At 43.6% G+C, this 142,588-nt stretch overlaps 4 protein-coding genes and 2 long non-coding RNA genes across 10 annotated transcripts in view; 3 read left to right on the top strand and 3 right to left on the bottom strand.

The window, feature by feature from the left end:
- Positions 1-226, bottom strand: part of TPT1 (tumor protein, translationally-controlled 1) — a 4,239-nt gene extending 4,013 nt beyond the window's left edge. The window contains exon 1 of the mRNA XM_080376778.1: positions 67-226. Coding sequence (XP_080232904.1) covers positions 67-94 — 28 coding nt within the window. The 5' untranslated portion in view covers positions 95-226. The remainder of the gene's footprint in view (positions 1-66) is intronic.
- Positions 227-5,170: 4,944 nt separating this feature from the next.
- LOC308059434 lies at positions 5,171-32,646 on the bottom strand. 2 transcript variants are annotated; one of them, XR_013926235.1, is made up of 4 exons: positions 32,542-32,646; positions 27,150-27,267; positions 6,351-11,050; positions 5,171-5,863 (listed from the first exon to the last, which is right to left on the bottom strand). It is a non-coding gene; the product is annotated as an uncharacterized lncRNA (long non-coding RNA). The 2 variants fall into 2 exon arrangements; XR_013926234.1 differs by having other exon boundaries at positions 5,171-11,050.
- LOC308059438 lies at positions 18,348-21,398 on the bottom strand. Its single transcript, XR_013926239.1, has 2 exons — positions 21,230-21,398; positions 18,348-20,842 (listed from the first exon to the last, which is right to left on the bottom strand). It is a non-coding gene; the product is annotated as an uncharacterized lncRNA (long non-coding RNA).
- On the top strand, positions 21,405-33,183 carry SLC25A30 (solute carrier family 25 member 30; the record flags this gene model as incomplete). 3 transcript variants are annotated; one of them, XM_080376773.1, is made up of 10 exons in its annotated part: positions 21,405-21,574; positions 24,758-24,833; positions 26,219-26,366; positions 27,092-27,186; positions 27,392-27,477; positions 28,719-28,818; positions 29,694-29,814; positions 30,333-30,471; positions 31,458-31,538; positions 32,317-33,183. In XM_080376773.1, the coding sequence occupies 10 exons, from the start codon at positions 21,407-21,409 to the stop codon at positions 32,356-32,358; spliced, it is 1,056 nt and encodes a 351-aa protein (XP_080232899.1). In that variant the 3' UTR covers positions 32,359-33,183. The 3 variants fall into 3 exon arrangements, with proteins under 3 accessions (XP_080232899.1, XP_080232898.1, XP_080232900.1); XM_080376772.1 differs by having other exon boundaries at positions 21,407-21,574; positions 28,719-28,814; positions 29,690-29,814; XM_080376774.1 differs by lacking the exon at positions 21,405-21,574 and adding an exon at positions 21,575-21,630 and having other exon boundaries at positions 28,719-28,814; positions 29,690-29,814.
- Positions 33,184-34,873: 1,690 nt separating this feature from the next.
- On the top strand, positions 34,874-68,411 carry COG3 (component of oligomeric golgi complex 3). Of its 2 annotated transcripts, XM_080376769.1 has the most exons (23): positions 34,874-35,576; positions 38,398-38,544; positions 39,082-39,143; positions 40,853-41,018; positions 41,760-41,834; positions 41,954-42,046; positions 42,364-42,489; positions 44,694-44,774; positions 44,977-45,020; positions 45,228-45,354; positions 45,841-45,932; positions 48,348-48,487; positions 49,743-49,903; positions 52,345-52,450; positions 54,468-54,592; positions 56,229-56,318; positions 58,206-58,326; positions 60,633-60,721; positions 60,821-60,955; positions 62,161-62,236; positions 63,911-64,038; positions 64,939-65,037; positions 66,279-68,411. In XM_080376769.1, the coding sequence occupies exons 1-23, from the start codon at positions 35,283-35,285 to the stop codon at positions 66,306-66,308; spliced, it is 2,607 nt and encodes an 868-aa protein (XP_080232895.1). In that variant the 5' UTR covers positions 34,874-35,282; the 3' UTR covers positions 66,309-68,411. The 2 variants fall into 2 exon arrangements, 1 of the variants encoding a protein (XP_080232895.1); XR_013926233.1 differs by lacking the exons at positions 63,911-64,038; positions 64,939-65,037; positions 66,279-68,411 and having other exon boundaries at positions 60,795-60,955.
- A 17,375-nt stretch (positions 68,412-85,786) lies between these two features.
- CBY2 (chibby family member 2) lies at positions 85,787-136,627 on the top strand. The gene has a single exon (XM_080375839.1). The coding sequence runs from the start codon at positions 123,713-123,715 to the stop codon at positions 124,694-124,696; it is 984 nt and encodes a 327-aa protein (XP_080231965.1). The 5' UTR covers positions 85,787-123,712; the 3' UTR covers positions 124,697-136,627.
- Positions 136,628-142,588: the final 5,961 nt, after the last annotated feature.

Genomic DNA, 142,588 nt, shown 5'->3' with positions numbered 1-142,588 from the left:
AGCCGCCGCCCGCCCGCCCCTCCCGGCCCCAGCGCCGCCCCCCCCCCGCCGCGCCGCCGCTCTTACGGCTGATGCAGTCCCGGTAGATGATCATGGCGGCGGCGACGGGCGGCGGCGGCGCGGGTCTCTGCGCAGCGACCCGAGAGCGGGCGGGAGCGAGGCGGAAAGGGCCGAGTCAGCGCCTGCCGGGGCTCATATAGCGGGCACGTCCCGGCGCGTCATCGCGCACGCGCGCCCTCCCCCCGCCCTCCTCCCCCCGCACCCGCCCCGCGCGGCGCCCCCGCGCGGCCGGTGGGCGGGAGGCGGCTGGCGGCGCGAGGGGCGCCCGTGGCGGGGCCGTTAGAGCGGCCGTTGGCGAAGGGGGGGAGGGGGGTGTCCCGCAGCACGAGCCGCTGCCCCGCACCCGCCGGCAGAGCCGTGCCGGCGGCAGGGCGGCGTGTGCCCCTGCTGACGGGGCCGGGAGCCGCGGCCGGGGGGCGGCCCTCTGCCCGGGGCGGGGGCGGGGCGGGGGCCGAGGGCGGGCCGTCGCTGTGCTTTGGCCGGGCGGTTCGCCCAGCGCCCGTGGCCGCTTCCCCCGCTGGCTTGTGCCCCGGCCCGGGCGCGAACCCTACCGCCAGCCCGGGACGGGCTCAGGCGGAGGGGGGAGCGCCCCGCGCCTCGCCCGCGCACCGCCGGGACGCGCCGCTCGGTGCCCCGCGGCGTGCCTCGCTGTGCCCGCTCCCGAGCAGCCCGATAACGCGCCTGTCGGCTGTCGCGACCGCCTGCAGGCGCTGCCCGCTCACTGCGGGGACCTCGCTGGAAGCCCCACCACCTGCAGGGACTGCTGAGGGTGGTCCCTGCTCACTCGCTGCTGGGGAGCTCCTGACACCTTGTTAGGGCCGTGAGGTGGTGTCACTGTTCAGGGTGCTGCGCCTTCTCCAAATAAACGCTGTTCTTTAATAGGCAAACAATTAAGAAGCTGTTAGAGTCCTCCTGTTATTCCTCCCCCCGATAACGAGAGTTGGGTATGTTCAGAGACGCCACTTCCGTGCTAGCGGAAGGACTGCTTGGAGCAGGTATATTGCTTGTATTTTTGTCCACAGAGAAGTCAGATTAAGCCCGGCAGGCAGGGTCAAGGTGAAAGGCAGAAGGACAGTGATGCCTAGGCCTCTTATTTCCCCCTTGCACGTACTTTTCTGCAGCAGCCTGTCACAGCAGAAATTAATGCAGACCCCCCTTGAACCCTAATTCTTAGGGGACATTGACAAAATACCTTCAAAAGACACCGTGGGGCCTACAATGCTTAATGTTGCTAATGATCCTGGACTTGACAGAGGCACCGGGGCACAGAATACAATTGCCTGTCCCTCACCTCCTCAGGCAGTAAATTACTCATTGCTTGCTTTGCGTATGCCAGAGGAGCTCGAGTTTTATCTCCTCCTCCCCTGTTATCACTTCCTTTGCTCTAGAAATCAGTGCCTTTTTTTTTTTTTTTTTTCAGATGGTCTAGCTGCTTACATAATTAAATTTAAGTCGTTCTCTGCTGTTTTTCACCTTCATGACTACCATTGCTATTTCAGACCTGAAAAAGGGGCTTCTGCCCCAGAGCTTATCGGTTTTGTCTCGGTGGCAGCTGGCCCGATAAAAGATAGCCCCTCTTCTTACAAACCGCAATAGAAAAAGAGCAACTTTCATCTTCAGCAGTGGGTTGAGTGACAGGGGAACATTTGGCTCCTTCACTGTAATGTAATATGCAGCTAAAAACATCCAGTTAGTAGGTGTGCTTCAATTTGGTTATATTTTGAAGAGATTGTTCTAGAAAAATGAATATTTCTGTAGTGGTATTGAAACCTCTTACAAATTCAGCAGTTGACTCAATTTACTGGAGTCAAGGTAGAAACCCTTTGACACAACTGCTAAGCTAGATGGACCTTCAGGCTGATTTGCCTACATTCAGAGTTGCAGCTGTGAAGTGGGAGATACTATTAAAAAATGTGTCAGTTATATAGGTCAAGGCTCCTGTGTGAACACCAATTTGGTGTGGAGTTAAACTAAATAAATATCAAGTGGAAAAAGCTTTAAATGGGACTAGGAGTGTTGACATGACAAGGTTTTGCATCCCTTTAACTTGAATTGCTTTTAAAATTAATTTAAACTCAGACAACCCTGAATAAATCCCAGGACTAAGTGATATTTTAATTGGTATAGGTTTTGCAAGAAGAACTTCACCAAGGTACCATTGCTGAAAAGTTCCTGTGATGCTATATAAACAGGCAATTATGTCATGTGTTGATACATTGTCATGAACTAGATTAGAAAATGCATTAATTTACCACCCCCACTCCTCAAAACCAGCATTGTTTGAAGAAAACCTTAGTGTTCCTCACCTGCTTCATCCAGCCAACAGTTAATACATTCCAGTGTGGTAGGCTGGTTAAAAAGGTGGTCCCTCCCGCAGCACGTTCTTTTTAGGTGCTGAGTGACATCTAAAATGATGTGACAGGTTTTCCTGACAGTGCACCTCATCTTTGGAGACATGTAAATCCCCAAGGACTGAACAAAGTCCTGTGTTTTTATAGATGAGGCTTTTAATATCATTTGAGGTGGATTTTCTAGGCCGGTGTCTGCAGAGTCTTACAAGAAGCCTTTCTCATGGAAGACGCATCTCAGCTAGTCGGGAATTATTGCACTGTTACTCACTTCCACCAAATATTAGCATCTGGATATGACTGTGTTCAACTAATTGTTTGTGTCTTGGATTAAAATGGCAGATGAGAGCTGATACTTTGCCGTTCTTTCTCTAAGTGAACAATACGTTTTCAGCCCGTTGTGGTGCCTCCTGTTGAGCTGTATGAAAAGGGAGGAGGTCTTGCCTGCAGCTAAGGCTCCTGCCAGGTGCAGTCAGTGGAAACAAATGAGAGGTGAGGCTGGGCTGTCATGTAAGGGACAGCACCAGTGCGTTTGTTCTAACCTTTGTAAAAGGCTGTAAAAGGCACATAGTAGTGGTGATATTTTACATCATTTGCTGGATGCGGGAGAGGGTCCTATATATATATATAATTATATATATATATGTATGTATGTATGTGTGTATAAATATGTATTTCTCCTGGTAGAGAGGAACTGGAAAATTGAAGACTAAACAACTGAGCAGGACTGGCATTGAAAAGAGGCCTGGCAAGGCAGCCTGTGCCCAGTGCTGTCTTCCCCAGCACATCTCCTGGCACAAAGCCTCTTGCATTGGGAGAGAGGATGCATGGCAAGCCTGTGATCAGCTTGTGTCTTCACAAATCTGGCTGGAATTTAGGACTGAAACAGGAGCTGTGACTTCATAGCCCCTCATTCCATCCATCCAGATAAAAACTGTAGCTCAAACTGGTTTTGTTCAAGTTCTTTCCCCAGGGAGTTTCAGGGCAATAAAGGTTTGATCTTTAGGTGCTAAAAACCTTACTAATTCGGATTTGACCTCAGAAAACTGGGCCATCCTTTTGACTCTTTCAGGTGTGTTTGTTACATGATATAGTCAGCCTTTCAGGCCCTGGCAATTCTTGGGTCTTGAGTAAAAATTGGTAATTTATATCTACATTGGCACAGTACTAAGTCAGAATCCCAGATCCCGAGATTGATACTTGAAAGAGTTGAGCTTTGATCATCAGTATAGCTTATCGGGTCTGACCTATTCACAAATAATAGTATATGTTAGACTGGATTAGATAGATGAAGATATCCCAGAAAAAGGCATCACTTTTTAGAATACAAGAAAGATCTTCAATTCAGCAACAACCCCTCCTGCACTCATAAGAAATGTAGGCGTTGTTACTCTGACATTTACAGTATTTACAGTTCTTTCTGTTGCAGCTGGGTCCCTGAAAATCCTCTGCATCTTTCTTGGCTGTACACATCCACAGCTGTTTTGCTTGATGGCTGGCTGCGCTTCTTCAGACAGACAGAGGTCACTGCACAGCAACAAAAAGCCTTTTCTCATCTGTGACATTAGGTGCACCATTTCAGTTTACCTAGAACCTCTCTGGTGGGGAGGTGTGAGGGTGTCAGGCTACACTGCAACTAGTGCATTTTCAGGAAAAACAGGACTGGAATTGTAAAGATAAGACCTTTGAAGCACGGTGCTGCCCAAAGCTGCAGCCACATTTTAGACTTAGGTACATAAATATCCACGTGACTATAAGAACTATGGTAGAAAGGCCTACTCCTGTCTTGGGTCTGCTGCCATTCAGTGTTTCAGTGATGTGCTGAATGCTGGGAAAGAGGGTGCATTCATTAAAGTTGCAGGCATTAGGTTGGGAAGGACCACAAGGGTATTGCAGATTGAGAATTTAATTAAAAAATTATTTTGACACATCGGACAAATGGCATGAAGAGTTAGAAGGTACTTGGACAAGGCCAGTAGGTCAGAGAGCAGTCAAATTTACTAAAGGAAAATCTTTCAAAGGCTTTTAAACATGAGGATGCAATACAAGGCTCAGGCAAACTCTGAGCTGCACGCTGCTAGAAACTGAGATGGTGTATGGGGGAAGTACTGCCTCATTACTGGCCCTGGTCCTCTGCTCTTCCCTAGGCTTCTGCTGCTGGCAAATGCCAGGGGACGCTGGGCTGATGCTGCACTCCATATGGCTGCTTTGATGTCATGCTTCTGACTGCAGAGCAGAAATGATCAGCTACAGGCACAGGACAGAGAACTGCACAGCTGTTCTGCAGAAAAGATCTGGGGTACTGGCAGATCCAAAGCTGAACCAGAATCATAGAACCATAGAATCATTTAGGTTGGAAAGGACCTTTAAGATCATCAAGTCCAACTGTTAACCTAACACTGCCAAGTCCACCACTAAACCATGTCCCTAAGAACCACGTCTACACATCTTTTAAATACCTTCAGGGATGGTGACTCCACCACTTCCCTGGGCAGCCAGTTCCAATGCTTAAGTACCTTTTCAGTGAAGAATTTTTTCCTAGTATTATCTGTCTTACCTGTTTTAAGAAAAGCCCACACCATATTGGAATATATAACTGGTGATGTTATGTGTAAGAAACTGCTGCTGTCTTAAAGATGTGAGGGGCTGAGCTCTGTTCAGTGCTGCATATACCTCCTGGAGCACTGACTCCAGCTTTAGTAATGCACTTTGAAAAAGGTATGGACTAATAGGGCAGGGTTCAGAAGAGCAGTGGGAATGAGTAGAAGGAATATGAGCTGGTTTATTTTGCTGCAAGAGAGTTTAAATTAGGCACTGGGAATGCTTTTCAGCGCTCTCAATAGAGAAGCAAGGAATAGACTGTCCACCTAGTTCACTGTCCCTGCAGGTTTTTGAGAATAGGCTAGAAACCTGCTTAGGTGAGATCAGAAAGTATGTTAGATCCACCATGAATGACACAGGTAACAGCTGACCCTGCCCTGCAACAGATGGACAGACTGCCTCTAGGTCCTTTTAGCCCTATTCTGTGTCACCCTGCGATTCTTAGATGAGCTATGTGCTGTCATTTACACGTGTTTAGACTGGTTACACAATTGGGATAAAAATAATATCCTCATAACCCTATTCAGAGTGGACAGGAGGGTTTGGAAGAGACATGTTGTAAGAGAAGAATGTGTTTGTTGTTCTGCATGGCAAGATAAGTCTGTGTGGAAATCACATATGTGCAGAGGGAGAAGCATTCAGGTTCTGCAGTGCCCAGAGCTTTAATCCTGGTACAAGTCCCTGCTTTAGTCCTCTTTAAACACAATGTGGTACAGTCCTTTGACTCAGGTTTGAGATAGGCTGCAGAAAGGGCTCCTTCCATGCCAAACATAAGGGAAAGGTGAGCAGGGATTTAACTACTCTCGTGCTTGCCGGTACTCTGCTTAATCTGCAGGCAGTAAGCCTCGATCTCTCTGCAAAGAAATGGAAGATTTATAAATTCATCCACACAAAAAAATAAAATAAAATTGCGGGAATCAGCACACGCCTGGATAGTTCAATTGCTTTGCAAAAATGACAGTGGAATTCATTGTATTTAACCTCCACAGAACAGACAGCTCACCGCCAGATCCCTTTGTTAAGTGAGCTGAATCTGACTTCTCACGGAGCAGCACGGCCTGCTCCTAAGGGAAGGGGAGCTGGGAGGGCTAGTGGTGGCGTGGACAGTTGAATAGCTTTTTTCTAAGGCAAATTAGCCTCTGCCTAATTTTGCTCCCGAAGACGTTGAGCTGAACTGTATCCTCAGCTAACTCAGCGATCCCCATAGAAAAGACTCAAGAAATCTGTGTTTGCGCTCCAGGTGTTAAGGCTTCCTACTTATTTGGGTGCTTGTGACATCCGGAGACGCCCCACTAGATGGTGGGACAGGAGCTGGTGGGTGGCGAGCAGGGCTCTACTCACCTTGGTAGGAGGCCAGAGCTGTTTCCACTGGTGCTGGTGTCATTCCCGTATCACCCGGAATGCCCCAGGACCAGCGCAAGACAGATGTGATCTTGGGCTTGTAACTGATCCAACTTCTCTGGGCCCCTGGCCACTCGGATGCTGCACACAAATACCGTTCTCTCCAGGTGATCAGCATCCCCATGTGGATCAGCTGGGGCCTATGGAGCTTTTAACCATTAGAGGGGCTAATCCTGCCATGATACACTCACTCAGCTGTTATTTTTCAAAATGACATTTGCTTCAGAAATGTTTTGAAGACTGAAATTGAATTCTTCCATTTTAATCCACTGCTGCATGCTTTTTAGTTCATTGTTATGTGGTGTGAGCTCTCGGTCTTGTCAACAGAGAAATAATCATCAGAGCACGCAACTTGTTAATGATGTTATTCCTAAAATTCTGGCACTGGATTTGCCAGCAGGTAATAAATAAGGAACATGCTCAGTTATGTTTGTAAAGCAACCCTTGCTGCAGATGCCCCAGGAGAATGGCAGGAATAAAGATGGTGTTACAAGAGAATGGGAAGATCAACCTTTTGGTCTCCCAGTTGTGCAAAGCATCACTTTAAAATACTCTAGAGGAAAGCAGGCAATAGGACTAAAAGACTGCCTTTTGGAAAAGAGCTTCCTAAATAGTAATCCACTAACCTGAATTCATAACACTTGTCAATTGCAAATACAAACCTGCTATTATTTTCAAAGATCCCAAGACAGATTTGTTATTTATTATTTTCTGATAAGGGTTTTGTGTCTACTGTATTCCCCCCCCTTCTGTGAAAATCAAAAAGGGACCTGAGTGACAAAGGATTCAGAGGCTTAGGAGATATCACCCAGCTTCTGAGTGATTTTGAATGCCTCTGGTTAAATTGTTTTATAAAGGTCTGTACCATAGAAGCCATTATTAAATGGGGAATTTTAACAGAAGGGTGGTAGAAGCAGCTCTTTGCAAATTGTCACCCACAAATGTGCTCTGAGGAAATAAGGGCTGATCTGTTTATCTATCTGTGAGATCGCTGATAACCTTAGGCACTTTAAGATTAGGGTAGGAAACGACCTTGAGAGGTCAATCATCCTGCCCTCTTTCATCAGGGGGATTAGTTAGACACACAACACTCTGGGGAGAAGTTTGCCTTGTTTTTCAGATCTCATGATGGAAATTTCCATCCTCTTCTGCAGAACAAACATTTACTGAAAAAGGGGCTGGGGGCTGGGTACTCCCATTCCCCTGTGAGTGTTGTAAATACAGGATGGATCAGAACCTGTATTAAAGTGGATTTAGGGGTCTGTCTGAAGCTCAGATCTTGATGGAGCTCAGTTGTCACATTCTACACGGACACTTGGTTGCACAGTTTCCATAGTTATCCAAAAAAAAATCTGTATTATTTGCCACTACTTTCACACAGGATGAACCAGGATGTTCCTCACTGTTTGGTTCCTTCACTGGGCCAGTGGGCACATGGAAGTCTATCTGCAGGGCCATGATACTGTAGGCAGAGAAGAGAAACGGAGGAACAGGCCCATCTCATGTATTTCTGCTAAGAAGATTTACATGTAAAAAGCAGTTTAGCTAATGAATACAAATCCGGGCAGAGTTGCCTGAAGCAATAATAGATACCTCTGTGAAAACAGAAAAACAATTCTCAGTGCTGATCAGAAGACTGAACTGCTAATGAAATTTTAAGAAAGAAATAGAGAATAAAACCAGAAACATCCTTGCCATATGTATGTCTGCATACACACACAGAATAAATATATGTATACACACACATACACATTTTATATACAACTGCTGTATGCCCAAACGTCAAATGCCATGTGGAGTTCTGGCCTCCCAGTGTCAAAAGGGTATGATAAAAGTAGTAACAGTACCAAGAGGAGAGGCAAGGAGTGAAATACTAAACTGGAATAGGACACACCAGCTTTAAAAAGAGATGTCTGGGGTGTTTGATATGACAGCAGTCTTTGAAATTAACTGAGAAAGTTAAAAAAGGTTAATTATTTGCTGCCTCTCAGCATATAGAAGTATGGACGTCAAGAAGACGATGAGGTGCCCAGGTTTAGAAGAAGCAAAAGAAGGGTCCTTTTAACATCCTTTTTATAGTTCTGTTGTGGAACTTAGTGCTCGAGGATGCTGTGGATGCCAAAAATTTAGATTATTGCAAAAGCAATTAGAGTCACGGAAAAAAACACAGGAAGGGCTATTAAGCATTTCTGGCTCAGGAAGAAGCCCTTCAGCCAAGGACTGTGGGAGGTTGGGCAATTTAACACTTAAATATTACCTTCCTCTGCATAGATTTGTAGGTTTTGTGGGGGAAAGGGTTTGGAAGAGATCTCCTGTATCCTTGAATCCCCTTTATTAATTGATCAGTCAAGTGCAGCCTCAGGGAGGGACATTTCTAGGCAGGAAGAGGGAGCAACTGGGTCTCGAGGAGGCTAGGAAATCATCTCTGGCTGTTTCTCTGACCTGAAATAACCCTTGGCAAGCTGTGGGGCCATGCTGAGGTGAGGGAGGACTGATACCCGCTTTGCCTCACTAGGTCCCAGCTATGCTGATTGCATTAGCTGCTGCCCTGAGGATTTCTCCTGGTCTAATTTTGCTGTCTCATAGTCCTGACTTGGTTTTGACATTTGAAAGAGCAAGTAAACCCCTCACACGTGTCAGGTGGTTTAGCTTCCTTAATGTTTAATGACTGTGCCCAAATGCGCAGCCGAGGCGGTGTTGGGTATCCCTGGGTAAGCAAAGGATTACGGAGGTGCTGCGAGGTCAGTCTGCTTTGTTTCAGCTGTGCCAAGAGATAACATCCACCCTGCGCAGTCTTCTGGGCAGACACAGGCCCCCTCCGTCTATCTTATTTTGAGTAGTTCTGCAATGTGGTCTCATCCTGTATCCCTCTACCTATGGCTCACCAGGCATTAAATAACAGCAAATTTCCCACCTGGGACATCCTGAAATACCTGCACACCTCATCCTACAAACATTTACATGTGTGCAAGCAAGCCCAGTGTGTCAAGAGGTAGAAAAGACACATAGGCACATCCAAAGTTGAGCATACTTTTTTGCTGTTGTAATTGAAATCCACTGTAGCCACAATGTGCACAATGCCTGTTAGGTTTGCTTTTGTGGTGTTTTTGTTGGTTTTTTTTTTCCTAAAAGGTTATGCTGTCCTTCGGTTTTGAAAAGCTCAACAGTGTGGGTGGGAGCACAGTATGCACCTGGGAGGCAACAAAGAAATTCCTATGTGCCAAAACTGGTCCTTACAGCCTCTCTTGTCTGCAACGGCAGTCAGCGCATAACCCTCCTGTCTCAGATTCTCCGTGCACGAAATGAGGCTAGTAATGTTTATCCACCTACTGTGAGGGTTGATAGAACAAATCATTATTACTCTACGGGGACAGGAAACCAGGAAGAAATCCCATTGAAATAATTAATATATACAGGAGCAAGTGAATGGGGAGCAAAGAAGGAGGCTCGGGGGCGTATGCTCTTCTAGCACAAAGCAAATGATTCTCCACTGAGAACAGCATGAATATGGAAACCACGCAACAGATGCACTGTGCTGTACATCAAATGTATGTAAATTATTCTGCTTGTCTTTTTGGTGCATTTCCTCATCATTCACGAACAGTTTTGTGCTAAACATCTGAGAGAGAAGCTGAGGAGCTGGTTTTGGTTACAGTGGCTGTTGCAGACACACAGTGAGAGCACGCAGGGTACGTTGTGCTGGTGCTGCCCAGAGCTGCAGTCGGCCCCTAAGTAGCAGGATAGAAATTGGCCTCTTCTTTCAAACTGCTCTGTGGCAAGGCAAAGGCAGTAAGCCCCAGCCAGGCACTTAAGAGCAATGCCACAGAAATGGGGACAGTTTTTCTTTCTATTAATCTGAGTTTATTATCCACTCCTTTGGATTTCTGCTGGTGGCCAGTGCTATTTAAAGACTTGGCTTTTATCCAAAGCCCGCGCACGCACGCTTCATATAAGGAATACAGACAGAAAAGAAGCGAATTCTCCATTAGTTCATTGAACAGTTCTGCTGCGGCTGAACACAAAAGGCACCATTTCAGTTTCTCCATGTAGTCCTGATTTACAAGCAAGCTGCTTCCCTGAGGGTCAGCCTTGCCAGAGGAACGATGTGCCCCCTTGTAGTGCAATGTGTCCCTGCTACTTGGAGTTTCACCTAGGCAGACAGAGGCTCAGGGCAGTGATTTTTACTTACAATTCTTTTTTTTTTTTTTTTTTTTTTTTTTTTTAGGATTTAATGTGGAAAGTGCAAACACAAAGGCTGAATCTTCTGATTGTTGTGATGCACTGAAAATGAAGGGCCATGAAAATTCTTCTTTATAATTTCCTTGATTTCTGATTATATTGTCCATTCCTGAAAACAGCCATGACGACTGGTAGATATATTGACCAAATGTTTTTATTCATTCATAGCTTCTCTTTTGATTTAATGCAGTTGTGATGAATTATTACGTGTTTCCATAGATAAGGAAACAAAACTATGGAGGCAATGGATATTCAAGAAGGACAGTAAGAACCCAAGATCTTGCCATGATAAAACATTTCAGTGCTGCTGATGCAGGAGTTTGGTCTTCAGAGAGCTACAGCGTCTGTTTTGACAATGTGGCATTTGGCATGTGGCATCCCCAAGTTACACAATGTTAACCCTGAAAGAGAAGCATGAAAAAGGGCTGGATTTTGGACTAACAGCTGGAATGTCCCATGTTGTAGCCCTGCTGAACAGTATCGCTTTCTAGGGTGTTCAGGGCTAAGCCTGAAAATCTGTATTTAGGAATCAAAGTAATTTTCTTCTGATTCTCAGAGGAAGGTAGATGTTTCCTGTGGTGCTCAGTTCTTGCTCTTGGCACTCAATTTGGGCTTCCATTTTTTGGTTTCAGTCCCTTTGTTCATAACATGTAGCTGTGGGCAGAAACTCTGACCACACACAAGTATCCAAAGACTCACTACTAACAGCTCAAAAATGCAATATATGGGATGAGATCCTTTTAAAGCCTCAAGGAAGAAGGCTGAGTATTACAAACATATAAGAATTGCACCCCATTGCTCAAGCCTAATTGCAGAGACATGAAGAGCTGCAGGCACTGTTCCAGCATCTTTTCACTATCAGTGCAATTTCAATTATATTCAGAATTTTGAAGTCCTTTATTTGCCCTTTCATACTGTTAATATGAAGGACCTACTAGCCTAAAAACTGTAACTAAGAACAGCTACGGATTTACCAGGAGGCACAAAGGGAAGAAAGACAGACTTGTGCTATCCCCCGATATTTCAACAATACTATTATTATCCATATATCTATCTCAAAGAATTAAAAATTATATTGACATGCGTATAATGTTAACAACTGCTAGCTAATAAATATTTTTAAATGTGAAAAATATGAAAGCTACAGACTGCATCTACTGCACAAATGGACTTGCATATACAACTTATGAAGAATGTACTGACGATCAGATAATGTTAGCCTTTGAATGCAAATGTCCAGTAGAAATCTGAGAGGTAAAGACTGTTGAACATAGGTGTTCAGGTTTTGCCTGGTGTGTGATACAGTAGTAATATTAAGATGACTGTAGTTGTTACATTTTTAAATCATGCAGTTTGCAAGACAGGAGCTGTGATTTACAATGCAGTGTTTTATTTTCCATGCTCTGGCAAGTGACACCATGGCTTTATTCTGACTTGGTTCAAACACAAATTCTTATGTTAATAGCGTATAGTAAAAGGAAAGGAAGCCAAACAATGAAGATTTGCAAAATTTTAGGTATAATTCTTCTATGATTTCTCATTTGTTTTCCAATGCTTGCTGTTCAAGGAAATGCATTTAAGCATGCTTAAACTAAGAAAAAGGATGATTTGAATTATTACTGTGTATGAATGTAGTTGGCATGTTTTAGCTGATGGATCATCATTATTGCCACTGTTGTTATTAATTAACATGTTGAATGTCTTGAATGTATTAAGGCATAGTAAGTTTGTAATCCATAGACAAGGTTTATGTTAACAAACATTTGTGATTACAGTTGATATAAAATACAGCACTATACTACCAAGTCATGATGCATTTGCTACAGGATCTTATGCATTCTCTACAAATATGTTTTGCACTACTCCTCCCAGTTTTCTTGTGATCACACATTCATTTTATAAGCACTGTATTTTTTTCTCTTTGTATTGCTTGCAGTAACTCAGGCATGAATCCATTAATGCAATTACAGAAGTGTAAAGCAGAAAGCAAAAGACTTACTTGGTAATACAGAAGCACAGAGTGACCCCACGGTAAGGTCATGCTGCTTGCCCTGGCTCCTGTCTGTGGTCAGGAGAGGTCTCTGGGAGCTGGTTTTGGAACCTGGCACAAACTTACTCCATCATGCGCTACTCGGGGAAAAGTTCAGACATTCAGATCTGGGCTCAAAACACAGGCAGCAAAAGCTGAGGTGCAGTTCTGGGAGAGGAAATTTATTACATATTTTTACCTGTCCCACACAGCTCCTGACTGCCCTTTTGACTGCACTTTTTAAAGTTCATGTTTGCAAGCACCTGTTCAAGTAGGAAGCAAGGTTGGGAGTGGGGTGGAGAGTATCTATATCTGGGTATGTGGTGTTCAGTGATGACAAACATTTCAGTCTATACTTGAGAGAAGGTTTTAAAATTGAGACATAACAGAGCCAAGATGGATCAATGTAGTAGTATGAATAAAACCAGCCAGTCTCTGTCATCAAAAATTTAAAGTGACTATTATTATGCCTTACCACCTTTGATTCCTCACCTCAATGGCCACAGTCAACTAGAATCAACAAAGCAAAGCCTATATGAGCTCAGAGCAATGTTTGAACATACATCTCTTGCATTTACAGTGCAATACTTAATGTCAGTGTCATGGTATGTCTTTAGGTTTAATGTACACTAAAGAGGATCATCTGCTCTATAAATTCAGTTGTACCTTTTCTGGAAGCACCAAGCACTAGTGCACATGAAGTATTTTAACATTACCATGTATAGCCTAATATTTGAAGATGTGAGGTTAGACCTTCGGTTTAGGATCAGCAGTTGTTAGCATCCTGGCAAAAATCTGGGGGACGTATTTTGCTCTTGGTTTCATTCAAGACTTTTTGTCCCATTTTTGCCTCCAAAACTTATGCCCTGAGAGTTTTACAACATAATAATCGGCCTCTTACTACTGCCCTCTGAAATCAAAGCCCTGGCTTTCCAAGCAATTTCTCAGTACATTCCTCACAAGGCTAAGAGAGATCAGCTAAAACTTGGAGGCAAACCTAGATCTATTTAATGAGCCTATCATTCATTAACATTTACATTGCCATTTGTTTCAGTGCACTTGAAGCAAATAAAATAGGGGAAGTAAAGCAGAAAGACATCAATGTCAGTGAGAAGCTTTAGGGCCCGATACAATTGCTGCTAGTCAGCAAACAGCAAATACCTCCAAACCTGGCAAATGCACTCTAGGGTTGCTGAAACTGTTGGGAGATAGAGCACTGGATGGGAGGAAGAATGTTGTGGCCTGTCTGAACAATTGTTTTCCAGGGTGTATTTTGCAGTGGATTTAGAAGAATTAAGAAGAAAAAAAGCTCTTCAGCTGAGCTTTCTGGGTAAACTGACTTTGACCAAGAATGTTGTTTATGAAAATGCAAAAACGCTCTCACTGTTTCTAATGCAAAACAGAAAAAAAAAAATATCTGTGGCACAGGCAGAACAGCTTTGATTGTAAGATTCCCTATCCTGATTCGTCCTGCTACAAGAAGTGCTGCACTTGTGCCAGTGTGCCAAGTAGTCTGTTCCTAATGCTGTCTTCCTGCAACACATAAAGGAAGTTTTGAAGGTCTGGCTGCTGCTGCAGCTCTGTCTGGTATCACAGTTGGTAGAGAGTCACAGCACAGCACCCGGCTGCTGCAGAGGCTACACTGGCTTAAGTAAATTCTTAGAACCATTTCTGGGCAGGTATCCAGAAACCAGCTAAGATTAGAGAGCTTTTCAGACACAACTAATCTGATACTTGACACCCTTGAATTTAGGTGTGTTAACATTTATATCGAAAAGACTGGCACAGCTATGTGTTAACATGGTCAGATAAGATGGCAGCTTGGTTTGGGAGCTATATCCTTCTGCAGTGGTGATGCAGTCTGTTAAACTAAGACCTTTTTTGCTGATTAGAGACTTGCTGAGCTAATTGAATGAGCTCTGTTCAAATAAACCAGATGGAGCTGCAGGAGTCTGCACACGGCTGTGATTTTTCCCCACCTAATCTTTAACCACACCATTTAAATGCCTCTACGATGTGCCACATAGCACGGAGGGAGTAAGATCATCTATATTTTACACTTCATTGCTCACTCTCTGCACCTCTCCCATTCCTTTCAGACGCTGTACACCTATTGATCAAAAGCCATCTTCTGGGGTTCCCCTGCTTCTGGAACTGCTGCTGTACTCCAAGGTTTTAGAAACACAGAGCACCCTATTTATAATCTCCAAAATCAGTGTTACAACGGAGTCTGCAGTGACAATCAACATCAGAAAAACTGCTACCATCTGCATATTACTGAGAAGCATTTGAAAAAAAGTTCTGTAGCCTCTAAAATGACCACATTTTCATCCAAATGTGTTTACATCCATTATAGAAGCCTTTCAGGTAGGGACTGTAGTTTAAGATATAAAAATAGTAAGAACAGTGGATGTATGTGTTTTGGAACCGTACGAAATCCAGGTTGTGTCAGAACTACAAGAGCTAGGCTAGTTTCCCATAAAATTTATAGATAATACAAACCCCTAAAAAAACTCCATCCAGGGGGATTTATATAATCTTTCCTAAGTCCTGGTCTCCAAGCAGCCTGAAGAATGGCCATGCTGGACTCTCCTAAGGTGTGACTGCATAGTGCTGTGGCCTTCTAATGTCCCTTAAGACCTCCTCCAGGAAATTCAACTCAACCTTCAGCCACTTTCCTTGGAACATTTTGGCTCTCAGACTGCTGAAGTTGTCAGAAGTAGCTTTCACCAGTAGCACTTTCCTCTGGAACAAGCTACCTAAATACCTTAATCCTCATGTCAGCTATTACAGAACTGGCAGACCATCTGTTTTCAAAAAATCACTTATTCTTTTCACTTACAAAAAAAAAAAAGCTTGTCATTTCATACAGTCTAGCACCAGTAAAAGCTTCTGTACAATTTATACATGCACGTCACTTGTCTCAGCCCCCATTTGCACTCTCTTCTCTTGTTCATCTATGTCACTCTTAATTGCTTTTTTGTCTCTCTTCTCCCTGTCTTCTCATTTAAAATGAAAAGCAATGAAATTTTTAGACTGGTTCTTTGATTCTACAGGACTGGATTCCCCATGGCCTTAGAGCTGAAACAAGGCCAACCCATCTCCTGCATGAATTAGGCTCTGCATTTTTAGCTTACTCTGGAAGTCCACCTGAAGTCTTTAGATGAGGTTTTATACATGGTCCATCTGGCAGCCTGTAAGCTGCAAGGTGGCTCTGCCTTGTTTGCAGTCTCTGCTCTCCGACCTTGAAGAAGGTCCAAAGAAGTTGTTAGTGCACTATGTGAAGTCTGGTGGTTAACACCACATCATGCTCATACTGCAAGCCAGACAGGAGGCCAGGGGTATTAGGATGTGTTGTTAAAGGCAGTATGCATACTGCAACCCCTAAAAAACTTTTTGCTGTGCCAGGTACTTGTGGCTAAATCCTGTGAGATGTTGAGTCATTCTAATATTTGATGCTTCCGAAAAGGCTGAACCCATTGCAAGCCATGCACTCCTGCTGCTACTGTTACATTGGTGCTGGTGCCAGTGTGAAGCCAGTTCAGTTTCATCAGCTGGTAAAAGCCTGGGTTTTGTATGTGTGCGTTCCATAAATGTAGTGAGTTGAACCTGCTCGCAAGTCAGATGAGAGCTATCACCAGTGTAAGCAAAGGGCCACAGCTGTGTCTGGGAATGGGAGGGGGATGTGGGAAGGTAAGGGAATTGTGTTGGCAATGAGCTGCTACGTCAGTGCTGCCATGTTGTAGAATACCCTTGTTGCAGCTGTGAGGCACATCACTGCGCTCACTGGTGCTGCCACCCAAGGTATGAGTGAGTCCAAAAGCTGGCATCTGCTGAAGCCTGCATAGGGAAGGATGACTATGGAAAATGGAGGGAGGTGACTGAACATGTCAGCTGTCACATTTTCCCAGAAGCCCAGGGTGTCTATCACCGCAGTCTGTGCCTGTTCAGCCCCTGGAAGACCACCGCTTTCCCACTCTGTTGGGCTTTGAAACCATAAGCCAGTGGAAATGTGAGCTCCTACTTGTGGCTGCTGCTTTGCAGCATCGGCAAGGAATCCCACTGCACACTAAAGTTCCTGAGTGACTTGTCCAAGGTGTGTTTTTTGCGACAGATGACTACCATAAGGACAAAATCCTACAGCTGTTCCCCTGTGCTGTGCAGGATAACCTGTCTTGCTCAAGGTTGACAATAATCAGCTCATCTTGGCCAAACACAGTGTTAGTTCTGGGACCCTGGTGTTGTCGCGCTGTGAATCAGCAGGCCTGCAAAGCAAGAAAGTGCTTCAGAAAGCATCCTGTCTCTTCAAAACCTTCTGATTTCAAAAAAAATGTGATGGTACTTAAATGCTTCATTTTACAAAATTTTGTAAAGTACATTTTTCAATTTAAAAAGAAGGAAATGGTATTCAAATGGTGATAGGAAAAGCTGGGTTACCCAAAGCCAGACCGTGGTAAACAGAAGAAAAGCTGGATTATTTCAGTAATGATTTAACACAAAGTATTCTATAGACAATATGGACAAATGATCAAAACTTGGGAATCAGGAAAGAGAATAGTCAGGCTCCTTTAAAAAGTAACAGCACTGAAATTTTGAATTTTTCCCCACATAGGCAGTCCTGTGTTTTGATCGACTTAAATCCTGTACTGTTAAGGGCATGGCTTTGGGGTCACCTGCTACCACATCTCACTGTCTGTTATCTTGTGTAAGTCATATTTCTGTTACCGCAGACCTACTTCAACTGCAACTCTTCTTTCACAGGATAGGCAAGTACAAATACGTACTGCCCTCAGCACATGCTTCCTCCTCCTTGGGTATAGAGTACTGCCAAGTAAGGGGTGTACTTAAAGTGGTAGAAAACATACTGTGTGGTAGAAAACATACTGTATGTACCGTGCTCTTTGGTGTTACACCAACCTCTCTGTCCGTTCAACATTGAATCATCTCCTCTTTTGGAAAAGGTTAGGTCATATCTTATACCACGTGCTGCCTGGTTTTTAGTACAGCATACAAACATGTTTGCTTTTCTTTGTGTTGCTTCTACTAGCACCCAAATTGGCATAGTTTCTTCCAGCTGCTGCTTGTTTAGCTGCTGTGCCATGTTGGCCAAAAGCCTCTGTGAAGCAATTATGACTGATCTTTATTTGGCAAGCAGTCAGAGGACAACAATCTGCTTCCCAGATCACCTGTTGAGATTGGAAAATACTGTATAGCAGTGAAAAGCCTTCTGTAGCACCTTCCTACCTGAGAATCTTTAACAGCTTTTCATTTGCTTATTCAAACAACATCAAATCCAACACCATGACATACATAGGAGTTATTATCTTTGTCGGGAGTCTCAGAAATGAAATGAAATCAATTTTCCAGGACCTGCTGGAAGATTGCAACACTTTCAGAAAATTTTGTCTGGATTGCAGGTTTACACTTACTAGAATTGCCTTGCTGGGAACTCATGTTGTGTGAATTTCTGGTCCACTCAAAGCTCGGAACTATTCTCAGTTCCTTCACCCCCTCAAAGCCCGGAACTGTCCTCTGTTCCTTCACCTTTACAGGTTAAAACCAAATAACACTGTCCTTTTTTATCCCAAAACTAGCATACGATAAAGACCTTTAGCTCTTGCCAGTGCCGGAGTCCACTTCAGATTATAAAAAATTACTAACAACAAGGCCACAAAATAACATTTGCTGTTATTCCTGCTTTCATTTTCCTTTCTTCTTGAGCTCTGCACATCAGAGTCTGTTATTACGTTAGAAACTGCAAGATGTGTTGTCGTTGTGTGCCTATATGACATACACTAGAAGCTGGAGCAAGAAATATCCCCAGTCAGTCTCATCTAGCACTGTTCATACCACTAGAAAGTCTGTTCTAATGTCTATTACAAGTAGTGGAGAACAGATAATTCCTTTCCTTTGTATGGCCACCTTTTAGTCTTGAAGACTATGTTATCCTTAACCTTTTTTTAAATAAACAAATCTACTTCTTTCAATCTTTCCTTGCAGCTCATCTTCTGTATCCCTAGCCTTTGTCGCGTAGCTCCTCTCTACAGCGCTCCTGAAATGCACACCATGGAGCTGGACGTGGTGCTCCAGCTGAGGCTTCGCCCCTGGCAAACACAATGGAAGGACTATTATATTTTTACACACCAATAACAGTGATGAGTGTTTATTTTTTCCAATGAAGTCATCTGCTATATGACTGAGCATCAGATTAACTCCTTCTCAGACAAAGTCCAAACCCTGAAGACGAGAAGGCTGTGCCAGGGCAGGGAGTAGTTGACTCCTATGTGCCAGACTTGCTTTCATCATGCAGTCAAAGGGACATGAACAATGAAAATGAAGTATGCGACTAATAATTATGGAAGTTTCCAAGGGACAAAGGAAACTCTCCAGTGGTTACAACTAGTGACAAAATGACAAGGCAGTTTGAATAATGCCCATAACCATCTGGGTCACTTCACTAGCCATTCATTTAAGCAGTAGGACACTATACAAAACTGCCTCCACCACTGCAGAGACCAGAAAAGAAACGATTTTCCATTGTAAGTAGCAGTGAAAACAGTGAAACAACCATCAATGCACAAAAAGCAGGGCTCCCTGGTACAATTGTTTGAGGGTGGCCTGCTTTTGTTTAAAAAAGAATCATAAAAAATATGTGTGAGGAAACTCCAGAGCAGTAAGGTCAGGGAACTAATTAGTTAAACCTTAGTCCTTCACAGCCCAGCAGGAAAGAACTGGCTTTTGGACAAAACTGTTGAAAGACTGTGTAACCAGTAGCACACCAGTAGCACATGGATGGTTCAGAGACATGTGAAAAGATGCTGAGCACTAAAGTCAACTGCTGATATGGCACTGATGTCAGGCTCAAGGCAGCTTGCCAAGCATAGTCCGTTGACTGTTGATAAAAGCCTTATTATCTCATAGTATGAATTGGCTTGAGAATACAAGAAAAGAGGTTATTCAGAAGATCCATCCAGAAGTCACTAAAAGTAAGAGAAGTTAGCCTGAATTCCCCTGTATTCAGAAGTATGTGGTTGAGTACTAACAGGTACTTTAGAAACATTATCAGGTGCAAGCTGTAATGAGCAAGCAGGAACCGGTTTGCATCAGAGATAATGAAAACCAGCTGCCGGCTGAAGGAACTGGCCAAACTCCAGGAACAACTTCAGGTCAAACTGGAACTAAAGTCCTCCTTAAAAGGGGACAGAAATTTGGGAAGCTGGAAAACAGAAGTGGCTGTCCTGCAAAATCACTCTGCATTAGAGCCAGTTCAAATGATCTCTGTGCAAAAAGAAAGGATCTGTTCAAAGTTTACCTCAAATAAGATTGTCTCGATTGTAGATATAAAGCTTGGAAAGTACTAGACAGTTACTAGGAGTTTCAGGATGGGGTCTGAACGTGAGTACCAATTCTGAGGTGTGAGTTTGCACCTGCCTTTGGAGAGGCCCATATGCACAGACAACTTTGCAACACTGCAATTGGAGCATGGGCTCTGTGGGCTGCCCATGCTGTAGCAATCAAAGTCTAAAATTTCTGGGAGGTCTGTGATGGACTTGGATGGTTGTAGAGAACTATTTTCTTTGTATGAAGCATTTTCAGCACACTGGGACCCAAGCTTTAAATCCCTTTTGTTTGAGACATTCATGTACGGCTACAGCCAGCTTCTTAGCAAAAGCTGAACAGGCATCATTCCCTTTCTCCACCAGCCATTAAGCTTAAATAAAAGTTTCTCAGCTGCCAACTTTGCCCTGAGATTAGCGAGGGGAGCAATACCACAGGGTGTTTTGACCTTTCAAGGGTAAGGTATGACCACCCACATGCCACAAGGCAGCAGAGTGACAGCAGCACTGGAGTTGCACCACAGGGGTAGATCCTACAAGCAGGTCTGGCAGCTCTTCAGTCAGAAAGGGAAAGCACTGAGATGCCAAAACAGGCTGCCTTTAGGGGCAGAGAAAGAGCTAGTTTCAACTATTTCACCGTGATTCCTGCACTCTGAGCCAAGAGAATAGAGTAGTTCTGGGTCTTGTCCAGTCTTTGTGGACTGGTCACCACCACCAGTACAGCAGCTGGGACCAGCCCTTTTGGATAGCCCCTGCGTTCCTCCTCTAGCCAGGCAGTGTCATGGTGGCCACAGCTGATATCCCATACACAGCTCACAGTGATCCTTCTTAGGCGATGCAAAGCTTACACCCTGAGGGCATAATTTCAGCATTGATAATGCAAAGAAACACATGGAATTGCACAAAGCTCAAAAGAAAAAAAATCACCCATGGAAGTGTTTTATCCAAAATTTTCAACGGGGTATTTTAAAGAGCAAAGTAGCTATTTAAAACCATGCTGCCCTTTCCTGTTCCCCCACTGAGCAGTAACCCAGGGCTGCTGTAGCGCTTCGAGGAAGCTTGACCCCACGGTGCTGTGGTGTTGCCAGGGAGCACAGGCCGCACGGCTGCAAACCGAGGGGCAAACCCCTGTCATTACAGTTAACGAAGTGGAAAAACCCTGAGGGGTGAGCGACCTGTTCATTAACTGAGGGGTACTGAAACACCTCGTGTACCTGTTCCAGTCTCCTGGGGTGGCACTGCTACTGGAAAATACCACCCTGCCCCGCTAGCCACGAGTCCACCAAGGCCAGCGTCAAAGGCAGGCTCCTGACCGGAAAAACAAGGCAGTTCAGTTCACTTCCTTTCCTTCTGTCCACCCCCCAGTTTGTTACAAGCCAGCTCGTTATGTTATGCTATACCAGACCCCAGTTATCAAACCTACACCGGGGCCCTTTAAATCAGCCGGCCCGGCCCCTCAGGCGAGCCCGCCCTCGGAGCGGGGGAACGGGCCGGGCTTTATAACCGGCGGGGCAGCGGCGGGCGGTGACTGGCACGGGCGGAGGCGGGAGGCCTCGGTGGTGAGTGGGGAGGCGGCGGCTGTTGCTGGCTCCTCAGGCCGGGGGTGGGCGCGAAGGTAAGGTCTCGCCTGGCCGGCGGGGCCCGTCAGCTGTTTCTGTGCGAGCTTTGCCGAGCGGTGTCCCCGGAGGGTGACGGGGTGTCGCTGGCTTTGCTCGGCGCCCTCCACCCCCGAGTGAGGGCGCGCCGCTTCCTTCCCGCCGGTGCTCTGCCGCTCGTCTCACGGCGGGGCCGGAGGGAGCCGTTCTGCGTTGTGTGGGTGGCTGTTGGTGGGAGGGAGTGAGTTGGCCCGTGCGGGCGTTGCTGCCTCCCTTTGTTCCTTACCCGGCGTTACCGTGTCCCTCTCGCCAGTGGCGCACCCCTTCTTGTGGGACAGCTGGCGTTTGGCGAGAACGTGTAGCTTTAGCCCAGGTTTCTTTTCTTTCTTCCTAATGATGCTTTACTGCTTGAATACAAAGTCTGGGCTGTGTGTCTGTGGTACAGTCTATGCAGTGAGAAAGTATTGCTTGGGTAACTATGTGTGCTTGTAGTACAGGTGGTAACTTTTTGAGACTAGTAACTCCTTTAGCATAAGCCTTCTGTAATATTGAAGGGCTAAATCAATTTTAAATAGCTAAAACTACTGTAATCTGGAGTATACTGTGTGATTGGTATGCTAACAATAGATAGTTAGCTGAAAAACTTCAATATGTGACTTAAATATTTAGATATTGCCCTGTTTGAGGACAGACTTTAAGTGATGCATTCTTTTATGGAACCTGGGCTTCTGATTTTATTCTAGTCACACTGCCAATAAAAGCAACTAGACTTTCTTCTGTAGAGAGTGTGTGGATGAATCTCTGTATTAACTTAATGCAGTGTCCTTCAGGGGTGGTATCACCTCTGCCACCTTACTGTTGTAATGGAACAACAATGTATATTTGACAAGGACAACTTCTTTCCAGTACAGCTGGAGCCCTCAGTTTACTCCCTAATGAGGGCTGGACTCCCTTTTTAAGTAGTTTGCCACTCACTCACCTGGTAGAGAATTCTCCTAAGGAGATGTTTACTGTTTTTATTAGTACAGAGAAGAAATTCTGAGTAAGAAACCAACCAAGAAGTGAGAAAATGAGACAGTTGAGGTGAAAGGGCAACATTGCTTGCTGATATGTTTTTTTGGATTTTTTTAAGATACACTCTGCATCCCTCCTTCTAGCTTTCCATACTTATAGGAAGAAATTAAAGCAGAGCTTAAGTGGAAAGACTTGTATGGCTACTTTGGCCTACATGGCAGGAGAGGAGACTGGTCAGCCTTTTAGAGGTAGAAGCCTTGACAGTGCTATGTAAGGCTTTCTCACCTTGGGTTATGTCAAAGGAAGAGGGTTCTGTAAAATTTCTGCATTAGGGTATTCTACACATACGTTGAAATTTCAGCTAATATTAGTAAATCTGTGTGCAGTCTGGAAACTTTGGCTCTGCAGTGCTTGCATAATTCTGTTATGTCAATGCTCCAGAATTGTGCAGAAAAACTGAGTAGCCTTCATTGCCTAGATAGAATGAAATACAAACCAGGAAAAAGACAGATATATACTAGTTCTGTCAGTCTTACGATATTTGTGATAGGTGAAAATTTGTTTTAATGTGTTGAGTGGAAAAAAGTTGACTGCTTTCAGTTCGAGTTTCTCAAAAGCAAAGTTTATGTGCGTGGCTGATAGAGGGGAAACTGAGCTTGGCTTTGTCCTTGTTAATTAAATGATCTGCCATTAATCATGGTTGGACAGGAATATGAGGAATGTGGAGCTGGAAGTGACCTCTGTCTGGCACCTATATGGCTCTGCTGCTTTCGTATTGAAAAGCTTGCATAGTCTATGCCTGTGGCTCCTGACCTCTGTTCTGCATTCTTGGCAGTTGGTAGGTGCCCTTACTTGCCTTTTCTTTGGGTTTGTACATCAGTGGTGTTCTTCGCAGCGGCCTAAAGAGTCAGATGGGTTTCTGTGCACTTGGTTGTAGAGTATTTGAAATGGTGTGCTTTGAGCTCCTGTGGGTTTTTTATTGTATTGGCAGAAGACTGAAGACCCATGTAACTAACTCTTCATGAAGTAAAGATGACAAAAGGAAAACTAGGGCTGCAGTAACTAAACTATTCAGGCATGCTTACTGTCTGCAATGTCTGTTGATTTCCTTTGGATGCTGGATTATTGACACTTCTTTGGCCACTTCCTCCAGAATGTTAAATTTTATAAAAGGTGGTAGTAAGCAGCTGGTGTATTTGCAGTATTTTCCAGCTGGCCAGTACAGGTGAATAAACAAAGTAACAGGGAAGCTAGGTGCCAAGGGAAATTGTTTCAAGTACAGTTATGCCACAAAATTGGCAAAAGATAACTGTAGAACCCAATGTTTAGGAAGATTTAGAAAATGGGTAATGGGAGGCGTTTATATTATGAAGAAGTGAAAAAAATAAGCAGTGGAGAGACCTGCTTGGTTTTGGGAAAGGCAATATTGTATCTGCAGGACTAGTCTGGTTTTGCTGTTTTTACTCTTTTTTTTTGCAAGATGATTGGAATATTTTAGTATCTCGCAGAGCATATGCCATAGTTAATCATGATTTGTGGCCACTTTGTGAAATTAATTAAATTGACTTTAAGCTAAAGCAGCCTTTTTTACTGTAAAAGGCCTTATGTACCCGATTACACTGTTTTCATATAATGTTCACAAGCAGGAATAATGCGAAATAGGCCTTAATGGAAACAAAATGTGGTATGCACCTCTATCTTCTGTCCAGGTGTACCAGCTCAGGTCATGTTAATGTTGATATGAGGAAGAAGGAACAGAAATTTGGTAATGACTGTTCTAAAGTTCCATTTGATTGCAGGACATAGTCAAACTATTTCAGCTTGGTAAGAATCCTTGGCAATTATTCACTGCAGTGCTCCTTAAGATCATGTCTGGGAGACAAACTGCTTCAGCCTTTCATGGTGATGATAGTGGTGGGCCAAATAAATCTGAGACACTGATTTGAACCCAGATGCCTTTCTGCAGTATTACTGACCTTCTTTTGATTATAGAAGGTGTATTAATGTTTTTACCCTTAGTATGTTTGGAAGATCCATCTTAAATGGGCAAGGCACAAAGTTTTATTAAATGTTAGCATATGTATTTATATAACAGATATAATTATAGAAGCATTAAACTGTCTTATTTCACAGAAAGAAGAATCAATGTCAGCGCTAAACTGGAAGCCCTTTATCTATGGAGGTTTAGCATCAATCACTGCAGAATGTGGTAAGGTTTGCATGATTTTTTTACTCTGATAGTCCTTTTTAAAACAAGCTTGGTTCCATGCCATCAATTAAACAGTAGTATACGATGGTCTGCAGCATAGGAGGTTTTTTCTTTAATGTTGTCTGAGGGGTTCCTCAGAACTTTGTTATAATGTCAGAACACTTCAGTCTGTCAAATTTGATCCCTTGTGAAACTTTTTATACAAACTTCATATTATATGGTGTTTGATCTGTTCCTAGGCAGTGGTCATAAGTATACACAACTTTTCTTTTCCTAGAGTAGAGAAGTTGAGCTCTTGTAAAATTTTTTTGGCTTTTCTGAGTAGCTATGTTGCAATTTAAATTCTTTTTCTTGAATGTGAGCAGCTGATTAGATTTGAACACTTCAGTTAGTGAGCAACGTAGAATAATTGCTGTAGTGAGACAGTGCATCTGATTCTTTAGTGCCTATTTTAGACAAACCTAAAATATAAACATCCTTTTAAAGTCTTATCTGAAATGCATGTACATGAAAATAAAGGAAATTTGGATTTTCACAGTAGCAGAACATAGCCTGACATACAAAATTAAACCTAAAAAAGCATAATTAGGTGTAAGTTTTCTATTTTGTTTTCATTTTCTGCCTTCTCTGATGAATCTTGTTGGAACTTGATTGTGAAACTACTGTTATTTGACTTGACTGAATGGTGCTGGTAATGCCAAAAGCTTTATGAGGAAGACAAACAATAATAAAAGCCTTGCTTGTGTGGCGAACCTTATTAGAACAGATGTTGTTAATTCTGACTCCTATTAGTATTTACATGAGTACTGAATGTTGAAGTGGTCCCTTTTCTAAAGATATGCTGTGGAGGAATATGCTTTCTAAACACTTTAATAAAGGGAGCTTGGAGAGCATGAGTTTGACATAGCAGTAGGCCACAGGAAAGCAGTAACAGAAATGGGTACTGCTGCTATTTCTTTTGTAGATTCTAAGCTAGAATCTGTATAGCTTGTCCTATGGAATTTTTCTTTGCCTTCAATGAAGTGATCTTCAAAAATGCTGGTAGAATACACATGCAAACTCTGTACTTGATTGTGATTCAGAGTCTTGTTCAGTGTGGCTGTTCACGGTCAGGCAATACAGTGTTGCCTGAAAACATAGTGAATGCAAAATGTAAACATCGGAAGTAGGTAAGGCCTCTGACAAGCTTTTAGAAGAAACAAGGTGACATAAAAGAAACCACTTCTTTAAAAGAAAGTCTTGGTAAGAGAGGCTTTTTTTTTCCCATGGGAGAATTTTTGTGATCTGGTATATAACAGTGGTTGTTGTTTCTTACATAATGTTCTTTGTTGCCTTTGGTTAGGTAGGTACTTGATTCATTTTCTCTGATTTTTTTTTTCTTTAAGGGACTTTCCCCATTGATCTGACCAAAACACGTCTCCAGGTTCAAGGTCAAGTTAATGATGCCAAATACAGAGAGATTCGTTACCGTGGAATGGTGCATGCACTAGTCAGAATATGCAGAGAAGAAGGACTGAAAGCCTTATACTCTGGGTAAAATTGACTTGCAGTAATGGTTTATGAACAGTCTGTTGATAAGTATAAGCCCATAGTGTGTGAATTCTTCGGTTTCAGAATTGCAAGGTATTTGGTTAGTGTCAGTCTGGAAGTTGAAAGCCCAAGCTTAGATTGCTTCAGTCTTTGTACTCTGCAATAGCATTTCATGTTTAAAGAGAACAACTTCAAACAACCAAAGCTACTTGGGGGAAAAAAAAGCTAAGCATGAAGTTACTCTGTGTAATGCTGTTATGGTTGTTCCATCTCAGAAGAAAAATAAATTAACCTTTATGTATAAATGGGCACTGTTGAAGGTGTCTGTGCCCATGGCAGGGGGGTTGGAGCTAGACGGTCTTTAAGGTTCCTTCCAAACCAAGCCATTCCATGATTCTGTGTTTTTTCTTTAAAAATGCAAGATGGTGGGGGAAAGATGTAATCTGCAAATTGTTTCAGACATGCTTACCAGCACGAGTTGAAGCATGTTTTAATAGTAATCCTTCCACAGTTCATTCATGTTATTGCAGGCTTTGTTTAAAAAACAAAACAAAAGACACCACCAACAACCCCCCCAACCTTGTTTTGTTTATAGTGAGTTTAAATTGTTGATTTAAATGAACAAACCTTTCTCTGGTAGATAGCTTGTGTTCAGTCTCTCCTGCTCTAAAATATTTTCTGACCAGTCTTTTGCCATTTTGAACATAAATATTATCACTTTTTTACAGGATTTCACCTGCAATGCTACGACAAGCTTCATATGGAACTATAAAAATAGGCACTTACCAGAGCTTAAAAAGAATGTTTGTTGAAAGTCCAGAAGGTGAGTTTCCAGTTTAGTTGAGGACTGCTTTGCTTGAAGCTGGCTTTTTCCATTTGGTATCTTGCTGTAGCAGTTAAAAGTCTGCTGAAACAAAGTGAGTCAGCACTCTCTCTGGTTAGAGGATGGGTGGCATCATCCTGCCCTGATGCATCCTAAGTTTTGTAAATCTTCAGCTAAACTCTTTTTTTCTTTGTTTATGTAATAGATGAAACCCTGGTGATAAATGTTCTATGTGGCATTCTTTCGGGGGTAATCTCATCATCTATTGCCAATCCTACAGATGTCTTGAAGGTAATGATGTGTTTATATAGAATTTGTCCTTAGTTTTTGTCCTGTCATTGAGGAAATGAAGAATCTTCTGATGAATATGGGATTTGTTTTGTAATTGTATTTATTCTCATCTCTTAACTTCTAAAAATCAGTAATGCTCTAAATTCTTGGAACCTCCTTCTGGTCCATACTAATTATTTTGAAGTATGCACCAGGAAACTGATGGCTGAGGGGGTAGTTGGATTTGTGTAATTTTTTGGGGGGGAGGATAGGGGGAGAATAATGTAAGATCAACTTTCATGCTGTAGCATTTGTGTGGAAGTGACACTGCATATATAATCTATAGTTCTTGGTAACACTGTTAACTAGGTGTTTCTTGAGCTCAAAATAGGTGAAGAGAATTCAGAGGCAAGAGTTTCAGTGACTGCTACTTGTACTGTAGGATTCTTTAATCCTGTAGAGAGGCTATGGAGTCCAGTGTCCCATGGAAACAAGTGTTCCAGCATCAGCCATTTAAAGTGAATTAGTGAAATGATCAGCTCTCTAAGAATGTTAGCTTAATGATAGCCATTAAACTCTTTTCCAGTTGCTTGAAAGGGCTGATGGTATTTAACTTACAGAACTGTAGCATGTGACTTGTGTGGCTGCCTCTAATGAAAAATTCAAGCCAACACTTCCTGTTCTTCTAAAGCTACTAAAAACTTAGTCCTTCATACAGCTAGTGTGGTTATGTAGAGGAATTTCAAACAAAGCTTGTATTTCAGTTGTGACTTCAAGTAGTTATTTCCCAAAATTATATCTGTGTACTAACTTGCTTGTCACCAAACTTGTATTTGGTAGTTACCATGGCAGGTTCCCAAGGACACTTTTAGAAATCCACGAGGTCAAAGATCATGATCCTTACTAGCTGGAATCTTAATCTTTTTAACCTTTCATTTTAACGTGTTCCTCTGAGAACACTGTAAAGGACATCCTGCAGAAGCTGTCGGTCAGTCTAAGTGGAATAGTGCACAAATACAGAAATAGAAGTGACTTAATGCATCTAAAAACTACACCATGTACTTGTTTAAAATTAGCAGCTGCATTTGGATAGTTAAGGCAAAAGACTGCATCATGGTTATGATACTGTCGGCTATGAATTTGTATTCAATGACAAATTGACTTTACTACTTAAGATTGTAAATTAAAATGTTAATGAAACTGTATTGAACTGTTATGTATGTTTGAAAAGTATTTATATTCTATCTTCAAATGAATCTCAGATCAGAATGCAAGCCCAAGGTAGTGTGATTCAAGGAGGAATGATGGGCAACTTCATACAGATCTACCAAAAGGAAGGCACTAAAGGATTATGGAAGGCAAGTTTTTTTAACTGTATCCTGCACTTTAAATACACCTTCTTGCTCAACTAAATTTCAGGTACTAATACAGTATTCTCTGCTAAAATATGGAGAAGCTAATATGTATGTAGTTTGTCATGACTGCTTTGCTGGTGTCTTGATGCATTTTGGCAGAGGGTTACTGCCAGTCTTGTGTTCAAGGATTAGCTACTTAAAGGGGAGAGATAAATGGAGACTTAAATTAGGGTGATTGGCTTTAAGGCTAGTTCAACAACCCTTTGCAAGACATGTCTCAATCTATACACTCTGCTCTTTTTAAAAAATATAATGAAGAATATTTACAAGTAAAGGTAGTAATGAACATCCACTGTAGCTCATGAATTCTTGTACTCAGTCTTGTAGGTTGTCTCTTATGCCAGTTAAACAGTGACTGTATGATTGAAGACCCAAAATGGACAATTGTTCTGAAACAGCTGGAAAGTAGAAATATTTTTCTATTAGTGTGCTTTCCTCTGCAAAGTTTCTCCACCTCCATTTTTCTGTTAATCTTCCTTACTTTGTTGGTTTTCCAGTTAGTGGCAAGGGGAGCCAGTATCACCTGGTTGTTGAGGTCTTAGCCTGACTGTTAATGTAAGAATTCAGGTGTTAAGCACAGATGGGAGTTGCACAAAGGAACTGAAACTGCCATTCAGTGTGGGAAAGTTATTTGTCTATTAATTTGAATTTGCATTTTTGAAGTACACACATCTAAGACACATACTTAGATGTACCTTAATTGAACTCTGTGTTCTTAACACATTCATAGTGTATTGCTTTGTACTAGAAAAGCTAGGTGTTTCTCATGGTGCACAAAGGTTAACTTTAAACTTCAACTATATATTTTCTTTTGCCAGGGAGTATCATTGACAGCACAGAGAGCTGCTGTTGTTGTTGGAGTGGAACTGCCAGTGTATGACCTTACCAAGAAGCACATAATTATGTCTGGATTCATGGGAGATACAGTATATACTCACTTCCTGTAAGCTTGTATAACTGACTGTTAACCTAGCTTATCGTTGGTTAGTTCTCATTATAGGGCATAAACCTCTTTTCTGTTATCAATCCAGATGTAAATATACTTCTGGTGTGTTTGTACTTCTTAATGCAATAGTATCTCAAATGGTAGCACATAGCATGGAAGCTAATTTTATTTAGGATTTGGATTTAGCTTTCTTTTGAATATGGATTTTTTTGTGAATGGTCTGAATATTTCAGCTGTGCAAACAGAGGTTAGAGGAAAGTTCCAATCAAGTATTTGCTGTTCTGAGAGGCACAAACATCTGTTCAAGTATACAGAAACTGCATATAAGGGCTGTATATCAAACCTTCAAAATGATGTTTTATAGTAAATGGAAAGGAATTTTTCACATTTATTAGCCATTGTAATTTTTAATTGTATTAAGCACTCGTTATTACTGCATGCTTTCTGGAGAGGGGGAATTCTTGTGCATCTTTAAATGTGGTAGGTCAAATTTCATTAAACCTTTCTTTTGTTAGCTCAAGTTTTACTTGTGGGTTAGCTGGAGCCCTTGCATCCAACCCAATTGATGTTGTAAGAACACGCATGATGAATCAGGGAAGCCAACAACATGGGGGACGCTCAAACTACAAGGGTACTCTGGATTGCTTGTTACAAGTAAGTAGTTCATGTATCAACATAAGTAGAAACTGATGCCATCAAGCAATGATTTTGGTGTAGAACTTGAAGTTGTTCTAAGTTTCCCTAGAAATTAACCCAAGTAATTTAGATTTCCTTTTTTGCCATAATGCTCAAAAGGACTATATTGCCAATAATGCACTTGATGTGAAAAGTATGTACGATTTTGACAGGCAGGAAGAAAGTTAGTATATACTGCAGGCACTTAATACTTCTTGGTGCTTGGATAAGGAGACAAAGTCTCTCAGCAGCACTGTTTCAACTTTATATGATGTTAGGATATTGATAGGAAATGATTTTGTAGATCAGTTCTTGAAGAACAACATCTTGTGGGGCAGATGGTTTTCTCTATTGCATATTGTGTAATGGAAGGCCTAGTATAGCCAAAGGCAATGTCAGTCTCTTGATTGTGATTATTTTTGCTTGGTTTCTTAAATCCCTAAATTGGGTATGAGGCGTGAGCATGGTGGCCTTTTACATGGAGAAGGGTGGATAGGAAGCTGTTGGTATCCAAACTGTTGACTGAACAGTCAGTCATGTATAACAGTCCAAGTTACGCTATCCAGTGTAACTTTGTGGAGTCCATTAGGCACCCCCTGAAATTTTTCAGCTTGCTTTATGTGAGCTGCAGCTTTACATGCAGCACTCCGCAAGGTTGGTTGGGTTTTTTTTTTGGGGGGGTGGGGGGGTGAGGTAGAGGGGGAAGAAAAGTCCAGGAATGCAATTTGAATGAATCTGGGTTGGGTACTGAATGACATAGACTGCAGCATTTTCTGCCAGGTAATGCTGCAGGCATTACTAATCTTGGCTTTATCTAGTGAAATGTTTTTGTCCCATTGTACAAGGTTTAAATCAGGGTTACAGCACTAAGCTATCACCTTGTCTGGTATAGAGTCTTGTTACTGAGATGCTGTCTAGATTTCTCAGAACTACATAAACGCATTCTTGCTATTGCTTTTTTCCAGACATGGAAGAATGAAGGCTTTTTTGCTCTGTATAAAGGGTTTTGGCCAAACTGGTTAAGACTTGGTCCTTGGAATATCATTGTATCCTTTTCAAAGGTGTGCAAAACTATTAACCTAGCCATACAATAGCAGGTATTAACAGTTTCACAGAATGCTCAGTGTGGAAAGTGTCATGTCAGCGCAAATATTTGCTTTTATATGAATAGAAAATTGTGTAGTTGACAATTTTTCTTAGTCAATTGCTGCTGGTCAGATTGAATTTGTGATTCACACAGAGTGAATATTAAGAGTGTGATCTTGCAAAACATTTTTCTATTCCTCCAGTTTCATACCTGGCTATTTCATTAGTTTGGAGCCCAGTATTAAATAAACAGACCAGATGAGTTAAGAATGGGGGCTGCTGCCAGAACTGGGGGAATTGCTGGCAGTTAGCCATGAAATCTTGTTGTTTATCTTACTCTGACACAATTTTTCTTTCAAGAGCCAGCTGATCAGAGCCCTGGGAGTTGTGTTGGTAGTAATGTTTTTTTTTACCATGAGCAAACCTACTTTAGCCCACTAAAGCTAAGTGAGTAAAGAGAATCTAAGGGCTTTTGTAGGGCTTTTTTTTTTTCTGCGGCCTCAGTCCTGTGTTTCAGATCCTGAGGAATAGGGATGGGAAAGTAATTGGCATCACTAGCCTTAAAGCAAGCTTCATTGTTCTGTGTAGTACTGCATAACAAAAATGGCCAGCCAGCAGCATTGCATAGGAGGGAACAAAGAGTGGAACAGTTTCACACAGGTGCAACTGTCATTTAGTAGGAAAGTGACCATTTTGCACTCTGAACAGGAAATGGTTTTCCTTAATCACATATTCCAGTTCTTTCTGACATATGAACAGCTGAAGAAACTGGACTTCTGACATGCTGAATTCTGTTAATGTACTGTTTCAGTTTAACCTGTAAGTTGTCTTGGGTATTTGCTCTTTGTCTGACATGCTGGCCAAGGGCACTACAAGACTGTTGTGGATGAGAACCTGGAAGTGATTTTTGAGGCAAACTGGCTTCTGTAACAATGGCTTGATCGTGTGATTCAGGTGGAATACCTTCTGTCAACTCTCTTAAGTCTTCTTCAATATGAAGATCTGTAATGCAACTTTATGCTGTTACTCCAATGCACAGTGTTCTTACTAGAGGCAAAGAAGGATCTTACTGTAAAGGAATATAAAGGAGGATACCAATGAGCTGGGCTTTTCCTGTTTTCAGAACTGTATACAATTTGACTAAAATAGTTTATAGTTTCTAATTAACACATCTTTGCATCAGGTACTTTGCTGAACTGCAAGCCTGCAGTACAAATTCTGGTTTTAGAGCTTTCCTATGTTTTCAGTCCTTAGATGCCTGCATAACTTTCTGGGAAAAACTCTGCTTCATTTGAAAGTGTGGTTGCTACAGTTGACATCAGCTTTCTTCAAACTATGCAAAACTGACCTGTTCCGTTTCCCCCCCCATATCATTCTTGATTTTTGGCATAAGTCATTCTTCAACATACCCATCTGTAAATTGCAAGTACAAATGAAGTTCCAACAAATCCATGTTCATTTGCCTGTCTTGCAGAGAAACAACTTTCCATGCTTCTTCCATTGTTGGGAAGAGCTACTTGTAATGGTTTACTGGCTGTTACGTAGCATCTGAAAGATGCATGTTTTAAACTGAGTGGTTCAGGCTGTGTCATGTAGGTGCCTCTGTGAAAAGAACCAAATCCCTCCAAAGGTAGGTCTACTTGTTTTGAAACTAAACCAGGTTTGGGTGTCTCTTTAAACAAGGAAACTTGAACTGCTAGGCACTTCCATAGACCAAAAGGGCCCAAGTTGCTGTTACATGCAATCAAACACTTTATGTATGTCAGCCACAGCTTTCTTGAAGTATTACCTCTTGGCTTCAATGTACATCAGAGATTCAGGGCCATTAACTAAGCAGTTAAATCAAGGTTCTTATTGAATGCTGCTATTGAATTCCAGGAAGGGAAATGTGTGAGATGCAGGTCACATGATGGTCCTTCTGCATTTACAGAGGGTAGCAAAGCAGGATGTGTAGCTTTAGACTTTTGTGGCATTGTGTTAATTGCTTAAACATTTTTGGTTAATCATACATTCCGCTTAAAGAAATTTCATTGCAATTTCAGAATTACTATAATCACTTAAAATTACTAATTTTGAATTCACAAATGGATTTTGAAATGCACAAGGCACTTTCTTTCCTAAGCATACCCATATACATAGAAAAACATTGTACCTTATGTGCAGTGTTTTCCTTATAGCTGTTTCTATGCTTTAATAGAAATATTTGTAAATATTTTTATATGCTATGTAAACTAAGTGTATGTTTTACATTTTCAAGCTTATTAAAAGTTTTAAAAGCATTATGTAGTGACTCTGACTTTGAGTTTTGAAGTTTCAAGTGGGCAGGGGTGCATTTTCAAGGTGATTAACAAGGGAAAGCTGTTGCTGGCATTGAACTGCATGAAGTTGGTTATTTAGCCAAGGCAGTCTAAAGTTGCTGTGGTTAACAGCTTATGTTCCTGTAACTTACCGGCTCTGGATAACATACAGTGAAAACATGTGGTGTTCTTTGGCATATTTTAAACTGCAAGACCATTTCCCACTCCTAGGGAAGCTGCTTGGTCTGCAACAGGTCAATCAGCTTAGTTTTGTGTAGCAGTGAAATATGCTTATTAATGTGTAACCTGAGTGGATTTCTGGGGTTCACACGTGGTAGCACAAGTCTGGTGGGTGCAGTGCTGAGGGGAGGAGGGATCTGCCAGTCTGGAGTAAGGAGGTGGGGGTGCTCTGCCTGGGTACCCTGGGGAAGCTGGAAGGGGGGTGGGTGTACAAGAGGGGCTGAAGTGGACTGCTGAGCACCAAGAGCAGAGCTGTGAGTGGGAGTTGGGGGCTGCAGCTGAAGGTGACTGCTGCAGTGAATACCTTGCACTGTTTTCAAGCTCTTTAATTCAGACATGCCTTAAGATTTAGTTTAAAGGTAAAAATTTACAAAAACTAACAGCAAACCAAAGATAATGAAGGGTGTTTCCAAAGTAAAGAATGAATCCTGCAGTGGGTTCTGAGGAGGCATGAGGGAAAGGGCGGCTCTGGTTAACGGGTGATGCTGCAGACAACGAAGGGCAGTAACGAGAGGGGCCGGAATGGAGGGTCCTGGGCCTGCCTCGGCGGGCCTCTGCACGCCGGCGGTGCTGCCCTGGCCCTGGGGGCGGTCACCGGAGCTCGTACGCAGGGGCGGCTCCCTGCTTCGGCGCCGGGCAAGTGCCACAGGTGGCCGTGGGGCAGAGCAGCGTGGGGGACATAGCGGCCCCCGCTGTGGCAGGCGCTGGGGCCGGGGCAGCTCCGGCGGCGTCGGGTGCGCCCCAGCGCTTCCCTTACCTGTTTCAAGCGGACGCTAGTTGTCACGTTACGATGAACCGAGGTCGAAAGCACCGCAGCGAAGGGGCGCCTGGGTCGTTAAGGCGGGCGTTCCGGTAGGGCTGAGTGTGACAGACCGGCTGGCCGGGGAGGGAGGTGCCACCGGCAGGGCTGTCCTGCGGGCTCCGCCGCCTCGGGAAAGAAGGCTCCGGGGAGCGCAGGGGACGACTCAGCTGCCGACTCCGGCCTTTCTCCGGGCTGCTCGGCGGCGTCCCCTGGAGGGCCGCAGGCGTGCGGGCGCGGGGCTCGCGGCTCGCTCTGCCCGGGGGCGCCGCAGTCGCCTGCGCTCCTCCCGCCGGCAGGGGGCGCCCTCTCTGTCAGCCGCCGCCCGCCCTCCCCCGCCCCTCGCTGACGCGCCTCTCCGCCCACCAATGACGCTGCTGCCACGCGACGCGGCGCGCGCCGTGCCTCCCCGGAAGCGCCGCCGCGCTCCCCGGCGTTCCGCCCCGCTCCCGCTCCCGGCCTCGGCCCGGCCCGGCCCGGCCGCCGCTCGCCCCGCCGCCAGCATGGCGGAGCCGCCGCCCGAGCCGGCGGGCAGGGAGGTCCGGGACCGCCTGAGCCTGTGGGACCGCCGCCCGCAGCCCGCCGCACCGCTCAGTGACCGTCAGACGGACTCGGTACTGGAGCTGAAGGCGGCGGCCGAGAACCTGCCGGTGCCACCCGAGGTGAGGCGGCGGCGCTGCCCGGGCCGGAGGGAGGGACCGAGGGCCGGAGGTGGGGTGGCGCCGCGGTGCCACGTCGCCAGGCGGCGGGGGGGTGGCCCCGCAGGCCCCGGCCGGTCGGGCCGGGCCGGGCCGCCGCTCTCCCCCCGTTTTTACGGGGCTGGACAGCGTTGTCCCTTCTGGCGAGGCTTCGGGCCGGCGCGGCGCCGAGCTCGGCCCCTGCTGCGCTCACAGCCCGCTCCTCAGCCCGCCGCCCCTTTCGCCTCCCTCGGGAGGGCTCGCTCTTCCTTCAGCCCTCCCCGCGCCCCCCCCCCCCCCCCCCCCCCCCCGCTGCCCCCCCTGCCCGGGCTTGCCAGGGGCTTGTAGCCAGCAGCGGCTTCCCCCTTAAAATCTAGGGGGCTTTCCCTGCCTGGCCTTACCACCTCGCTCCGTTCATCTGAGTCTGGCCACTTGAAATTGAGAGCTTGTAGTCCTGCAGGTATATGGGTTTGGCCCTCCAGACTTGAGCCCGATCAATGCATAGCTGCTGGCACCAGTGTTGTTTCCTGGTGCCATTTACAGATGCTTCAACAAGCCGTATAATGCCAGGAATAGTGGTAAAAAGCTTAATAAGTTGTTAAGACGTGGTCTCCCCCTCAGTTATAAAATAGGAGACTCTGACAAGGTGGTCATTGTAAGTGATGAGTGCTCCTTTGCCTACAAATGGAAGGGGAACAAAATGTTTGCATTCCTTAACGGCACTTTTCATGAGCAGTTATTGTATTTGAACAGGTTCGTATCACAAGATATATAGTGCCATAAAATCAACAAAGTTGGCTCTCGGCAAGTGTCTGAAAGGTCAAAATACCAAAGGGGAGGGGGCAAAGCAACTTCTTCCTGAAATGCACTTGTTTCATTTCATGTTTCCTGGTTTCGTGTAAGCTGTATGCAACTACACTAAAGTAAATATTGGCAGACATTCAAAACGATTGTGGAAGTATGTGCTGCTGTTGGAGGATGTTCTTAAGGATCGAAAACAGGTTTGCAGCAAGGCCAGTACTGTATTTGCCAGCTAGGACAGTGGGAATGCCAAGACGTTGAGTACTTCAGCTGTTTCTGGCTCCTGCTGAAGTGGATTGGGACAGTCGCATGTCAGCTGTTCTGAAAAAACAGGCTCTGATGGACTCATCTTTTCCTCAGTAGTAGTCTCAAAAGAGTCCTGCCTGTTTTTGGGGGGCAGCGGGGAGAGCTATGTGGAAGTTGAACAAGATGGGGCAATCGGTCTTTTCTCAAATAGCTGAAATCCTGATGGTTCTTTCTTTGCTGGACTAATATTACCAGGCAATGAATATTTTACAAAGTGAGTAATTTTGTAGAGCTGTACCAACTTGTATTTAAGTAGTGCTTTCTGTTTTTATGTTACTGATGTTCTCATCAATAGAAAACATTACTTATCAAGTGAAGTAAAAAGAGTATTACGTTAAATAAGAGTATATAACAGTACTTGTTTTCTTGAATTAATTCCTTCCATATAAGCTAATTAATAGTTTCCAATCATAGCTGAATACAATTTCTTTCAAGTTACTTTCTTCCATAGTGTTGTGGTTTAACCGCAGCTGGTAACTAAGCACCACACAGCTGCTCACCCACCCCATCCCAGTGGAATGGGGGAGATAATCAGAAGGGTAAAAGCGAGAAAACTCATGGGTTGAGATGAAGACAGTTTGGTAAGTAAAACAGAAGCCACATACGCAAGTAAAGCAAACCAAAGGATTCATTCACCACTTCCCATGGGCAGGAGGTGTTCCGCCATCCCCAGGATAGCAGGGCTTCATCATGCGCAAGAGTTACTTGGGAAGACAAATGCTATCACTCCAAATGTCCCCCCCCTTCCTCCTCCTTCCCCCAGCTTTTACTGCTGAGCATGATGTTATATGGTATGGAATATCCCTTGGGTCAGTGGGGTTGGCTGTCCTGGCTGTGTCCCCCTGCCAACACCTTGTGCCCCCCCCCAGCCTGCTCGTGCTGGGGTGGGTGAGAGGCAGCAAAGGCCTCCGCTCTGTAACGACTGATTAGCAGTAGCTAGACCATCCCTGAAATAGCAACACTGTTACCAGTACAAATCCAAAACATAGCCCTGTACCAGCTACTATGAAGAAAATTAACTCTCTCCCAGCCAAAACAGCACGCCTTTTTTCTTGTTAAAAAAATGATTGTGTGTGATAATTTCCATTCAACAGAGCTATTCCTTGTCTTCTAAAAAAGCTTTTCTTTTTAGCTTGACTTCTTCAAAAAGCATTTGAAAGAATATGAAACACTATCTCCTGCATAAATTGTGGCAGTCTTGAGTTTTCTCTGATTATCTAGCAAAAAAATCTGACAATTCCTGTACAGTGGTGTTGCCATGTCATGTAGACAGTGATGACATTTATTTTTGCTTCTGTGTATGGTCTGAATTCTTATGTTCTCAAATACTTTTCTAGTGCATTTCTCTGTGCATAGAACCAGTTAAATTGGAAATTAAAGTATAACGCATCAGTATGTCAGGTACATGTACGTTTAGTTTCTCTTCTGACATGAATATGCACTTACATAAAATGCAGTGTAATGTTTTCTGACTTAAAAAAAGAAAATAAAATTTGTAGGTATTCCTGAATATATAGATATGGTAGTTGTTGGTGTATTATCATATTGATAGACAAAATGACCATTCCATTTGTTGCTTCAGAAGTAGATGCCTGTAATTTTTTCAGGTTGATGCTTTGGATTGTGTTACTGTAGTTGAGCAGAATATACTAATTCTTAGTAAGTTCTCTAACTAAAGTTTGTGGTTTTTTGTGAGCAGCTTCCAATTGAAGATTTGTGCAGCCTAACATCCCAGTCGCTTACTGTTAGTCTGACTGCTGCGGTGCCAGAATCCACAGAGGATGTCCTTTTGAAAGGATTTGCCATACTGGGAATGGAAGATGAAAGGATTGAAACAGCACAGCAGGTAAGTGATGCCGAAAAACCTCCAAGTTGCAGTAACCTTCAGAGAATTCTGTGAGTTCCTGTGTCTCTTGCCTAGCTTTTGGTGGATTTGTTAATTTTTTTTGTCCATTTTCAAGATGCATGAAGAAACTTGAGGGGGTGGGGAAATCTTTGGAAGTCCTAGCTGTTCAGTGACAGATACTTTTCTGATTTTGATTGGAGTCCTATGTGAGCGTAAGGCACCCCTTCAGTAAGATGGTGTTGCTCATAATATAGAATAATGTTGTGCCCCCTCGCCCCGTTCTAATGTGACAGCCTTGTTCTTGTGCAAATAAAAAGGGATGAAATTCAGTCTTTCCCATTTTGATTTAGTGGAGGAATAGAATAGCGTTATTTTGGTTGGAAGGGACCTACAATGATGTTTCCTTGATTAATAATTAGGTTCTGAAACAGCTCTGTTTTTTAAAAAAGCTCATTTTCATTTCATAGATCTGATTTATTTTTTTTTAATTGATTGCATGTGATATCTGTATTGTTCACACCATAAAATCTCTTCTAGTTCTTCTCCTGGTTTGCTCAGGTACAAACACAGATGGATCAAGATGAAGGTGCCAAGTATAGGTACGTGTTCTTCCTCAGTTCCTTTCACTGTAAGCAATTTCAGCCTTGAAGGACTTTATCTTATCCATATAGTGTCAGCTTGCATTTGGATTCATCTGGCAGGGAATAGGCGAATGTGTAGGAACAGCTGAAGCTTTCCAAGGCAGTATGCCCCACTCGCATCCTGAAGGCTATTGCCCTTGTGGAAGAGCAGTTAAAAGGGGTGCAGATTTCCTTCTTAACTGCCCAGTATATTAAGACAAATTGAAATTAGTTTTGACTTGCAGATAGGGCTGTAGACAAAGGCAGTTTAAGAGCTTTCATACACCTTTTCAACTGCCGCTGCTATTGGAATGGCACCTTCTGTGGGCGAGACTCTGTAAGCAGGTGTGGCTGGTAGTCATTTCTGCTTTCACCATTCAGTCCACCAGTGACTATGGCCATGATTCTCTATCTGCATTCCCTGCATTCCTTGGCACTTTGCTCAACTCCAGTTTTGAGACTGGGTGTTCTCATCTATTTTTGTCTAACTGACTTTTCAGTCAGGCTTGGAAGAACCCCTTCCCACTGACTTTTGCAGTTACCTCTCAAGAGTCTGAAGTACAGCTGAATGGCTTAGCCAAATCTGCTGGCGGCTTTTATGGAAACTGGCTTGTGGTTTGAGACTTTACAAACTTGCGCCTGGTCACAAAGAGATGCTGCTGTATTCTCCTCTTCTGATTTTCTCTGCTTTTCTTTGATCTGTCTCTTCATCTCTTGCTCTGACATTTGAGGATGTGACATTTCTTAAAATTAGAGGTTTAGGCATATACTAAGCCCATGATCAGATCATTAACGACCTAAAAAGGGTAGCACGCTTGCACTTTGTCAGTTGACACGTTCATAATAGTGCGCACAGATACCTAAGTGTGCCATGGATGCAGAATGGTTTGTAGGATGGCCAATAGGGTCTTGCAGGAGACCAGAGGAGCAGGAGGAGAATAAGGAAGTTCTTTGCCTGTTGTGCACTAAAGGGTTGCAAATTACTACGGAAAATTGTGATTTTACTTGCTTTGTATTTTACATGCTTTCTATGTGATAAAGTAGAGCTCAGAAGTTTTTGCTGACATCCAAGAGTAATTAATTTTAAATTATGTTTTGGTCAAGTTGAATGCTTGACTTATATTTAGTGATCATTTAGAGTTTATATCTGCATTGAGCCTTAGACAAACTTGGTGACATTAGATACTGCATCTATTTCGTTTAAGCCTCTTTCAATCCTCATAGTCAGTTTTGAATCCTTTGGGTAATTTCAGCTCACTTAGGAGAGTAAAAGTAATTTCTAAATGGAAAAGTGTATGGAAGAGGAGACCCAAATTAACACCCTGTTGGAAGCAAGGCAGGTAGAATTTGCCTGCTAGCAGTAGCCTGCAGTAGTCATGATGTTTGCGCTGTTTAGACAGTATCCATGTGCTCTAGACTAGCTGTGGTGCATGTTGCTACTTTCTGGGTACGTTTGCTATGAGGAATGTCAGGGAAATGGAGTTAACTGCAGTGGCTATTCCAAACCCCATAGCTCTGTTATTTCTGCAGGTCACAAAACATCTGCTTGTTGTGCACTCTTGCTTGATGCGAGTGGTCTTCTATTCCTAGAGAGGGAAAGGTAGTGGTAGTGTCCCTTCAGGCAGCTGGATTCGCAAATACAGAAAGTGAAATTTTACTTCTGTTATCTGTTGATTCTCTTTTTCTAGAGAGATGAGGGATTACTTGTCTGGCTTTCAGGAGCAATGTGATGCTATCTTGAACGATGTGAATAGTGCCCTTCAGCACCTGGAGTCACTGCAAAAACAGTATCTTTTTGTATCCACAAAGACAGGAACGCTGCATGAGGCCTGTGAACAACTTTTGAAAGAGCAGGTAATCTTTGATGGGAGGATTACTGGAAACTTCTAAGGTACCATAAGTCAAAACTAGTGGGCTGTGGTGACAATCCCTCCATTTGCTTTGGACCTTGCGTTTGGTGTGTTTCACCTGCAGCTAGGGTGTTAGGCTCTGTGCAGTAAAACGTTCAGTATGTGTTGATACACAGTTTAAGCAAGAAGGATGGCTAGCTGAGGGGAGCTTTTGTAATTGATGCCTGACAAATGCAAACTTTTTTGAGGTTAACAATTCATGTCACTTACAAAAGTATTTTGAGCTGGCTATAGCAAGAAGAAAGATTTTTGTACAAAAGTTATGAGCTTATTTCCCAATACTTTCTTTCTCATTAGCTGCTCCGACAGTGATGTAACGAACATGTCTTTTTAGCATGACTGGATAAGGGAGAGTGGCTCCAATCCTGAAATATAGGATTTCTACCATTCTCTGTAATACCAATGATAGCGTTGCTGTTTGTATGCAACAACATCTGTGGAATGCTGACAAACACGTAGGAATATGCTTTTAAATACACTATTGAGAGTAATGTGTCTTTCTCTGGTAAGAGAGAGCAAGAGAGCACTGTTGTGGTCTGCATCTTTTGTTGTACTTAGTTGCAAGTTATCTAGAGCTAGTTAACAGTGGTGTGTGCTGAGAGCTGAAAGGGAGGCTAAATAATTTTATATATATTTATACTACTTGCTAGGTTGCTGATTTTCTTTTATTTTCTTTTTTTAATAGTCAGAACTTGTTGACCTGGCTGAAAACATCCAGCAGAAACTTTCTTATTTTAATGAGCTGGAAAACATCAACACCGTAAGTATTATGTCACTGTTAATAGTCTTAAAAATGAAAGTGTACTGATCTTTTGAACTTGGTCGCCAACACTAAGTTACTTGGATTCCTTACAATGATCTTTGTCTTGTTTTCCAAAGAAATTGAATTCCCCTACGCTGTCTGTGAACAGTGAAGGATTCATTCCCATGCTGGCTAAGCTTGATGATTGTATTGCATATATTTCATCGCATGTAAGTAATACTGTCTTGGTTTTGGTTAAATCTTAATAGTTTCAAAACTATGTATTCATACCATGTGTGTGGTGATTTTTTTTCCCTTATGAAATGTTCCCTCTGCTAAATACAGTAAGAAAGCAAAAAATGACTGTTTATAAAACCTAAGAATTTTTTAATGAATATACTTAATATTCTGCTTACATTTTATAAAATACTGCTTTCATTTTGTACAAAATAGTATTTCTAGCTAGTAAAAAGAGTATTTTAAGTTTTGATAAATTTTCAACTCTCTTATTGTTTGTATTTAAAATGGATTCTTTAATTTCTTTCAGCCAAATTTTAAAGACTATCCTGTATATTTGATTAAGTTTAAACAATGCCTTTCTAAAGCTATGCACCTTATCAAGACATACACTGTGAATACCCTACAGAACCTCACAAGCCAGTTAATGAAAAGGGTAAGGTGAATCAGTAAGTGGTAACTTGAGCTGTACTGTAATGTCTGTTGTAACACTATACAGTTTTCTTCTATTTTTTTGAGGGTGGGAGCCATCAGCAGTTTTCTGTGAAAATACATCAGTCCTGTACCACAGTGTTTGTGTAGATTGGCTAAGTTTCAGCTGAATCTGACAGAGACCTAGTGATCCAAAAGATTTAAAAATAGTAATAATTAAAAAATCCTGGAAATTGAAGAAGGTGAAGTAGGTGAACAGTAACCTCAGTGAAGGCCAGGGGTGGATAAACAACTGTTAGAGAGGCAACAACCAGCTGGGCAGACAGCATGTTTTCCTGAACTAATTTGTGCCTTGTATCTCCGAGTCAGCTGCAGTGCACGCTGCTATCTCCGTTGCCAAATGGTGAGGGTGCACAAGAGAAGTACAGGTACTGCGGGGGTCTGTGTTGGAAATGGATTGTTAGAGACAGAGAGGTTGCAGGGAATACTTGAGAAAGTGTACAGGCTCTGGGTGTCGTAGGATGAAAACTGTTAAAGCACAACTCTTGAGTTCATGACATGACTCTTTCAGTATTATATTCCAGTATTTTTAGGTGCTCTTGATCATCTAAATATTTCTTTTTGATAAGCATGCGGTGCTTTCTGTAGCTGCAGAGAATAACTGTGACAGGCTCTTGCTAGTTTTGGCAGTATCTTTTGGCTGGTTTTAAAATGTTGACACTGATGTTGGAGAGTCACAAGGGAAGAGTTAGGTGCTTTCCTCCCACTCACTACAGTAGGATTGAGGCATGAAGGTGAATAGGGAGGTTTTTCGGTCTTATTAAAATGTTAATAGTCTTGTGCTGGAGTATTTTGGCAAAGGAGAAAAGAGAGGGGAATGTCTCTTTCCACCCAATTTCCTCCTTTCTCCATTTAATTGTTGTTTGCCTTGTGCTCAGTCTGGTTACAGGCAAACTTCTTGTCATGAGGGATAACCAGTGAAATTGAAAGATGCTAGAGCTGAGAACTGACAGACCTAAAAGAAGGGGATTTTAGACAATATGCATGGAAACTTTCTAAAGAATACTCCTGGAGTGAAGATCTTGGTTAAGTGCCATTGATCGTTTTTCATGTTTGGTACAAAAGTAGTTTATATTTTTAAAACATTATTGTAACATGGTTTAATGCCAGTGGATTGCCATGACTGAGCTGAATTCAAGCAGAACTGAACATCTCTGATAATAAGTGTATCTACAGAGAGAAGTGAAACCTTATTTCTGGATTTGAATTGCTGTTTAACAGTTTTAAAGTCAGGAAGGAGACCTCTTTTAGGAGTCAGATGACCTCCTCCCCACCTACATGGGGGTTTTGTGAATGTTTTGCATATTTCTCTGAAACAGCTGATACCTGCTTCTGCTAGAAGTGCAGTACTGGTCTTAGTTGTTATCAAGCACTGAGATTTCCTACTGCAACACCACAAAAGGTCTTGTTATGACTGGAAAGGGACTGATGAGATCTAGATGTCCTTTGTTACTGCTCACATGCGAGTGTTTGGGGATTTTGATCTGTGTAGAAGGATGATCAAGTTGCTCGCAGGAATGAAAGTAGGAGGGTGGGGAAGGTGGAAGAGTTTTCCTGTCCCCACCATGTTTCAAAGGAAAGCCATCTGCTTTTTTTGTCATCAGCAGGGATAAGGGGAAGAAAGCCTGGTGGCTAAATTGGGTCTCTGCTCTGCTTCCTTAGTGCTAGAATTTGTCTTAAGTTCAAGCTGTCTGCCCAGCTAAGCTGGGGAACTGTGTCAACACTTGACCTTCCAGCTGAAGCTTAAATGCAAGCTGAAATTTAGCTTCTCTGCCCTGGGACTGGAAGGTAAAAGGCAAATTTTGCTACACTTTAGTACTACAGATTAAGGAGCAACAATCAGTACTACTATGTCCTGGGAAAATTTTTGCTTTTAATGGAGAATTCCATAATTACTGAAAGTGTTACTTTTGCTATAGAAGCCGTTGGTTGAAACTTTTGTTTTGGGTTTTGTTCTTCCATCTGGCTTTATCCAAGTTCTGAAATAAGCATGCCTTTCTAGCCGGAAAGCGGCAAAGAGCTGTTCCACTAGCAATATAAGCATAAAGAACCAATACCCAGTTTTAGAGCCTAATTATCTCAGCCATTAAATACTAAAGCCAAATATAGTATTTTCCTTTTTAATTAATTACTTATCTCTTCTTTCAGGATCCTTCAGCTGTGCCAAATTCTGACAATGCCTTCACACTGTTTTATGTAAAATTCAGAGCAGCTGCTCCCAAAGTCAGAGTAAGTAGGCTGGTAACTGTTAAACAGGAAGCTGTGAATATGGTGTTTGAATTTATTAGTAGTATAAATGCAAGGATTGCATATTGTGCAAGTGTGAATGTCCAAAGATTGCATATTGTATCCATGGAAATATACTGCAAACTGTTTTCCAATTATTAAAAAAAATAATTTGCTGGTAATGCTCTTTTCTTTTTTTGAGTAGACTCTTATTGAACAAGTAGAGCAAAGATCTGAAAAAATGCCAGAGTGAGTATGTTTACATAATTTATTTTCAAAAATTTTAAGTTTTGAAAATCCTTATTTTTGTTTAAATACTCTTTAACACATTACTTGTTTAAAAGAAAGTTTTTAAAATTGAAATTATGTAGACCTAAAAGAGGGTATGAGAATTAATTTTGTGTTTACTAGAAAATGAGCTTAAGGGTGTAGTTACTGTTTTAATTTCTTGGCTAGGTATCAACAAGTTCTCAATGAAATCCATCAGTGTTACCTTGATCAGAGGGAGCTTTTGCTTGGTCCAAGTATCGCTAGCACTGTTACAGAATTAACCAGTCAGAACAACAGAGATCATTGTGCTCTGGTAGGTAGCCACGTGTTGTGGTTTTTTTGTTATGTTTTAATCCTCCTTCCCCCAGGTAAACTGTACTTACTTACTTCAGTAACTTACATGCAGAATTGTCACTCTTGTGGTTTTGAATCATTAAAATTTTACTGGTATTTTCAAGTAATTCATATTTTGTGGAAAGTTGTTCTGTAAAAACTCTGCTCTGCTACAGACCTCACAAGGAGATATTTGCAAAAGCATAAAATGTGGTTACTTAAATTTATTCAGAAATTAAAAGGGACAGAAGATGCACAATGAGCTTTTATTTGATTAGTAACATCTTTTCCTACTTGATCCCAATAATTCTGAATTTCAAAAACCTTCAATTTAATCACAGCTGTAGTACTACTAATAATACAGTGTATAATGGTATAACATATAATAATGTCTGTAGTACATCCTGTGGTATTAATGCAGCAAAAATAATTTAATAATAAGGTATTTGTATTTCTGTGAATACAGGTACGAAGTGGTTGTGCCTTTATGGTCCATGTATGCCAGGATGAACATCAGCTTTACAATGAGTTCTTCACAAAACCAACACCAAAACTGGAGTAGGTGGTACATGCTGGTTTTGTTTTCCTGCACGTTTTATTTACTATGCTTTAATATAGCAGACAATGTTATATGGCAAATAGGATTGTATTTAAGCGGTTTGATAAGAACCAACAAGAAAAAAAACCTTAATAATTTTGTGTCAGAATTTGATGTTTGTTTTCTTTTTTCTTCACGCAAAGCTCATAGTTTATGTTCTCCATAAATAATCTGAGTGATGTAAATGCTCTGTAGATGGCCTGAAAGAGAAAGACACACAGTTGCTTTGGAAATAGCTGCAGAAGTTTACAGTGCTAGAGCTCCCAGCTGTTTTTGTACTGCCTGTATGCCAATGATTTGCAGTCATTTGCAGAAGCGCTTTTCATTTACTTCAGTGTAAAATTAAGCTGATGAACTCCACCCATTTTTCATCAAGGATTTAGTGTTAGTGAACTGCCTTTACTGTCAAGAAATACTTGCATGTGCCTGTATGTGGGCTGAATGGAAGGCAAGGTATTGGACACCTGACAAGAACAGTATCTGTATCTGCTCTCCCTAGATCTAGAAGAGGGACAGGTTGTTGTCTTCACATGGTAATAAAGTAATAAAAGTATTGTAAGTTTTTTACGACATACCTGTAATATTAGAGCAACTGAGTAATGATGCTCCATCCCCAATTTGCCAGTATGTTTTAATATCGATATTTTATTTTGAAATGTGGGCAGGTCATGTTCCCTTGCCATGAAGTTCATAAATAAAGTATATTCCTGTTAATATAACAGAGACACTGGTTTTGAGTGTTGTATTATTGTAAAATGAAGTGCAGCTTGAGTTGAATAAGTGCGACGTGGAAAAAATACTGCCCACTACTGTCCCCATCCTCTAAAGCTAAAGGAAAACCATAAATACATAAAGTCTCACTAGAAATAAGCCATAGTCCCAGAGTAGTAGCAGTCTTTCTCCTTTCTGAGGAATTGAGGTCTTGTGTGGGACATGCTTAGGATTTGATGTGACCTAACTAAATTGGCTTAAGAACCAATTTTGCTATCTCAGTCCAAATCCTGAAGTAAACATCCCTAATTAAAATCAGTGTGAGATGTTGTTCAGACAGAAATTTTGTCACTGTTGCCCTTCACATCAAGAATGAGAATAGGCTTCTGATTATTTTTGAATCTTGATGGAAAGTAGTTACCATCTTTCATTAGAACTTTTTTCCCTTTTTTGCCTACATCTAAATAAAATAATTTGAGGAAAATGTTTCGTATAGTAACTACTTTATTAGGTTTTTCTTAGCTACTTGATGAATAGCCTCATTTTTTTCTGAAGTGATGTGAGTCTCTGAAGACATAATAGCTGTGTCTCTGTACAGATAAAAGAGTTTACCAAAAATCTAGGCAAAAGTAGAGATCTGAGGTTGACTGTTGTATTTAATAATAAGGCTGTTGAAAGTTTCTCCTTTGTTTCTGCTTTTAACATGGAGAGTTATTGTTTTATCAAGTTGCTTGTAAAGCTATAGAATACAACAGAAGAGGCAGATTCAAAATGTTTCTTCTCTGAGCATTTTTTGTCCACACTCGGAAAGGAACTGTTGTTCTATGGTCAGATATTCTTCACGAATCAGAAAAAAAATACATATATAGTGCAATAAACTCAACAACTGCACCACGCTGTAAATACTTACATGTTCTTAGTGTTATTATTTCCAAGTCTAACTGGGGAGTTACTGTAATTTTCAGTTACTGACAACAGCTTTATTGGCTAATCTGTGATCAGTGAACAGAGCACTATGAATGGCAGATATGTCTGGAATGAATGCTGGTAGTGTCTTAACAAAGATATGCATCACTTTGAACAGGAAGGAAAAAATACCGTGCGGTATCTGGTGGTGTTTCATATTGCATTGATACTGTGTTAGATTGGAAAGTGTGCCCTGCAACGCCAGAAGTTGTTACAGAAAAGGTTACCAGGCTTCTCCTGTGTCTGTCTGATTCTAATAAGCTATTGAGTACTTGGAATCAGAAGAGCCTTTTCTCAAAGGGAAACTGGGAGTATGATTCTGAGCTCAGCAGGAGCGTTTCTTTATATAAAAGCCAGGTAACCAGTATGCAGTGTCTTCCCTTTGTGACAGACTGAGTTGTTGTTTTTTTAGTTGTTTTTTTTTGTTGTTGTTATTTTAAAATTAATTAAAAACCATACCACCATTCTAAGCATTTGGTATCCTATGTCTTTTAAACGGCTTTGTAGGAAACCAGGGGTTCATGTTATAAACACTTCTTAAATCCTTTCTTAAGTCTTCAATGATACTGTGTTGCATTGTTTTCTCACCCTGGTCTTAAAATTTTTTGCCATAAAATAATTTGCATTTGCGGTAAAATTTTATTTTGGTATTGCAGGATTCTGAAAGTGCTTTGCTTTGTTTTATTTTTTCCTTATAGTGAACTCTTGGAGAAGTTATGTCTTTCACTGTATGATGTCCTGAGGCCAATGATCATCCATGTCATTCACTTAGAGACACTTTCCGAACTCTGCGGGATTCTCAAAAATGAGATGCTTGAAGACCATGTACAGAACAATGGTAATTCGTAGATGGAACTTGATTGTTTTTAACTGTCGTCTTAACTGGTAAAATTATTAAATTGTATAGGCAAAAAAATTCCAAGACTTTTTCTCTTTTCTAATGTGTCTTAAACTTGTCACAGATGAGGTAAGGTTATTTTAAATAAATTATGTTTTTTTCATTTATAATAGAAAGGTTTGTATTTATGGGTATGTGTATATCTTCATTTAAATTAATATACTGATGTTATGGAGGCCTATTTTCTCTAGATTCTACAATTGCCAGCAAGCAATCCCCCCAGTGCATATACATGCACCAGGGTTGATTTGAACTTTTCAGATGAATTAATTGCTTTGCTTGGCTCTGCTAATGCATCATTTGTGTAGAGCTCTGCATACATGATGATAAAGCAATGCAAACTTGATTTTTTTCATTCTCCTTGACAGTTTTTCCCAGACTGGAAACTGTAATTTCAGGAGAGGATTTTTGGCAGTTTTTGAGTTTTGGAAGGTTTCAGAGCTCACAGTCTCATAGAAGGGAGTTGGCTATCAGAAAAAAAATGTTCTGTCTTTTCCTTAGTGCGACCAATGCATAATGGAATCATTTCACAGTCTTAACCTTGCACTGAGTGATAAACAGAAATCGTACTTTGTAGCTGGTATATAACACATCTCTGAAGCTGTGCAAATATCATGAAGAATTGCTCATTTTCCTGGAAGTAGAATTGTAATGCTGTTGAGAATGAGGAAAAAATTAGTGACATAATCTTTTGGTTAGTCTTAGGAAGTGACTTTCTACTACTTAAACTCAGGCTGGTACAGTAGTTTTGAAGTTGCATGTGAGCAGCTTTGGATCTTCTGTTCTGGTAGGTAGGTAGATGAGCAAGCTTGTCAACTCCTGACAGTCACACTGCAGGCTTTGTCTGTGATAGAACCAAAGCATGTTGGTTTGGTGTCCAGAAATACCACTTGACACGCCCAGGTCTCAGATAATTAGAATGCTTAATTCTGTCATGCCATCTGATGTTACCAGCGTGAGATCGTATTTTCACAGTCTAATGAAAATTTGGGGAGCTGAAGCAACTACAGTATGGAGTTCAGTAATTCCTTGCTTGTCACAAATTTGTCTGCGTGCCGCTGTTCCAAAAATAGCTGACTTCATCTGCAGCAAGCCAGTTTTGTGATGATTCAACATGTGATGCTTCAAACTTTTGTGTCTACAAGCTTGTTTTGTAATTAAATGAACAAATCTGTGCTTTTGTTTACCTTTTTAGCTGAACAACTGGGTGCATTTGCAGCTGGTGTCAAGCAGATGTTAGAAGATGTACAAGAGCGTCTTGTCTATAGGACACATATTTACATTCAAACTGATATCACAGGCTACAAGCCTGCTCCGGGTGATCTTGCATATCCTGACAAGTTGGAAATGATGGAGGTAAAGCATCTGCTATTTTTGTTGTCCTTGATTTGGTTTTCTTTTTATATGCAGTATATACAATTGTGCAGTATAGTGTTTTGCAAATGGAGTTTTGCAGTTCTTAGGTGTATTTAGTATTAGTGGCGCTATCAAATTGGCACCTGCTGATTAAATTATGACCCTAAACTATATGTCAGAGAACACGTTATGTCAAACCCATTTTAGGGTGATAGTTCTCAGAGTTAACAGTTTTACCTAAACTTAGAAGCATCTAAATTTTCTTGCATAACAGTAAATTTTTATTTACTTTCATAAACAGTAGGTATTACCCGGTGTATTTTCTAGCTGAGCTGGAGCTGAAGAGAAGCTTTATAATAGGCACAGTTAGCTGCAAGTTTGTTTTCAGAATTACTGGTCAACTAGTGCTTGGGACACATGTGTACGCTATGTTCAGACTGTGAGGGTAGACTTGCTTATACCTCTAGGTAATTTAACATGTCAGCAGTGGTTTCCATTAGTCTTTTCAGATTCTTCTCAGTATTAGCCATTTTTGTAGTTATTCCAAGCCCTTTAAGTCAATGTTCCTCTTGAAAGGAATCAAACTAATTCTACTTACTTTAAAGGGTTAATAGTATATCGATGAAAGATTTCACAATGAAACTATTCACAGAAATAAGAAAGTGGCCGATGAAAGACTTGAAATTAGTTTTTCACTAGGGCAAACTGCATTTGATATGCAACAAACAATTTGATATGCAACTGAAAGGTAGTATTGCATGGAAGGGATTAAGCCTGATAAAGATCCCCCCCAAATAATTACTGCCATTCACTTTATAATGAGAGGCCCAAGCTGTCAAATGATTGACTAAGAATGGCAATTCCAACATGGGCTGGCAAGATCCAGATTTTACTGCTCAATTCGGCTTTCCATCTATCTACCACAATAACTGGTTGTGTTTAGAAAATTGTAGGATTTATTTGCAGCTGGCCAGTTGCAAATCTATCATCATAGATAGATGAGCTATTGCTTGACTTCAGAATCAGAGCATTACTTACACAAAATGCAGAAGCTTTATAGCTAGCTAGCTATCCACAATTTTGCTGTGGGCTGGAAGAAATTGACATCTTACAACTGTATCTTGTTCTGTTCAATTCTTGTCTGTAAACAGAAAAACACTGTGGGAAACTTCTTAATACTGAACACTTGCTGCTGTGTCTTTATACATGTCTAGAGCTTTTATTATGCTACAGTTCATGTTTCAGTTTATGCTTTGGTGATTATAAGGTACATTCAAAAGTTTTTGGGAAAGCAGCTACAAATCCTGAAGCTAGTGAGTTTGTAGAACACTTGCCTTTTATACTGCAAGTTTAAGGACTAATAGGCTTTTGAGGAAAATACAAAAAGAGTGATTGAGAAGCCCACCACGCAAAATGTAGCTAAATGTGATCTCCATTCAGAACAACTACAGATCAGAAGTTTTACTAGTATAACTGTTAGGAGTGCAGGCTTGTTTGGTTTGAGTTTTTTTGCTAAAATTGTGTGAATAAACTGGATGAAAAGATTACTGTGAGAACTTTTTAATGTTAGCTATAGCTTCTGTAGGAAGCAATGCAGTTACTTAGTTTATATAAGGCCTTATTTTCTAACTAGGGTTCTACTGCCATTCAGTTAGGAAGAAGAGAGTGCATTTTACAGTTCATTCCAAATTGAGAAGTTACACTGCTTTTCATATGTCCTCATAAGACTCCATTTTTTTGCCTCATTTGAGACTCATTTTGCTACTTGATTGCTTTTAATCCTCAAAACCTTGCTATTTAGAGAGGCCTTCTGTCTGAGTAAATGAATTATTAAAATGTTAAAAGCACAGGGCAGAAATATTTCTTGTGCTGTTCTGCTCAAATATTAATGCAGTTCTTTGCCCACTCTTGCTGCTTCTTGTTGCTTTGAAGCAGACCAAGTAACGAAAAAGGTTGAAGTGTGGAAGTATTCAGTAATGTTAGGGGAAAGTTTTCTGTTGAACTCCTGCAGGGAATAAGCTGGAGAGTACTTTGGGGACATCTGCACATATCACGTATAAGAATAAAGCCATCACAGAAATTATCTGTAATGAAATCCAAGTGAGTGTTGGATTGGGTTCCCTTATTTTGAGCTTCTCTTTCCAGGCGGCTTCACAGGTTATTATTTAGAGATCAGTAAAAACAGGTGAAATGGAAGGAAAGTGCCTTACATAGATCTGTGTGGTATTTGTGAATCTTAAATTGATACTGAAATGTTTCTGCTACTGTTTTGGAAGCATCTGTCTTTTTCTTTTAATGTCTTTGGAACACTGGGAGCTGAGTGTAGCTGACTCTCTTTGCAATTTAGTATGCTTTTCTCTATCATAATCAAAGAAGCGTAATGCTCCTTAATTTAAAGGCAAAAAAAATTTTAAATCTTTGTGGTATATCTTCCTCTGCAGCAAATTGCACAGAGTTTAAAAGAGGAACAGAAGAAGTTGCCATCTGAAGCTTCGTTTTCAGATGTCCGGCTAGAAGATCCTGAGTCATGCAGCTTAGTTAAATCTGGTATGAAATATATCTTGTGTTGTCAAATTAATGCATGAAATTCAGGGAAAGTGAGCGTTAACTTGAACCATCATTGATGGTTGCATGTATCTTAAAGGGTTATTTTCGTAGAGAAATTCATAAGATATTTTGAGAGGTGAACTTTGTCTCAGGGTTCTTAACAACTTTGTTTTGGAATGAGAAACAACTTAATCTTGTCCTTTTGGTGGCAATTCTTTGTGCTGCCAGTAGAACCCCTTCTGTGAAGCAGCTACTTCTGTAACTTGCAGCATCTATTGTACTTTGTATAAAACAGGTTCTGTATTTTCTACTACGAAGTAGCCCTACCATCAAGATGTATATTTAAGGATGCTTCTGTTTCTTAGCTGTGCTAAGATGAGAAGGGTGGTTTGGTGTGTCTTAAAAGAATGCTTGGAGCATCTAGGTAGTGTCTTTGTGTGTGCCTTCACCTGGAAAGGTGACTTTCCTTTAAATGCATTTGCATTTTCATGTACTGAAACCAGTTAGTCATTTTAGCTGTTTACAATAATTCAGAATATAGTCCATGACTTTTTTTAATATATGATCCATGTGCCTGTAAATTGCAGTGAACTGGAAGCAAATTCCATGAAATATGGCTCTTTGGATGCTAATCATTTGAGTGTTACAACCCTTCAAATTTTTGTCTAACATCCATGAAGAATTTCTCACTTTTATTATACCATTGCTCAGAATTGTACAGTGTTATTTTTCCCAGCAGCACCTTTCTCAGCTCCTTGTCATTATTTCTTTTATTTGATTACCTGGTAGCTTCTTCCTTTTGGCTTGCAAGGTCTGCAAAGGTATTTCTGGCTGTTTCTAGCTGGACTCCTCAAATCCTGTTGAGAGTGGAGTTCATCTTGCTTCAAGCCAGGTGTGTGACATTTGCAAGTCCTGTAAACCCCACCTGCATTCAGGAGGTGGAAGGAACCAGTATGGTGTAATTTGAAGATAAGTTTCTGAGATAATTGAGATTATTTGCCCTTCAAAGGTGCTGTGCTCCAATTTCAGTGCCTGCAGGAGTAGCTGAATTGACTAATAAATAGCCTAGGAATCTCAAACTGACAGCTAAGGTCTTACAGGCCTTCTAATTACTGTGACAATATATTTATTGTTGCAAAAGGTAGAAATAAATTATTGAATTGTTTTGGACAACTCCTGCGCTGATCACATGAACACTTCACAAGTACTTACTCCATCACTAGGTAAAACTTTAAAAATTTTACGTTTTTAAATGTTTGCTAATTGCAATCAGAGTTCTGATGCTATTGACTCAGCTGTTTTCCAGGGTTGAAGGACAGAATGAAAAGAATGCAAGACTTCTGTCTGTCAGGTGTTGGAAAAACCATTCCGAGCGTACGGAATTCTTACAAAAGTTACCCAGGAGCGGCGCTTCTTTATGTTTACAACCCCCTCATGACAAAATTGGTTTTGCCATTATTTCTGTCATTATTAACATGACGTTTAAACCCTACACTTTCTGCAACTGTTTCATCCATTTAGGATTATCCTCAGCAGAAGGGAAAGCATGAAGAAGTAAAACTGATGGAATGGGGTTCCCCCCTCCCTTTTTTTTTTTTTTTGCCTCTTCTGAGCATCTCCTGTAGTGCCATGTTCACTAACTATTTTTTTCTTTTTTCTCCTATGCTTTTTTTCAGTAATTGAGCATTTCATCTGTTGAGCTTGGTTAGGGGTATCTGTGTGTGTGTCTCTCATTGGAGACATGCCTGTAAAGCTAACTCATTATAAAACGGTTGAGCTAGGCCATCCCTGAAAGTGGATTCATGTCTGTCAGAGCTATGTGCTCTATACACAGCAGAAATCTAGTCAAGACCTGCTCAGAATGAAAAAAACCAAACCCAACCCTAACCTGTTTGGGTGCAATAAAATATGTCTTATTACTGTGAAGTCAGTATAAAGTGTAGTCAATATTGCAGTCTACTTCACTTGAAAGGACAGATGGGCAAGTTTTTCATGTCTGTATTTTATTTTTAAACAGGTTCAGCAGAATCCCTTAATCCCAGGCACCAGACCACGATTTCACCAGCAGATCTGCATGGAATGTGGTATCCTACTGTCAGAAGGACCCTAGTGTGTCTCTCCAAACTGTATAGATGTATAGATGTATGCAAAAATTTCTTTATCTAATTTTTTTAGGTGAAGTTATGAAGTGTGTAGCACCATATCTAAATATTTTAATGTAAATTAGGATTGGACAATTACTGACCTCTGCTATCGCGTAGTCTTTTTGCTGCTATCTTTGTGTAAAACAAGTGAACTGACAAATTTAGGTCATAATTTCCAAGACAATTTTGTATTTTTAGAATTAGAAAAAAGTCAGTAGTTTGTACATCTGTTGCTTTTGCTATTACAGTAATAGTTCAGTGTCTGATGCTCAAGACACTGCCCCAAAGTTGAGGAGTGAACAGGACGAGAAAGAATAGAAGGTTTTGGGTTGATTATAGAGAACGATCTTACTGTTGAAATTCCTGGGTGAATGTGTTTCTTGCTATGTGCTTTGCAGGAGATCAGACAAGGTGATATTTCTGGTCTTAAAAACAGTGATGTTACTACATTTTAGAAATGTTCTCAAAATTTTTTTATGACACATCTTTGCACTTTCCAAAATGGAGCAGACATTTCCATAGTTTAAGAAAGCAGGAATCTTCATGTCTAAAAGAAACAAAAGCAATGTTTACTTCACAGGTATTTTGAGACTCGCCCTATTAGGTGACAGATTTATGTCTGTAACCTAATAGCATAAAATGCTAGTAAGTCTCTGAGAAACAAAATGTGTGTTTTGCTTTTCTGTACATGTTGTATCTTTGTTAGATACATTTAATGCATTTCAAAATATCTTTGATAAGTGTTACGTGAAACTGCTACCAAGATGCTATTTGCTTAAAAAGAAGCTGGGAAATATTAATACTTTATTGCTTAATATATCAATCTCATTAAAGATAAATGAGTATTTGCCCTTGTTTCCAGCTAGACCTTTGGAGATGAGGTTGTTTTTGCATTGTTTGCAAGGCTCATTTATAGTGTCTGCACAGTGTTATTTATTTACTTCCCCACTGAGAGATTCTAGCAGGCCTGGTATGTGGTGCCTGCACCCTGCAGATAGGAGAAGACATGAATGAAGTGGCATTGGCAGGTCTTGGGGCAGTCAGGGCTGTGACGTACTAAGCTGGAGTGCTGGTGGAGGCGAGCTGTGTTCCTACAGCTAGCTCAGCCATATGATCTAGTTGCTGCAGCTTAATGAGTTACTCTGTGTCACCTGGGCCATGGCAGCTGTCATGTTTGTTTACTAACCTGGTGCAAATGGTGAGGTAATTTTTTGAGTTTGCTTGAGGTTAAGCTCACTTGAATGATCTCACTTCTATAGCAAGTATAAATTGTGCACACAGATAGATACCCTGACACGTAAAGTGTCTAGTCAGGTTACCCAGTAAAAACATCGTTCATGCTGTTAGCTGTGAATGCATTAGGTGTCACTGACCATGGCACTACCCAGCTGCAAATTCCGAGCCGGAGGGTGAACAGGGCGTGCTTGAGTATCCCTGTATCCAGTCTAAGTGCTGTAGCAAGCTTTTATATATGAACGCTCCATCCTGTCTTACTGCATTTAGGTGACATGCTTGTAGCTAAGTAATCTAGAGCTTTATGTGCTGGTAAGCACATCCTTCACAAGATACAGCTCTTAAATTCTGCTTAAGCTTTGCTAACACCTTTTTCTGGTCTGATTTCCTTTTCCCCGCAGAGGGCAGTGTTTCAGGGATTATCGCAGGAGGCCTTATCTGCCTGTATCCACTCGCTGCTGGGAGCTGCTGATTCTATCAGCAAAAACAAGGTCAGCATCTGCGCTTTGGGTATGATCTCTTTTTTCCACCCGTGTATATCTAAAGCCGTGAAGTAGTGGTTCAGAATTCTGTTGAAATCTCAGTGAAAGCATGTTGCTCTGCCCCCAGAGACCTGATGGATTTGCCAGCTTTTACTTATGGTTAGTGCATTGTAAAGCAAAGATAATGATTCACATGCTAGCCTGTCTGAAAAGGTGGAATGCAAATCATAGCAATCATGTTTACAGGCTGCTCTGGCTCATGTGAATTCAATCAAGTGATACCTAAATAAAAATTTCTGCTATAAATCTCTGCTCCCTGTATTTGTTTTCACTGCCTGTTACTCTCTTCCTTTTTTCTCTGCCTTCATTGTTTGCATTTTCAAAAATTTTCTCAATATTAAATTCACTGGGAAGATTTGTTAAGTATTCTCCATTCAGAACTGTCTGTTAACAGAAGGCTTGATCTGATGTGTTGCTCAGCATTCAAGACAGTTTCATCACATAATTTTAACTTTAAATGTTACTTTCAGTAGTTGGAGTAAACCTTTTTTTCCCCTCACAGTTCCTTTAATATAAATATGGTAGTAATTTGCTAATTCCTAACAGTCAGGAAGTGAATTAAAAAAACTCCCAAACCTTAGTAGGCTGAAAATTATTGGATTTGTATAAGCAATAAATATTTAGTAATGAAAAAGTTTTAATTGCCATTAGAAGTAAAGAGCTGTTTTGAAGTATTTCTTTTGAGTATCCTTTGAAAAATATCTGTTAAATGTAGTATCTTTAAAAAGAAATTCAAACAGTTTCCTTCTAGCTTGAGCAGATAACTGTTTCATATGGAATTGATTCAGAGCTCTACAGTTAATTACCCGTTTGAGCACTGTACATCCCAGATCACCATCGACTTAAAGTATTGCAGAGAATGAAACTCATCCTGCAGTGAACCCTGGATAGGTTGGCCCAGGACTAGGATCTGGACCACTTTGTTCTTGATGCAAGTTAATTTAACTTTATCTAGTGAAATAGCGCATGTAAGAATAAAAACTATAAAATCTCAAGAAACCCTTCCACCACATTTTTTAGTAAACACTTCTATTTGTTAAAACTTCAGATTTAAATCTAATTTCTTCTTTACTGTTTTATTTAACATTATATCAAGGAAAGTTCTCTTCCAGCTTGCAAAATCAAATATGAATTCTTGAGTCTTCCTCCATTTACCTCAATGAGCCATGAACTTCAAAGATTAAAAGCAGCATGCAGTATAAAGCACACAGCTAAAATAACAAGCAGTCCAAAACTGATACTCAACAGTGTGAACTTGGCCTTGTTTTATTCTTTGTATCTTTGCTGTACTGTTTAGAAATTAACTAAGCTTTGTGTTTAATGACGTGAGAAAAATGCTTCATAAGACTTTTGCACAATAGCATGGTTAATCAAAGTTATTATGGAAATTTTAACTGTCTGGCTTTTTTTTAATCATTGTAATAATTAAAAAAATTTAGAATGTCATGTTTTTCAACTATAAATTATATGAATTACGTGAAATAATTTCTGGCTCTTGTGAAGAATAGGTTTGTATCTTTCAAATAACGGATACCTGTACTTAATGTGGACATTTAGTAATATGGCTGTGAAATCTAATTCTTCTAAGAAAAGTGAATAAAGTCTGCTTCTGTAGAGTGGTATGTTAGCAACAGTACAGAAGTGGGATTTGTTGATCCCAGAGTGTAGTTAGTGGCACTGCAGACTAGTGGAAAAAGCTTGTTAGGAAGATTCTTAGTATTAGTTTTGTTATAGGCTGTAACTAATAAAAGTGGAGGTGTTGAAATTTTGCTCTTCATGTAATTGTTGGCATTTGTTTAACATGTAATGCATGTTGTTTTTCTTGTTGTGCCGTAGACCCAGGTTGATGGACAGCTTTTCTTAATAAAACACCTTTTGATTCTTCGTGAACAAATTGCTCCTTTCCACACTGATTTCACCATTAAGGAAATTTCCCTGGACCTTAAGAAAACTAGAGGTACTAAACAGTTGCTGGTTACAGAATGGGATGGGATTGTCCTCCCTCAATGAGCCAGCAAAACTGGGTTTATTTTATGTTCACCTGCAATGACCTGTACGCTTGTTCTAATCTCTTGCTTTGTTCTTAAGCTTTTCTGAAAAAAAAACAACCCAAAACCATTCTCTGATTTAGGGTAATTCAAGATGTATCTAACATGTTCTTTATTTTTGTATGAAATGCGTTTGACTGCTTTTTACTGCTGACCTAATTTAGTTATCCAGTCCTTTTTAAGAACAGCTAAGTAATCTATATTTCTATTGCACAGAGATGTCTTTCCTCTTTTCTGACTATTATTACTGCTGTTTAGCAGGTGAATTTAACAATACATAGTTGACTTGCCTAGAACTAGTGAAGATTTCCTAGGCCTTCCTGTGAGCTTTTGTTATGGAAAGGATTTCTTAGGCTGCAAGTTCAAGAAAGTATCGCTGAACAGTTTCATGTAGCAACCATGTCTGTTATAGGAAGAGAGAGCAGAGGATAGTGGCCATGGTCATGATTTTTGAAATTTACTGTGGTTCCTTTGTAAAATGCAGGAAAAAAAAAACCCTCTCAATACAAAACTGAACTGTCATGCACTTGTCAGGTTTATAAAGATAATGGGAAAAATAATTGGAAGCATGTCAAGTTTCTTTTCTTCCATTCTAGAAGAGAAAGCTGAAAAAATAACTTTGCTTTTCTGCCATCTAATATGCTGCTGTTTTAACTCTGAAGCAAGCAAATCTTACACTAACCATTTCACCTATTGCATTTGAACATCAATGAAACCTCCTACCTGTTGAGTAGTTTCTAGTTGACTGGAGGTTAAAGGGCAAATACATCCTTTTGGTGTCTTGTCCTGGCTGACACACAAGTTTGTTCTCCATTTTCATTTAATTGAATAAATTTTTGTGCCAGCCAGTGCTTTTCACATGGTAGTGGTAAGTAATGGAAAACGCTTTCTTTATATTGGGTGGTGGCGGTGGTGTTGGAAAGATGGACGTTGTGCTTAATTCTTAATGTAGTGTAGCATAGGCCAGTAGGGCTTTTGTATTCAGGATGAGTTGTAGAAGAAAAATAATGTGGCTAATAGGAGTGTTACTGTTTTCTAGCCAAGATTTTTGTATATAGATTTAAGATTTAATTTGGCATTTATAGACAAAGGGACACTGCTTAATGTAAAAGTCATGCTTCCACCCAGATTTTTTTTTGTAGTAATATAATGCTAAGGTTCATTTAACTGAAGTAAACAGTGGGGAGTCACACTGACTAGCTTATAGGGTTCTAATCAAGAATTTAGGCTCTTTTTGGAGTCAGTGAAGTTTCTGAAATAATGCAGGGAACATAATTAATCTATCTCTGCAGTCTCTTTTTAACTGCCTAGGAGTGCAGATTCTTAGTTCAGTGCAAAACCTACATGCCTAGGTATCTAGTATTCCCTCTGTTTGATGCCTTTGACAGCACTTTTAACTCATGTCTGGTTTCCCTCCCATTGTTTTATACAGCAAGAGGGGTGCAGAACTGCTTTTGAAATGAAAAAAAAAAAAAAAGCACAGATGTTTGTGTGGGATGATAAATGAATGGCGTTAGGGCAATAAGCCATACTGAAACTGTACTGATAATTTTCTTTTTCCCAGTTTGACTAGATTTCAAGTTGACAACATCCTGTTAACACTATAGGAATAATTTCAGCGTCTTTTGCTAATTACAGACATTGGTGCTTTTCTTTCTTGGGACTTCTGTAGAGACCATAAACATGAGTGTATATCAACCTTGATGTTTTGTTGTTTAGTCCTAACTAAAATAATGAAGCACTGAGGAAAAGAGTGCCAGTTCTAAGTTATTTCATGCAGCTGTACTTGGTTTTCCCAGGCAACATGGTCCAAATTCTGCATAAGGTTTATAAATGCTTAACTACATAGCTTATGTAAAAGTCTTTCACTTCTAGTTACAGTTACAAAAGGAAAAGAGCTCGCACAATTTGCGTGCTGATGGCACTGCAGCTAGTATCAGTCATTTGTTAGGTTCATGTAATGTATATGTCTGTTTAGACTGTACAACTGTTAGATTCAGGTTTGCCATAGGTACAATTGAAAAGTAGTGGATCAAGTTCTGTGTGTTTCTGTGCCTGTGCACTTGTGCATCCACACCTAGTGGTAGTGGAGATATTAATGTTATAGCCCTAATCATGCTAGGCCATTCTTTGTGTGTAAATGAGTGATTGACGTTTTTAATTCCTGGAGCTGAATGCCATTGACTTACAATGTGAGTGACTTTATGATTCACAGATGCAGCATTTAAAATCCTGAACCCTAAGACAGTTTCAAGATTTTTTAGACTAAACAGCAACAACGCCTTGATACAGTTCTTACTGGAGGTAATATGGAGTGTTATTGCATTAAGAAAAATTGGATCATTCAGGCAGGTGGTGATCTCTGGCAAATAAAAAGGAGAGAATTATTGTCTTCTGTTCAAGGGTACTCCAGAAATCAGAGAACATTATATCGACTCTAAGAAAGATGTAGATCGTCATCTGAAATCAGCTTGTGAGCAGTTTATTCAGCAGCAAACCAAACAGTTTATAGAACAGCTGGAGGAGTTCATGACAAAGGTACAAACATGTTATGTTCATTAACCTAACTGAAATACCAGTAGGACAAGGGAATTAGTATTTAAATTGGGTATAGGAGAAGCTGCTAGTTCTGTCTGATTTACTGAAGACGGTGGCATTTCCCATTATAAGGTCATGATTCCCTTTAAGTTCCAACAACAATTTTCCGGGCATTTTTGAGATTAATGGATTAAAGGAACATGGCATAGTTCATTTGTAAAAGCAACCCTTAATACATTTTGATCAAGAAGCTTTAATGTTTCATTGACTTGAAACAGGTCTGTGAAAGTTGGCAAAAGCTTTTCTGTTTGCGCGAAAATGCCTACTTTGACTGAATTAGTAAGCCTTCAAAAATAATCTTGGGTCCTGTGTGTTTTTGAGGGACATCTTAGACTATGGCTGTGAAGTGTGTTAAATTTTTCTGTTCTCAGCATGTTTTACGCCAGTGAGGTGCTTGCTGAGCAGGACTTACCTCCCAAGTCCTGTCCGTGACAGAAATTCCTGATAGAAGTTGGTCAGAAAGACTGGGCATTCTAGGGGATAGATTGTTACAATGTACTTCTTTCTACAACCTGCTGTAGAGCTCAGGATTTTTAAGCATCTTGAGAAGACCACACAGCAAGATCTGTTACTTCTGGAAAATGAAGTGTGTGATGTGGATCCTTATTTATGGAAAATGTGGCCTCACATCTCAAAGTGGGGCTACAGCATTCCATGGACATCATAAATATCCAAATATCCCAGCTGCTTTTTTTTGAGAATTTAGAAGATTACAGTATTAAATTTACCAATGCCTGTCAGACTGGGGTGAGGAGCCAGTGGCATGCCTAAAATATAGGTGGGTAACTGGTGAGGTTGACAGGTTGTCCAGGTGATCCCAGTGATTCATTGGGAATCTGGGGAGTTTGACTAACCTGCTTAAGTATAAACCTCTTTTGAGGTTTTGTGTCCTTAGGTGCCTAAACATCTTTGTAAATTTAATCCTGTTTTAAATTTTATTTTCAAGAAATAATCATGGTTGTAATTTTAAATTGCACTTCTGTCAGGCTGCTTCCCCTGTGTGGTGTTAAGTCAGGGTTTGGAACGGAGAGAGCAGGGGAGATTCCATACACTGCAGTATCTAACAGACTTGTGCAACTGTGGCTTGGTCACTTTGTTGTGAGTTCAACTGAAAGAAACTAATTTATTGGTTGTACTTACTTTAGGTAGCTGCTTTAAAAACAATGGCTACTCAAGGAGGTCCCAAATACAGCCTTTCGCAGCAACCGTGGGCGCAACCAGGTATTTGCCTTGTTTTATATTCATGTTACCCCTGAGGTGCTTGTAGGCTAATAAAGCTTTGATCATTTATTACTTTGAGACTTCTTCTAAAAACTTTTCATCAAACGGAGAAAGAAAACCTTTCCATTCACCATTTTTGGTAGACCAATAGAAGCTGCGTTATATGGGGCTCAGGTATTTCAGAATGTCATTTGTCTCTGTACCTGACTTCTAAAGCATAGGAGTCTGAAAAGCTGGTCAGATTAATTTGGACTGTGAGACTGTGATTGATTTTGAAAAATTCTAAGTACCTAAGAACTGTCTGCCTTTTTCTTGAAAATCCTGGCTTCCATTTTTACCTCTGTGCTAGTTTAAATGTCTTAAGATGCCTCTAAATCAAAACCTGACAAACTTCAGAATATGTATTTAATTGGTGCACTAGATGAATGACTTGAGTATTTCTCAGGCTGTGATTGTTCTTGCATGAAAACAGCATTTCTGCAACTGCATACAGAATGTGCTTAAGGAATTATTTGATTACATTTAAGATAAAGCTTTTGCTTTTGTAGCAAAAAAAGAATCTGCATTGAAGCTTTTATTGTCTGTACATTTGGTACCTGCTTTATTTTCAGTTTTCCTGTCACTATGCAAAAATTGAATCTAGCTTCATTTTCTTCTTCTTAAGAATTAAAATGTGGATGCTTCCTAGGAACATTTGGAGTAGTTTAGACGCTCCTGGGTTGTTTTGCTCTTCACATTACAAAGTTGTGCTTTTGGGTGACACTGAGAAATCTGTTTATTCCAATCCATACATTGGAACCTTCTGTTGCATCATGTCCTTAAAATGCAAAGCTAGCCTCGTTCATTCATAATTCAGTGCTGCTCCATGGGTCAGACTCTCAAGGGCTAACTTGAGCTTCTACTTAACATCTCCTGCTTCTTCGGCAGTGTTTTTAATGTTTGTTTGGAGATAATTATGTGTGTAGAGGCAGATCTAAGCAGAGCTTCTGCTGTTTCTTGGAGTCATTTGCCTGGGAAGCAGGAGTAGGGAGAAGATTTAGACACAGTAAAAACTGAGGGGAAAAAAATAAATACAGTATATTAACTTTGATACTTTAAAGCTACAAAATGTACTTTTCCCCTGCCCTTTAAGCAAAGATATTGTAATATCATTAAAATACCTAGCAATAAAGAAGGAAGGTCTGGTCTGAGAGAGGATTCCCGTTTGGTTGATTCAAAATCCAGATGGCTGCACAGCCTTTATTCTTACAGACGTGGCCTGTGGTCAGTAAGGAGAATTTGTGACAGGCTCTTCTCTTCACTAGCACTGTTTATTTCCCAGCAGTTTCTTTTCCAGACAAGTTTTCTAGGGGGGAGGCTATTTAGAACATTGTTGCTCTTGGAAGGCGGTGACTTCAGGAACCTCAGGAGGATGTGGCAGCTTGCAGAAATGGGTTGGATGCATTTCCTGTAGGGAAAGAGAGGCTAATGTCATGGGTAGGTCCCAAAAGAAAAGCCTTGTCTGGCGTGCTGTGGTTGTATGGTGCTGCACAGACCGGTCATCCCCTCTTGCCCTTTCACTCAAACCTGTGGTTATGATCAGCCCCAGTAAAGTGGAGGTGATACTCTAGAGTGTAGACTTCAACTAGCAGAATGACATTTTAGCCTATTAAGCATATTTTCTTTTACTTTCAGCAAAGATCAATGATCTGGTCTCTTCCACTTACAAGACAATAAAAACAAAGCTGCCATCAACGTTACGAAGCATGTCGTTATACTTGTCCAATAAAGATACGGAATTAATTTTGTTTAAGCCAGTTAGGGTGAGTATTGCTAGATGTACTTCAGCATGTTTTTCTGTAGTGTTGGGCCTTCATTTAGTTAAAGACTTTAAACACATTTTGTGGATCGTTCGCCTTATATTTCTGTGTGTATATGGTTATATGTATAACATACCTATATAAATGTATGTGTATCTATACAGACACAAATACATACATGTGTCTGTAGAGTTACTCTAAGCTACCAGTCCAGCCAGTAAACATGACACATACCATGTGTATGTAATAGTGAACAAACTATAACAGTCACTGTGGTGTCCCTGATCTGAGAAGCCTGTTGTAAAGACGCACAAAATAAAGTAAAACCAAACCAAAACCCAATCTAGTGATGTTTTGTAATGCTACGTTTAGCTTTAAAACCCAAAACAAAACAGCTCTCCTGCCCTCCATTATACTCAGCCTACATAACATACACGTTACAGGGAAAGTAACTGGTTCTGTTCATTCTGCGTGTCTTCCTTAACACCATACGAGCTACTATAAAGAAAATTAACTCTGTCCTAGCCAAAACTAGTACAGCTTGGTCAGTTACACATGGGCAGAAGCACTGGAGGCAGAGAGAATGATACAGCTTTAATGGGAGACCCACTGCAAGCCCACCAGAAAGAGCAAAGCTTCAGTTTTAAGCTTCCAGGCTAAGTCCATAGGACTCAGTGGTTCACCTTAGCATATCTTAGCTGAGTTTTCATCTCACAGCCAATGTGGATTCCTTGTGGCTGTTTTAGGGGCTTGTTTTAGAACAAAAGCTCTTAAAGCTCAAGTGCTTCTCCCTATCTGGTCACTTCAGTAGCTATTCCATGTACACTGTGCTTATTCTGGTTTGTGTTTGAGATGGGTGTTGTGGTTTTTTTATACTGAGTTTTTTCTTCTTTTCTTTAAAAGAATAACATTCAGCAAATGTTTCAGAAACTCCATGCTTTCTTAAAGGAAGAATTTAGTGAAGAAGATCTCCAGATCATAGCTTGTCCTTCAGTGGAACAGGTATATATGGAAGCTCCCTGTTTTATCAGTTACTCTTTCATGTAACTGGCCTTTTTTAAACATTAATTTTTTTCATTTTTAGTATTTTTAGTGTTCAGAATCTTTGTTTATTTACTGTACCCCTTAGTCCTGGATGATTAAACCCAGGGCTTTATCCGAACTCTAGGCTCTCAGCTAAAAGGGGTTTTTTTTTGTTTCTTTTTATGAATATCCAATAGATTTTTTTTTTTAAACTGAAGGTGGTGATTGACATTGCTGGGGATTGAGTTGTACAACATCATGGCAGAATCTTGCCATTTCTGGGCATTGCCTTTACAGAGAGCTATCAAAGATAGTGAATATGCTTTAAAAAAGCCTCTGTGTTTGAAGGCAGTCTTGCTTTTGACAAATGCAAAAAGCAGCAACTTTTACATTTAGGAAGCATGAGAAAGAATCACAAAGGTTCATTTGAAGTAAATTGCATTGGGAAAATGTGCAGATGTTTATGGTAATGTAACCCTGCATGATAAGGTCTTTAGTCTCTGAGATGATTTGGATTAAGAATTCTCTGTATTAGGATGCTCTGACAGAAACTAAATAGGTTTTTAAAAATCTCACTTTGCCCTTAGTGGTTCAGGGAATGTGGATAGAATTGCGATTATTCCAGGATGCCAATGTTTAAACAGATAATCTAGTTTAGATTAGAGGACGTGGCCTGCAGTGAATGTGGCTACAGGGATGTGTGGTAACTGTCCTGGAGCACTGAGTGGGAGTGGTGCACTACTGGAAGGAGGTGGGGTTGTGCTAGAGGAGATGGCTTCCTCTAATTATCTATTAATCTGTAGGATCAAATGTCCTACAAACAGAAGTGTATGGGAAACCGTATCGTAATCTATGTGAAACAAGTATTGTGAAGGATCCTCAGTGTGGTTCAAATATCTAAGGTGAACGTTAACACTTTTTGCCAGTATATGTATTATTTGTAATTCCTTGACAACGCATGAAGTCATACTAGACACTTTGACACAGTAGGTTGTGACTGCTGAAACGACTAGTCGGCATGGTCAACAATTGTGTTTTAAAAAGCCTGTGGGTGGGCATTTGACTGGAAATTTTGGCTAGTTGTTATTGTAGCTGTCTTCTCTGGATTCATCTAAGACTCTGTCTGCTTCCTAGGAATCCTGTTTAAAGGTTAAAATGTAAGACATCAGTTCTGAAACTTAGCCGCTCTGTCTAATGTAGGCTTTCCTTTTGTCTTTCAGGTGAACTTACTTTTATCGATGTCTAAGTAGCCCAACAGTGAGGCTGCTTGAAATATGCTTCAGCTGAATGCCGAGCAGTGAAGGGAATGCAAAGACATTTGCTTGAAGTAGACTAAGGATCCCACTGTGCAGGCCAGTCTGCATCAAAACTATTCAGGCTGCTTAACCCTGGTTCAGGAAAAAAAGAGGAAAAAAGTTTTATTGGTTTGTTAAAGGTCTTTCTGTTCATTGGCTTGAGAAATGAGGGTGAAGAAAATATAACGAAACCCCTTTGCTGATCACTTATGAAAGCTCAGTTACTGCCTTATCCAGATGTTTTCAAAGTTGAAATATCTTTTTTTTTTTTATATGTAAAAACCTTTCTTGCATTCCTTTAATAAGCTGATTTATGCAGTGAAAAGCTGTACTTTCAAAGACACACTGGAAATAAAGAGGAGGGAATTGAATGGGAGCAGTAATAGGTATTTGCAAGGCTTGGAGGTAAGCACGTTCGTATGAGAATTTGACTAAAGCAGGCATGCTCTGATATTTCTTTAATTCCCCAAAAATCCTGGCAGTCAACCACGTGCTTGAACATAATTCAGACATTCTTAGTTGGGCAAACTTTATTTCCCACATATGAAGCATTTCTTGAAACGCTGGATGTGCTGTTTTTCTTACACTGTTGTGACTGGGAGCTGTGAGGTCTGACCTGAAGTTTCATGCTCTAACCTTCTGCCGTGTAAAGAATCTCAGATCCTTGAGATTTGCAATGGAAAGTTGTGCAATATAATTTCTGTTTCTGAGGGAATTGCATGTTTGCAGGTGCTTTACAGCAACGCTTAGCATTGAGATTCTCATTTACTTAGTTTTGGGTCAGAGTTGGTTTTTTGCTTTACCCAAGATCAAATGGTGGTGTCATATTGTTTAAAGTGGGAACTGGGACTTGTACAGCCTTTGTGCGCTGAAGTTGAGTGCTAGTTAAGCGGGGTGTGGGGATGTCAGAAATTGAGTGTTCAAGCCTGTCAAATCAGCATTGTAAACAGGGGATAAGTACTCGGTAACTGATAAACAGTGCACACTGTTCAGGATGCATTAATTGGTCATTATTTCAGAAAGCTGAGTACTAAACACTTGGCCATTAATGTAATGAAGCACTACAGGTAGCTTTAGAGTGTCTCAGTGTGTAAGTCTTTATTGTGCAGCACTGCAAAAGAAGAATGTGGTGACTTACATGGCAGATTTTTAACTTATTTATAAAACTTGTTCTGTAGTTTAAATATGTAGAAATTTCCATGCACATCAGTGGTGTTTTGATTTAATATTTTCTTGTTATAAATCGTGGCTGGAGACTAAGATGGTAGGGTTTCAATCTACCATGAGAAGAGTTGCAGCAGTGGTGCTGAGGTACAAAAAAATGGTACTCGTAAAACCTTATATAACTCCTTAAAAAATACCTAAAGGAACTAACAAGGAAGAAAACTTGCCCATTCTTTTTACTTATGTAGAAATACAGGCTGTAAAATAATGTCCAGTGCATTGTAATATATGTATATTTGGTTTTTATAAAGTTTTACAGAAGGACTGCATGGTCGCTGTACAGAGTTAGGACTGACAATACAGACATTGTACAGAGAAGACGTGAAGGGTAAACCTTTGCAGTAGCCACTCTTGTGCTTGGGATCTTTTTCTCTCTAGGAGTACCCAGACAACTCTAGGACAGCTGGTTGAAAGATTAGAAGAGCAATCAGTTTATACAGCCTGTTTGCTAAATGAACATTTGTTTAAACATGTACAGTTTCAGATATTTACGTTTACAAATAGTGTAAATACTTTCAAAAGATTAATTTAAGATGCTTTATATTATCTGACTAGAAACTTGCTGGTTTTAATTTTTTTAAATAAAAACGTTGCCTCCTATTTTGGTCCAAGAGTAAACCTTCATTCTGTATCCTGAGGCTTGTCTGTCAAGATAACTGTAATACAGAGACAATAAACATCCTGTAAGCACAGGCAGTGCATCACTGAGAAGTGTTCTTTTTTAGCAGTAAATTGACTTTATTTGGCACAGATGTATACCTGAGTGCTGAATGTACAGCTAATTGTTAAAGTAATGCCTCTTCATGGTTATAATAAAAGTAAATTTGTATTTTCTTTACTGATAAATTATCTTCTGTGACTTAAATGGTCTCTTTGCTTGCAATTTTGTTAGGGGGAAGAAACCACAACTGCAACAAGAACTTACTTTAACTGGTTGGTTTTTACTAAGAGAAAACTTGGGAACTGGTGGCAGAAAGCCCAAGTATTACTGTATTTGATAGCTGTTCGTGGCACCTGGTTCTTCACAGACTCACCTACCTGTAGTTTCTCATTACCACATACTGTTCTCTTGGCCCGTGGTATTGTAGAAACACGTCATCCAGAGGCTTGTGGTTTGTACCCTCTAATGTCAGCATGAAGCTTCCTTTCATCCTCTGGCTCCGACAATGTCATTTGAATGAGCTAACCTAGGGAAAAATGCTCCTGTCTCTTGGAATTCAGCTTCTGTCTGACTGGTATGGGGCAGCGATGTGTGACTATTGCTTCCTAGGTGCTTGGAGCCTCCTTTAAAGAGGTTTGGTCCTTTGGATTGCATCTCTCCTAAATGAAGCCAATGCCAAAGCAGCTGCCCAGGCATTCATACTTCTTGTATGACAGTGATGCCCACAGCTCAGCTTATGCTGTGCCAGGTGTTTTCCAAGCAAAACCAATAGTCTTGTTATCTCAAGTCAGGGTTCTTCTCCTGGTGTGGAAGAGCCAATCCACACACCAGCTGAGATACTTGTTTGTTGTCTGTGCAGAGATGGGTGCTAGGTGGTAATCCACAAAGCTAGCACACCTCTTAACACATGGCAAAATTTTATAGGCTTTGAACAATCAATTACAGTTATGTTTAGTTGCACTTAATTCTTGTTGGTTCTTACAAGTCTCCATTTAAAGGTACAGTGTTCTTTTTTTCACCACTCGTTCTGTGGGGAGGGGGCTTTGCTAGTAGGGGGCTCTCTTTAATCGAGGATGGATCTTATAGTATGCTGATTAGGATAGTTCACACACAGTTCCAGTAATTTTCTGTTCAGTCTCATTAACCATTTGGTTCTCCTTGAGGTTATCTTGTGCCCCAGCCCGACATATTTATGGTCTCTGTGCCTTCTCTCAAAGCCGTGTTTTGTTAACTGTAAGGATTTAATGAACGTCCTCTGTTTTTCACATTTTCTTCTTTTTCACTATAGATATTTACTTTTTTGGTTTTCCCTCTCTCTCTCTCTTAAAAATAGTTCTTGTATCAGTCTCTTCCTTAAATTGTGCATGTTTGGTATTGACAAAGTGGTATGGGTAGGAAAAGGGGGAAAACTCTGTTGCGGAGGCAGATCGTGTGGTGACTGCAGGTAGATCCAGCCCTGTGTCCACAAATGCTTTCTCCTACCCTCCTATGTTTTCAGCGTCGCTGAACCCTAAACCCAAGCCAACACTGTGAAGTGAATCATATCTTTAATACAAAGACCTCTGAATAGAACAACAACAAAAAAAGAATGAGGTGGCCCCTTTTGGTGGTGGCCAGCCATGCCGCTAAGCCATGGGAATTCCCATCTACCACCAACTGGAACCCTGAAACCCAACAGGTACCTCATCTTCCCTCTCCTGGATTACCTCTGGTCCCTGTACCCAAGCTGTCATTTGTCACCCCCTCTCGACCCGTGTCTCTGGCAGCCAAAGCAGGCTGGTCAGTCGCACTGGGTGTGGGTTTGTAGGAAGGAAGCCATCTCCTTCAAAGTCCTGCACATTCCACATGTAACCCCATGACCATGCTGTGATACAGCAAGTGCTTCTGCTTGGCGTTAGGACTTGATGTACAGGAGGACAGGTGTTGTGAGCTTGGACAAGGGAGCTCTGTGTGCAACACAGAGTGACTGTTATTGCCTTTATGAAGGAGAAGCTGACCTGAAATGCTGATGTAACTGCTTGCAGTGAGTCCTAATGTCTTCATTTCAGTATTTCAGGCAGGCAGCAGAAACCAGAGGAGTGATGTCACCGAGAGAGGGGTTGCAAAAGGTATTGCAGCGCTCTGTATTTTGGACAGCAGGCTCCCCAGCTGAACCTTTTTGGATTGGAGGAAGAGCTCCTCTTCACTCTCTGGCCACTCAAGTAGGTGACTTGTCTCTGGGTCTTTCAACAGCGAAGAGAGGCTCTGCAAGGCAAAGGGCATTAACGTTGAACCCCCTGAAGGGAGGCAGGGTAGCAGAGCAGAGCACACCTTGTCACCCAACCTTCCATGCTCACCTGTGTAGCGTGTCCAGGCTGCCCTTCCCCTCCGTGCCTGTGGGGTGCCCTAACCCTACAGCTCCCCTGTGCAGGTGATCTGGTGCCCGTACAGGAGGGCTGAGAAGCCAAAGTCGTGCTCTGGCCTCCTTCGGTGGGAGTGGGCTGCCCAGAAGTTGTGGGGCAGGGAAGACGTAGCGATGGGTCCTAGAAGAAGTCTGAATTTGGAGGATCGAGAGCAGGTGTCAGTGCTTTATGGTTCCGTATACTGACGTTGGATTGTTGCCACCTTTCTGAATAGCTACCTCAGATGTCTCTTTCCATTAGCAATACATCTGTGGCCACGTGTAGAATATTGCTCTGAGGACTGTCAAGATTTGGTTCGTGCCTGCACTGAGGAAGACCACGGGAATCCTTCACCCTGAGGCCACAGCCCCCCACCAAGCACAAGCTCCTGGTGCTGTGTGACCTGCGTTTCAGAGCTGACCACTCGTGTTTGCATCCAGCAAAGGACAGGGATGCACACCAGTGGGCTGGGACGGTTGTACCAGCACTGAGCAGGGCTGAGCCCTGGCCAGCACATCATTTCCATCTCCAGGGAAGGGTCAGAGGTGGGGAGCCTGAGTGACAGCAAATACCAAAAGAGTTTGGCATTCCTCTCCCCAGATGCTCGTTTCACATTAAGTGAAATGCTGTTTAGATAAAATCAGGAGCTTTGTGTTGGTATTGACATTTAATATAAATGTTTTGAAAAGAAATAGTGTTTCAAAATGAATTTGTGAGACTTGCAGTTCTTACCCTTCAGCGACAGCATTTCAATCTTATCTAAATGCTTTCCTGAAAGGGAATTTCATTAAGATTCACACAGGCAGGAAATTTGCTTTTGAATGAAATGGTGATTTTTCCACCTGAAAATTTGTGACCGGTCCTATGCAGCAGCCCCAAGCTTATCTCCACTGGGTGGTTTCCCTGCTGCTGTTGCTCTCCGAGGAGCTGGCAGGCAGGAGCTGGCCAGGCAGGGCTACCACAGCAAGTGCTCACCTTGAGCCAGGACCCATGTTGAAATAGATGTGATCGCTGCCATCAAAGTCAGTTTGATCCTGAGCCGGGACTGTAATGGTGATGTGGCTGTTCGGTTTCACGGTGATGGAGTGGAAAGAAGGACTGTGAGTGTGGTGGCTGAAGTCGTACCACTTCCAGTGCTTTGGGCTGACCCCTGCCTGGCCCAAGCAGATCCCAGTGCAGGGGTCCAGGGTGGTCCTGGGGACAAATTCAAAGCTGGATGAATCCAGAGCCAACAACTTTCTGGTCCCAAATGCCATCCTTTGCCTGCAGTTGGACCAAACTTCTTTTCTATCCAAGAGTCACTGCTGGGACCTGATGCATTAAGTCAGGGACTGGGTTTTGGTAGTAGTTTTTGTCATATGCTAAAAGCACCCTACAGAAATTAGCTGGCTCCCAGCAGAGCAATGAGTCCCTGAAGGGTAGAGAAAATCCTCTAGTGCAGCGTGTGCTCCGTGTGTGTGAGTCTCCCTCTTCCTGTTGCACGTCTATATCTTCTAAAATTCCCTGGACATGGCAAATTATTTTGCTCTGGCAACCTTTATGCGAAAAACAGGTCCTCTATGCATGCACATGTGGTCATGAATGTGGCTGGGTAGGGGAAATGGACTTGCCAAACTACAGAGAGAAACACAGCGTGTGGGGGAAAGCAACCCGTATTTATGGCATACAGATGCACATTGATACTCCCTATCTCATGACAGCCTGGGTAGGTGGCTCAGGGCACTGGAGCATCCCCCCAGCCGTGGTACGTGGACAGTTTTTGTCATTCACGGCATGTTTACGTTGAGTTTTTCCCACCTAAGCGTGAAGAAGGTGATTCTCGCCGGGCTGCGAGAACAGCTTGGCCTGCCCCAGTGTTAGCTTGTGCTGCAATTTGGAAAAAAAACAGTAGGGGAAAAAGAAATCTTTACAGCTATGATGTGCTACAGCTCTGGCCGTGGACAAGCCTGAAACTGGTCCATACACAGAACAGACAACCTACCCACAGGCTGTTGGTGTTCTGCTTTTGTCTTTTTCTTAAATGTCAATGGTGACCTAGCATTGCCCTGAATTTACAAGTGCTGGGAGAGGCTGGCAGGGTCGTAGCAGCCTGCCCCAGCTCGGTGGCAAGCCAGCAGCTGGTGCTTGGCTAATGCTGATGGGGACCATGTGGTCCAGTGTGGTCAGGAGAGACCTGTGGTGGGGTCAGTGATGGTTTAGTGCTGCCAGGGGTTGCCTCGGTGCCGGGCTGTAAAAACCTGGCTGCTGCGTGACGGATGAAAGGCCAACATGTCTGCAGGCAAATGGTAGGACTGCAGGAGTGTGATGGAAGCATGATTGCAAAAGCTATTTAAAATGATTTGTAATAGCCAGGTAGACATTTAAGATGTCCGTTAATTAGTCTCAGCACAGGGAAGAGTTGTAAAATTGAAACAGGATGTACTGATCCCCCCAGATACTACCTTTCTGAAGGCAAACTGGAGACTGGGGGTGGGGTGTTGAAAATTAGTGTTTGATGGCTGAGACACCAGCAGTTTCTACTAAAGCCATTGGCTGCCTCATATTACAACCCAGACTGCAAGAAATTGTTCACCTAAGTAATTATTTAGTGAGGAACACTCACTGCATATGAGAAACGAACCAGAAGCAATGTTGATCTCAAGCTAACGGACCCTGGCTATTGCGGCTTCTCCTCGCCTGCAGCTGATAAGCCCACATCTTTCCAGCGTGGCCACCTGGGGCTCCATGGGAAGCTGGTAAAGTAGATGTACCCTGATCCCTGCACTGTAATGGGGTCAAAACACCTCAATGGCCATGAGGCCAACCTTGGCCAAGATCCATCCTCACACCAGGGTCTGTGGACAGATGTCACTGGCAATTGAGACAGGACAATCCCCAAGTGCCCTTGTGCCACGCACAGTGCCCGCACCTGGCACCTTGGTGCACAACACAAGAAGACACATGACTCTGGTGGACTGCAGCACAGTCCTCCCACTTTTTCATGCACTTTCACATAGAAAATATAAAACTGGAAAAAAAAATGAAGATGCTTTCAACGTGCCTTAAAGCCCTGGGGTGCCTTGGGGGCAGGTTGGGGACAAGCTGGCACCTGGTGTCACCTCTGGGCTTGCACTTACCACAGGTGGCCATCAGGGTGGAAGCAGACCCCGTGGCCATGGCTCCTGAAGGCAGCTCTGATCCCTGGATACCTGCTATCCTCCGGGATGCAACAGGTGAAGAGGGCTTCCTTGGTGAATGTGGTGAGAGTGGCCATGCTGCCCGACAGGTAGCTCAGAAACAGTTAAGGAAAGACGAGCCCACAAAACCCCCACAGAAAGGATGCTTTGGAAGAAAACTGTTGTGGGACAGTGTCTGGGGGGGAAGTGACCTAAGCCTCCACCACCCTTCAGACAGCCAACCCCAAGGCAACCAGCTCTGCAGAGCTCATTTCCTCACAAGAGCAGCACAAGTTGCGTAGCCAGCCCAGGAGGCTGAGGCGGGTTGCCCCAAGGGAGGAGGTTCACGGTGGCCCGCCTTGAGGCAGGGTGTTCCTGTGGCTGTCCCCCCAGCAAGTGCTGTTGCTGCTGGATACTAAACCTGACCGCTTCCATGCAGGAACAGGAGAAAAAATGTCTGTCCATTAGATAATGTCATCTTACGGGCTCAGGAGAACGGCAGAGCTGCAGGAGCAAAGGCGAGGTCGTGAGAGGCAGGTAGGGGTGTGGGGCAGGTGCCGAGGGGAAGCCTGCCTGCACACCGGGATGGGGATGCTCTGCCCCAGGCCTTCCTCCCTCCACACTGATACCAACCCCGAGCATTGCCAGGCCATCACACTCTGCTTTCCACCTAGCCTTGGGTTTTTTGTTTGTTTGATTACTTTTTAATTAAATCCTTTTAAATAACTGAGGAAAACTCATCCTTCACTTCTATGTTTTTGCATTTCATGTACAAAGCTCAGCTCTTCTTATTTTATGTTATTAGCTGCTCTCTGATGATATAATTTGCCAAGGGCCCTCTTTCCATTAGAGACACAAATTTATCCTGCAATACACTGACAAGTGAAATAGAAACATTTCTTTGCTGAGGGCTTAGCTCCCAGCATTACAAGGGAGTTGGGTTTAATGCTTTCTAATAAGAATAAGCAGCATTACTGCCTGCTTCTACAGGAAGAACGGAGAGCAGCTAGGAGAGGGGGGAAGAGGGGATATCTTGTGTTCCCTTCCAACATCGTCATTAAAAGCAGCAGTTAGCTCTCATGTGCAGAAAGGGGCTGTGCTTGGGTTTTGTTTGTCGCAGGGACCCGGGGGACCCATCCACAAGGGCTCCCAGGTGGAGGCACCTGTGAAGTGGCTGACTCCAGTTTTAACTGTGGCACCAATTCATAACCTGGAGATGCACATTTTGGCTCTGCAGAATAGTTAAGAATTACTTCCTGGTGGTAAGGCATGGAGTGGAACAAAAAAGCAACAAACTGACGATTTTGTTCCTGCTTTTATTTTTCAGGCTTTTTATGAGGCTAAAAAGACAGACGGTCCCAGACAGGAGGATTTGCTACCCCTGTATTTCAGGAGGGGAGAGCAGTATAATGCGCTTCTATGTCGAAAATAAAAAAGCCAACAAAATCATTGATCGTGTGATAAATCACAGGTAATTTTCTTGCACTCCTGTGGAAACTGCAATGCTGTCTGGTTTGGGAAGGGAGAGGAGAGGAGAGGCAGGGAAGGGAAGAGAGGAGTGATGCTGCAGGGGGCTGAGCTGGCAGGGGGATACCATCCAGCCCCTGTCTCTGCTTGCCCTCCCAGTGTCACTGGGGCTGAGACAAAATGCCCTGGGGAGCTGCTTCTTGTGGCAGCAAGGGTGGAGGGGACACCCCATCGATTGCTGGACATGGTGGTGATGTCCCTCCTGAGGAATGAAAGGCTGCCTGGACCCTGTAAAGCTTTTGCCTGTGGTGTTAAATTGTTGGAATGGGGCTTGGCCTGGGACCAGGAGCACTCATCTACTGGGGGTCAGTCTTTTCTGCCAAGTGACAAGCAATAGGACAGGAGGAAACAGCCTCAAGCTGTGCCAGGGGGGGTTTGGATAGGATGTTAGGAAAAAATTCTTCACTGAAAGGATTGTCAAACATTGGAACAGGCTGCCGGGGGAGGTGGTGGAGTGACCATCCCCGGAGGTGTTTAAAGAACGTGTAGATGTGATGCTTAGGGACATGGTTTAGTGGTGGACTTGGCAGTCCTGGGTAATGGTTGGACCTAATGATCTCAGAGGTCTTTTCCAACCTAAATAATTCTATGATTCTATGTTTCCTAGCTGAGGATCCTGGATCTGACCCCACTAGACAGTTAGGATAGGGCAGCCTGGCATCAAAAGAGATGAATGAAAGTGTGGAAATGAGTAGAGCAGAGTCCGAGGCTTCACTATGGGTGGGGATCACTGACTTGAGGAGAGGAGATCACTGACGTGGGGGGATCACAGCCTTCAAACTGCATAGGATACTCCATAGGTAAAACCCTTTGTACACACACCATCCCAGTAGAACCCAGGGACATCAGATTCAGCTTTCCACCTCAGCCATGAACACCTGATTAAGTCCATCTTGAAACAGGCACAAGTTGGTATGTCCCATCAACTTAGTGCACCCACTGATAATCATTTTAACATTTTGCTGAATCAGAATCTTCTCCATATCTCATAGGAGATACCTAAATGACCTTGACCAGAGCTGCAAAACTCTCACGGGGTATGAGCAGACCCAACACAATGCAGCTTTCTACAAACCGTGCCTGAAAAGCCACAAGAAGAGATCCAACAGGCTATACCCACCTGTATACAACAGACAACAAAATCACTGTCCGGCTCCAGTATGTCTTCTGGAAGTGCTGATGTCAGCTGATGCCTTTTGAAAGGGGCAGTTTTCAGTCTGACAGTGGATTTGTTTTGTTTGGAGAGTCTGAGTGAGATTCTGGTCCCTTAAAAATTTTTAGAAGGTTGTTGTTGAGGGGAAGGTGATGCAGCTTTGTTTCTCCAAGCCTTGCATCATGGATTATTTGGAAAAGAGGGGGGATGGAGGGAGGGAAGCGCTGAGTTTTTCTGTCTTTTGCTTTGTTTGAGGAGAAATAAGTGGAAAGGGAAAATCTTACCTAACAAGGATGGGGTAGGGTCTGTGATGCTGCAGGGTGGCTTTCCTAAGAAATGTAAGGGATCTCCTTGCTTAAAACAATGAAACATCAAGCCCATGAGCAGCTGAGAATTACTTATACCAAAGGATACTAGACATGAACTACCAAGCCTCTTCCATTGCATCTCCTACTCCTCTCAACCAGAGGACAAATAGCTTGGAGATCACAGGCCTTGTTCTATGTTTTGGGTAACTATGAACGTCCCTGGCCACTCATAATTAAGATTATGGCACCTTTTACTACTCAAAGGACTGCATTCTCTGCTGCTTCTCTAGGTGCACTGAAGCTACCGTGTGCTTCTGGCTCCAGGTCAAGACCAGCAATAACAGTAACTCACTAGCAAACGTACATACAGGCAAAAAATTACAGGCACTGCTGAAGTATTTCCCTGTAGTTCTCAAAGCCTCCTTCATCCAACCTAAAATCAAAACCAGGGAAGGTAAAACTAAGACCAAGTTGTTGGCCGATGACACTACCCACTCAATCTAAGGGAAATCAAGTACCATGGGTTGTTATATCAGGATTCACCTGAAGCAGTGCAGATGCCTGTATATGAGATTGTCACCATCGATGGCTTTTGTAGACAAAGAGGAGATACGGGAGATCCATCTCATTGCAGGTCTGATGAATCGTGCAGTAGAAATGCCTGTTTCCCTGCCCTTGGGTCAAGGAGAGCTGCAGGTGATGGGGAAAAGCATGGCTATGCACGTGCATAGGGAGGGTGACCAGCCCTTGGGACATCCTGCCCACGCAGCTCACCACGCGTGTGGCTGGGCACCCTGCCTCGCTCCACCTGTGTGCTGTGCCCCGACTGCCACGCTGGCCTCTCCAGGCAAAACTCAGCTTGCATGTCTGATGGGACCAAGCCCTGCACACCGTGTACACTGCTGACCCCTGCAGAGCCAGAGGACAGACCCTAACCAAAAAGCTCCAACCGGGTCCTACCTGGAGAGACCTGAGCGGCACTTGAACCTTGTACTGCCTCTCTGTAACTGAGACAAACTTCAGTGTGAGCTGTCATTCCCATGAAGATAGGGTGGCACTTAAAAGGCAGACCCCAAAGGACCAAAACAGTGGGAGGAAAGGGGAAACAGCAACAAAACGTGGATAACTCCAGTGATGCAGTTGGTCTCTGCTCACATTACTGAGGCCATTGTGGCCCAGCCATGGCCACCTGTGGTGTGCCCTGGGAAAGATGCATCCCTAGGGGGGGAAAGCAGGAGTTAGACCCTTCTGCTACTGAGAAGCCTGGGAGAAGGTTGGCAAGTCATATCCATGTCCAAGGGTGCTGGGTGTGGGGACTGAAGCAGCTGCAAGGCAAGGGAGGCCCCGCACAGTGTCAGATGCCTTCAGGGTCTCTCGGGAGAGAACAGTTACCTGGGGTTTGACTAGGGAAAGCCTTTTGCCATCTGGGAAAGCATGTGGCTCCACCCCCCTTTATAGGGAGCTTCCTAATCTGTGAAGGACAAACCTTCAGTTGCCAAAACTGCAGATGGTTGCTGAACCCTCAGCTCTAGGTATGGCTCATCAAGCCGTTCAGTGCCTTTCTAAGGGCTCTACAGTGAAGATGTGCGGCTCGAGGACTCTCAGGCAAGTGTTGCCTTGGCAGCACTGAACTGTCTTGGTCCAACATTTTATTCTGGTCCCATTCAGTGCTGTTGCCTGCTCAGCATGTCCTGCCTAGAGAGGGTGATGGATCTTTCCTGCCAGTGATACCATCACAGGACTGACATGAGGATGCCTCAATGCTTGTTGGTACATGTGGGCAGTAGTGTTATGCCAAAAGTAGGTTACTACCAGACAAATTCTCTGGGACCAGAGTGAAGGAACCTGGTGATGAGGCTTTCCTCCTCCCACCAGGGTCTGGGGCTAGTTTCCCTCAGTCCCTTACCATTGCAGCAGTTTCTCCTTGATGCTGCTCCTCAGCTCAGCTTGGGCAGGGTTGGCATGGGGAGTGATTTCCAGCTCTTCTTCCACTTCACCTTCATGCATCAGCTTTTGAATGACAGCATCAGACACTTCCTTATAACTCCGGCAGCAAAAGATCTGTGGGGTGCAGTGCCTGCCATGGGCGGTGGGCCTGGCATGGGGCACCTAGGTGTATTGGGTTCCTCCTCACCCTCCAGCTCCCTCGGCCCACATCCCTCTCCCCTTCCTCTCTGCTGCTGTCAGGGGGTGGTAGCTCTCCTTTTTTTTGCCAGGAAGCAGCTTGTGCATCAGGCATGCTCACATGGTACAGGTAGACTCACATTTACCTGGGGCTGTTCCTTCAGATCCACCACTGTTGGGACTGGCTTTTCAGGACTGCTGCAAAAGGTGCACTTTGTGGAGTCTTCTCTCCAGGTGGTCTCCTCAGAGGACAAAGGAAATTCAGCATCAGCGTCATTAGTTTTTTTAAAACTAAATTGGGCTTAAGTCTATGATGTTCCCATAAAGGCAGTCAAGGCCACTGCATTTAGTGTAATGCCAGAACTCCTTTTCTTATTTAACCACAGAATTAATCATAGAATTATTTGGCTTGGAAGGGACCTTACAGACCATCTAGTTCCAACCCCCTGACACGGGCAGGGACACCTTCCACCACACCAGGTTGCTCAAAGCCCCGTCCAGCCTGGCCTTGAGCACTGCCAGGGATGGGGCATCCACAGCTTCCCTGGGCAACCTGTGCCAGTGCCTCACCACCCTCACAGGAAAGAATTTCTTTCTAATATCTAATGTCAATCCACCCTCTTTCAGTCTAAAGCCACCCCCCTTCATCCGTCCCCATCTTATAAGCCCTTTTTAAGAATTGAAAGGCTGCAATCAGGTCTCCTTAGAGCCTTCTCTTCTCCAGGCTGAAATATGTATATATGTAATGTCAGCAAACGTAGGTTATATTTAGTTATCTGTGCTCCCAAATAAATGCAGTTGGCATGTTTATGTTTCCTTTTTCAGAACTCGGTGTTGTTTTTCACATGAAAATGTGGACAATTTTTTAATTTGGCCTCCTTTTAACATCCTGTGAAGCACTGAGAAAGTGGAAAAAAGAGCAAAAAAGGCTTTAAGCCTTTTTAAAAGGATTAAAATCTTAAAACTTTTAAAACAACTTTAAAAAAGCAGCTCCTGTCTATTCTTTAAAAACAACCCCCTCAGAAACTACATTAAAAAACGAGGCACACTCAGTTTTTAAGGCAATCTTAATATGGAGAAACTTCAAGGGAAAGGAAAGGAAACCCCCCCTGCATTTGCAAACCATTTGTGGTGGAAACATTCATGATTAGCTCTCTTCCATCCTGCTGGGACAAATCACAAATACAGGCTGGGCAGAGAATGGATTGAGAGCAGCCCTGAGGAGAAGGGCTTGGGGGTGTTGGTGGATGAGAAGCTCAACATGACCTGGCAATGTGCACTTGCAGCCCAGACAGCCAACTAGATCCTGGGCTGCATCAGAAGTGTGGCCAGCAGGTCGAGGGGGGTGATTCTCCCCCTCTGCTCCTCTTTCATGAGACCCCCCCTGGACTACTATGTTCAGCTCTGGGGACCCCAACATAAGAAGGACATGGGCCTGTTGGAGTGAGCCCAGAGATGGGCCACGAAGGTGATCAGAGGTCTGGAGCACCTGTGCTGTGAAGACAGGCTGAGAGAGCTGGGGTTGTTGAGCCCGGAGAAGAGAAGGCTCTGGGGACACCTTATAGCAGCCTGCCAGTGCCTAAAGGGGGCCTACAGGAAAGCTGGGGAGGGGCTTTTACAAGGGCATGTAGTGACAGGACAAGGGGGAACGGCTTTGAACTGAAAGAGGGTGGATTGAGATCAGGCATTAGGAAGAAATTCTTTCCTGTGAGGGTGGTGAGACTCTGGCACAGGTTGCCCAGGGAAGCTGTGGATGCCCCATCCCTGGCAGTGCTCAAGGCCAGGCTGGATGGGGCTTTGAGCAACCTGGTGTGGTGGAAGGTGTCCCTGCCCGTGTCAGGGGGTTGGAACTGGATGATCTTTAAGGTCCTTTCCAACCCAAACCATTCTATGATTCTATGGTAGTTGCTCAAAAGCAGTTTAAGTCTGTTTTAACTTTAAGGCCTCTTTTTCTCTCTGTGGTATTTATGGTAGCCATTCTGACGCCTTCTGCTGTGAGTCTTGTCACCCAAAGCCACCCCATCTTGCCCCAGGTTGCTTTCTAGGTGGGTTTTCCTCTTCCATCAGCCAGCTGTGGACCAGGGCTGGCTGGCAGCACAAACCCTGGTGCCACCAGGTCTGAGGAATGGCACCTGTACATTTTTACTGCATACTCTGGTTTTATTTGCTTGCATTGTGGGTTTGCACTGGCCTGGCTACGTGGGCTGCTGCCACTGCTGCTTGTACAAAAGTTGTGCTCTGTCTACAATCCACATCTGACTTTCTGGTTGTGAGAAGAGGTATTATTTATTACACATTCCTTCCCAAAACCTCCCATTGATAGAAGAAGGAAAAGAGCCTCCAGCTCTGACTTGAATGGAATGGGAAATTTGAATGCGAAAAATGGGAAAATGAATGGGAAAACCAGCAACCGAAGGGACTAATTTTCTACTCCCTATCACTACAGCAGGGCTGTGCAAATGTGTGCACCAAGCTGGTGTAGTTCATCAGTAGTGGGCTGGCACTGGGCACACCGCACAGCCATTCCAGCCCCAAACCTTACCCTTAAACAAGCAAGACGTCAAGGCACAGCCCCCGGTTTCAGTCCCTGGAGCGGGCATCGGCATGGCCAGCACTGGAAAGGCTGGGATGGAAATGGAGATTTCTGCCTTTGTGTTTAAGGTGGCTGAGTGTCATCCCCAGTCAGAGGAGGAGGGAGTCGATGGCTGCAGTATCAGTGGGTCTGCCACTGGCCTTTTCTTGAATTTCTGTTTTGCTTTGTGGATCTGTTTTTTTAACTTTTTTTTTTTTTTTTTTTTCACATGCAGGCAAGTTTTTTTTGCCAGGAGACACAAGTCTTCCCACAGTTGAAGATATACTTCGTGCCTGAGTCACTGCTCTTTTCTCATCAAAGGGGTCCTGGTTTTCTGATGGTCAAGCTTAAGTCTCTTAAAGGGGAGAGCCTCTGCCCTTTGGAGCAATTTTTGCTCCATTATCAGAGAAGAGAGACTATCTTTCTTTCTCCCTTTACAGCTGCAGGAGCATCAAACTGCCTCCACAGAGCATTTCTCTGGAAGCCACATGCCTTTTCTGAAAGGCATCTCACCAAAGAGCTGGCAAATCCTGCACTGCCTGGCTCAAAAGGCTGTGATAAGAAATTACTGGGGTCACGGAGAAAACATACTTTGTGCGACCCTGTGGCTCTGAGGTGGACCACTGGACCCTCCAGTGAAGCTGTTCATTTTCTCTCCTCTTTTTTCCCTGGGTGAATTAATTTCATGCCCGCCTTTGGTGCTGGAGTGATGCTTGCCTGACTCCTTTTGGCTACAAATAGCAGCGGCAACTCTCCAGCCTCCTCCCCCAAACAAGGATGCCCCCAGCAGAAAGAAGTGCCCCTTGTTGTTGCCCCCTGCTGCTGACCCCTCCCTGGGTACTGCTGCAAGCTGCTGCTTCCCAGGAAAAAAACAGCACTGATAAAGTGCTTGTCATTCATAATTTCTGGTTTCTTTTGCTAACTGACCAGCTGGATCTCACCTTGCCCAGCCAGAGGGCAGTTGCTGTCCCACCATCTTCGTATTCTCCTCCCATGGACAGAGGTTTCTTGTCTGATGCTGGCCTTGGATGACTTGGGCAATCTCGACAGGCTCCCATATGGCTTTTTGCAAGGAAGATTTGCCATCTCACAACTTTGTGTGCAGAGGTTTTCTCAGGGAAAGGCTTTGCCATTCGTTGCTTCCCCTCTGCCTCCTCTCCTGGGCCCCCAGGACTTCTGCACATCTCTTTGTGTCTGGGCCCAGCTTCAGCAGGAGAAAGGGCCACTATAACCCTATCCATCTTCCACCGGTGGAGGGGGCAGACGCACATCCCAGCAAGCGGGATCATCCACTCCAGTCCGTGCAAAGGGAGAAGTACACATGCTGGTTGGGCACAATGCCATCCATTCCCAGGAACACAAACTGATCTCCAACGACACCGCAAGAGCTTAGGAAACTGCATTTCTTCCCTCTCTTTGGGACCTGGCACTTCAAATTTGAGAGGGAAAGCTGCTAAATCAGCCTAAACATTGTCCCATGCTTTCAAAATATTCATAAATAATCTCAAAATAGCAGTGAGCAGGAAGAGGAGAAGTTTGCTGCTGATATTCAGCGTGGTCGAGGCAAAGGGCTGACTATGAAGAGTTGCACAAAGACCCTCATGGCACTGAACAAAAGGGTAATAAAATCACAGATGAAATCTTATGTAGATAAATATAAAGTGATGTGCATGGGAAAAGACAATCCTAGCTTTACACACAAAATGATGGGCTCTGAGTTGGCTATTTCCACTTGGGAGTGAAATTTTCAGGTTATAATAGATAGCTCTATGCAAATGTCAGCTCAACACTCAGTAGCAATCAAAAAAGCAAACAGAAAGCTAGAAATTATTAGGAAAGGAGGAGAGAGCAAAACAGAGGAAATCATTATGCTGCTGTATAAATCTGTGGGTTCCCATCTCTTGAATACTATTGTGCAGTCCTGATTCACCAATCTCAAATATGATACAGAAGAAATAGAAAAGTTACAGAGGAAGGCAATTGAGGGTGATCAAAGGCATAAAAGGGCCTCCATTCAGGGAATGACTGAATAGATTAAGACTTTTTATCTTGGAAGAAAAAATGACTGAAGAAGAAATATGACCGAGTTTCGTGACGGGAAGAGTGACACGACTGGGGAACAGCTGTTCACATTATTCAGTGCTGTTCAAAGGAAGAGAGTGATCATCAAAGAAAACTATCAAGTGACAAGTTCAAAATAAACAAAAGAGATTTTTTAGCTGTGGCACTCCTTGCCGTAGGGTACAGTGGATGTTTGAAATTTTCATTGGTTCAACAGGGTGTGAACCAATCGATGGAAGAAGAATCCATCATGGGCTATTAAATGCAGGGACAGTGTCTACAGTTCAAGAGGTTCCTGAGTCACAGACCACTAGGGGAGTGAAGAGTATTCTAGGAAGTATAAACAAATGTTTGATCTATTTTTGTATTGCTTCCTGAGCATCTGTTCGTTGCCCATCTTGTATTCAGGGCAGGATGCTGGGCCAGGTGTATTTTGGGGGCTAACCCTTAGCAGTCATCCCCATGTCCTGCACCTCACACCAGGCCATGCCTCCCACTGAGAAAAGCAGCTTAAATGTAGCCCGAGGCGTCTGGTGCTGCTGCCTGTCACCGTTTCCCATGAAGCCCCCTGCATCGCAGAGGTGGAGCTGCTGGGTGGCTTTCCAGCCTGAACACACCAGGCATGATTTTCAGCTTCAAAACTCTTCCACCAAGACCCACAAGCAGGTGCCTCCCCTCTTCCTTTAGCTCCCAAAGCAAAAGCCTCTGCAGGCCACCCACTTCAGAGCATGGACCCCTTCTCATGGTATACCCTTGCTGTGGAAGGGGAAGCCATGATGTTTGTGGCTGCTGAAGCAGACCTTAGTGATGGAGGGAAAGCACCAAGCCAGCTGAGTGCTGGCTGTCCCTGATGGGCACAGTGACATAAAGCAAAAGGCATGCGCTGCAGAAACCTGGCTCAGCATCATCTCCTCCCATCACTGAGTCTGGGACCTGAGGAAACCTGTCCAGTCCACCTTCTCCTGCACAGATAAGTCTCCTCTGCAGATCCTCAGCTGGAGGCCAAGTCTTTCTTGAAACACAGCTAATAACCAAGGGATGCACCTTGTGCTCCTTGTAGACCTCTGATGTGCACCTCACCGTGCAGTGGAAACATGACCTGGTGGTGGCTGTCTCAGAACAAGGAAGTTTGAATGCGGCCAGCTCACCTTCCTGCAGCCCAGCCTGGATCATCTTGGGGTTTATTGCCCCAAGGCACCACTGAAAGAGAACGCATGGTTATGAATGATGGAAGAGCATAAAAAAGAAAATGTGCAGCAGTGGCTTGAATGGTCAGTCCAAATCTGAGTGATTCACTCAAGATTTCCCCCAGTAAATTAAAAACAAACACTTGGATACTCTGCTGACACAATATGTAAGTGCCTCTTCTGGCTGAAAAGTCGCCACCTTAATTCCAGGGACATTTGTTCCTGTGCACTTTTCCAAGGCTGCCTTAAAAGCCATGCCTTGACTGTTTACCGGCTGACGGACACAAACTAGGAACCTTGCTTTACACCTCCTTCCTAGCTAGAAATGAGAATGAGGGATAGTGCCTATTACAAGGTAATCACCCCCCGGGGGAAATTCCTGAGCTCAGTTATCTCTGCTCCCCAGATCAAGGTAATCTCCTTGCACTTGGCTAGCCATTGGCAAAGCTTGTCTAGCCAGGCTGGCTTGTCACTCTCAGCATTTAGGAGCCTGCCCTATTTCTGGAGGCTGCTACATCTTCCAAGCAGCTTTGCATCGACATGGCACACTTGATAATGTGGAGGTGAGGCTTATTTTCTGAAAATCTACCTTTTCCACCTATAAGGCCTAATTTAAAGTAAATGTAAGGCTGTATTCTATTCTTATTAACATGTGTGCTATTTTGCAGCAGCTCTGAAGGAGTAACAATGATATATTTTAAAACAGGAGGACAATCAGACTTCTGTTGAGTTGATTGATCTGCAGGAGAGGAAGCACAAAAAGGTTTATTACACACACTGAAGCAAATACTCTGACAGTGACTGTTAGGGGAAAAAAATCCCCACCCACATTTCTTGCCCCTAGATTTCCATTTGGAAGGAGTCCCTGCTGTGTTTGGCTCTGTAGGATAAGGAGGAAGACGAGAGTCTTGAACGCAGAGTGTGAACTGCAAGTGGGCAAGGGTGGGAAACCCCAGCTCTTGGCTGCAACCGGGGGAGACCAGGTGGCTTTCTCCCTCTTCCTCTTCCTCTTCCTCTTCCTCTTCCTCTTCCTCTTCCTCTTCCTCTTCCTCTTCCTCTTCCTCTTCCTCTTCCTCTTCCTTTTCCTCTTTCTCTGCCTCTGCCTCGTCCTCTGCCTCTGCCTTCACCTTTGCCTCCACTTCCTCTTCCTCTTATTCCTCTTCCTTCTCTTCCTCTCCTGTTGCAGGTGCTTCTCTCACCTCCTCCTCCTCTTCCTTGGGGCTCCTCACCCATCACTGGTGGCGGGTCCTGCCGAACCCAGGTTGCCCCCTGGCACCACAGCTGAGCCAGCAAGCCAGGGCAACCCCCAGCCCGGTTCCCAGCACAGGGTCTGGCCCCATCCTGCCGGTGCTGGAGGGAGCTTTTAGCCACCAAAAGGCAGAGCTCTGGCACCCCACAGCCATACGCCACGTGCATGGGCTGCCAGCGCAGCATCGCTGGCACAGGCTCCTCTCTCCCGCGATGGCCTTATTTTAATATATTTGCACTGAATAATACATATTTCTTGTGAAGAAAGGCGGGTATCTCTGTGCAGGGGGAGCTTGGCAGCTCTGAATACTGAGCAGCCATTTCCTCAAAGCAGTAGGATTCAACCTGGTAATCAACCCTATTAGCATTAAAAGGAACTGTCTAAATGTCAAGCCATGTTCAATAAATAAGCACTAACACATTTAGAAATGGCTTAGAAAGGGGAATTAAATTTTTAGCTGCTAATTGTGATTCTTATTTTAGATTTCCTGCCAACTCTAGCTTTTCCATTCAATTGAGACGATCATTTGGTGCCAAAACGAAGGAAACGAGATGGCCTGGAAGTTGAGGGTGGGCAAAGCTGTTCATACATCACAGAGTATGATGGGGACCTCAGCCCCTCTCACAAGCCCCTGGAAGCACCATAAGGATGAGATCAGCACACCTTTCGGTCAGGTACCTTCCAGCCTCCTGTTACAGTGGTGCCCAGATCCTCTGATACCACTTGATCCCACTGGAGTGGCGAAAAGCCAGGAGACAAAGGAGAGGAGGGCAGGCTCCTGCCAGCTGAAGGCATGCAGCCCAGGAGGCAGGTGAGCAGAAGCAGGGAGCACAGCTTGCTGGAGGCATGTTTTATAAGCGGTGCGGGTTTTAACAACCCTGCTCCTCTGGACCCAGGCACCTCCAGCGCTGCCTGCGTGGAAGTGGCTCACCGATGTCTGGTGCTTTGATGCAATAATGACATGTAACTGATACTGATGGCAAAGGCTAATCCACTCTGCCCCATAATGTCCCCAGTCAATCATGCAATATTCTGTTATTGGAAAAACTCATTTTTGCCCCTCCGATAGTAATCAGTGTATGCCCTGAAGCACAAGGCTTGATAGCCTGTGTAATTTGCAGCCTAGCTTAAGTGTAACTGCAGATGTTAATCCTATTTATATAAATGCCTGACAAGCAAAAGTAGGGATGGAGGTACGAGCTGCAGGGCAGGCAAAGGCATAGAGCTGGATTTCCAGGAATTCTCCTCCTGCAGATTTCAAGCCGCCACACCCCAGTGATGGGAGACTGAGAGGTTTGGGGTGGGCAAGGGGAGATAGCATAGGCAGCGTCTCTGCAGTTGTGCCCTTCCTTTTGCCTGGTATCTATCCTGGAGCAGACCTCACCATGGAGCATGTCTCCTGCTCTGGGCAACCACTCTCTACCTAACAAATGTGTGTCTAAGCTTGTTGTGAAAATAAAAAACTAAAAAAAGAAAAGAAAAAAGAAAAAAAGCAAGATTTTCTTCTTTCTGCCTCTAATTCCTGAGTGCAGAAATCCAGACAGAAGAAGAAGAAGAGAGGAGTTGCCTTCTCTGCAATATTTTGTCATCAGACTTTCAATGGACAGCCAGGAGCGTTGCCTTGCTGAGCCTACCTCCCCTGCTCGCTGGAATCAGCCGCATTTTGCCTTGCAGTTTTCATTTTGCAAATTTGATGATTTTCTTCTCTTCTAAGTTTTGCTTCTAATTTCTATCCACCTCCTCTTTCAACATCTCACTCTCTGTTTTCCCACACACCCCACCCAGCCCTGCCTCTCTCCTAATCCCTATTCTTGTTTTCCTCTCCTCCCTGTGGTTTGTACTTCTTAGTTTTTTGTTCATATCCCCACAGTTGTTGGTATTTTTTCCTTCTCTAATCTTGTATTTCTTGCCCTTTCTCTCAGATTTCTAGTTTTTCTTCTTTTACCTCCTTTCCCAACTCTTTTTCTCCAAACCACATCTTTCTTGCCTCCTGGTCTCTGACACCGCATGTCCCACCCAGCTGAGATGGGGCAGAAACCTGTCAAAACTGAGGAGAAAGGCCATGGGAGGAAGAGGGATGTGACCCTTCAGTTTAAGGCTGGAACTCCCATGCATCCACTTGGCCCTTCCCTAGAGACTGACTCTGATGTTCTGACAAAAATGTTCCCATTCATGTTTCTCTCCTTGTTTTTATTATGGCCCTAGATCACTTGTCCCCAGTGAACACAAAATAGTGCTTATCTCTGATCCACAGTGGCAAAAGAAGAAGTTCAAATGCTTTGGTCATTCTTATGAACAAAATGTTTTTCGGTTTCGCCTGGCATTTTCAAAGGATGGCAGATGGGCACCTAGAAAACTCAGGATTTATCTCACAGTGGCTGTGATCATTCCCAGTATCGCACTGTACCTTGCTCACACAGTTCTGCTTGGTTATTCTCCTTTCTGTCCTCAGCTGCTGCCTCTTCCTGGGTTTCGGCTGGCTCCTTGCTCTCTCCAGCCTTGTAGTACCCCTCCACATGCCTGGAGAGCATGTCTGTGGCTGGAGAGAAGAGCAGGACTTCTCTCAGCATGGGGACACAGTGCTGAAGCTGCTCCTGCACCGTGGCAGCCTGCGGTGGGTGCCAGGAGGGGGGACTGTGTGCCCCTGCTGCAGCCAGCCTGGGCGGAGGAGAACGTGGGCCAGCTGAGCATGACTTGCTGCTCCAAATACCTTTCCTGGGACTTTTGAGGAGGGTGTCCCACAGGCCAGGAGACTTGTGTGAGCTGAACCAAGGCCCAAGGTCATCCCACTAAGTGCCTGAATTAGGAGCCTAATATTGTCAACAGCAAGAAACAGGCACCTCCAGCAAGAGATTTGGAGGAGTAGGCACCTAGCGCCGGGGGGATGAGACAGGGACACAGCTCTTTAGTTAGCCTTTCCTAAAAGGGCACAAAAAAGCATCTCCTCACCTTGCCAGGGTGCAATGAGGCCTAAACACATTAAATAACATATTCTGGGTGAAATGTGCTCTGTAGCGATGCTAAATTTTTCTGCTCAGCTGCTCAGTACTGAAAATACCCTCTGAACTGGTTGTGCAGGATTGAACTGTGGGAGGAAGGGTTATGTACTGAGAGAGGCACCGAACCTGCTCCCATCACAGGTGGATACTCAAAACACACTTGCAGTGGTGATGGGTACTTGTGTCTGCTCACTCCATCTATTTCACCAAGGAGGGGGAAGAAGGGAGGTCACTGCTTTGTAACTGCAGGAAAGCTTCAGTTTCTAGGAATTCACACCTTTGAGTGAAATCTAACCCAAGTCTCTTAGGCCACATGGAAGAGAAAGACTTAATGCCAGCAAGCCTGGACTTTGCAGGAGCTGTGACCTGCTGATGACCATGGTCCCATCGGGACAGGAGGGATCCAGCTGCCCAGCAGCATTTCCAGCCATGGATTTCGCTGGCTTTGCTGCCCTCCCAGCAGCCCTGCAACACCCAGCACCTGCACCCTGACGTGTTACTGCTGGCACCATCCCTTGTCCTGCAGGATCAATGAAACAGCAGCATTTCCCTGGTCTTATTCCAGGTTTAGCTAACCTAAACCAAACACCAAGAATCCCTCAAACCCAAAGCAAGGAAATCTGAACTTCACAACCATTTAATTAAGGATAATACCCCTGGAAACATAGTTATAGACTACACTGTATTTGTTGTGCTTTGTTTGCCTCCTGTTCATCTCTAGGGATGTCTCCCACTTGGGCAAGAAACATCAGACAGGCTAAAACCACATGTTTGTGGGTGCTTTACCTCACCAACACATCTTCTCTGCCTGGTTACACTGCGTCTTGTTTACTTTTTAGAGCAAGGCTGCGACAGCTTGGCCCTGTCACACATTTCCATAGCTGCAGGAGCCCCGACTGTGGCCAGGGCTCTCCCCACTTGCTGTGGTTCCAGCTGCAGGGTCTAAGGACAGCAGTAACGGTGGGCCGGCAGGGACCGGTAATATCTTTAATTGTACCTATTAATATAGATGGAAAAGAGAAGACGAGCATTTGGGCACATTTGCTGCTTTCTTTCAGACCTGAGAAATAGTTGGTACAGCCAAGAACACATTTTCCACCCCAACTGTATACTACAATTGATCTAATAAAAATGTATTTCATTTGCCTACAAAAATCACTCTTCTGGGCACTTTACAGCCGTAAAGCATGCTGTTTTCTATTCCTGGGCTCCTTTAAAAAGCCAAGTCTTGCTGCTTATATTAGTGAACGCACCAGACACATGGTACAGCCAAGTGAGTACTGCTGTAGGAGTCTTCACATTACAGTTTTCTAGGCTTGATCCTCCAAGCACTTAAATTGATTTTACACTCATGGTACTCCTGGGACACCCAGGCAGCTGCTTCAGGTTTTCACCAGTTTAAGTAAGATTAGGATCAGGCCCAAGAGCTTTACGCCTTGCAGCAGCCTGCATACTGCAGGCGCTCTTACCTTGGTGAGCTCATGTCTGTGTTTCCAGGGGACAAAGAGCAGGACTGGGACCCACAACTGGCATACATGCAAAACTGATGGTTAACTGTGGGAACCGGCAAGCAAACTCACATTAAACCAGGCAAAACTGATTTAGGATCTGGTTGTGATGCACATGCCAGAAAGTAGCATTTGGTCCTTTTGGCATCCCTGAGAGCATGAACAGAGGATGGTTTGGTCAAAAAAGGTGTATTAAAAGCAGAACCTTAATGCTGCTCACCTTGGTCTGTGGGCTTAAGGCTGCTCCCGCTGCCCATGGCCTCTGAGCTCTTCTTCTCTCTCCTATTACTGAAACAGCCTAAACATCATGTTTTAGTTATAAAGTGAGTTTAGTGGGTGGAAGGGTGGGAGGGGAAGGGGGATTAAATTTACTGCTTCAGTGACTACAGATCTGAAATAAATCTCCGATTCAATGATAGATCAATAACACCAAGATTGGGTTTAAATTATTAATAAACTATGAGAAACGAGGATAATTATTCTATGAGTCACAGCTCTCTAATGCACTGCACATTTTTTCCCAAGACATCTGCATTGAAGCACGACCTGCCTATCTTTTGGCAGAAAGCTGTAGCCAAGAAGTTAATCCTTTTTGTTTTGCTAGCTAAGCATTTCATAAACCCTCGTGGGGCTGAGACAGCCTAGTGATAACGTTGTGCTTCTCTCACAGAGAAACCCTTAGGTCAGGATCCCCTAAAACATTTAGGTGTCTAATTTGCCCCTGGAAATCAATGTGATTGATTTGAATCACATTTGTGAATGGGTCAGAAGGCCCTCAGATGTCCTTCTGAACCTGGATGGCTGGAGATCAAGGAGTTGTGTGAGAGGAGATGCTGGCCTTGGAAAGTGGCCTTGGATGGTTGCAGAGGCCCATTGTCTTGGTGGCAACAAGTAGGGACAACCTCAGGACTGTGGGAGGGGGAGGGGAGGAAAGGCTTTTGCACGTTGCTGGTAGACTGCAGTAACAGCACCACAGAAATGCTCGTGAACTTCAAGTGGAGTTCACTTCACTCCCCCTTTTCAAGCAAAAAAGAAGTACCCGTCAGTCTGAGGAGGCCCATTAAAATCAAGAAGCTGAAGACTAGAATATTCCTCCATTCTGGGTTGCAACCATCTCTGTTGGGTGAGACAGCCCACACTGACTCATTATGGGCTAGAGATGCTGAGCACCTCTGGGTATCCTCCCACCTCAGTGGGTGTCATCCCTCAGCTCCAGCAGCACGGCTTAGGGTGGTGGTGGAGAGCAAAACTGACTTCAAGGGGAAGCTCACTGCAAAACCAGCTCACCACTGCTCTTTGACGGAGGGGGCTGGGGTTGTAGGGGCTCAGAGCACTCTTGATGATGCTCATCAGCTGCTGGGCTATCAGGCAAGGTGTTCAGCATTGCCTTGGCTTACCAGAAGAGTACCTTGCTTAACAGGAGAGGAACAGAACTCAGGATATTGGTAATGGAAGGCATTTATCCTTGTCAAAGTACTTCAACCAAATCAAAATCTCTGCCAAACAAAGCTTACCTTGTAATTTATTTTTTTTTATTTCAGTAAACGATGCAAAAAAGCCACTTTTTAAAAAAAAAATAACAACCATACAATTCTGAGTACTTGGGATGTTAGGCAGGATTGCTTTAAATGAACTTACCATCCCCCCGGCACCAGGGACTTGTGTGAACAGCTCCACTCCATCTGTGTTATCTCATCCTCCGTGTCATGCCTTCTGCTGTGGCAGGAAGGAGGATATCCATCTACATGCTGTCTGCAAAGAGGTGACACTGGGTGGGATGCTCCTTGGTGGTTCATGGCCAGTGGGGAAGAGAGCTGTGGGGTTTAGGAGCAGGCAAGCTTTTCCCAGCAGTTTCCAGTGATTCTTGGCGGCGTTATTTTGGACAGCGAACACCAGTCACCTTAAATGAATCCTGCCTCAGAAGATGTGAAAGTTAGGTCTCTGCAGTGTGTGGAGGGAACAGACGCACTGGCAAAGCTGAGTATGGCAGAGAAGAGAGGGGTGACTGCCAACACCCCAAAATGGGCAAGGAGTATTGATAGCAGCTGTGCGCAGTCCTCTATGGACTTACTGCTTTCCTTGCCTCTAGTACACTGGATGAAACAAGGTTGTATCAGTCCTAAAATCTCTCTCCTGCTTATCTCAGCTTACACAGTTCTGCAAATGGCATTAGGTGACCCCGACTCTGCTGGGTGATTCAGCATCACTCCGCGCCCCACACAGGCTGGGGCTCTGCTGGAACGCCCCTCTTCTACTACAGCACATCCAGCAGCAACTGGGGCTTTCCATACCCCCTCCCACTCTCTCCTTTCACCTGAAGTTATCTGGCAGGGTATGAAATCATTCTGAGCCTACGACACGGAGCTATCAAGGTGTCCAGCTGCTACTGTCTGTGTAATGCAGGCGAAATTTTTTGATCATCCCTGTGATACACAATTTAAAGATGCCTGTGGCCTTGACAAATGAAAAAAAAGAACTTATCACCAAACATGGGGGGAAAAAAAATGTGCCAAACAAACTGTGATTGGGGCCTGATTTGATCTGATTCAAGCGAAGGAGTGAAGAGTTTTTGATTTTTTTCTTTTTTATCTGCATCAGTAATTCAACAAGGCCCTTACACATCACTGCTTTTTTATTAGTTACCTACAAATTTTAAAGGATTCTGGGCACAGGGCACACAAATTAATGCATCTAGGGATGAAAACTTTCAAGGAATAGGGGGAGCAGTGATGCTGTGGTGTTTTCATCATGTGTTTGCTCTCCCAGCTCTGCTGAGGTAGCCAAACACCATCATTTCTGCCTTATGCATGAGGAGCAGAGCCCAGGAAAGGGCCATGTGCAGGTTAACTGGGACAGGTATCAAACGCAAATTTCATGGGGACCCCGGTTCTGGGACTCAGGGGTGGGCAGGTGACTTGGGCTGCTCCATGGGTCAGGCTGAAGTTTGCTCGAGGATGAGATGTTCTTAGGTTGAGCAACCTGCCTGCCTGTGATGGGTCTGGGTGCAGCCCCAGCAATGTACAGGCAGCTGGCTGCATGCACCCCACATGCACCCCAAATCACGGCCGGTCCCTTAAGGACAGCTCAGGCCAGCCCTGCAAGATGCTGCTGCTGCTGGGTCCCCTTCAGCTCCTGGGGCAGCAGGTCCACACCTCGTGGGAAGGCACAGACTTCTCAGATGGGTTTGGAATCTCATTTTTGTTACGTCTGGGTAGTGCCTTTCTGTTAGCCTGGAAACCGTAAGGCCGATTTCCCTTGATATCACAACAGAGGCTTTACCTCAGACCATAACATTTTCATAATTTGGGGAAGAAATAGAGCTTCTTTTGGGCTGCAAGTTATGAATTTATAACCCTATAATGAAAAAAACCACCTTGCTGCATGTTCACGTAGCAATACAACAGACTTCCCTTAGACAGCTGCTTATATCCATTTCCCTTGGTGCCAAGCACATGTGGTAGCATCTTTAAGGAGAAAAGCCAAAACATCCTTCAGATATTCATATAAGGAATATTATCAATGGGACTGAGTGACATTTAAAGTACACTGCAGAAGAATTTGGTCTTTATTTGTCTCTTGAACGAGTGCCTCTACCCAATTTCTCTTCTCTCCCCTTCCCTCTGTCTGCAAGGAAGATTAGATATGTCTAATATTTATATCAGACAGCTGAAAGGGGTGAGTTACATCCCCAGCCAATGTAAATCCATGTTGCTGTAGCAGCATCAGTGGTGTGAAGGGTGGTATTACACTGATTTACCGTGGCTGGGGAATCAGACCTCCCTTTCCTCCCCAGCTGGAAGAGCAGCCTGCAAAATAAAAATCACACATTGCAGCCACTTGGGGAGATGCTGCATGGGATTTATCAGTCCAACAAATAAGAAAAAAAAATTAAAAAAACCCTCTTCAGAAGCTGACAGTGTTCCTTTTAATACAGCAAATGCTGAGGGGTCCAAAGACAACAACTTGGACAGACATAACTTCCAGTTTATTAATAGCAGGGGCACTGCAGCAGCTGCCAGGCTGTGGATGTCTCAGGCATATTGTAAATCTCCAGTTGTTCGGTGTTCCTGCTGCTTGCCTGCATACGGCATGAATACAACGTAACGTGACTGAATTATATAGAAAAAATGTTACCAATTACTCTCCTTACTTGGATTCCTTCGGCTTAGAGCCAGTGGGCTGAACTGACGGGGAATCTGTTGCTGGTGCTGGAGAGGAAAGAAAAAGCTTTCTTTTAAAAAGAAAAAAAAAAAAAACAAACCAACAAAAAAAATCCTCTTTTTGTGAAGAACAGTGGGGTCTTTTTCTTGCCTTAAGATTTCTTGCCATTTCATTATTTTGTATTTCAGATAAAACCTTCCCACCTTAACGAGGAACATTTTTCCCCATCGGTTTTAATGGTATAATAAATTGCGTGAGAGCAAAGGAAAAGCTCCCAAAACTGAGCTGTAAAAGAAGTTGCTGGAGACCGAGGGCAAGCTTTGGAGAAGAAGAGACAAGAATTACAAGCTAATTTACTTTGCTTTTCCATTCAGGTTTTATCTGTAAGTAGCTTGGGTCTGCTTATTTTACTGACTCCTTGGGAGAGCGTATTCCCATGGGTGTTTCACCTTCCCCACTCGAGGCGTGCAGCTGCGTAGGGGCAACGGGGCAGGGGACCAGGGCTACCCCTCTGTGGGAAGGACATGGTGCTACAGGCATGGGGAGGAGACTGGTAATTTTGGCTTGAACACCTCGTACAAGCAAATGAAGTGTCCTGAGGGATTTGCTGTCAAAGCAGCACCTTTCTCCTCCAGGTTTGCATTATTTCAGCGGCCACAGGCTGCACGTTTCCCCCTGCATGCAGAGTGCAGCAGACCTGGGGTCTGTTACCACCCCACCTACCGGGTTGATTGTACCTCTCAGATCAGCAAAAATCCTCTATGAAATAAACCAGCGCTTATGCAACCTACTTTGGTGCCTACATCCCAAGAGGTGTTATTTCTAAAAAATCAGAGAGGACAGAGGGAGAGATTTGGGGCAGGTGTATGCAGAAGGTGGTGGGAGAGAGGAGAGACACCCACGGGCAGGCAGAGGTCTGGGGAAAGAGGGTGGACATAGAGGCATTTGGGGAGGGCAGTAGGGTGGCAGAGTAAGTTGTGGAAAAACAATGTAGAAGAGTAAGAGACTTGGGGAAAAAAAGAGGCATGGATGTGACAGGGAGCCAGAAAAAGCATTGAAATGAAGGGTGTTACTCAGATTACATAAGCCACTCTTACGAAAGTCAAAAAACAATGAAAAGAGACTGAAGAAGGCCAAAGAAGCCTCTGAATCACTGTAGTGTACAAATTCTTGAAGACGTATTAACTGTTCACTGTAGGTTCCTAATGAGGCATTCCCATACTTGAGTCTGCCTGGTAAATCTATTTGTGTCCAAGTACTAGCCTGCTACTGAAACAGGCTGAAAGGAACTTCATATTTCATCTGAATTTTAAATTGTGATGTGGAAATTCAACAAGCGACTGCCTGGGATAGCACTGAGAGAGGTTTCTGCATGCACTTACTTCCAGTCACTTGTGGCTGTTTCAGATCCTCAGCCTCTTGATGGGGCAGATTTGTCTTCAAGGATACAGCTCACACATATACCTGCTAAGAATACTTGATTTCCACGTGGAAAGCTCTTCAAAAACAAACATTACATGTACAAACAGTTGATCTTTCTCATTCTTGGGAGCTGGCAAATTTGTGTTGAGAAAAATGCAAAAATGAGCAGAAAACACTTCTGTTGGCCAGCCCCCAGGGAGGACAAATGCATGAATTCTCTAGGAAATAGGTAACCCTTTACTTCAAAGATTGGCCTGTCTCTTTCGTGCTGGCTGTGCATTTTTGGCTGTGCCAAGGCAGGCTATCCTAGGGGCTCTCCTATAACAGGTGGAATGCATGTTCATAGCGTGTTCAAAGAAGAAATATGGAAAAAGTTCAAACTTTACTTTAAAAACCCGATTTAAACTTAGGACAAGGACAAGTTGTCCCACTTGGACCCCAGTTTGGTATCCAGTCTCTGTTGCAGAAAGCCACACTCTCTCTGTGCAGGGAACCTGTTGCTGTTCCCCATGGCTTTGTGAGCAAGACTAGTCCGCTTAATATAATCTCGTATTCTCTGTTTATTGAAGGTTTCTTCAGAAGTCGTGTACTTCTTTTCCAACCTTTTCACATTTTTCCTTGTGAGAGCAGAGCTGGAATCTGGTGACCCAGTACCAGGGAGAAATATTTTCGGTTGGGGCTGGTAGTGCCAGATCCTGACAGCTTGCGTCCATTAAACTTATCTGCAATGCATTAAGGAGATGAGAATCTTCAGCAACAGGCAAAGTCAATTCATCATTCTGGTAACAAAGAAAGAAAGAAAAGAGAGATCCCATTAGTCATTTAGTCCTGACGGGCATATTGATTGATGTAGTTAAAATGTTCACACTAAGATAACCTTATTAGATTGAAAATCACTTTCTTTTCAAGAGGATCTACTAGGCTCCAATTCAACAAAGCACTTAAAGAAATACCTGATATTAAGGGCATCCCCAAGTCCCATTGGTGGGATTTTCTTAAATAGGATCCACCTAACACTGAAATGCCAAAGCTTAAGGTAGCTAAAAAAGATAGCATAATGCCTATCTAGGTTCAGATATGCCCAAACCAAATACCTTGCGTTATGCAATGGTACCCTCATCCCCACTAAGGCTGTACTAAAGATTGCATCGGTGATTTAATTATTAACCTAGTTTGCTTTGGCTGTAAAATGCAGTACAGCTGAAACTTACTGTATGCGGACTGGAACAGAGTGCACTTTATATTCATTACTAGTACTCAGACAAATTATTTTGGACATTTTATGCTACATGCTGATGAAGAAAAAAATAAAAATGTACAGTGGAATCTATTGAATCTGTTTAATTGGACCTGCTGGTGGTCATCCGACCATGCCAATTAAATAAAGACAAACAAAAGCATCTCTCAAAGGACTTGCAGTGAATAAACTCAGGATAAATACTGCATGATTTTTGTTATTGCATTATCCTGTATAGTTGTGTGTCTGAAACACAAGCTAGCCATAAAAAGCTACTTGCCCTCCTGTTTACAATATCTGGTTAATTGTATCTGCATCTTCCCTTCATGCACTCAGCCTGTTTAATGTCAAAAGAGAAAGGAGGGAAAAATAACAAGGTTAGTGTGGCAGAACTAGTGCTTTGCAACCTCCTTTTCTCCTGCCTGTCCCTCACTGCCAGTTCCTGTTGGAAATGATGTTCCTATGCTCTGCCTGACTGCAGAGACAGCTGTTTCCAGGTGTTTTACTGATGCAGGAGGCTCAAAACATTTGGGCACCTGACTCACCTCCAGGCTATGTAACCTGCTGTCCACATGGGCAGAGTGGTCTGCGGGCACTGCAGATGTACAGGGACCACGCAGTGGGACGTGCTCCTCACCCCTCAGTTGGGCTTCCCTGATGGGACAGTTTCTGAGAACAGAGTAAGCAAATGCCAAGCAGGAATGTCACAGCCCCATCCATGGTGAAGGTGCTGACTAGACAGGGTCACAGCCCGCACTGTTTCTGTGGGACTTTGGCAATGGTCAACTGTTACGTGTCCTTGCGTACTAAAGAGCATAGGCCTGAGACATGGTGGTTAGAGCATTTTAATCTATATGGCTGACCTAGTCCAGTTTCTTAATACAAGTGCCTGACAGGATGGACTGAGATGCTGCGGAGAAGCACATCTATAGGGTATCAATACTGCTCCCTTTGTCAACTTATACACCTCACTGAAAGAAATCACTGAGCTGGTCTGGCAAAAGCCATACTGTCCAGCTCTGTTGATTCACATTAAGGACTATCTTTAATTCTCCTCTTATACTTCTCTCAGGATAATTTTTTTTCAGTTCTCTGAAACTTTCCTTCTGATCCAGGACTTGTAAAAACCAATACCAACAAACCAGCGAGACCCCAAAAGTTTCTCTTTTACTACTGCTTTGTCTGGGCTACTTGTCTACACCTGATTTTAAAGCACCTAGCTTTACAAGTGGCAGTCTAGCACAGCATCCTTCATTGCTGGGACAGAAAGTATCTCATTATTATGTAATCTAATTACATTGCTTGATTTTCATCGCCTTAGAGAACCATCTTTGGAAAAGTTTGTGATTTAGCCTTTCATGAACAATTCTGTAATTTCTCTTATAACAAATTGTTAAGATTCCTTTGCTTCTTCATCATACTTTAAAGCATCTCTGATGTCACTAACTCTACTGATCATTGTACTGCTGTCCTTTTGCTTCCTGTGTCAAGTTTTCATGGTCACAGACCTACAAAACAAGCCAGGCTGGCAGATGCCACTGGACGTTGCCAGGGTCCAGGCCCCTCCCCAAAGCAAGTCAACTAGATCAAGGGCCTTGGGGTTTTGTCTAGTCAAGTTTCAAATGCCTCCAAAGACTGAGATCCTACAGCCTTTCTGACTCCAGTATTTAACTACTCGCATGCTGAAAATATTTTTGCTAATTTAATTGGGATTTCCCGTACTCCAGTGTGTGTCTGCTGCCCCTTATACAACCACAGTGCAGTACTGAGAAGAGCTGGTTGTCTTCTCACCCTCTCATTTGGCATCTATTGGCAGTGATGGGATGTACCTGAGCATTTTCTCCTCCAGGCTGAACAGTTTCAGCTCTCTCAGCTTTCTTTTATGCATATAGGCTCCAGCCTTTACATGTCTTGGTGACCCTTTGCTCCAATATGGCCGTGTCTCTTGTACTGGGGAGCCCCAAAATGGACACAACATTCCAAACGTACCTCATCAGTGCCAAGCAGAAGGTAATAACCATGCCCCTCCACCTGGGGTTTGGAAGTCAGGTCCCACCCAGCTGTTTTGGTTGCTGCTTCCTTCAACTCACAGTCACCTTCATCTCCCCACTTTAATGCCTTGTAATTGCCATTTCCCTTGGATGGCAATGTATGGATCTGGGCAAGCTCAGCAACTGCTCTGGGGCAAGCCAATGCCATTTTCGCAATGTCTGAATGTCAGGGGCTTTTCTGGCCCCACGTCTGTGCACGACACTTCACCTCTGGCCAGGTGCTGTGATTCACCTAGGTAAGTCCTGCACACCATCATCACTTAACATTGGCTGCCAGCCTTGAACTCTTCCTCTTCCACAAATGTTTTAAAGGACATTTTAGAGTGTATTCTTAGTAACGCTTCTAAAAAATTTTCTCTTGCACTCTCAGTAAAGGGGAATTTGAATTAGTAAAAGCACAGCTGAAACGAAGAGTTTTCAAGCCCAGGGGAAGAGCTCGAGCCACGAACATGAAGACTTAACTCACCTGCCTGGCTCCACACAGCATCATCATCAGCGCCTACGGGTAGGATCTCTTCCTTAATATACCGTTTGTCAGTGTTGCCTTGTCACCCTTCCTGTCCTGATTTCCCCCTATAACAAAAGAGAAAAATCAGCTTATACAGTAAGTGTGGAGAGCTTCTTTTCCAGTGGTGGTAAGGCATTTGAAATGGACTTTCCCATTCTCCCTTACCACTTTGCACAAAACCATATAGCTGACCCTATGGGAATCATATATCAGGAGGGTAAAGCCTTCAGGACAGACAGCCTCTGGCTCTGTGCTTGTACCGTACCTGCCACGCTGAGCTTTCACTTATTAGGACGGTCCTGCTGATTAATATGAAATACAGTAGCTTTTAGAGGACTCTCTCCCGGTACTTGGCACATCAAAGCTGTGCAACTCGCGCATCAGCAGTTTCCCCACAATTTGAAGAAATGCAGTACTTGAATGTTCATGTTGAACTTTTCCAGGAAACTGAAGAGAATCAAATGAAGCATTTTATTGAATTCTAAATAGGGTGTTTTTTGTTTGCATGCTTGCTTTCATCAAAAGAAATGTTCGAAACAAAAAGCCCATGGCAAATTAGAGGGATGAAACGCCGCATTTTAAAAGTGCCAAAATTAAAGATTTCTGCTTTGGAAATTTGCCTCCCCCTCTCCATCACAAGCCATTCTGAGATTTTGATATCAAACCGCCATATTTTTCACTTGACCTGATACATATTTTCATTACCAACCCCAATCTTTTTTTTCAAAATGCAAATAAACATTTTGCTAATCTGGCCAGATAGGATCGCCACACAAAGAAGAGTGCTCTTGCTTTTGTAAGCTCATAGTTCATGGAGACTGGTGTTAAATAGAAAAATCAGTCACATCAAAATGACAGGCTTAAAAATCTAATAGATTATGGTAAGCTGCCCATTACAGTGTCACAAGAGATTGTCCACGAAGTATTCACAAACACATCTGCAGCACAGCAACACGTCTTCTCCAAAGCCGTATCTGTCCCTGACATCAGAGCTCACCATAAAAAGCAAGTGAATTCAAAGCAACATTTATTGGCTATTTCCTCTGTGAAGCTTCACTTTCTCTATAGCTCTTCTGTTCTCATAATAATATGCTGAAATCTAGTCAGAATATTTGAATCTTAGAGAAAAAAACACAGCTGAAGTAGCTGGAAGGCGAAGGGCTTTGGAGGCAATTTCCTCTGATTCATCAGGAGACAAAGGCAGCGAGATGACTGTGTTTGTGTTAATAACAGTGGAATTGCCTCTCTGGTGCTGTTACCCCTATATTTCTTTGGCTATTGCTGTCATGTCCCATCTTGCAGCCCCTACTTCTTTGCACTCAGGCTGGATGTACCCACAGGAGGTCATGGCAGGACCTCTTGCCATCCCCATCCTGGGGCACTACCCTGAGCTTGGTGGGGCCAGTGAACAGAGCTGCCCGGTACCATGCTGGTGTTCCCATCACAGCTGCCAACTTTGCCATCAAAACCTTCTTTTCCTTACTCTGAACTCTCCCATCATCCCCCATTAAAAATCAATCTGACTTCACCATTTCTGTGACAATGGCCCTTGGGTCGGGCTCCCTGTTGGGTGCAAGGGTGGCCAGGAGAACACTGGCAAGCTCTTTTGCTGAGAGCATCTGGTGGGATGCAGTATCCCAGGCAGCTCTGCTGGGTGCTGCAGAGATATGTTCAGAGGTGACACCTTCCCTATGGGATCATCCGAAGGAAAATGGTATTATTTGCACGGCTGTAACTCCCTGGGCAGCCGCAGAAGGCAGAGAGTGCAATGCCATCAAATGAGGATTAAACTCTGTGCCGTACTGCAAAATGTCAACTAAATTAATTCCATTTGTAAGCTCCCCGCACATATCCCAAAAGGTAGGGGGGTGTTACGTACATAAGGCTAGAGAGATTTTTATACACAGGCATTGCAGGGGAATTTCCACACCACAGTGGGTCTGGAGAGAATACTATGTAAATATGAGTTTAGTCAGCCTCAGCTTTCCTTTGCTATCTTCAAGATATTTGTGCTTGTAGAGGGAATCTTTCCCTCTAGGCAACGCCTGCTTGATCCTACGGGATTTATAATCTCCTACGCTATAGTCCACTGCAATCAAAGGCTTCCGATTGTGCCTCTACTTTGTTTAGATCTGACTTTGTGGCAGGACTTTACAAAGCAATATGTGATCTCAGGAGCTGTCAGACTCACAGCCCAGGAGAGTCTGAAGTCTTCCCGTCTCTGCAGGCTCCCTGTTTTGTTGGAGCAGAGGGGCCCACTGGCACCATGGGTGCTGCGATGCGCAGAGATACGGGTCAATACTACCCAGCCAGGGCAGGTTGGGCTGGTGGGAGTCCACACTTCCTTAAAGGCTAAAAAAGCAGCTATATGTGTATATATATGCATATACGGATATGGGGACCTATTTACAGATCCAAGAAGAATAGTAACTACTTTCCTAATAATGTGTACATTATACACACTACTATTATTATTATATACATTCTGTGCATTTTTACATTAAATATAATAAATATAATAAATATAATATTATCTCTCTCAAAAAAAAAAAAAAATAAATATGGGCAATAATTGCAGAAGAAGCCCATTGAAACCAGGCAGATTGTTTCACCTATTTCTGTCATTGAAGTTGTGTCCAGACTAGATCTCCAAATTTCTATTTATAACCACTGCTCTTGTAGAGAAAACAATCTCCTAAAATAACTCCATTTCTGCACTTTGCGCTTTCAAAGGTGTTTGGAAAGCAATTGGTTGCCGTAAATCACACAGAAGACTCTTGAGTGGTCTCCTGTTGTGCGGCCTTTGTGCCTATTGCATCCCACCAGTTCTGTAAGGGCGGGCAGAGCCAGTAATACTCCTCTCAGCAGTGTCTGTAGTTTGAAGGGCTGCATCCAGAAGCCTGGATGCCACCATGGTGGTTGACACCAGCTTCAGCTGAGGGGCTGCCTACCTCTCTGCAACCCACAGTGGCCACTTGTAGGAATCCTAGAAGGATACGGCAAATATATGGTGATCCAAGCCCCCGTGAATTCACTCAGCCTCAAGGTCATAAAGACTGTGCTGTTTCTGCAGGTGCACAGATGAGAAGCAGCTGCCTCTGCTTGCCACCACTAACACCTGCAAATTAGGAGTTAAACCCTTATATTCTGGTAAATCAGAAAAGTAACTTCTCTTCCTTTGCATTTGTAATATGTAGGCTTAGGAGGGGCATGCAGAATCAGACTACCGACCCCTACCACCGGGATTTTCAAATAAACCTGGTTTTAGCAGATGTCACTGCCTGGGCCGTGGAGCAGAGACGACACATGCTGTATGCACAGCTGATGAGCTACAGCCCATGAATATTCTTCAGAAAGCCCAGCCCTTCAACAGGATAACAATTACATGATACAGTAAAACGACGCGGCTCCAGCCGTAAATCATGGTTATTAGCATGTGTTCTGGGATTTGTGTCACAAGAGACAAGGAGTAAGCTGAAGTCAGATAGTCTGAAAGAATAGAAATCCCCGATTAACACTGCCAGTGGTCGGTTCTGGCTCTTTCCTGCTCTGGAAGTGAGAAGGACTCGTCTGACAGTGCTGCTGGAGATTTACTGGCTTTGGCTCTGTGTAACACGGAGCTGAAGTTACTGCCGACTGCGGCTTTGATTTCTAACACTGCAGCGAACTGCAGGTAGAAACATTTTGTGCTTGTTTTGGCATGCAGGACCTGATCCTCTCATCCATGCAAAGGTCTTTTGGCAGGAGAGTCCTTCCTGCTTCACGTCCCACAGCACTAGAAGGAAGATCAGGCACCATTGCCTTTCACCCTGTCCTCCACAGAAGCCAAATATTTTGTAGAGATTGGAACAGCATTTCTTACAGGTGGCGAATAATGCATAACTAATCCATTAGCCCCCAAACACAGAGCTAAAGGCCATAGTCACAAGGCACCCAGTGAAATGCCAGTGATGTAAATTCACAGAAATACTGAGTAACTACAGTTACTGTAGGTTTAGAGCAGAATAAATCACAGAATCGCAGGCACTTATGCTGAGAAAGAGCTGAGAAGCTCTCTGATGTCTCCTGCTTCCCTTCATGGAATAAACTATACTTACACTATTCAACTGAGCCTCTTTTTTATGCTAGGCTCCCCTAAGTGTGCATCTAGCAATATAAATGTTACAGTAAGTCTCAGGAAAAAATACATATATTCACAGAACTGTCTATTAAAACTACAAGTGCTGAAGTAGAAATCTATGATGGTGTAATCTGAATAAAATAATGAAATAAATGAATGTGAACATTGTTGATGAAGAAAGAGCAGATAACGAGAAAGAAGCCAAGAGCCAATGCTGTCAGCACTGACCCTGCTGAGGCACAGTCCTACCAAATGCCCTAAAACCCACTTGCCTGCATGCTATCCATAGGCACCTTGGCCATAGGCTGCCTGCAAGGCTGCACTGTCCCTGTATGCCATTGGTACAGTCTGCCAGCCTGAGGGTCTGGGCTGGCACCCTGAGATGGGGGCAGCCAGGGGGCACTGGCTCCAGATCTCACCTCGAATCTCTCAGCAGATTTTGGAGAAAGTTAGTTTTCCTTTTTTTTTTTTTTTTAATTAAGGTATGTTATAGTATGGTCTGACCAACTGTTGCTCTTACATTTCAGGAAAATCTGACTTCAGAGAGGGCTTGGGGGGCTGGAGAGGGAGGTCAGCTCTGTACCTGTTCCCCTCCCACCACCCATCCTTGTGTTTCTATCCCTACCTGCTTTGAGGAAGACAACAGCCCTTGGGGCACCCTGCAGCTTCCTCCTTCTCCCTATGTAAACCCCTTACAGTGCCAGGGTTTTTCATGCACAGTTTTGGTTTTCATCTCCTGGGTGAAAGGGAAAATGGGGAAAAGCAGCAACAAAAATGGGAGTAACAAGGTGTCCTGGTTTCAGCTGAGATAGAGTTAATTTTCTTCTTAGTAATTGGTGCAATGCTGTGTTTTGGATTTGGTGTGAGAACAATGTTGACAGCACATGGATGTTTTTGGCTGATGCTGGGTTGTGTTTGTACTGAGTCAAGGACTTTTTGTTCTTGGGCCCTGCCAGCGAGATGGATGGAGTGGCACAAGAAACTGGGAGGGGACACAACCAGGACAGCTGACCTGAACCATCCAAAGGGATATTCTGTACCATCGGATGTCATGCTGAGTCCTATAAGCCGGAGGAAGCAGAAGGAAGGGGGGGGAACACATTCAGCATTATGGGGACATTCAGCGTTATGGCGCTTGTCTTCCCAAGTAAGAGTTACATGTGCTGGAGCCTGGCTTTCTCAGGGATGGCTGAGCACCTGCCTGCTGGTAGGAAGTGGTGAATGAATCCCTTGTTTTGCTTTGCTTCCATGCACCCCTTTTGCTTTAACTGTTAAACCGTCGTTATCTCAACCCATGAGTTTTGTCACTTTTGCTCTTCTGATTCTCTCCCCCATCCCAGGGTGCGGGCAGTGAGCGAGCAGCTGTGTGGAGCTTAGTTGCTGGCCGGGGTTAAACCATGACACAAGGAAACACATAGGTAAATGGTAAAGCAGCATCTGACAGTCACAGCAAGGCCCTGAAAGGGCTTCCTCCTTGTAAAATCCTGAACAGGCATCCCAGGACAGGCTTAACTCTTCAGGCAGGAGTATCCAGGAAAACAAGAGATGCACCCCCCTGCCACGAGGGGTAGGCAGAGACCTGCTGATGGGTAGGTGCCTGGGACATCCTCCTCGTCCTCAGTGGCCCTGAGAGTTAGTGGACTTCTTCCCCTTGTTGTCCTATTGTCCTATTGTCCCCCAATTCTGTCTGGCCGCTGGTGTTGCGGTTCCCAGGGCCGTAACAGTGGAGCAGACAGAGGTTCCTGCCAGCTTGCAACCTTCTCTGGAAATTTCAGCAGGGCGGTGGGAGCCTTGTGCAGGACTGGAGGATGGAGGGAACAGGGACTTACTGTGGTGTGGGATGTGTGAGACTGTGTTCAGAGAGGTCAGGACTGCCTGGCTTGCTGGAAGCAGGATGCTGACCTGCAAACTCAGTGCAGGGAAGGATCGGTACTGCCAGCACCTGAGGCATCTTGACCCAGGCAAGCCCTGAGAGGAGGCAAGTGAATTGCCTTTTAGTGTTTCTCCACAAGGAGAGCCTGGGCATCTCATGCTTGGACCTATCCATTTAATTTACGGTGGATGGTTTCCACCCAAGGGCTCCCTTGCAGTTGTTTTTTTTTTGCTGTGCTGCATCCTGACCTTTCTCTGGCATGAGCTGCCCCCATGGTCCCCAGCACACCACCATCCTCACCCCATCTGGCTGCTGGTGCTGGGGCATGGAGTGAATTAGTAAGCCCTGCTGTCCTCAAAAAGGGCTCTCCAGCTTGGTAGGTTTAGGTCTTTTATAGATATGCCATTTCCCTTCCCATTCAGAGGTGAAATTAGGTTGCTTCTTATTCTGGCAGCTGAGCATCTGAGCTGAAAGGGCTTGGGGTCCTGGGGAAGTCACAAAGGCCAATGACTCAGGCAAAAACTGCTTCTTCATTTAATTCAGAGATTTCTTGAAAGGAAAGACAGGTTTAAAGGGAGCTCTTGCTCAAGTCCAGCTCTGAGCAGTACCGGTGTCATCAGGAAGCTGTGGCCCCATCTCTGTGGCCTCCAGCTTTTTTCACCCTTTGTAGCCAGTTCCTTTGAACCCCTCCATCAGACTGTGGGATATTATCCACACTGGCTACAATGCTTATGGTGGGCACGGGGGATGACCTTACAAAATGCACAGAGAGGAATTAAACTTCGGCTTGGCAGTGTCTTGATGTTGTTTTTTTTGTTTGTTTGTTTGTTTTAAGGGAACAGATTAGGACAGGTGAAACAAAAAAACCCACATGACCAGGTCAGCAGCCATGCAGCCGAGTTGCCTGCAGAGCCCTCTGCTCTACATGCCCTTCAACTTGATGCCACAGCCTGATTTTCCTCTTCTGCGGGACCAGCGGTAAAAAGTGAACCAAAATGTCAGTGGGTTTGACCTTTGCATGTGGTCCAAGAAGATACAATTGATAAGCTGATGGCTGAAGGGCCGGTGGGGCTAGAGGAGCTTTCCTCCTCCCAGCTCCTCCTGCAAAGAGTGAGGAGAAAACACCAGACGATGGTCAAAGAAGATGTCTGGGGCCGGGGGCAGTGCTTGCCTCCTCTTCCAGAGAGCCGTGATTTCGATTTTCACCTTGTGTCCCTGGAATTTCCCTGAGGGTATTCAGATGTGGAAGTTTCTCCTGCAGTGGTGCTGTCAGATGGGGGCTGGGCCTCCACTTCCAATTGCAAAATGATAGGTGGTTTTGTGGAGGCAGGGGACATTTCCTAATATACAGTAACTTAAATCAAAATCATGTATTTTACTGTGCATACCTCTAATATACTATAGATTTTATAATTAACTCGAATTTCTCACTAGGAAAAAGTCAATTCCTGCATGGCAGGGCAGCCAGAGGAAAGAATGTTTTAGTCTACTCAGCAAACAGAGACCTATTTTTAATCCAAAGGCCCTCTGTTAGTTCTTACCTATTTAATGTAAAAGCAGGATTTACTACACATACAACTTAATCCCCTTTTTATATTTGCATAGAGATCCCGGGCATGTATATGAACAGTTTTTGAGATAAGAGGGGGAAGGCCTCAGGAGTCAAAATCATTATTTTTGAATGAAGTATTTAATGCTAAATATAAATATTGAGAGGACTGAATTCCCATGCACTTGCAGACTTCAGTGTCATGCTCCTGAGGATTTTTGCTTTACATCCAGTTATTAAGAGCTTGGTTGTATGTGAATTAAAAAAAAAATAATACAGGAAACCTTTATAGCGAAGACACTTAGCAGGCTTCATTTTCCAGTTAAAAGGAGAGAAAGGTTATAGGCAAAACAGAAGCAAAGGTGGTATACTTCTCATCTCCTCCAAAAGATTGTGGCTAAGGAGTGGATGTGCTGGGCAATAGAAATCCAGCCTGAGGAAAGGACTTTCTCCAGCAGTGACCTCAAAGGGGATTGAAGCTGGAGTTCCTGTGGTGCACATTCATCAACGCTGCTCATTGTAATTCGCATGATTTACGTTCTCACAATCGTGATTAGGTGGTGAAAAAAAATGATCTACACGCGGCTTGACTTCAGAAAGCGATCCTATCCAATCAAGCCCCGCGGCAGGCAGTCCTTTTGATTTAGCATTAATTTTAATATGTGTGGCCCTGAAAATAACCCTCCTGGCTTTGGAAACTTCAGAGATAAAAAGACTGTTGGGGAAGCACTGGGCAGAAGATTATCTCCAAGAGCTGTCATTCCTTCCTCCAGAGGCAGTTTAGCTGGAGTGAAGAATGGGATGCTGCTCTGGCATGAAATTCTTCTAAAAAATGTAGTCAAAGGCAACTTGGTGGGGAAATTTACTTCTCCATATGTGAAAGGGGGTCCAGACCCCGCCAGAATGGCTCATGGAGTTGGTGTGGGCTCAGCAGTGCAGTGCAATGAACAGCAGACTTTTGCCTTACTGGGGGTAATATAATCAGATTAATTTTTGCTCTACTGGCTATAATAAGACTGGCAAAATGCATCTGCATTTGGATGTGAAGTCTCTGACTCACTTGATATCGTTGACTTCAATGGGCCAAGATTTTACGCTGAAGCCTCCTGCTGCTGCTACTCAAAGCTTTCCAAGATAGTCCAGTAACAGCCTGGTTCTTGCCTGCTGACAGCTGGGCTCTTCATTGCAAATCAAAGAACAGAAACCAGCAAACTGCATGTGTGTTGGTCTGATTCTCACTCCTAAACCAGGGCAAAACAGGAGGGTAAAAACCTAGGCAGCATCTTTCCAGCATGCCTTCCTACAGTGCCTTGCTATGTCAAACTTCAAAAGCAAATCTTCACCAGCATTAATGAGCAAGAACTGTGGCCAGTCAGCCAGGAAAATGGCTCGTGGGTACGAAGGAGGATGAAATCAGAAGAAAAGTGTTGCTTAACTACTGCAGGCTGACAAAATGAGTTTGAACACAAAATGTGTGTTGGGTTCAATCAGACAGACAAATGAACAAGAGCATTTTTATTAGCATGCTACATACCAAGATTAAGTAACTGTTCTCTGCTAATAATGCTTTTGAAGCCATTAACCAGTCACACTACGCTGGTGACAGCTCTTTCCTATGCTCTTGAGTGGTTCTCCCACCCTACATTTTTTTTCCTATGAACAGAATGTTGTAGTGCTGATTGCAAAGGACAGACACCTAATTATAGGGCTTGTTATTAGTAGAGTCTGGGAAACAAAAAGTCTGCAGTTCATGTAGTGTAGAGAATGATGAAGCATCTCAAGTCACTAATGTGACTTAAAATGGGGTCTATAGGAATTTGTCCCCATTAAACCCAAGGGAAAGCCTATTTGCAGCAAGATTTGGAAGGCTTTGCAGTTCTGTTTCTCAACTTTTGCCAAAACTGAGCTTGGAATGTTTTCCTGATGTCTTTAGCCCGTTGGTCTGTCTGTCTCACAATGCCCCTCATGCAAGCCTATTAGGGTATTCTATAATCCAGTGTTAATAGATGTCTTATAGGAAAAAAATGCTTGACAACATCTCAAAGGCTTGAGAAGCTGCTGCACTCAGGCACATCCCGGCCAGTTTCTAGGCCGTGTTGTCCCTTTGCTACCCTTGGTGCACGCTCATGGCCTATCATGGCATCGCAGGCTCATTGCCCTCAGTGTGGCTATTGGGAAACAACCTGGGGAAGGGATGGGAGCGGGGCTGTTTCCAGTCAGCACACACCTCTGTCCCTGCTAACAGTCTGCTTTATGGTTGTGCTTAAACCAGATATATTGTTTAGACTAAAACAGGGAGAGAGAGAGAGAAAAGAAAGTGCCCAAGAGTAAATATATGAAGTGAGGGGAAACAGGCACTTCCTTCTGTGTTGCTGAAGGCTTTGTAAAGATAACAAGCCATTAAACTTTACGACCAAGGTCTTAGGGTAGTACTGGTTTGGGTTTTTTATGCTGCAGTTGCCTGCACAAGTTTTGGATTGCTTTTGACACCTCTCCTCCCCTCCTGCGTTTTCCTCCTTTCCCCCTGCCCATTTCTGTGAGATATCGAGTCCTTTGAATAAATTGCACCTATCCATTTCTCCTGGGCTCATTGTCAAGTCCAGTGCCTGTCTCTTAAGGACAGTCCATCAGGCTGAGTTAACCTCGTTTGGTGATGGTGTAAAGCACATCTGGGCTTGTTGCTTTTCAGTGGATGTTGCTAGAAATTTTCTGTGCTGGTACTCCGTTAATGAGCACTGTGTCTTTATGGCCTGATATACCTGACTCCAGAGTCCTTGTTACGTGACACATGGTATGCATGGAGAAAAAAACTTTGGATTTTAATCTGGGCAAAAATAAAGAGGAAAGGGTCATTTCTGATTCCAGACCTCAGTTTTCATGAGAAAAAATACAGATCCTCCAACCCTTCTTCCTCCTCACACTCTCTTTTGGGACTATGATATCTTAGGCTAGTTCTAAACTTTGGCCAAACCTCAGAAGAAACACAGCTCATAATCAGCAAATTATGACTTGCCAGACATAGAGGTATCAAATGCAAGAAGAAAAAACTGAAGAAAAAGAAGAAACAATGGTACGTTCTTGGAACTGGATGAAAGAAATTAACCTGTAATGTACTGTTCAAAGGAGTAACAGAGCAACTTAGGTTAGAAGGATGTGGCAGCTGAACCCACTTGAATATGGAAATCTTAGGCTTTGTAAGTTTTGTGGGAAACCCAGGGCAGACTCACAGAAGAGGAATAATGTGATCTTGATGTTGCTAATGAGCTGGTGGCAGTGGGATTCTGAAGCAGCTGCAAATGATATAAAGAGTTTACCAGGGAAATTGAAGATGGAAAGAAAGGAGTAAGTAGAGAGAGTGACAAAATTATGTTTCAAGGATTCTGGTTCTCCTTGACATAACATGTCAAAAGCTGGAAATATCCAGGCATGGGCTGTAAACAGCTTTGACAATATCTGATTGATGTGGACATTAACTGAAGTTATGACATAAAATATACGATCCTGCAAGTGCTTTATTTTCCCCATGAAAATTATTACCACGAGCACTTTGTGCAGTGACATATATGTGAACTTGTACCTGTGGTTTCTCAGAGACACTGCAAGAAGATGTCAGTATAATGAAAAGCCACTATCTCTATCGCTTATTTCATATGTATATGCAAGTGACAAGGCATTTACTACAAGTATCTTTTAAATAAACTTCATGGTCCGACCAGATTTTAGTTCAACTTTTGTTACCCACATCTGCTTTTTTTACTTCGGAAGTTTTTCAGTGATTCTGCCATTTGGAAAAAAAAACCAAAAAAAACAAAAAACAAACCACACCAGTTGTGTGATGTTACTTCTCAGGTACTGGTGTTTTATATGTGTAATTTGGAGGAAATACTGCTTCAGATTTCTGTGTCTGTAGTTCCAGTGGTGTGTAGTTTTCCTCTCTAAGAGCACAGGTATCCCACAGAAGGATAGTTTCATGCTGTATCAACATTCACCTACATTTCAGAAGCTGTTTCCTTAGCAGGCTTCCCAGGAGGTCTGCAGCTCAGCCCTAGCCATCACCCAGGTATGTCTATGCTTTGGTGCCAGTTGTGCATCAAAGATGACGGGTTTCAACAACAAGGCAAGCAATTTCTGGTCTCATTTGGTCAAACATGTTTATTGCATCTGAATTTTTACCTTTAAACAGTACTGCCTAAGGCTTCCTCGAAAGAGGAGAGCGAGGGTTGTGCGTAGGTGTAAATGGAGATGGCTGGAGATGGTTTCTAAGGGTTTAGTGTTTGGTGGGGTGGAGCTGGGTCAAAGAGAAAGAAATGGAGATAGTGGCAGGCAACAGAACTGATAGGGCTGTAAGGACTGCTAATAATCACACTGGCCAGAGGAGCTGGAGGTAGCTAGCTGCCTAGTCGTCTGTCTGCTTTTTTCTTCTGAGGCAGAGTTGTGTGCAATAAATGCTTATAGTGTGGTGTTTTACTCCCTATATAACAAGGAAAAATTCTGGGACGGAAATCACAAAGAAAAAGTAAATATGATGAAACAAAGGCAAATAATTAGGCAGATGTCTCATTATTTGTAAGAGAACATCGACTGTCATCAGAAAAAAAGTAATTTTATGTCTCCCAGGGTGAGAAGGAAATTTGACCTCTCTAAAGATCCAGAAACCAGATGTCAAATAAAAAGAACCCTTCTTTTTTTTTTTTTTTTATATATCTTTTAAACTGTCCTTATTTTTAGCAAGTTTTATCATTGTTGAAGGATTGGGGTTAGCAAGGCTGAACCTAGTCAATGAGACTATAGAGCACAACAGATAACAGTATCTTTGATCAATCAGGCAAAGCAGATAAAGATACACTGAAAAAAAACGGCCCACAAGCCACAGAAATATCTTTTTTCTGTCATTCATCTGTTCTTGGGATGAGACTTGCGGAATTTAATCAGCATTGGGGTGGAAGGTGAGGGAGATACAGGCTGATGTCTGCACCTTGTTTGTAAGCTTATGACAGGCTTTGGTTCAGTCATTTCAGATGAGGCTTTCCAGGCCACTGGATGCCCCTTTCTGCCTCAAAGAAGTGGTGTTAGTATGCTGTCTTCTTATTAGTGTCAACTAGAAATCTTGACTAGAAATAGGAGGACAGTCTCCAGGTACCTTGTTAGATACAGAAGACGTGACAATCACAGCAGCAAATAATACAAAGCATTTCATGGTTCAGGAAAGACTGCTGTCTCATAAAAAGCGTTTGCACAGATTCTGCAACCAGATGTACTATTCTTGCATGTTTGTTCAAATTTGTGAACAAATGTGCAGGTTGGCACACGTTTAGAGGAGCAGTTGTGCAGCTTTCCACAAGCTACAGACTAATGACTACTTGGCTTTAGACAGGAACTGCTGACCCATTATGTTCTTTCTAAGTATGGGAACCAGTGACCTTGGTGTTTATCCATTCAGCAGCAAGCGCCATGGTACTTCATCTGTGATAACCTACGTGAAAAGTATAAAGAGTAAATCACGTTCCTGGTACTCTGTCTATGCAGAAAGTGACTTTGGTAAGATAGGAAGAGTAACATCGGCACAATGTGTAAACTCAGTGTTTGTATTATGCAAAACAATGTTTCAGTTAATGGTCTGACTGCCACGTATTGTATGTTTATTTTGTACAGAAAGTCCAGATGGCTTATGTTTTCTACCACAACGCTCAGGTTAAATACCTTGCAAAATATTTCAATGGGCATTGTGCGTTTCTTCCATCTCATCCCTGCTTACAATTGGAAAGAGGTGAACTGCCTTTTCCCCAGGCAGAAAAGGATTAGCGTTGCTAGTTGAAGAGCCAGAACTGCTCAGACCAGGAGTGATGCCTGGTGCTGTCTGAGACGACTGGCAGCTCAGTCTCATAACATGACTTATGCTGTAGAAGAGACCTTGCAGAAGAGACAGTGTCCCTTACACAGTAAATCAGAGATCCAAAGCTTATGTAGGCATAAGTGAGCCCGCTGGACAGTACACATGATGGTGTTTTGCACCCCAGGGCCACCATACCAGAAACCTTGCCCAAGGTGTGGGTGTCATTGCTTGAGTGCACTGGAGCTTATGTAAAAGACTACTGGAGGGGAACTGAGGGCACGTGCAAGCTAGTAGCACACCGCTGATGTGCAGCTGCACAGTCACAGAGTGACCCATTTGGCCCCAGAAGAAGGGTCACCTCCATTACTCTACCCGTCAATGTTGCCAGCAATCTGACTGCAGTTCACATTTAGCAATGCAGGGCAGGGTTACAGCTGTGTTTGAGGAGCGTCACTCCGGATCTTGTCGCATGCCTCACCCCACCTAAGCCTTTTTCTCAGACTTTGCTCACTGAATCACTGACATTACAGTAATGTGAACATCTTCAGGGATTTTGTCCTTCCACCTAGCTGAGATCTGTGCTTTGACTGAGATCTGTGGCTTTTTTCCTTCTGGATGGTTAAGAGTGAAAGCACTACACCAAGTAAGGAACAACAATAGTAACAAAAAGTAGTGTAATATTTTCTAAAGCTCAATAAACTCTGTACTGGCTCCTGCTGAGATACACCTTACTATGAAGCTGATGCCACTGATACAACTGTTCATTTGAGCAAGGCAAAGCAGCAGGGACATTATAATTAATAATCCTTAGCAGGAAACAAGTTATTGTGCTTGGGGCGAGAAGGGTGAAAACTGTTCTCTATTATTTTTTGAAGAGTTAATTGGTAGTAGGCAAAGATTTGCTGTGTTGTGCCAGCAGGTGCTGCTTTATGACTACATTAATGTTAATGATATCCTCCGGACACATATGAAGACATTTAACCTATTTCTTTCTTGTTGCATTTCTCTGGGGTGGATGTGTGTTCTGGTTCCAGTTATTTTTTAACTGCCACCACAGAGCAATCGGACAGACAGTGACCCCAAATTTGCACAGATGTTTGCAGGTAGTTTTATAAGACCAGGTAACTTTTGTAACCTTCATTCACCCCGGGACAGACTTCACAGATTAAAAGCTGAGGGAAATGGGTGAAAGGGGCTCCTTCTCTGGCATAAAATCATTCCTACGGGTTGCATAACATTTCTAAAATTGGCTATTTAACTGCTCCTAAGCATGCTTAACAATAGTGCCTGGGATCTAACTGTTTATTCTATTTTTTTATTGCTGAAACCGCTCTTCTTCTGGCGTACTGTTAAAAAAGTACTCTGACAGCAATTTGAACCCTGAAATGAACAAGTGCTAAAACTGTGTTCTGCAAGTGCGTGCTGTGGCCCATCAAAGCATGATACATTGTAGTGAAGGTAAACCAGTGGCTCCACAGGGCCTGAAATGGTCTCATTTCAGCACTGCTCCACGTTTCAAGTTTTGCTATGAGCCTATATTAGCTGCTCCTTTCTGTGCTTTTTTGCACATCCAATTTGACAAATGTACACTGTCCAGCAATAGGCTTCAGAGACCCTTCAAGTTATTTATATTTTTTGTAAGAAGCTCCTTTTGCACAATCCCATCAGCTCCAGTCAAACTCTGGGTGCAACTGTGGCAGGTGAAAATGCTGTGGAAGGACAGACCTTGGAGCTGTGTGCACCATCAGCAAGCTTGCCGACAACGCCAAGCTGTGTGGCACAGTGGACACCCTGGAGGGAAGGGATGGCACCCAGAGGGACCTTGACAGGCTTGAGAGGTGGGCTCATGTGAACCTCATGAAGTTCAACAAGGCCAAGTGCAAGGTCCTGCACGTTGGGTCAGGGCACTCCCTAGCACAAATACAGGCTGGGCAGAGAATGGATTGAGAGCAGCCCTGAGGAGAAGGGCTTGGGGGTGTTGGTGGATGGGAAGCTCAACATGACCCAGCAATGTGCACTTGCAGCCCAGACAGCCAACTAGCTCCTGGGCTGCATCAACAGAAGCACGGTCAGCAGGTCGAGACGGGTGATTCTGCCCTTCTGCTCCTCTCTTATGAGACCCCACCTGCAGTACTGCCTTCAGCTCTTCTTATGTCCAACATAAGAAGGACATGGGCCTGTTGGAGTGAGCCCAGAGGAGGGCCATAAAGATGATCAGAGGGTTGGAGCACCTGTGCTGTGAAGACAGGCTGAGAGAGCTGGGGTTGTTGAGCCCGGAGAAGAGAAGGCTCTGGGGACACCTTATAGCAGCCTGCCAGTGGCTGAAGGGGGCCTACAGGAAAGCTGGGGAGGGGCTTTTACAAGGGCATGTAGTGACAGGACAAGGGGGAGCAGCTTTGAACTGAAAGAGGGTGGATTGAGATCAGGCATTAGGAAGAAATTCTTTCCTATGAGGGTGGTGGAGACACTGGCACAGGTTGCCCAGAGAAGCTGTGGATGCCCCGTCCCTGGCAGTGCTCAAGGCCAGGCTGGATGGGGCTTTGAGCAACCTAGTGAGCCCATGGCAGGGGGCTGGAACTAGATGGTCTTTAAGGCCTCTTCCAATCAAACCCATTCAATAATTCCATGATTCTTTGAATACTTTTTACTGATCTATAGGTGTAGGGGAAAGAAACCAGACCAGCAGTGGCTGAGGAAAACAGAGAAGAGGTACAGAGTAGCTAATGGAGCTGGGCTATGATGAAGAGCTAGTAGGAAACCATCCCACAGATCTAAAACTTGTTTGGGTTCTCCAGGTTCCTTGGAAGTCAGCTCATACCTGTGAAACCCACTGACAGTACAGTTATCTCCTTGCATCATATGTGTCTCCCTATAGCATGGTTTTGTGTATAAAATAATAACTTGTTATTGTGTTTGCAAATATACCCTGTTTAACTCAAATTGTGGAGGTGTTACCAGTCCCACTGGTGGCAGGTGTAAAGATCAATGTGGTTGTATATAATCAAAATCTCTCAGTTAGTCCCTTTAAAAATGTCAGAAAATGTACATGCACAAATGTATGTCAATTGAACATCAAGGCTGTAAAGCCAGGCATTCAAGAGACAGGAAACACCTGACCTAGCCAGCATTTCTAAATGAGACATGTCTTTCTGCCCTGGAAGGTTTCCATCGTGCTCTGCCATTTGATCATCTGGGTTAGCATCTGAATGGATTTTTAATGTTGCTTTCATGATTCTTCATGTAGCATTGCTTATAGCATAGCATCTAGTAAACCCCAACGGGACACAAATTTTTTAAGATCTTCCTCTTCTTTACAGCTTTTAAAATAAAATGAAATGGTTAGATTTCAGTTAAACAGATCCTTATTAAAGTAGGAGCTGGTCTGATAGTGACTTAAATTGGTGCTATGTGGCCATCACATGTTATTTGATAAGCATTCCATTATAATTAAGAAGTGGCTAATAGACAATTAATGTACAGGATTGCACACTTAGCTAATTACATGATTTTTTTTTTTTAGATTAAAATGTATAGGACCCCATAAATCACTATTAGAGATTGTTTAATAAGCCTGAACCCTCAATTTTCTCCCTGTCAATCAGGAATGGAGCCGCTGACTTTTCCTCTCACCCAGCGAGACTTGCCACGTGGAAGAACCGCTGCATTCAAAATGAGCTGAAACGCTCTCAATTCCAAAACTTCACGTCTTTTTGCAGGATGTCGCAGCTTGAGTCTGTGCTCTCATGGTCTGCTCTGTTTGTTAAGACTCTCAGCTCCTGGCCTTGCACATGAAATGAGACGTTTCTCAGTGTTCCCCCACCCCCACACCTTTTGCAGTCTCTTGCTTGATGCCTGTGAGGGACAAGGATTTTGCACATGGCTTTTTGTAACCCCTAGGAAGACTGTGTTTACTTTTAACATCAGTATTTTGGTTCTGCAAAGCTGACCCCTTTTAGGTGTCCCAGGCCATGCAGCGGTCGTTGGCTCAGCGGCACCTTGCCTTGCAGGGTGCACATGAGAGCCAAGCTGAGCTGGAGTGATCTGCCAGGGCCTGAGGCTTCGCTTTAACCACCTAACTGAGAAGGCTAACAACTGCAGGCTCCTCAGTGTTCAGTGCAGGGTGAGACAAGTACGTCTTTAGGAGGTGGCACATCATGTCCAATAACGCTGTGGGCCAGGGAGGATTCACCTCTAAACTGTAGGCAACCACTTTGAGATGTCTACATGTTACACCTACAGGACAGTGAAGTGTTTAAGCTCTCCTGCAGCCAGCAGAACCTAACCAGTGCAGCAATGAGGGCTGAAGTATCACTTGACTGACAAACCACAAAGGGCTCAAGTCTGTTACCAGCCTATTGCTGTTTGGGGTTTGTGGGTATCAGAGACCAGGGCCAACAGGTTTGGCACAGCCTGGTGGCGGGCCTGTCTCTCAAGGTGGCTCCTGGAGGCCACATGGGATATGCCATGGTCACACATGGCATGTTGAGGCAACCGTACCCATCTGAATTGTCATAGTATAAGGGAAGAGCAAGGAGCTTGTTGGTGCAAGGTCATCTCTGCTGATCATTACTTCTAGTATATACTCAACAATAAACAACTAATGGGCTGTTTCAGCAACACAGAGTGCTCTGTAAAGTCTGATCAGACAGAAGTAGGAGAGTGATGCAGTAATTGGGCTGTGAGTGTTTTGCTGGCAAGGCTCACAAGCAGTATATCACAGAGGCACCACACAATGCAATAGCGTTGACAGGCAATGGCTTAGAGTTGACCAAGAGACTGCATGTGGTTTGATATGTTTTTTTCTTTAAATATTCATAGGTGAAGTAGAATGTAACTAAAGTGGGAACGAGATCTAAGGTAGAACAACACAAAGCCTGACATCTTTGTAAGATGTCACTTAATAGCAAAAGTCAAATGTTTTGCTTCAGCTTGTAAACAATGTGTGTATTATAATCATGGGGATAAATAAGAGTGATGCTTAGGGCTTCTTTACTGTGGTGTTCTTCGTGTTCAAAGCACTTTACAAGTAAGAACTGATTTCTCTAGACAGCTTGCATCAGAAAGTATCTCAAACTCACTGAGAATCTGAGGAAGTGGGGTATGAGGACAGATGATTTGCTCAATTTCTGAAATGAAAGTAGGACCAGAAGCAAGGTGTAAAAGCAGGTATTTTTACCTTCCATTTCAGCTCTCAGCTGACCTGGCATCCTGGCTGGTGTTGACACGAGTATGCAGAGTTTAGTGTTTTGCAGAGCATTTGCACACGAGGGTTACACCCAGGCACACAGGCAGCAGCACTGTGATCGTGTCCCTGGAAGGACAATTAGTCCAAACAGATGGTGACATAGATGTGTCCCTCAAGCCATTTATCTGTTTGAAAAAAAAACCTGCTCTGGAGGTTTTTACTACTGATTTTTACACTGCTGACCAAGTGCATTCTTCTCTTCCTGGGCAGAATACGAGGCAGAGATGCCACCACTACTCTCTCTAGACACTTCACTGCCTCAAAAACCGAGAAAGCATAATTTTTACTCTATATTTGGTTATTGAGGTCAGGAGATGATTCAAGATCACTTAAATATGCAAGAATCTTTTTAGTGACTCAGTGGGATTTGCATCCAGGCTTAATGCCCTGGAGAACCACGGGTGAATGTGCAGTGAGGCCAACCTGTGCTGACATGAACAGAGACTGGCATTTCAGAAGGACAGATGTGTTTGGGATGGTAGAAAGTAGCAGTGGGCACCTTTAGTTTTATCAAATAGAGATTTGGGAACGTAATGCACATAAAAAAAGAGAAGATGCTTCCAATTCAAAGAAACACTACACTTTTACTAACACACACACACCCCTCCCTGCCCCCAACAGACAGATTATTTTGATCGCAGGCACTTTAACAGCTCTTCTAAACCCTGAAGTGTTGCATGATCTTCACGGCAGCAGTTCAGACCTTGCTCTCCCCCTGACTTCCAACCCATCACTGGATGGTAACCTCTTGCAACCCAGCGTGGAGCTGAGTTTTGAAACTGGAGAGTATTCTATGAGTATGTGTGGGAATACCTATTCTCTCCCACTGGATTCTTTCCAGAACCAGATATCATCAAGAACAAGGACAGCAAGGTCAGCTGAACAGCCTGGTGTAAGGAGTGCCGCTAAAATGGGGAATATGGCTTTGGTTCCAATTAATATTTAGTTCTTTGTATAGTGAAACAGCTTCACCTGGAGAAACTGGGTAGCCTGAAGCTGTGGACAAAGCAGTCAGCTGGGAAGTTAGTTCAAACCCTTCTTACAGAGCAGGGGTTACTTGTCTCTTGGCAGGGAGGGGAACACACTCAGCATTATTTCTGCCCTTATAATCTTGTGAGCGACATCTCTGTCCTTTTGAGAGTCTAGCTCCAAAATCAGTGTCGCTGCTGTAAAAAATTCCATAGTGAGCTGTTGCAGCATGTCCAATTTTGATGTACTTATACAGACATCTGATGATATTCACGAAATCTGATCCAAATATATTAGTAATCATATATTAATCACGAAAATCATAATTTTCAGCACATAAATTACTTGCCAGAACTTTAGCCAACTTTAAGGAAAATGTTGTATAAGAAAATGCAAAGGTACACTGCTAATTTAGTTCTCAACAGTTCTGGATTAAGCAGCCTTTTTCTACTGATTAGTCCTATGCTGCACTTGTCTCTGTTAACTCAGATTCCAGTCAGCACTTAGACCTTAAAATGTTCATCAAAGGTCTGTTTCAGTGTCCACAGCCTCAGTTCTTCAGAAGTTCAAACCAGCCATCTCAGCCACCTCTCCTGAAACTGGCTGCACTTGGGTAGTACTCTTAAATTCCCATCTGATGGCAGGCCAAGCACAAGCACCCCAGGATAAAATATTTTCCTTTTTCTTTTGAGGACATTTTCCTGCTTTTCTGTACAGGATCCTGGAGCTTGAATAAAGGAGAGTGCTCCCTGGGGAGTTGCCATAGTAACCTGTGATGTTTTTTTGTTGTCTAAGGTTAAATATAAGCAAGGGAGAAATTACAGAGAAGAGTTTTATACCTGAGTTTATCATCTTTGTGTAACACCAAAGATGAACTGTACCTCCAACTTTTGAAAGCAATAACATTCACCTTGAGGCTGGTGTCAGGTTGGTAATTTTCACTGGAGAAGGAATTAACTGCTGTATTTATTATTCAAGAACCCTGATTAGGAAAAAAAAAAATCCACATCTGAAAGATGTAGCAAATAAGAAAGAGAATGAGATCATTAGAAATGTAAAGACATGGAAGTGGCAATAGCTGCTACAAATAATATCTAAACTTGTAATGCATGAATACCCTGCATATTCTATTTTCTTAATAGGGTTCAATGACAGTCTGCTCTTAAACTTATAGTCAAAGAAAAGCTCCAAACCCAATTCATCCTTGGAAAATAACTTCAGGTCTCATAGCGCATACAAGGAAGTGACTTTTGAATGTGTCAATATCAGTTCAGCAAGAAACACAATTTAAGAATTCAGAATGAAAACAAAATCTGTTTTAAGAGGGTGTGGCGGAGAAAGAATCCACCCAAATTGCTGTCAGTTATGAGCATCAAAGGCAGATCAGGAAGTCTGGGATCAGGAAAAGTCATGAGAGCTGAACTACCAGAAAGGTCATTTCCATGAGAAATAACCCAAAAGTGCAATGCTGGGAAAAATCAAAGACAATCCTTGGAGGGCTGGGGGAAGGAGTGCACAAGTGGGTTGTGCGAGGAGGCTGCACAGGAGCTCCCAGCCCCCAGTACGGGGGGGCAGGGGGCTGGTTCTGGGGCAGGTCCCTGTTGGCGCTCGCATCACAATCGTTCCCCTTGTCCCCTGGGGGACACTGGCAGCAGCAGCAGGACCTCAGACTGGGCTGCTTGGCAGTGCCACAGGGAGAGGGAAGAAGACCAGCCCTGGTGAGCAGGTGAGCAAGTGCCAGGCGTGTAATTTAGCACTGCTGAATTATCCAGCCTGGCTCGATTTTGTGCAGCTTTCCCCCAGCTGGCTGCCCAGCCCGCCCACCCCAGCTGCCCAGCATTTCCTGGGATTATTTAGTTCAAAGATGTGGGGAGAATGATATGAGAGGTGGGAGAACTTGAAAAGTGACTCTGAAGCCTGGGTTGATGTCTCCCTTGCAGCGCAAAAGAGCTGACAGAGCTGCTGTCAAGTTTAATTGTCCCCAAGATAATGTCCTTCAATGCTGTATATATTATACATTTCTGTTTATCCTGAAAACATGCCGTCTAAACACTTTAAATGTAAGTGACTTGAACAGCTCTAGCTGCTTTCCCATGATATGCAGTGGTAGGTGGGTCTGGGCTTATGATGTTGGATGCTTTCTGCTTCTCCTCTGGGTACTTAGGGGTCCGTTCCCCCTGTGACTGACTCACCTCCCCGTCTTGGGGCTGTAGGTGGAAACAATGGGACTGGGCCCCCTGGGGGAACGGGATGGGTTGGAAAGGCTATGGGGCAGAGGGTGCAAGGGAGGGAGCAATATATGAATATGAACATGCCATAAGTAGAAACAAAACCCTCCAAAAGCAGAGATTTTGGGGCAAATCCCTTTCAGCAGAGGAACAATATTATGAAAACACAAGTCTGATGTGAGATAAACCAACTGAGGATGTGGAAGACAACCCTGAAAGTCAGATGGAGGCCCTATTGTAATAAAGTTGTTACTGCAAACAGACCTATATTGCATTTTTCCTCTCCTGTATTAAGGGATTTTGGATTCTCCAAGTTTTTGGACAAGCTTGAGAAGTGGGTGAAGGAAGCAGCTACAGATGTTGGCTCTCAGAATTAACTTGGAGGAGCCTGGGGATGCAGTGCTGCGTGGTAGAGATGACAGGAAAATAGGAGAACAGCAGTTTTTGGAAAGGAGAAGGCAAAAATAGGACAGGGGGTGCACAATGTGATGGCAGAGCAGGAGGGTACGAGGAGATTGTGTGTGATGGTCACTCTGTGCCTAATGCTTAGGGAAGAGACATGGGGGCAAAATTTATGAAGGTAAAACTCTCCTTATCGATGGAAAGGCAGAACTGGGTTTCTAAAGGGACAGGAGGGCAGCTGGGGGACCTTAGCAGGGGAGAGGGTTAGACCTGGGTGAAGTCTGACAACCAGCTTCTTTTTTTTTTTTAACTAGAAAAAGGCACATTTCTGCTGTTAGATACACTGTGCAGAAACCCTAAGAATGCCAACAATTTGGTTATAAAAAATAGTTCAACCTCAGTTCAAATTACTTCACTGTGAAAACTGTACAAATTTAATTTTGGTAAAAGCTGCAGAAGGGAAGGTTTTGTTTGGTACAAACCATATTATTTTGTGAAGCTGCGGGGTTTTTTGTTCACATAAAAAGACTGAAATCCTTCATTTGCTCAGGTTTACTCATGAGAAAAAGGTGATTTTAAGCCACAACATTTTGAGTAGAGGGAAGGAGGGAAGAGTGTTGAGCAGATAAGTCTGAGGTTTCTGTGACTGAAATGACAAGCATTGGAGGTACAGCTCGCCAGTATGGATTTTAAAGAGATGAGTTTTCTGATGATGTGAAAAAAAGGCAGACGGACTGTAGGAAAGAGATGAACAATCACTATTGCAAGGCTAGAAAGCAAAAAAAATAATAGAGCTATCAAAGGATATAAAGAAAAGAGTGACAGGAGAAATGAGAAGGAAAGATCGAGAATTATCTATGTCTTGGAACAGTTTTTGGACCACGGTGATGGGAACTTGTCAGAAAAACATGCAAAGAGCAACAAAGCTTTCCTGGTGCTGATGTCCCAGGGCTGTGGTTTGGAGTTTTAATTATTTGTGCATATTGTATCACCTGGTGCTCTTCCTCTTCACAGTTCTGGGGATTTTAAGATCACAAAGCACAACTGCCACTGCATTTTTGCGATGTCCTGTTAGCACAGGCTACTGAGCATCAACCAGAAAAAGCTGCTCTCAGGGTCAGTTTTTCACTGTGATCCTTTAAAAATATTTGATTTTGAAAAGTTGGTTTCAGCTTCATAATTTTTAATTCATTTGTCTGCCAGTCATTTAGGAACAGACTATTCTGGGGTGCAAGGTATTCTTACATTTTACCCCCTTACCTGCCTGTAAAAATGAGGTAGAGAGGAAAAAGGAGAGTCCAGGTTTTTATACCAAAGCTTGCAGTGCTGCCACAGAGCTGCTTTATGTACCGATGCCAATTTTCTCAGCTTCTATAAACTATGTTTCTGGTGTATTCCTTACCTTTCAAAGGGGCAACATGGTTGACTGAGAACTGACTTACTTGCTTTTTCCTGTCATCCAATGTACTTTAATTCTGACCTTGTATTTTGGCAGTAACTCTGTGCATTTGTGTTTTCTGTTCTTTCAGTCCTGATCAAGCTTCTCCAGCTCCAGGGTGTCACCTACTCCTTGCCAGTGGTCAGTAGCCTCTTGCAGAAGTCCTGGAAGAAGTCTTTTCACACGCTCCTCCTCAATTTACTAAAGAAAGGCCATGTCTGCTTTCGATCTGGCGAACGAAAGCATGCAGGGTACAGAGCCTGAGATAGAATACATCACCTCAGGGGTAAAACTGAGGGATGAGACGTTTGTCTTTGTTGATGGTAAATGGGTGAATGACATGTACTGCCAACCACCATTTGCTTACCACCGGAAGCTCTTTAGCAAGAAGGTACAGAATGAGTGGAGCATCTTGGAGGAGAACAAAGCACTCTGGGAGGAAAACCAAGCCCTTTGGATGGAAAACAGAATGCTCTGGGAAGAAAACAAGTTTCTGCAAGGTCTCCAGACACAGAACAAAACTGTCCAGGTTATTTACACTGATGCCATTCAGCAAAGCCTCCAGAAGGAAAAGAAGCTTGTCCCATTCTTCCAAAAGAGGAACACAGGCTTTCAGGTCAGCCCAGGCAACAAAAGTCTCCAGGCAGTTCAGCAAAAGCAGAGAGTCTTAGAGGATTTCCAGCAGGATAACAGAACAGTCCCCATCATCTGGAAAGACCAAAAAGCCTTCACAGTCCATGAAGAGAGCAAAGATACCAGCTCAGATCTTCAGAAGGACCCTGATGCCATCACAGCTGTGGAAGAAGGTAACCCTGGCCCAGCCCTCCAGCAGAAACATGAAGCTAAAATCAAGAGCACCACCTCAACCCAGAATGAGGTCAAGTCTGCCCCAAGCCTGCAGGGTGAGTACGAAATCATCCGGGCTCTCCAGGACTTCTATGAATACCTCCACATCTTCCTGCAAGCAAACCATCTCCTTGGGGAGAAACAAGGCTGTCACATTCCCTATGATGTGAACAGATCCTTCCAAGAAGATTACAATAAATTGAAGCTGCAGCTGAACGCTGTGAAAAACACTGTATCAGACATTACGGCTCAAATGGAAATGTTGGAAAAGGAGCTCGTTGCCATCACTTCCTCAATGTATGAGGAAGCAGGACAGAAGCTGGCAGCTGTGCATCAGCTTGGAGAGATGTGAAGCTTGGTGCTAAGACCTGCTAGTTCAATTTCCTGGAAAACTTCTCTCCTTGTTCCAGGGAACCTAATAAAATCCCAGTAGAGCCTGAAGACATCTGGTGAACATTGTGTTATTCTGAAACTTACTTACACGACTCGAATGTATTTCACCTTCTGAATATAACAGTGTGCTTGACTGTTATGAATTTGCCTAATGTCAGGAAAACATGTTTTTCAGCATTTTTTTCCAAAATTTCTGATAATAAGGCCTAGAATTTCAAAAGATAATTCATGCTTTTCACACTTATTTTGACGTACCTTCTGTTGGCCATGTTTTTCAGAGGGATGGGCACTTCTGGAAATGAGGATCCCAAGTGTGAGCTATATTTGTATCCCCAGTGGTCCCTTTCTTTCTTATGGCTGGCCAAGTTCAGTGGCTGAACTATGTCTTCTGCCATGCAACAGCCTTCCCTTTCTCACATAGGGTAAGCAGTGGATCATGGAAAATGTAGCCTCCCAGATGAGACAGGCCCACGAAAGACAATGGGACACAGAAAAATACATTCTACGTGCCACATATATACAGTCCTACTGTCTCCTTTTCCCAGTCCTTCATTCCCACTTAAACTGTTGTTTCTTTCCCTTGTTTAAAGCTCTTCCTCAGAAAAGAATCCATCTCTTGCCTCAGAGTATAACAAGACCACAAAGCAAATGTTGCCCACCAGAATAGCACATCCCCTTCAGCCCTGGTTATTTGTAAATTACCTTCACTGGTTTATACTTTAATTAGGCTTAATTCTTCTCAAACTGCCCTGTTTTGGTACACTTGAATAATCCTACTGATTTCAAGTGAGATTATTATTTGCTTAATTAATGACACTTTTAGGATGTAGTTTGTATAGGAAAGACTGCTTAGCGTCTTATTTACAGCTCACTACTAAAAGAAAATTCCCATAGACTTTGGTGGTCTTTTTGGACCAGCTCTTCTCTGTGGCCAGGAATGAAGTGTGTCTTTGTCTGCAGACAATCACATGTACTTAAGGAGCTAACAGCTCTCCAGCCTGGAGGAGCATTGGTATTTCTGGTGGTATCACAGGGCAAGGGAAAGGGCAATGCCCTGCCCCTGTGCAGCAGAAGCCTCTGAGCAGTTTTGTGAGTCTGAGCTGTCTTTCTGAAATCTCCTGTTGGACTTAGGGGACCACACATACTGCAATAACTTACTGTCACATGCTGAGGACCGGGTTGGGGTAGGTATGCTGTGAAGCTAAGCTGTGATGTCTTCACCAGACTTGCTCCATCACCCAGTGTGTCCCTATCAACCAGACCACTGCAGGCAGGTGGGGAAGGGCTGACCTGCTCTGTACCTTAATCATGCTGCTGCTTCTCTTAGGATTTTTACACCTTCTCCCTGCAGCACCTTTTTGTTTGAACGTCTGATGATTTTCCTCCTTTGTTTTGAACTGTTGATAACTGATATCAGCTCATCAGTCCCCTTGCCATGTGCTTTCTTCAGCTTTGTTTTTGCACATTGCACAGCTTAGCAGCCACCCTACTGTCCTGTGTACAAGACCAGCTGATGAGGCACCTGCAGTTCATCACTAAGCTACTTTCAGCAGAACTGTCCCAGTGATTGGCAGCTCAAAAATTTGGGCCCTGCCTCAGGGACACAGCCCCAGAGAAAATGAAGGGAGGTCAGCGATATGTCCTCACCTGTGGTGGAAAAGGAGAGCAAGGATGCCACACTCATGTGGGTGCTTAGGCTGGGGGGGACACTGCTTCTGGGGAGAAGTGCCTGCTTCTGCACCACGGCTGAACTGTCGCATGCAATCATAGCCTGGGAGGGGTGGATAAAAAGACTACAGTGGGAAACATGGGTCCCAGCTCATAGTCCAAAGGCATACTCACAGCCCTCTGCTACAAAGTGCTGAGGAGTAAAGGAGGATCCTTCCTCCCAGACATCATGGTGGGCCTGCAGGAGTAATGGAACAGGCAGCAGGGCCACATCGCCTGCAAGAGCAGTGAGGCCCCTCTTAATTTTTTAAATGGTCATATAAGGCAGATTTTTAGCTGTTCCATAGCAAGCTAGTAGGTTGTCAAAACTGGAATTTTGGTGGCTGTTCCATGGCTTAAGCTGGTAGTTGGATGTGTGTGCTCACACTATGAACAGACATGTCAGTCTCAAGTGATCTGCTGACACAGAGGATGGAGAGCCTGTTGATGTGTTTATGTTTAAAAATTGGGTCTAGTCTCAATTGTGTGGCAAGAGTGTCTGGAAATGCATTTTCCTCTGTCTTGGATATCCTTGACGCAGTGTAATTTGTCGCAATCTTTCAGGCAGAATATGGGAGTCTTTAGGTAATCTAAGAAGACAGGTACAAGGAGGCTTCTGCAGAGCAATTGTAGGAGCATTATTGTAAAGCAAAAGGAAGTTTGTGGTGAGATTTAGCTCTTGCAACAGGACCCAAGAAGTGGGTTGTCACTCTAGTTTATAGGTCTCTAAGTGATTTGGCATCAAATTACCTAAAGGATGAATTATCTTTCACCTTGTATTTCACTCAGACAGCACCAGGCCAAATACCAGCAATGACTGTTTACTTCAAGAGGCTCCAAGTAAGGAGTATTTTATTTTGCTGTTAGGCCTTCAAGGTGCTGAGGCAAATCTCCTCTCATGGTTGAAGGTAAAGGGTTGGCTCAGGTGGTGCGGGGAGGGCTGCATGTGTAAGAACTAAGAGGAGCAATGTCCATTAATAGGAGGATGTGCAGAGAGCAAGTTGCTCCTGCTTAATGACAGTTCACAATGATATATAGCTAAATACCTCAGCCCTGTGCTGGGGAACATGTTCATGCTTCTGTACCTTCAGACCAACACTCTTTTTCTCCTAGTTGTCTCCCTCATTGTGTTTTAATGTAATATTTGTTAAGAGGCAAAAGGGGTTCTGTGAAGACCCTAATGTTGAGTTCTGAAGGGGAGCAGCAGTAGTGACAACATTTGGTTTTGTATAAATATTTTAACAAAATGATGTGTGTTCTGTTAGAGGAAATAAACCACTCCTTTGCCAGTGGTCAGGGCACTGACTCCTGCCATGTCCCTGCACATGGACAGGGAAGGCACATGGATGTGCAGCCTTTCTAACACGCACTTGGGAGGAATCATCTGACCTAACGTCGGGTGTCCCTCTAGGACAGCACTTCGAGATCTCAGCTAGTCACCCCAGGATTCCTTTCTAACCTGTAGGAAGAAATGGACACCTTCAGGTTGTGATTTATATGACATCCCTTAGATAGATGTTTTAGGATGGGCTGAATCACCAGCTGGAGTCACCTGCTTCTCTCTGTTGGCTTTGTAACTGCTCTGGGGACAATTAGCTCCAACTTACACATTCAGTTTGGAGCTCTCTGAATTATATCCTTCTCTCTGAGTGAGGAGCCTGGCAATCCCGAGCAGAGGAGGTGCTTCACCAGATGGTGAAGTGGCACAAGCTTGGGATCATGTGCTGCTGGTCTCAGTCCCTGCCTTTTCTTTCTGTGAAATGCCTTCATTAAGCAGCTGATTCAGATCTCTCCATTGTGTGGGGAAATTATTACTTTGTGAATAAAATTGACTTAGTTTGGGCACAGCTTAACTGCCAGGAACATGTGTAGAATCCTCAAGGGAACACGCTACTTCTCCCGAATGTTAACAATGTTCCTGAAGGGAACCAGGTTTTGTGAACCCTTTGCGCTTTGATCACTGCTTTGGATCTTTGATCTTCCTGGTTATAAAAAGTCTATACCCGGTGTATATTTTTTGGCATCAGTCATGGAGAATTTGAATTGATTCATGCCTTAAAGGCTTCTCAAATCTGCCATGTGCTGAGATAACAATGCCCATAATGACTGCCCAGCACTTAATCTTGCAGAGGACTGTGTGATAAGCAAACTGTCATAATCCCAGAAGGTACCAAATTTCCAGTCTGCATTTATTTGGTTATAAACCTGACTGAGTTGGTGATAACAGTGAAGGGTTATTTCTGGCTGATGATGGCAGAACGACAGATGATCATGTGTATTGCTCGGTCTAGGTGAGTATTGCTTGATCTCTTACTCAGTGTTGAGGGCACAGATGGTAAGATCTGACTGAGTTGCCTACAGAGTGCACAGGGCACTCTGTCCACAGGACTGCACAGGAGAAGTCCTAAGCACTGCCCGTTCTCTGCTTTGCTCCATGCCCTCAGTGAGTGGCATTAACTATTTCAGTGGGGTCCATCATAGTATCCTATGGGTCTCTGTCCAGAGCAGATGCTGGTGACGAAGGCTTGGCTCCCAGCTTTTGCAGCCTATTTAAAGTACAAATGGAGGAAAAATACAGCAACAGGTATTTACAGGAACAACTTGTTAATCATCATAACATTTAGGCAGGTTTGGGAAAAAATGGGGTAAGCTGAATTTTTTTCCCTAGCCCGTTCACTGATTTGCAAGTCCCTGGGAACTGATAACTATTCTGGTTTGAAATGGATGGATGTCATTGTTACAGCGCATAATTTACCTTTTGCAGAAAGACAAACTTTATGCCTCTCTCCTTCTTATTGTTGCTGATTAGCTCCTTATTTTTGCACTACTTGTGTCAATACTATTTTTGGAAAGCTGGGTTTTTAGCAAGGTCACCATCAGCCTCTTGCTTCTCTGTAAATTGGATTATTGCCTGTAGCTGGACTGTGCAAATGCTGACTTTCCCATTTTCATTTCTTATTAGGCAGTCTAATACAGCTAGTTTTGTACTGTCTTCATGTAACACCCACCCTGGCCTTTTGCACTTGTCTTAGCAGCCCCACCACACCCTCCTATCCCTAAATTGGAATTTAGAATTTTTTTCGAAGTGTTTTGAGTTTCCTTGATCCCTGGGTTCCTCCTGTTAACTGCTGAAGACAGTTCTTTTGGAGTTTTGCTTGTGATTTCATGAAGTCTGGGATGCGCTTCAGAAGCTGTGGCACTGGCCAAACCCCCCCCATGTTCTCCATGGTGGTGTAGGCTGTTTTTTGGGTTCTCAGTAGCCCAGTCTGGCCTTCCCAGTGTTGGCCCCAGTTCAGTACAGAATGAGCCATAACAGTACTTGTAAATGCAGGCTATGGAGGGAGTTGTTCATTCAACCTTCGTGTTGAAACAGGACTAGTCATCTTTTTTTAACATTCAAATTTGAGCACAGACTACTTATGATGTTCATGCAGTGAGGTGCAAATGGAGGGAGCAACCTTTCAGGTACAGCAGAGTACTCTGTTTCCTGCAGAGGCTGTTGGCTGGTTTTAAAGCAGACAGCTTTAAAGCAGTACTGCATTTTCCAAAGTGGTATTTATCCCGCCGAGGTGGAAGAACTTAAATGAAAGCAGTAATTGTGATCCATGGCTGCCTGAGGTGGGTTCTGCAACGGATGGAGGAAGGCCGGCTTGCCAGAGAGACTCTCACCAGGGGTGCAGGTCTTCTCCTGCTGGCTGCAGTGAGCCTGGAGTGGCCAAGTTAAGGTGGGAAGAGCCCAGGCCTGAGTAATGGTCACATCCCTTAACACATGGCTGAACAGAGAGCTTTGGCTGGGACTCAGGGGGGAAAAAAGAGTTTATGACCTCTGGAAGAAGGGGCAGGCAACTCAGGAGGACTACAAGGATGTTGTGACGTTATGCGGGAAGAAAAACAGAAAGGCCAAAGCCCAACTAGAACTTAATCTGATTACTGCTGGAAAAGACAATAAAAAAGATTCCTCTAAGTACATTAACAACTAAAGGAGGGCTAAGGAGAATCTCCATCCTTTATTGGATGCATAGTGGCAAAGGATGAGGAAAAGGCTGAGGTACTTCATGCCTTCATTGCCTCAGCCTTTAATAGTAAGACCAGTTGTTCTCAGGGTACCCAGCCCCCTGAGCTGGAAGACAGGGACGGGCAGCAGAATGAAGCCCCCATAATCCAAGGGGGACTGGTCAGTGACTGCTACACCACTTAGACACATGCAAGTCTGTGGAGCCAGGTGGGATCTACCCAAGGGTACTGAGGGAGCTGGTGGAAGTGCTCAAGAAGCTACTTTCCATCATATATAAAAACTCCCAGCTAACTAGGGATGTCCCAGTTGACTGGAGGTTGGTGTATGTGATGCCCATCTACAAGAAGTGCGGGAAGGATGATCCAAGGAACTACAGGCCTGTGAGTCTGACCCCAGTGCCGGGGAAGGTTATGGAGCAGATCATCCTGAGTGCTAACATGTAGCATGTACAGGACAACCACGTGATCAGGCCCATTCAGCATGGAGTTGAAAGACAAGTCCTGTTTGACTAACCTGATCGTCTATGACAAGGTGACCCACTTAGTGGATGAGGGAAAGGCTGTGGGTGTTGTCTGCCTTGACTTCAGTAAAGCCTTTGACACCATTTCCCACAGCATTCTCCTGGAGAACCTGGCTGCTCATGGCTCGGGCAGCTGTGCTCTACACTGGGTAAAAAGCTGGCTGGCCGAGCCCAGAGGGTGGTGGTGAAGGGAGTTACAGATGGTGGCTGGTCACAAGTGGTGTTCCCCAGGGCTCAGTGCTGGGCCAGTCCTGTTTAATAACTTTATTGATGATCTGGATGAGGGGATCGAGTGCACCCTCAGTAAGTTGGCAGAAAACAACAAGCTGTGTGGGAGTGTTGATCTGCTCGGGGGCAGGAATGCTCTGCAGAGGGATCTGGACAGGTTGGACCGATGGGCTGATTCCATTGTATGAGGTTCCACAAGGAGAAGTGCCGGGTCCTGCATGGGGTCACAGCAACCCCAGGCAGCGCTACAGGCTGGGGGCAGAGCGGCTGGGAAGCTGCCCGGTGGGAAAGGACCTGGGGTGCTGGTCAAGAGCCGGCTGGACAGGAGCCAGCAGTGTGCCCAGGTGGCCAGGAGGGCCAGTAGCAACCTGGCTTGTATCAGGAACAGTGTGGCCAGCAGGACCAGGGCAGTGACCGTCCCCCTGTACTGGGCACTGGTGAGGCCGCACCTCGAACCCTGTGTTCAGTGTTGGGCCCCTCACTGCAAGACAGACACTGAGGTGCTGGAGCGTGTCCAGAGACGGGCAGCGGAGCTGGGGAAGGGTCTGGAGCACAAGTCTGGTGAGGAGCGGCTGAGGGAACTGGGGCTGTTCAGCCTGGAGAGGAGGAGGCTCAGGGAGACCTTACTGCTCTCTGCAGCTGCCTGACAGGGGGGTGTAGGCAGGTGGGGGTCGGTCTGTTCTCCCAGGTAACAAGTGACAGAGCAAGAGGAAACGGCCTCAAGTTGTGCCAGGGGAGGTTTAGACTGGACATTAGGAAAAATATCTTCACCAAAGGGTTGTCAAGCATTGGAACAGGGAAGTGGTTGAGTCACCATCCCTGGAGGTGTTTAAAAGACCTGTAGACGTGGTGCTTAGGGACATGGTTTAGCGGTGGACTTGGCAGTGCTGGGTTAATGGTTGGATATGCTGATCTTATTACCAACCTAAACAATTCTATGATTTGCCCAGGCAGTACCCCAAAGGATGCTGAGGGAAAGGGAGGTTGAGGAGCCATAAGTGGCTTGGCAGAGGTCACTTGTCTTTCTTTTCTTGTAGGCAAAAAACAAAAGCTCATTTCCTGAACCTGACATCAGCTTCCCAGCCTGACCTGGTGGCTCACAGCCATTCACCCAGCCCTGGAGTCAGGGATTTAGCTGCTGAGCAGCCTTTCCGCATTGCCTCTGAGTGTTCTGTCCTGTGCTCCTTGAAGCCCATGGCAGAACTGCAGCTGAGCTGAGAGTCGGCAGGATGGAGGATAGTAGTTAGATCACACAAATAGCACAACCAAATCCTACCAAATTCATTGTAAATATATGCATTTTAGCTTTTCAGCCTTTCTGTGCCTCTGGGTTAATAGTTTTTTTTGTTGTTGTTTTGGGTGCAAAAGGTAAAATTGCAGAACTTTCAAATTTTCAGAAAAATACAGTTGACAGAAATGTTTTCTAAATGCAAATTGAACATCTTCCTTTTGATCGTGGGCTATGCCAAAGCTCTAACATACATCTTTGATCTTATGGCAGTGTCTGGAGAAATTATGGGAATCTAATATGGAATAATAGATTCTCATCAAGACTTCTAGCTTTAGGAAATTGTTTAATCTCCATTCTCAGTGGCTGTTTCTTTGATGCAGCTGTGACTGAAGGGTCCCAAGTGCTGGGAAAAACAGCTCACCAGCTCAGAACAAAGCTGATTATGTAAATTGTGCATTAAGATTCAGCTTCAACTTAATTTTATTCTGTAAATAAATATCCCATTAACATCCATCTGTTAAAAGTCAGGTAAAACATTTTCAAAACCTCCATTGCTGTGGCAGATGTGACTGTACCATAAATAGTGATCGGGTGGTGGCATGAGGATATCAAAGTATAAAGTACGAAGCACATTTTAAGAAGCAAGGAAGGTGATAACATTTAATTATAACAAAAGACACCTTGCCTGATTGTTTGAGATAGACAGTGTTTCCATTTGTGTTGTACTGTTTGCATTGTACAAAATGCTTTCTCTTATCACTGTCCCTGAGATCACTAATAGTTATAGCACATTAATTCACTTAAAATACAAAAACATTTCAGCTGATGAAAGTCATTACTGAGAAATGTCCAAGTCTTTTGCTTAGTATCTTTTTATTTCAGCAGCTTTCTTGTGAGTAGTCATCTTCCCTTGGTCTAGCTGGTACTTTACCACCAATGATGTAAAAGGTTACACTGATCAGGAACAGAATGATGAGCTCTGTCAGGTTTTCTAAAATTACTCTTCAAAGGGTATGAAAAGGTTTGAGTGGTCTTAACTCATAGCTATTTTTTACTATTTTAAATAATCAGGGATTTCATGTGCCCTGCAAAAGAGCCCTTGACAAAGAAGCAGCTAGGGGATTGCAGCAGATTTCACTTATACTGAAGTGTAAAGCTGTGTGTCTCTGTCACTTCTGGAGATCAGAAACAGGTTTCTTATACATTCTTCAACATCCTGAAGGAGGAATTGTAATAGTGGTAACTTAATTCCATAAAGAGAATGGAAAAGTTATTTTCTATGGGACATACTGTAGGGAATGGATAAAGGTTGCCTCCAAGATGGAACAAGCAAGGGGAAATTACAATTCTTCAAGATACTATCAGACCTGAATGCAACCTTCCAATGCTCTGCTATTCCACCTAAGCTCCTTGTTTATAAGAAAACTGCACCATATGTGCAAACCCTTACTGCTTGGCGGAAGCTAGCCTTAGGCATAACACTGCATGCCTGTAAATACCTAATTATTGGTACGACAAAATACCATATGCCACACTGAAGCTGACAGTCTAATTCCCAGTTAAACCAGTGTGCATTAGTGCTGCACTGAAACCTTTTCACCAGCGCAAATAAAAGCAGAGTCTGACACGAAATTTGAAGAATGGTTTACTGCTCAATTTAAACGTGTTTGTAAATCTGAGACAGCTCAGTGTTTCTCCAGGTATTGGTTATCACAAGCCATGTCCTCCTCCCTGTCCAATTTTCCAAAGAAAGTTGAGGTTGTGGGGACTGTAGATATAACTGAAGAATACAGCTGTTATTACAGCCTCTCCCCATGCATCAGTATGCGACAAGTCTGTTTTGACTGTACATTTTCTCAGCTATCTTAGGCTTTCATCTTGAATTGGATTTTCCGGTGGTGTGGGTGCTGGGCAAGGAATAGAGGACCATGCAGCTTTGATCACCTCCCACATCCCCAGCTGTCACAGGTGCTGTCAGATTAGAAAAGGGAGGTTATTCCACCCCACCAGGCCAGAGGCACAGCTCTGACCAGGCGAGAGCGACCTCAGAGGAGGACGTGGTAGGAACAGGCCCTGAGCTTTGCTGTATTCAGCATTACTGCCCTGCCCATTGCTGGGTGAGGCTAAGAAGGCCAGTACAGATCCCTCCTTGAACATCCACCAATCCCTCCCCTTCTCCCCTGTGTGAATCGGTTCTTCTGCCATCTCACCTATAGGCATATCTTGGACAGAAACACACCCTTCATCACATGCCCTCTAACGTTCCCAGACTGCAAAGATGCCAGCAGTCTGGGGAAGCTGGAGTGTAACAGGGGAAGGTGCATTGAACATTGTTGCTGCAAGAAAAGCTTTGCTCAGGTGCAGTCTGAGACCCTGAGGGGTTTATTGGCTCTAACACCATGAGTGAAATACAACATGGAAATGCAACTCTTCTCAAGAAGGTTGGGCTCCTCATTTGTGACGTTTTTCAGGCTGATGTGCTCTGCTAAGGTGGTGGGGGAAAAGCATCAAGTGACCCTGCTAGAGAACATCTCCAGAGCTGGAGCATTAGATTGACCAAGACTACCCAAGAAAGCACTATTTTTTGGCATGAACACCAGCTATTCTGTACGTGGAAATCTCAGGCTCCTCCTAGGAATAAACACAGATAGAACATGGAGTTTCATCTGGTCTAGTTTTCACAAGATTCAAATGCAAAACTGAAATTAGTCTTCAAAACAATATTTCTGTTTCTTTTTTCTTGACAGCCCATGTCACAGATTTTCTCTGTCCCTCTGCCCATGACGTGACACGATGGATATCCATTTCCTTACCATATTCATAATGTCTCCTAAAATCCTTGCCCAGTCTCGTCTCTTAAACCTCAAGAGCCTTACTTGGGGCAAGTTACTCTAAATCATGTAACGCACATGTTGAAAATTATACTTTTCTGAGGGATGAAGTTCCTGGGGACCCTCGGGTGTGTGACTGCTTTTGCTGGTATCTAAAACTGGGCTTGGATTTCAGTTTCAGGAAATTACTTGAATATGGGACTGATCAGAGCTATTTTTGTTCCATTTATTTACTTTTGGCAGGGAAGAAGAGCTTGCCACAGCTGATGGGTTTTCCATCTTGCGACAGGCAGAGAGCAGCAGGACTTCTGGTGCTGGGTGGGCTTGGTGAATGCCCCCTTCACCCCAGCTCACAAAGGGACATTTCCAATTCATTACGTGTTGCCTATATGGAAAGAAAATCTTTTTAAAAGAGGATTTTTGGAAGACATGTAATTCTAATCAGATGCTTCTGTGATCTTTGCAGCAGAGAGGCCAGGGATTGTTGGCAAGCTTTATTGAGTATGACTTAAATGTATTAGATTAGAAAGCACTCAATTTAGCTCGTTGTTTTTCCTGATTTGCTTGGCTACTCCAACCATCTTCCCCTCCCGATCCTTTATTGTGATGGAGATGCCGTGAGGCTGGCATGCAGAAAAGACTACATGTCAGCACATTCAGGGTCCTAAAGGCGAGATGCATCTATGATTGCATAGCACAATGATGAACAGAATTCCAGGGCTTCCCAATTAACCTATCTAATTTATCTTCCCACCATATGGTAAATCAGAAGTTAAATACGAGTGAGGGGTAATTCAAGGCCTCATTTTCAGAAGGTCAGCCTAGCAATTTGCATGGACTCTTTCCACCTGGGATCGAAAAGCAAACTCAAGCACGTCCAGCTGTTTGCTGAGGTAAATGGGAGTGGGGAGAGATGCAAGTACACAGGGAAGTGTTTTGTAAATGCAAACATGGAACTTCAATTTTGAATGTTATCAGGCAAAAGGGAGGGGCCAGGCCTTGCCTTGTTTGAAATACGTCTTCTTAATAATTTAGCTTCAAGATTTCTGCCGCTGCAATCTGGAGTGAATCTGTAGGGTGGGTGCAGCCACAGGGCTGTTGCTCCAACACAGTGGGACTTGATGAAGCTGTAGTTCAGAAGCACATAGTGGTAGAGGGCTAGTAAGACCTGCCTTCTCCTTTTAAACCTCTTTCTTAAGTCTCAGCAGGATAGACTTGCTCAGATACTGAGCTGTACTAATTTCTCTGAATAGATGTTTAGGAAAGTCAGGTATGCCTGAAGTCCCTTGTGGTTTTCTGTACCTAGATGAGTTCTCCATTAAAAGAGAGATGTCACATTAGAAAAGTTGGCATACTGAGATCCCATATAGATTGCAAGAATCTTTCTTCCTGAAGGCAAAGGGCATATCCTGTCCCTGCAAGAAGCAGTTTGCAGGGTGTGCAAGGGAGGGGGGATTTAAGCAAAGGACCTGATGGCAAACCCCTTTCCCAGGGCTTGCAACCCTCCTGGTGTGTCAAGCATCAGACCTCAGTCCTGTACCACATTCTCACCCTCCTTTGAGATCCCTGAGCCTCCCACTGTAACAGCACCCAGTAGCACCTCTGTGGTGCTCTGCTGCTTTGCTGGAGGGGAACACACAGTTTTTAAAAGAGGACGGAGGCAAAGGAAGGGAGAGAGACAGGGTTGGAGCCATGGGCCATCCCCAGGACTTGCTCTGGGAGAGATGGGGTGAAGGTAGAGACCAAAATGCAGCTGCCTGGTAATTTTTTTTACAGTGGTTTAATAAAAGATATCCCCAGTCACAGAGTCTCCAGGAAAGGCATTTAAACACATGCAAAACAGTCTAAAGACCTGCGCATCTTACCTTTGGGCTTGACATGCCCTGGAAGCAGGCCAGGCTCCTTGACAACTGCTTCTTGGTCTGCAGAAACTGACTTAACTGCCTACTGCACCCAGCCTTGGAGAAATGAGTCTTGGAACTTGGGCTGCAACGCTGCTGCCTCACCCAGAGCCTGAGCTTGCTTGGGGTGACCTCGTTTACTGGTGGATTGTTCATCTACAGCTATGGCTTTCCTTTCTGCCTCACCCCCGGCCCTCCTGCTAGTAAGCTAACCAGTATGCATGTCCAGTAAATACTCCAGGAAACACTATGGTAGGACATGTCCCAGTCATTCAGGGAGACAGGAGCCCTCTTGCTTCCTCAGCACCACAACTTCATCATCCTACATCTCTTTTTCAACATGTTGAGGTGTCACTAACATAAGCAGTGACAGTGGCAACAAGGCACTCATGCAAATGTACGTATTAGAGGTAAAATGAAGGTGAAGAGGCACAGTTCATGCCTGGTTAACTCTTTTTCTAGATCATCCGTTTCCAACATAATTCCAAGTTATTCCATATATATATATGTAAAAATATATAAAAGCCATATATACACATGTGTATGTGCATACACACGCGTATGTGCATACACACACACACATACATGCACACACATATATATGGAATTCATTACAATTAATTTCCTGCTCCTTTAAAGGTGTCCAGAAATAAACAAATTATGCCCTCACACAAGACAGGTTTCATGGATGTTTACACAGGACAGTGGTCGCTCAAGTATGCAGCAGTAAGGCTGGTGATGAACAGCCTTGAAAACACAGTCCCAGTAATAGTTACACGGCACTTTGAAACTTCACAGTTTGCTGAAAACACAAATAAATCCCATGAACTGAACAGTTCAGTAGCACTACCTGCCTCTTTCAAATGGATTATGAAGGAAGAAATGCCACCATCATCAGCAATCAGCTTAATTTTTTTTTACTACAGAAGGAAATCAACAACTTCAGCTCAGAGCTGAAAATGTGGGGTTTTCAAGTTTTAAGGGAAAAGTAGGCTTACCCTTGAGGAAGGCTATGGGGACCCATCATGGCCACTGTGAAGGTCTCCAGCGTGGGCGTAGGGGGTCTCCTCTCACCACCACCCACACAGCTGACCTGCGGCAGCACCCCACAAGTGCTTATTTCCTTGGCTATAAAGGAAACCACAGTATGCCAACAGCTACATTTTAAACTATAAAGGTGGGTGAGAGATCTCTGATTCCTTGTGCTACAAGATTTGCCTCTGCAAAGTCCAGCCTTGTGCATACAGAAAAGCTAATGACCACGAAAAATTGAAGAGGTTCCACACTACCATTGGTTTCTCATAGCTATAGGAAAAGATAGCTTTAGCACATACACATTTTTCCTTCCTGAAAATGTTTACAAACCATTCTTCTAATTACCCATTGAGTATTAAATGCATGTTTAAGTACTCTGCTGAATCAGGACCTGAAGCAAACAAGTTCAGTCCATAGAAATTTCAGCTGGTGAAATGAAAGAAAAAAGAAAAGTGACTAATATATTTTTGTGTTGTCTGTGACAATGACTGAAATGAAACCCTGTGGGATTGCATTTCATTAAAATGCACTTCACAGAAGACACAGGAGGAAAACAGTCGTGAGTCAGTGACACACATTGCTGGAACCCTTTTGGCTCCTTGTGTGCTGGCTGGCAAGAGCTCTGCACAACCCCACAATTTCAGTGTGCTTCTGGGACTGATGCTACTGCTGATGCTGAAAAGCATTTTTGAATGATCTGTGTTTGCAGTGTTATTTCCTAATAGACAATTTGCTTTTAGGTAGAAACCATTGGTGAAATTACGTTGCGAGCAACCAAGCTTGAAGTGATGCTGCAAATGGCACTAAAGGTTCCTTGCAATATGGTACACCTTTCAGAGTAATATACTCTAGTTTAAAGGGCAGGTGACAAAAAATGTCTTTGCTGAGTTTTTCCCTTCTGCTTTAGCAGCTCAGATAATTTATAACATCTTTTGCACTCCTTTCCCCTCAGACTAGAACTTTAATTTTAAATCTCATAGTATGCTGGAAAGAAAACAAACAAAAGCAAATAACAGAATAAATCTACTTAGGAAAAGAAAATGCTGGAGAGTCGCTTAAGTGACTTCTGAACATTAGAGGTGTCCACTTGATGTCATGGGATTACAATACTGAAGTGGTCAGAGCTGCCTCACTGTATTACAGTCACTGAAGTTCAGGCATGAAGGTTTGACTTCCAGTTTTCAATTTAACCTTTTTAAATCCAGGATGAAAAGAAATATATAAAACTCAGATAATAGCATATTTCCTGGATTTTGGCCTGCCAAAGCATAGGGCCCATGCTGGAGGCTCACATGCCATTCATCTGAGTGAGCAGTAACAGTGGGGACATGTAGAAGAATGAAGCTGGGTTAATTATCATTGATAATATACAGCTGTGGGCTGGCTTCAGGGGCGGTGGGTTGGCTGATGTGGATAAGGTGCAGCTGTGGCTGGTTCCTGCTAAGGGGTTGGGCAGCCAATGAAGAGAGAGCAGTAGAGGAAGAAGCAGAGAGAGCAAGAGCCAAGAGAAGGGAGAGCAAGAGCCTACTCTGGATGAGGAGAGGCTAGGAGAAGGCAGCAGATGGACTGGCATGAAAAGTATGTTGGTATGAGATGGTAAAAGACCTTGTTGCAGCTTGATAGTTTTGAGAGTGCTGTGAGAGGGGCAGAGCACTGAACAGAAATTTAACAAATCATTTCAGTCTGAAAGGGCTTAAGTTTACTTTTGCTGCAAAGTGTGACCAATACTAAAAAAAAAAGGGCACCATAAGCAATAATCTTCCTGGATATGCTCATGTCTTGTTTTCTCACTAGCAACCTCTGAAAGCAATTGGATGTCCTCCTAAAATGCATTCCATAGGTCAGCAAGGCAATCTGAACTCAGTGTGAGAATCCTGAGTGCAATCAAATAGCCCTTAGTTCTGTCAGGGAGCTCAGACTAGACAATTAGTTTGTTCCTGGCCCAAAAATTTATGAATTGTGTACCAGCAGTGGCTGGCACAAAGAGCTTTAAGCTAGGAGAAAGTCTTTTTCACAGGGGATTTCTCCCCTGGCTTATTACCGTGATCCAGCTCTTTACAGGGGACCAGAGACAATTTGTGTTATAGTGAGTGGTGTAATTTCTCTTTTCATCATGGCTGCAGAACTGGGAGAGGGTAAGAGGATATTTTAGACAACAAACTCCAGGAACAGCAAAAAATATTGCTTTGAGGCTGTGTCCTTTAAGATGCATACAGATTTCACCTTACTATTTAGATACAGCTTCTCAAATGTGGGGTTAGGGAGACGTGATGTAAGCAGAGGACCATGGAGGTGCTGTCTCTGTCAAGACAAGGTCTGCCTCAAGACAAAGGAGGAGTTTTCCTGCCTGAATGTCCCCTGTACCACCAGGGCATGATAAGGCAGGCTCAGGTAACCTGAGGTGGAACTGCAGCATAGGAATCATCCTGAGCTGTCCCTGAAATGGCATTTCTCTTTCCTTGGGCCCCTGGGTATTTCTGGTACCATCAATGCAGAAGACTGATGTAGGTATATACACTGGCTTCACTTTAGGAAGATCTGGGGAGGACTGACCAAGCCTGACAGGATTCAAATGGCAGGTTTGCAGTGGAGTTATCAAGCTCAGATATGGTTGATGTTATCGCTAGTGAAGGTAAATAGGCACCCTCAGGGTGCAAGACCTCTCCCAGCACAAAGGTTTAAGAGCAGTCAGATGGGATAGATGCTAAAAGCACCCATTTCTCCCTGCAGACAGTAAAGGGAGCTGCGAGTGGGACATTCAGGAGGAGACAACTGCTCTGTTGGCATCCTAAGCTAGGTGAGATAAATCTCTGGCCCTTCTAGCCTGATTAGCACCATCCCATCCCTCCAGGTCAGCTTCACTGATGGAGAACTGTGATGATCCCCCTGCATCAGCATGCCACAGAGGTGGATGAGAGCACTGGTCACTTCCTAGAAAAGAGGAAACCTCTGCAAGGTGTGCTCAAGTATATATGTGTGAGCAGTAATAAGATCCTGTGTATTATTTGGTTTATACTGAGTGCCTAATTAGGTGTACATGCTCCTGGAGGACGATGTGCACTACCTAGGTCAAGAACCTCTGCTCCAGCTCTAAAGGAGGAGGGTAGGTAACTCCAAGGATAGATTGAGAGAGCTGAGATGTGATGAGTGACTAGCAGCCACTGGCCAAAGCATGTCCAAGAACCTTCCCCACTCTTCAGTGGAAAGGAAGTGGTCAGGCTCTTCCCTCTCATCCAGGCAGACAGTAAGACCCTGAACCATCTCTCTTTTCCAGGACAGTCACAGCTGTGGCCTGTAATACATCATTTGCTGTCCTCCCATGCACACCTTGCAAGCACATCCCACCGAAGACAAAGCTATTCAGGCTAGTCAAATCAAAGAAATAATCATTACTTGTAAGATTACTGCAAGCTGATTTTTCTCATTAAAATTTCATTAATGTCTTTTTTTTTTTCTCCTTACTGTGCTAAATCCCATACTTATAGAAGCATCTCATTCTATTATATTTCCATTAACACTAGCCACCATATTAATAGCTTGAAAACACAGGTTGGTACATCTATGCTGGTAATGAGCACTGCCCTCACCTTCTCAAAACATAGTTATGACATGCAAAATAAATATTACAGCTAATGCTTTGATTCCTCCTATGGATGTGTTTTAAAGACATCATCAGGGTTTCCAGTTGATCTCAAAGGTCTCATCCATGTTTGATTTGGAAACAAAATGATACCGAGTTATTGTCTCCATCTGAGCACAGTCAGAGCCTGGCTGACAAAAAGTGTCATATTAATGCAAGCTGCTATTTTGTCATGGTCTCCAGGCTCTGAGAAGGATCGTTTTACAAACAGAGGGTCATCCTGGTGGCCTTCAGGGCTTGCTGAGCCCTCTGGTGGCATGGGTTTCTGCGGTGGGTCCCCTGCTCTGTGGCAGCTGCACTTCTCCAGGAGGGTTTCTCTGCTCCACCTTGTCCTCCAAAATTGGCCTTTTCTGACTGGAAACCAGCAGCCCGATATGGAGGAGCTGATGAGCACAGTGGCTCAAAAAGTTGAGGGAGGGAAATTCATCAAGGACATGCCTCGCTGTGACAAGGAGCCATTGGCACCGGTGGGAGTTGGAAAAAGCCCCACTGCTCTGTATGGTCCTTCCCTATTTGTGCAACGAAGCCTTGCACACCTGCCTCTGTTCTTGCTGGGCTGTCAGGCTGGAAAAAATGCACCAGGGGATTACTGAAGGGCAGCAGGAAGATGCCGGAGGGAAGAGTGTTTCACTACGTACCAACACTGAACGTCTTCTGAATACTTATCCAACTGGCTGCTGCCTGTGTTACAGGGCTGCCTCTGTTCCCATCCCCAGAGGACATCAGCCATCACAGTTCCTGGC

The sequence above is a fragment of the Falco punctatus genome, assembly GCF_963210335.1.
Source record: "Falco punctatus genome assembly, chromosome: 2".
NCBI classification, from domain to species: Eukaryota; Metazoa; Chordata; class Aves; order Falconiformes; family Falconidae; genus Falco; species Falco punctatus.
The sequence above is the reverse complement of the archived record's forward strand: the minus strand, read 5'-3'. Positions and strand labels throughout refer to the sequence as shown.

Excerpts from the sequence above, each read along its gene's own strand:
- COG3 (XM_080376769.1), top strand. The coding sequence starts at position 35,283 with ATGACGCTGCTGCCACGCGACGCGGCGCGCGCCGTGCCTCCCCGGAAG. Across the intron at positions 41,835-41,953 it reads AGCTGGAAAACATCAACACC|AAATTGAATTCCCCTACGCT; the intron begins GTAAGTATTATG and ends TGTTTTCCAAAG. Across the intron at positions 56,319-58,205 it reads ATTCTATCAGCAAAAACAAG|ACCCAGGTTGATGGACAGCT; the intron begins GTCAGCATCTGC and ends GTTGTGCCGTAG.
- CBY2 (XM_080375839.1), top strand. The coding sequence starts at position 123,713 with ATGTCTGCTTTCGATCTGGCGAACGAAAGCATGCAGGGTACAGAGCCT.